Source organism: Staurois parvus, unplaced genomic scaffold, assembly GCF_062004578.1.
Source record: "Staurois parvus isolate SC_StPar_1 unplaced genomic scaffold, SC_StPar_1.0 ptg000053l, whole genome shotgun sequence".
Lineage (NCBI taxonomy): Eukaryota > Metazoa > Chordata > Amphibia > Anura > Ranidae > Staurois > Staurois parvus.
In genome coordinates, this window is record NW_028317849.1 from 4,167,018 (window position 1) to 4,311,196 (window position 144,179).

The following is a 144,179-nucleotide window of genomic DNA, read 5'->3' on the forward strand; positions in this document are numbered from 1 at the left end:
AGAACCAGCACAAGGGGGGCAAAATTCCACTGAGCAACAGCACAGGGGGGCAAAGTTCCACTGAGCACCTGCACAAGGGGGCAAAGTTTCACTGAGCATCAGCACAAGGGGCAAAGTTTCACTGAGCACCAGCACAGAGGGGCAAAGTACCACTGAGCACTAGCACAAGGGGGCAACATTCCACTGAGCACCTGCACAAGGGGGCAAAGTTCCACTGAGTACCAGCACAAGGGGGCAAAATTCCACTGAGCACCAGCACAAAGGGGGCAAAGTTCCACTGACCTCCAGCACAAGGGGGCAAAGTTACACTGACCTCCAGCACAATGGGGCAAATTTCCACTGACCTCCAGCACAAGGGGGCAAAGTTCCACTGACCTCCAGCACAAGGGGGCAAAGTTACACTGACCTCCAGCACAAAGGGGCAAAGTTCCACTGACCTCCAGCACAATGGGGCAAATTTCCACTGAGCACCAGCACAAGGGGGCAAAGTTCCACTGAGCACCAGCACAAGGGGGCAAAGTTCCACTGAGCACCAGCACAAGGGGGCAAAGTTCCACTGAGCACCAGCACAAGGGGGCAAGGTTCCACTGAACACCAGCACAAGGGGGCAACGTTCCACTGAGCACCTGCACAAGGGGGCAAAGTTCCACTTAGTACCAGCACAAGGGGGCAAAATTCCACTGAGCACCAGCACAAAGGGGGAAAAGTTCCACTGACCTCCAGCACAAGGGCGGAAAGTTCCACTGACCTCCAGCACAACGGGGCAAATTTCCACTGACCTCCAGCACAAAGGGGCAAAGTTCCACTGACCTCCAGCACAAGGGGGCAAAGTTCCACTGAGCACCTGCACAATGGGGCAAATTTCCACTGAGCACCAGCACAAGGGGGCAAAGTTCCACTGAGCACCAGCACAAGGAGGCAAGGTCCCACTGAACACCAGCTTAAGGGGGCAAATTGCTGCTGACCACCAGCACAAGGGGGCAAAGTTCCACTGAGTACCAGCACAAGGGGGCAAAATTCCACTGAGCACCAGCACAAAGGGGGCAAAGTTCCACTGACCTCCAGCACAAGGGGGCAAAGTTCCACTGACCTCCAGCACAACGGGGCAAATTTCCACTGACCTCCAGCACAAGGGGGCAAAGTTCCACTGACCTCCAGCACAAGGGGGCAAAGTTCCACTGACCTCCAGCACAAGGGGGCAAAGTTCCACTGACCTCCAGCACAATGGGGCAAATTTCCACTGAGCACCAGCACAAGGGGGCAAAGTTCCACTGAGCACCAGCACAAGGAGGCAAGGTTCCACTGAACACCAGCTTAAGGGGGCAAATTGCTGCTGACCACCAGCACAAGGGGGAAAATTCCTGCTGACCACCAGCACAAGGGGCAAAGTTCCACTGACCACCAGCACAAAAGGGGCAAAGTTCCACTGACCACCAGCACAAAGGGGGCAAAGTTTCACTGACCACCAGCACAAAGGGGGCAATGTTCCACTGACCACCAGCACAAAGGGGGCAAAGTTCCACTGACCACCAGCACAAAGGGGCCAAAGTTCCACTGACCACCAGCACAAGGGGGCAAAGTTCCACTGAGCCCCAGCACAAGCTAAGATCTTAAAATAAACAAATATATTAAAAATCACAGCCAGTCCAATATATACCGTATTTGCCGGCGTATAAGACGACTTTTCAACCCCTGAAAATCTTCTGAAAAGTCGGGGGTCGTCTTATACGCCGGTATACGGCGAGCCGGTGTGTCAGGGCGGCACTTTTTCCAGGGGCGGTGTCCTCCAACGGACACTAAGTACAGGGGTGGGCAGAGGGGCTGCTGTACCTTACCTGGCTCCGGTCCCGGTCCCACGATGATCCGGTCCAGGAAGCGCGGCTGCTCCTTCTTTCAGTTCGGCACCTCAATGGTCGCGCGGCCGCTCGGCTCCGCCTCCTTACCGGTGGTTGGGCGCCAGCGCACACAGGCGACCAATCACCGGTGAGGAGGCGGAGCCGAACGGCCCCGCGAAAATCAAGCTGCCGATGTGAAAGAAGGAGCAGCCGCTCCTCTCCCCCACTGACACTAACGATGGGGCACTATTCCTCCTCCCCACTGACACCAATGATGGGGCACTATTCCTCCTCCCCACTGACACCAATGATGGGGCACTATTCCTCCTCCCCACTGACACCAATGATGGGGCACTATTCCTCCTCCCCACTGACACCAATGATGGGGCACTATTCCTCCTCCCCACTGACACTAACGATCGGGCACTATTCCTCCCACTGACACCAATGATGGGGCACTATTCCTCCTCCCCACTGACACCAATGATGGGGCACTATTCCTCCTCCCCACTGACACCAATGATGGGGCACTATTCCTCCCCCACTGACACCAATGATGGAGCACTATTCCTCCCACTGACACTAACGATGGGGCACTATTCCTCCTCCCCACTGACACCAATGATGGGGCACTATTCCTCCTCCCCACTGACACCAATGATGGGGCACTATTCCTCCTCCCTACTGACACCAATGATGGGGCACTATTCCTCCTCCCCACTGACACCAATGATGGGGCACTATTCCTCCTCCCCACTGACACTAACGATGGGGCACTATTCCTCCCACTGACACCAATGATGGGGCACTATTCCTCCTCCCCACTGACACCAATGATGGGGCACTATTCCTCCTCCCCACTGACACCAATGATGGGGCACTATTCCTCCCCCACTGACACCAATGATGGGGCACTATTCTCCCCACTGACACCAATGATGGGGCACTATTCCTCCCCCACTGACACCAATGATGGGGCACTATTCCTCCCCCACTGACACCAACGATGGGGCACTATTCCTCCCCCACTGACACCAACGATGGGGCACTATTCCTCCCCCACTGACACCAATGATGAGGCACTATTCCTCCCCCACTGACACCAATGATGGGGCACTATTCCTCCCCCACTGACACCAATGATGGGGCACTTTTCTCCCCACTGATACCAATGATGGGGCACTATTCCTCCCACTGATACCAATGATCGGGTGCTATTCCTCCCACTGACACTAATGATGGGGCACTATTTCATCCACTGACACCAATGATGGGGCACTATTCCTCCCACTGATACAAATGATGAGGCACTATTCCTCCCACTGACACTAATGATGGGGCACTATTTCATCCACTGACACCAATGATGGGGCACTATTCCTCCCACTGACACTAATGATGGGACACTATTCCTCACACACTGACACTACTGATGGGGCACCATTAGTGTCAGTGGGAGGAGTAGTGCCTCATCATTGGTATCAGTGGGAGGAATCATGCCCCATCATTGGTGTCAGTGGGAGGAATAGCACCCCATCATTGGAATACCATACTGAAATACCATACCATATTGAAATCAAATCTGATGTTTTTTCATTTTTATTTGGTGTGCATTGGAAGAGGGGTAGTCTTATACGGCGAGTATAGCTCAAACCCTATATTTTAACAGGAAAAGTAGGGGGTCGTCTTATACGACCAGTCGTCTTATACGCCGGCAAATACGGTATATATCCTTGGCAGCGCACTGACCGAGCAAGAAAAAGCTCGGATGGATCGCAGCTAATGAGTCACAGCTTGTGACGTAATCGCCTGGTGCCCCTACTCCTTTCCGAGCATGCGCATTGGTCCCTATGTGTGCTGTTATCCAATGCTCAGCTGCTGGGGCTATGCTGGGATGAATTTTCTTCCGCGCCGACAGAGAGGGCTCTGCATGCCCACTGCGACACGTGTGCCATAGGTTCACCACCACCGACCTAGGTAAACAAAATGTCTGTTTCATGTACAGGAATGAAGACAACACAAGCTGCTGGTGTGAGGAATCATGTTGAACAATGGAATTACATCCAGGTCAGACATAAACAGGAAACTGGAAGTATAAGGTAATGCAATATTACCATATACAAGTAGAGTCACAGTATTTGCATAATAAGTCTATAACCTCTCCCTTTTTTACATTCAATTCAAACCTTGTAAACAATTAGGCTAAAACAGATCCTGAACAGTCTTGAACATGGCATACTGTGTTACTGGTAGATACACTACAGATTGAGTCTATCTGGTGGTCTTGAAACTCGACCACTACGCAAGGCCACAGGGATTTTGCCTGGGGAAATCCGTTCAGCTCCAGAAGGTGTTGATAAGGAGGTACCCTCTTTCCTGGCTGGTGTGTTTGGCAGAGAAGAACTTGACGGGATATGTGGCTGCATTATGTCATCCTCATTGTATCCCGATATGACAGCAGAGTTCTCTCTGCTTTGAGTATATGGTCCAGTAGGACTCGGGGCATTGAGCACCTCAGGAAGATCACATGCAGGATGCTCATAGGCTTGTGCGATGAGTCGTTCTGCCCTTTGCAGGTCCACTCGATTGCTGCGGTAAAGACTTCCTTCTACATCCACAAGATATGATCGTGGAGTAACCCTCTGAACACAGGAACCCAGTCTCCAGCGACCGGTCCTGTCACCTGGAAGCGGCTTCATATGGATTGGCTCTCCAATGCTTAGTTCAGGTACGTCTTTAGCAGACACATCGTATGACAGTTTGGCAATCTGTTTCCTCCGCTGCAAGGATCAAGTAATTTGTTGGCCACAGGCAATGAAGTCTTCAGTCTCCTAGACATCAAGCGCTGTGCAGGACTACTGTCCATGCCTTCAGATGGGGTGTTCCTCCATTGTAGAATGGCCTTCCACGGATCAGTACCATCAAACGTGGCCTTCTTACAAAGATTCTTCACTATCTTGACAGCCAATTCTGCTTTGCTATTGGCTTGCGGATGCCTCAGGGATGAGGTAACATGCTCAAATCCCCAATCTGTAGAGAACCGTATGAATTGCTCACATGCAAATTGAGGTCCATAATCCAAGATTACTTTATCCGGATGGCCATAACGTGCAAACTGTGCTTTACAACGCTTGATGGTAGTATCAGCAGACAGGTCAGGAAGTAGCTCAATCTCCCAAAAGTCGGAATAGTGATCAACAATTAGTAGAAAATCTTGCCCAGCATAATTCAGTAAGTCCATGCTTACAATTTGCCAAGGCTGGGTGGGCAGCACATTCGACATCATAGGTTCTTTCTGTTGTGCCTGCGCATATTCATTGCATGCAACAGCTAACAAAGTTTCTAAGCTCGTTCTGCATGTTGGGCCAGTATAGGGTATCACGTGCTTGCCTATAGCACGCTTCTCTGCCAATGTGACTGGCATGAATATGAGTCAGCACCTCCGATCTTAAAGATTTAGGAATGATGATCCTTGGCCCCTTGTACAGTATACCATCTTGAATGCCGATTTCATCTCTGAAAGTCCAATATTCTCTCACAAGTAATGGCACTTGCAACTTGGAATCAGGCCAACCATTTAGAAAAACATATTTAAAACAGCACACTTAAAACAGTGTGCTGTTTTATCTGAAGCAATCGTTGGTCCGTGATGTTTAGTCTGAATGATTAATCTGTGACAGGACATCCAGGTCCCGTTGAACATTGCAAACTGTGTGTTGTGCATACTCAGGTGTATCACCTGCTGCTGTAGCTCTGCTAAGAGTGTCACTAGTTTACATTTCAGGACCAGGTTTATAGACAACATTTAGGCAATAGTTTTGTAACGTGAGCAACATGCACTGTAGACGTTTGGGTGCACACAAATGTGGTTTCTTGAAAATAGAAATCAGAGGTTTATGGTCAGTTTTTGCTGTGATCTCATTGCGTCCATAGACGTAGTGGTGAAAGCACTGGCAGGCAAACATTATACTCAAACATTCCTTTTCTATTTGTGCATAGTTTTGCTCGGTAAGAGTCAGTGCCCTTGAAGCAAAGCGATAGGCTGGCCAGCTTGCAATAGGCAACACCCAAGTCCAGTTTTGCTTGCATCACTTTGAATAGTTACAAGTTTTGTAACGTCCTAGTACTTCAGGACAGGTGTGTCCGTGACCAAGTGTTTGATGTCCTGTTCTGCATTATCATGTTTAGGAAGCCAATGCCAAACAGCATCCTTGTCCAGAAGCCTTCTCAATGGCTCGCAGACCTCTGAGAGGTATGGTAGGAATTTTGCTAGGTAGGTCACAAATCCAATGAAGAGCTGCAGGGATTTCACATTTGCTGGCTGCGGCATATTCAGTATGGCTCTGATTTTTTTTCTGGGTCAGCCTTCAAACCCTCCCAAGTTAGAATGTGTCCATGAATTGCAGCTTTTTCATGCCAAGTATCAATTTTACCTGCCTACAATTATTCATCAACTCCAGAAGTTTGCCATCATGATCTTGCTCTGCTTCCTCATCTGTGTCTCCACAGCCAACCACAAGGATGTCATCAGCTATTGGTTCAATACCACTGAGTCCAGCCAATAGTTCATGTTGTTTACCTTGATACACCTCTGGTGTAACTGATACTCCAAAAGGCAGTTTGAGCCATCTTTTCCTGCCCCACGGAGTCCAGAAGGTTGTCATGTAACTACTTGCAGCATCCAACTTACACTGTAAAAATGCATCAACAAGCTTGAACAGACGTGCCTTAGGCAGCTTGTACAAAACATCCTCGAGAGTTGGCATGATGTAGTGAGATCGTCTCAGTGCCATATTTAAGAATTTGGGCTCTATGCATATTCGTAGCTTATTTGGCTTCCTTACAATCACCATATTACTTATCCAGTCAGTTGGGTCAGTCACCGGTGCCAAGTGTCCATTGGCCTCATACTGGTCAAGCTATGCCTTAACTGCCTGTTTTAATGCCACCGGCACATTGCGTAGTGCACATTGGACTGGAGGGACACTCACATCAAGGTCGAAATGAACTTCCCCTGGTACAGATTCTACTGGCCCAGTAAACACATTGCTAAATTCCATTAACAGCAGTTGTTTTGTTAAGGGCCCCTTGGATAGACTGTCCATCACATTAAGCTCTGCAGGGACGAAGCAATGTATCAGCCCTAGACGCTCACGGGTTGAGGCAGACAACAGTGGCTTTTGGCAGGCTTCCCCAATTTCAAACTCTAGCTTGTATGTTAGTCCATGTATGGCACATTCTGTCTTGTAGAGCCCTAGAGATTTCATAATCGCACCTGAGTATAACTTTAACCTGGTGTCCCTTGGCAGTAGACTTGCTTCTGGTGCTAACACCATTTTGTCTCTTAAGCACATTACATCACACGTTGCTCCTGAATCGAGCTGACAGGATTGGGGCTTATTATTTAAATGTAAAGTGACAAACCATTTCTTTCCTCTGGATTGCACAGCGCCAATCAATTCACTGTTGTATATAACTTCAGTGGTGTGTGTCTCTTCCTCATATGCGGATGTGTTCTCCACATTTAATTCTTTGATGCACAGTCCCACAGTATTTGCAAGCTGTAGGGCTGGCAGTATTTCTGCTAATCATGCGGTGTTGCTGCAGTTTGTTTATGTTGCGATGCTGCATTACGCATTACGTTTATGCTGGCGGTCTGCTGTCTGTCCTGTTCCATAACTTTCAGACGTCTGTCAGTGAGCTCTGCTGTATGGCATGTCTCAATGGCTGTGTTTAGAGTTAACTCATGTTCTCTTAGGAGGCGCCTGCGTGTGCTCTCGCTAGCTATACCAAGAACAATTTTGTCCCTTATCAATTCGTCTCTGAGTGTACCATATTCACAAGTTGCTGCCTTTTCTCTCAAGCGTGTAACAAAGTTATCAAAAGATTCTCCCTCTTCTTGTTTGCAGCATCCAAACACATACCTTTCATAAATGACATTTTTAGCAGGTTTGAAATAAGCTTCCAGTGCATTTAAAATGGCTGTAACATTGTCTTGCTAATCTGCTGTGAGGGTCAGATTGTGTTTATACACATGCCTGCATTCACTGCCCATGACTCTTCTCAGAGTTGCTGCCTGCACTACTGCAGATTTCTCATTCAAGCCTGTAGCCAGAGAATAATCTTCAAATTCAGCTCTGAAAGATTCCCAATTGCTGCTCCAATCCCCACTCGTTCTCATCCCCTCTGGGGGAGGTATGCAATTCATGGCAGCCATATTGTCAGTAAGCCTCTGAGCTATCAAATATCAGAAAATCCACAGTCTCAGCCTGTAGTTCACAAACCTGTGTTTCCCAAAGCTGCTGTGCTCCAAACAACAGGCTCAGTCCTGATTCAACCTACTTCTGACACCATGGGGTTTATTTACTAAAGCTGGAGAGTCCAAAATAAGACTCCCTTCTGCATAGAAACCAATCAGCTTCCAGGTTTCATTGCCAAAGCTTCATTGAACAAGCTGAGGTTAGAAGCTGATTGGTTTCTATGCAGAAGGGAGTCTGATTTTGGACTCTCCATCTTTAGTAAATAAACCCCTATGTTTCATGCACAGGAATGCAGACAACACAAGCTGCTGGTGTGAGGAATCATGTTGAACAACAGAACTGCATCCAGGTCAGACATAGGACAGGAAATAGGAAGTATAAGGCAATGCAATATTACCATATACAAGTAGTCACTGTATTTGCATAATAACTCTATAACAACGTCCTAATACAACATTGTTTTCATTCTAGAATACCCATTCTTCTGATATTATTGGCCTCTCTAATTTAATTATTTTGATTTTATTCTGGTGACTCTAGCAATGGTTAATTCTGTGTATATATACGTACAAAAATGGTCTTGTTTTAGGTTTCATTTTATTTCTGTGATTACTATAGCTCATCGACTATTTTTAGTCTGTATAGTTTGAAGTTTACCATGCATGACTTGATTCACAGGGACAAAACTAATTTGCATAGATCAAATATCATTAATATACGAGGTGGTTGGATTATATAAGATCTGATGCACCACCATTAAATATTTTATGTGATCCTTACCATGAAATACATTAGAATATTATAAATACATTAGAATATCAGAAACCTTTTATATTGAATGGACTGAGTAGATTTTCTTTTATTTACTAGACTACTTTATATGTGTTTTTTTTTATTAATGTAGAATTCTAAACTATTTTTTTTTCTCTACTGCCCTCCCCACCTTTCATGCTTTTTGTGTTATTATTAATAATATTAATACTAATATTAATATTAGTATACATATATATACATATTCTTATTTCTGAATTTTTTATATTGTTTTAAATGAGACATGGGTTATGTCTACAGTGTCATGTACCTGGTTGGAGGCCAAATGACAAGGGGGCTTCCCTTGCAGCTAAGTTTTGAGCACCCCTGGAGGTGGGAACAAGGACGAGTTGCCTGCTCCTGGTGACATCTGACTAGAGCAGGGTTTCTCAACCAGGGTTCCTCCAACGGTTGCTAGGGGTTCCTTGAGCAATGAGAAATTTCTGACTCTCATACATTTCTACTGATACCATTGATCTTTTTAGCTATCTGCAAGGGGGTAATTTTTCCCAATGACACAAGTGTAAGGAGCATTCTTCCCACTGACCATCACACTATTGTATCATGAGTTTTAAACGTAGTAATTTTTTGCAGGGGTTCCCTGAGACCAGAAAGTTATTTCAGGGGTTCCTCTGTGATGAAAAGGTTGAGAAAGGCTGGACTAGAGAGTTGCTGGACAGGGTATCCACGTAGTTGGGCATAGTATTGGAACCCCAGGATGTGAGGCAGGCCCGGAACAGCAGCAGGAGGTAGGCAGCACCCATGGAAGGTTGCAGGTCAGACTGGTAGAGCTGAACTGAAGCCTAGTAGTCAAAACCAGAGCTGAGGTCATGCACAGAGTTTCAAGCAGACGAGGTGGCAAGAGTGTAGTCAGGACAGAGCTGAGAGCATGCACAGAAGCTAGACGTGAGGACTAGAGAATGGTCAGAACGGCAGGCTAGGGTCATGTACAGGTGGTCAGAGGAGGCAGAGTCCATAGGAGTAAACTGAAGTAAAAACCAGGAATCAAGCAGAAAATGGGTCCAGAGGCAAGCTGGGTCAGTAATGGGAAGTCCAAGAAACACAGGAAACACAGGAACAAGAGCAACATTGTTAATAGAAGGTTTATTTACTAAATACAAATAGGCTGACAAAAATTTGCTCTTTGCTTAGTGAATGCAGTGAAAATTCACTTTGCAAAGAATACTTGAGCGCATGCAAGGTAAGTAAAAACAGAATCATATATATGTTTGCTTGCAAATGGTTTGATGATGGAACTCAAAGATTCCCCTGCAGAATACCAAAATTATTTTGCAAAGCATATAGCCTATTTTCCTGTATTAAACTAACTTTTCAATTAATCTGTAGTCCAGTAAACAAAAACTAAGGAAGGCTAATGAGATAAGATAACAACAGTTTTATTCCTTTTTGGGATAAAGATTTTATATAAATGAATAAAAGCTGATCGCTGTAAGCACAGTAGTCATACCATAAACTATGCAGATCATCTTCCTATTAAAAGAACACTATTGGACAATTTACTAAAGAAGTTAAGAATCTTCACACAATAAATTGTGTGAATATTTATTTTGATTATCTAATCATAAAATGATATGATAATCAATAAATCATATGATAAAATAAGTAAGCAGGAATGTGATTTTCACACAACTGAAGTAAAAATTCACACAATTGATATTGTAAATATTCTGAATTCCTTTAGTAAATCAGCCTCTAATTCTAGTGGATACCACTTTAAAGTGATCCTGTCACAAAAATAAATGCCAGAATAAAAAAAAGCTTACCTGCAAAGAATCTAAATCCTGCTGCTTATGCATGGTGGCATGTTAATCTCATTGTGTTCAGTGGTTCCTCCCACCATCCTCTACATAATTGTGTCTTTTAGTGTGGTAGAGGTCCATGGGAGGAGTGCAACAGGGGACACAAGAGTTTGACATTCCTGGAAGTGTTGGATTCTGCAGACTCTTCATTGGGGTGATTTCTCTTCATCAGAGCAGTGCTTAGTAACAGGAACTGCGGGAAAGGTACTTACTTTCTTCTTTGGAGGCATACCTCTTATTCTGACATTTATACCTTTAAATCCTCAGTTAAAACTTTTTAATATAATGTGATGATTAACACTACCTGTTACTTCATAAAGCAGTAAAAAATAATTTAGGTAATCGTAAGCTTTATAGCATGTTGGAACGTAAATGCTCTATTGTGAAATACATCGGTGAACAAAACGTGGTTTCTAAGAATACTTGACAGGTTTGTTATAATAAGCAGCTGTTTAACCTGCTCAGATAGCTGTGCAACCCAGGAGTGCTGCAAGATATCCACACTCCTCCCTTGGCTTTCCATGTTTTTTCATCCTGTAAAATACCTTCTCACTCCTTCCTGGCACATCAATTGACAGTAGCAAACTTAAGGTCTCCTGGAGCTCTCCAAAATCTAACTCAGGTGAGTCTTAGATTGTAAAGATTTTTAAATGTACTGGTATCGCTAGTTAAACACATTAAACGTATTTTAATTTTATTTAAAATTAAAATGAATACAATTATTTCAAACAAAACTAAAAAAAAAAACAAGAATAAAGAAAATAATTGATATCACATAAAGTGTAATTATGTTATCAATTAATTTATTATAGGGTTTAGGTCTAATGTGCTTGTTAAAAATGAAAATGTGTTTTTTTAAACCATGCTTTGTTTTTTTTAAAGCAGTTGTACGGTCTTGTACCATGTTAGCTATCCATCAATGCAGAATGTTTGTAGTTTAAGTGATACCTTTTTATTGTTTAACTTAAAGTGATTGTAAAAGATTACATTTTATTTTTTTAAAAATAAACATATTAAACTTACCTGATCTGTACAATAGTTTTGCAAACAAAAGCCCTTATCTCCTTCTTCTTGGGTTCCCTGCTGTATTTCCTGGCTCCTCCCTCTATTGAGTGTCCCCTTAGCAAGTCGCTTGCTATGGGGACACTCATGTGTGCTTGCTCCCAAGCTGCTATGCGTGTCCATAGACACACACATCACTGCTCGGCCCAGCTCCCCCCACTCCCCCCTCACTGGCTGTGATCGACAGCCAATGGCTCCCACTGATGTCTCTGAGCTAATGAGGAAGAATAAAGCCGAGAGAGCCTCTGCTCTTGTGCGCATTGCTGGATTGAGATCGGGTTCAGGTTGCCATAGGGGGGGAGCTGTATACAGAAGGTTTTTTATCTTAATGCATAGACTGCAATAAGGTAGACACTTTCTGTCTTTAGCACTACTTTAAGTTATTAAAAATGTAAGCTTTTCGGACCACTTAAATTATTACTATACCCACAACAGTAAAATCAGTCTGTGTATGCAGTAAATCATGCTTGTTTTACTCACTGTGAAACCTAAGGGGTTAATCCTCTGCATTGTGTAAAAACACTGTTTGATACTGACTTCTCTGATCCTTCCCTTCTTCCAGTGCCCCCTTCTTATCTCGTGATAAGACATAACTTGTGGAGTCACTCTTCACATGCTCAGTTTGGTGTGTATTGCTAGAGAGGTTTTTTTTTTTCTCTTGGGAGAGTGCATGTGATCAGCACAGGGCCAATCAGCACTGTCCAGGCAAAGGTCAGGAGTTCTGCATCCTCCTAGAGCAAAATGAAAACTCCTCCTACAAGCTTTAACCAGTGCTCAGCTGGATGCTGATAGAAGTCACAAGTCTGCTCTCACTGCTGCTAAGAAAAGGTATTTAAAAGTTTATATTTACTAAAATAATTGCACTTTCATGTTCTGTGTACTGTGAGAGACCAGATATAGTGAACGCAGGGTCCTGGGTTTTGTAACAATTTAAGTCACTTCCTCAGGCTTTATACAATTTTCTAAAGCAGAAACAATCTTTTCATGTTAGTGTTCTATTAGATTGAATTTCTTCTGGATGGGTACATTCATATTTTTCATTTACGCTACCTTTTCTGTTTATTATGCTTAGGTCTAATGGAAAGTCATGTACCCTACGAGCAAAACAGGCTGACATTCTCTCTCTGGGATTATGGTGTCTTTGCAGCGATGCTGTTGGGATCTATATGCATTGGACTGTTCTATGCTCTGTTTCGTGGAGGGCAAAAAACCTCTGATGACTTTTTTACTGGAGGCAGGAGTATGTCAGCTGTACCAGTTGGTTTGTCACTTGCTGCTAGCTTTATGTCTGCAGTGCAAGTGCTTGGAGTTCCAGCTGAAGCCTATCGATATGGTGCCAAGTTCCTGCAGATGTGCCTTGGCCAGACTGTAAACAGCTTAATTACAGCCTACCTTTTTATGCCAGTGTTCTACAGGCTGGGGATTACTAGCACCTATCAAGTAGGTGATCTGCAGTTTCAGTGTTACTTTTGTTATAAAATATTTCATATTTATTGTTTCTAGCCTTTCGTTGTACAAAATTCTTTGCTTTGTTCATTATTTTTCATCTACTAATTTGTTGTCTTTCCCTCCATGACACAGTATAATAATTGTCTCATTATTACACACAGTATTTGGCAATGAGGTTTTCAAGAGGTGTTCAACTTTGTGGCACTATCCAGTTCCTTGTGGGCACTGTAAGTACTCACTTATTGTTTGATCTGTTACCTTGACCTAGTAGATATGATCTCCTAATGTAGTGCTCCTTTCACTCAACAGACGTTATACACTGGAATTGTGATCTATGCTCCTGCACTAATCCTCAACCAAGGTTATTATTTTGCAAGTACTTGAACTTAATACAGAGAGCTAAGGCTGCATAAAGTTTTAACATTCACATTCTGTTTTCTGTTAGTAACCGGACTAGATACTTGGGCATCTCTGATTTCAACTGGAGCAATATGTACCTTGTATACATCATTGGTGAGTTAAAACGCTTTGATCTCAGTTTTTCTGCCTTACGCTGATACAGAAACACATTTTTTTGAACCAGTAACATGTCTTTCAATTAAGACGGAAGTGGTAAATCTTTGGAAGCGGGTATTAAAGTGTAATTGTAAACTGGAATTTCATAATTCTTATTTCCTCACATTTGATGAGTGAGAAATTATTCCTCTCAGTAACAATACATATTAAATTGGTCTGCCAGTGTTTTTTATCTAATTTTGAAAGCTTGCTTATCAATCTAAATTGTAAAAAATAAAACATAGCTGAAAGAAAAAGTAGTCTACGTTTCTCTGCAAATCAAAAAGGACAGAAATGAGTAACAACAAAGCTGCAACACATAATGAAGTATTGTTCCTGAGCTCAATATTTTAGAATATAAAAGACCACTCTCTTACTCAACCACATTCTACTTCTCTTCCCCCTCTTCTGGGGTTACCAAGCCCTTTTGATAATTCCTCAGTCAATCTGCATTTTCCATGATTCTGTCGTACTTATATTCTATTTTGACCAAAACTATTATAGGGAGGCCTGGATGAGAGGGCGGGATGCAATGGATAAGGTAGGTGAGCTAGGTAATCATGGAAATGCCACCAATAGTATAGGTGAGATGTCCTGTTCAAGTATGACCGTGTTTTCATTGGTGCATTTTTTAACCAATCTGAATCTTACCATGTGGGCTGGTTTGTAGTAAAGGCATGGAACCAGGAAGCCTGTGCTGCCGTTCAATTTGGAGAATGTCAGTAAGGTCTTAATTGATAGGATTTAGATCCTCAGAGAAATTTGAGTAATTCTCTATGTATTGTTAGAAAAAAAATGTTTAGGTATAGGATGTTGTTACTGCTAAACCAGGAAAATTGGCTTTGCATCTGTGCATGTAGAGGAGGAAAATAGGATGAAGTTGGCCCTAAACATCTGCTTGACAAAGGGGGTGATTTGAATCTCCAAGTAAATAGTAGCCATGTATGTTCATTTAAATGGGAAGGTTTTTTAATGCCTGGCAATTGATAGTTGGTGACAGTGATATTCATTGCTTGCAGTTTTGGGGTGTTTACATTGAAAGTTGACATCACATCATAGTTTTTGATATCTTGCTTTAGGTTTGGTAAGGACATTTCTGGGTTTGTAATAAACAGTAAATCATCCAGATAGGCCAATAATTTGTGTTACCATTGACTGGAAGAGTAGTCATAAATGTTTGGTTTGCACTAGATTTGACACAGCAAGAGTTCTAAGATAAGGATGCATACTAAAAGGGATATGGGACAGACTTGTCAGATGCCATTTTGTAGGGGAAATAGTCAGAAAGAGCCTTGTTTTCACAAAAAGCTGCCGTTTGATGAGATTAAATTGCCTTAATCCAAAACAGAACAATTTGGTCCATGACCAATATGCTTCCAAAGGCATCAGTAGGTATCAATAAGAGCAGGATCTAGCACAATGAAGCTCCATGAATGATATTCAAAAGTAGAGTGGTATTATCTTTGGCTTCCCTAGTGGGAACAAAGCCAACTTGGTCAAGATCTGTGAGAATGAAAAAGTGCTCCACTCCTGTCCCACCAGTAGAGCTGGGCTTGATGTTCGAGTCGAACATCGGCTGTTCACATGCTAGGCGAACATACGAATGGTAAGGGCGTTCGGCGGGCTAGTTGCCCGCTGCGCCCCACAATGCACTGCTCCCTGACCGTGCATTGTGATTGCCCAAAGCATTGCACCTGACCACAGCTCAGGAGCAATGCTTTGATCAATCACAGCGCAAAATGATATCACAAGGGGGCGGGGTCACCCAGTTGACATCACCAGGTGGCCCTCATCCCTTGGATATTTAAGAACGGTCAGGCGGCGGCCAGCGAGATTGGAGCGTTTTCTTTTTCTTTTTTCGAGTCAACAGTGGTAGTGGGCATCATGATTGATGTTGATCTACTTTGGGGGGCATTTTTTAAATTTTTTTTTAATAAAGGACTTGTCAAAGACTGTCTTCTGTCATTTTTTACACTACACTTTTTTTTTGTGTGAATGAGTAGCGGCACCATGTGCCCCATACTCTTTCACATGGGGCGAGCCAGTATCTGGGGGCTTCTAAATTCCGATAAGCCCCTCGCCCGCAGACCCCCTACAACTATCAGCCATGGTTGTGGGGAAGAGGTCCTTGTCCCCATCAGCATTGGGACAAGGTGCTTTGGGGGGAGCCCCCCTGCCCCAAAGCACCCCCCCAAGTTGAGGGCATGTGAGCTGGTATGGTTCAGGAGGGGGGCTTACTTGTCCCTCCCCCTTTCCTGAACTACCGGGCTGCATGCTTGGATAAGGGTCTGGTAAGGATTTTTGGGTGGAGCATCACTCCATTTTTTTTTGCGTATTGATCACTCACTGTGTTAATTCATAACTGAAGCATAGTCAACCGTGTTCACTATGCTTCAGTTTATGAATGAATAAGAGCCTCTGTCTTTTGTTCATTCATCTGAAGGGCAGCAGAGTCCCTTTATCTGTCTCAAATGGGTCGACTTCAGGAGTCTGTTTATCTCTCCAAAGACCACCCCCCACCCCAACAGCATTGTGAAAAAAATTTTAAAAAAAAATGTTTTATAAAATGTAAAACAAAAATTTAAATAGCAAAAGATCATACTAAAATTTCTTATCAGACTAAAAAGTAATGCCCATTATGTAGAATAATATAGCCACATCCACTGTGTGCCACTGGTCACCTTCTCCCTAGTAGGGGACTTAGTGCATTACTTTGCCCAGGGGCCCATGATACTATTGCGATTTCACTAGGATGAGAAAGTGTTAGGCAGTATCCGCACTTTATTGGACAATCAATATTCTTGTATTATAGTCAGCACATTATCCATTACATATTCTTCTTATCAGGAAGATAATAACATTTCAGTGAATCCAAGGACTCGGCCTCGGTCACTACCGGCTTAAGCATGGATATAAAAATTTTAACTAGAAGAAAATCAAAAGAATTTAAATTGCATTCATAGAGTATTTAGACCCCCTTCACTTTTTTCAATTTTGTTATGTCGCATCCTGATACTACAGTTGTTTAAATTAATTTTTTTCTCATTAATCTACTCTCCGTTCCCCATAATAATAAAGTAAAAACAGAATTTCAGAAATGTTTGCAAATGTATGAAAAAGGAAAAACTGAAATACCACATTGGCATAAGAATTCAGACCCTTTGCAACAACATTTGAAATTTAGCTCATGTGTCTCTCATTCCTCTTGATCGTTGCTGACAGATATAAAAAAAAAAAATTTTAAATAACGTTTTTTCCCTTTTTGTATAAGTGATCACACAATGTCTGTTCTCCGCTGCATAAGGAGCTAGGGGAGGAGAAACAGCAGCACACTGATCTTTCCAGTGAATGGCTGTGCAGGGGGGAGCATGTCAGGACAAATCTGATCATTGGATGAGAGCAGGCTGAGTTACAGCACAGCCAGAAAACTGAGAATGCTGAGTTCTGATGCCTAATATGGTCAGGTTTGAAGAAGAGAGCAGAAGGACTGGCAGGAACACCAAGAATTTCATACAAAGGAACAGGATACTTTTTCATACAAGTACATGGTACAGCAAGCACATACCAGGAATATGAAATGTTGGATTTACATATTCTTTAAAGTAGAAGTAAACTATTTTACACATTTTACCTACAAGTAAGCTTTTAATAAGGTCTGTAGGCACTGTAAATATCTCTTAAATGTGCACCATTTAGGCAGACATTTAATCTAGAAGTGCTGGTGATGTCATCAGCACATGGTGTGCCAACCAATCAGAGAGCCATGGCATGGCCGAAACTTTGTTCGAACATGTGCGGGAGTGATGACATTGTGGCTCGTCCAATCAGATAGTTGCAGCTTGTGAACTCAGAAGGAAGACTGGGTGAAGATGGAAGCCTTGGGGAGCCGTGACAGCGCTTCACTGGAGGCCTTCGTTTTTAGGTAAGTTTTTCATGATGTGCTAGTATGCAATGCACACTTGCACATTATGCTTTTAATTTGCAGGGAGAAGATATTTATTTTTTTTTCGCGGTTTACTACTGCTTTAATGTGGAATTTACAGTATGTTCCTTGCTAAAGAACATTCATTTTTTATCAAGCTGTTATGTGTAAAGTTCCACTTTAACCTCCCTAGCGGTATGATTATTTCAGATTTTTGGTGCTGAAAGCGGTACCATTATTTTGCATGGAAATATGTAGTTTTTTTATTGTAGGCTGTAATTTTTCAGAATAACTCACTGAAATCTGTCCGAACAAGAGTCTATTAAACATCCTGGATATGATAAAATTTGAAACACGAAATCATAAATTATAATTTAATAAATAATCATAAAAAATAATAATATAATAATACATTTAATTCAATAATATAATCAAACTAAAAACACTGAAATTTGAAATATAGCGCTAAGTTCGCACATCGCTGAGCAAAGTCGCAAAATCGTTTTCAGTGTCTGATGACAAATTTCCCCACGCATCATTATCACTCAATTCTGCAAGTGGTTCTGATTTACTATCGCTGTTCTCTAGCTGATCTAAACCCGCTTTTGACCTAAAGGGACGCTTTTTGGACGCCATGGACTTTTCTAAGTTTCCAGGCAGAAAGAACAGTCAAAATGCAGGCAGGGCACAGGACAAAGCACTAGGGACAAAATGTATGAGAAATGGTTTGAAACAGCAATGTTTTACTATGTCAAATTTGTTTCGAAAAAAATTAAATTTATTAAAATTTTCAAATTTCCCGCCGGTTCCGGTGCCCCTACGTCCCGACGTCACAGGGACCGGAACACAGAAGCCGGATGCCGGCTTTGGCCGGAGGAGATGGCCGGGGACGCTGCAGGGGACGCATCGTGGGAGCGAAGGACAAGGTAAGCTCTGCACGGAATCCCTATGCAGCGCCGCATGGTAAGCCCGAGTGTAGCTCAGGGTTACCGCTTTTGGTACTGAAACTTTACCCCGAGCTACACTCGGGAATACCGCTAGGGAGGTTAAAGGAACTCTAGTTGATATAGAGTGTGATGAGGCTGAGGCATTATGGGTGAAACTGCATACGAGTGTGCATACTTCAAAGTTAATTACTGGAGTTTGTTATAGGCCACCCAGTATTAATGAGTAGTTGGAGACTCCTTGCAGAGATGGAAAGGGCTGCAAGGGCTGGAACAGTAATGATAATGGGGGATTTTAACTACCATGATATTGACTGGGGTAAAGGCACTGATGGAACAGTTAATGGACAATTATTTATAAATCTATCACAAGACAATTTTATGGTACAATTCATAGAGGCCCCAAATAGAAAAAAATTCCCTGCTGGACCTGGTAATCTCAAACCATGCTGAGCTTATTACTAATGTTCATATAAAAGAACATCTGGGTAGCAGTGACCATAAAATGTTTTCATTTAATGTAAGCTGTAAACAACAGACACATACTGATAAGATAAAAACACTTACCTTTAAGAGAGCAAATTTTCCAAAGATGAGAGCTGCTCTCCAAGACTTAGACTGGAAGGGAATATTGGCACCGAAGAACACAGAATAGAAATGGGAATTTTTCAAAACAACTGTATGTGAACACACTGCAAAATATATTTCCATGGGCAATATGTTTAAAAGGCTAAAAGAAAACCTATGTGGCTCACAACCATAGTTTACAAAAAGCAAAAAGTAATAGGAAAAGGGATTTTAAAATATATAAAAATGAAGGAACACTATCATCATTTAAATGTTACAAGGAATATAACAGCATATGTAAAAAGGAAATAAAGGCTGAAAAAACTGAAAACGAACAACAGATTGCAAAGGATAGCAGAACCAACTTCAAAAAATTCTTCAAATATATTAATAGTAAAAAGGTCCGTTCCAAGCACGTAGCCCTTTGCAAAATAATCTTGAGTAGGTGACTTGGGACAAAGAGAAGGCAAATCTAATAAATACCTTCTTCAGCCCTGGGTGTACAGAGGAGCATGGGGGAGCTCTTGTCCATAATGGGATAGATATTGACATACCCCCAAATGAACCGTTATGGCTCAAAATTGATAAGGTCCAGAAATATTTAAATAGAATAAAGGTGAACAAAGCACCTGGGCCGGATGGCGTACACCCACGAATCCTAAAAGAAATGACCTCTGTGATTTCAAATCCATTTTTTTCTAATTTTTAGGGACTCTTTAATGGCTGGCATAGTACCACTGGATTGGTGTAAGGCCAATGTGGTGCCTTTTTTAAAAAGGGATTAACCTCCTTGGCGGTATGATTCTTTCCGATTTTTGGTGCTGAAAGCGGCACCATTTTTTTGAATGGAAATATGTAGTTTTTTATTGTAGGCTGTAATTTTTAGGAATAACTCACTGAAATCTGTACGAACAAGAGTCTATTAAACATTCCGGATATGATAAAATTTGAAACACGAAATCATAAATTATAATTTAATAAATAATCATAAAAATAATAATATAATAATAATAAATTTAATTAAATAATATAATCAAACCAAAAACACTGAAATTTGAAATACAGAGGCAAATTCGCACATCGCTGAGCAAAGTCGCAAAATCGTTTTCAGTGTCTGATGACGAATTTCCCCACGAATCATTATCACTCAATTCTGCAAGTTGTTCTGATTTACTATCGCTGTTCTAAAACCGCTTTTGACGTAAAGGACGCTTTTTGAACGCCATGGACTTTTCTAAGTTTCTAGGCAGAAAGAACATTCAAAATGCAGGCAGGGCACAGGACAAAGCAGTAGGGACAAAATATATGTGAAATGCATTGAAACAGCAATGACAGCAAAAATGACATTTTTTAAAAATTTCAAATTTCCCGCCGGTTCCGGGCGCCCGTACGTCCCGACGTCACAGGGACCGGAACACAGAAGCCGGATGCCAGCATTGGCCGGAGGAGATGGCCGAGGATGCTGCAGGGGACACATCGTGGGAGCGAAGGACAAGGTAAGTGCTGCAGGGACCCCCAGAGCAACGCCGCATGGTAAGCCCGAGTGTAGCTCGGGGTTACTGCTTTTGGTATAGAAATTTTACCCCGAGCTACACTCGGGAATACTGCTAAGGAGGTTAAGTAATGTATGAAGTAACTACAGATGAAGATACTTAAGAATTTAATAAAAGACCACAAAGATAAGTTTTTGCTAGGAAAAAAAAACATTTTAAGCAATAGGCAGTATAAATTCATTAAAGCCTGAAGTTGTCAAACAAATCTGATTTGATTTATGAGGAGGTAAGCAAAAATTTAGACAAAGGATTGGCTGTGGACATTGTATACTTGGATTTTGCAAAAGTGCTTGCAACAGTTCCCCACACATGGCTAATGTGTAAGGTAAAGTCTACAGGCTTGGAAAAATCAGTTTGTAAATGGATAGAAAACTGACTAAAAGATCATATTCAGAGAGTAGTGGTTAATGATTCATACTCTGAATGGTCTAGGGTTATAATGGTATACCACAAGGTTTAGTGTTGGGACCCTTACTTTTTTATATATTCAGAAATTATATAGGGTCTGGGATTACAAGTACCATTTCATTCTTTGCAGATGACACCAAGCTGTGCAGTGGAATAACATCCTTACAGGATGTCTCCAACTTACAAGCAAACCTCAATGCTCTGTTTAATTGAGCAACTGTGTGGCAAATGAGGTTTAAGATTGATAAATTGGATACCAATATTTATAAATAACGTTAATCCAAAGAATAATCGATTGCCTCTTGGGGGAATCAGAAAGGAATTTTTTTTTCTGCTGGAGCAAATTGCATCATGCTTTGCTGGGTTTTTTTGCCTTCTTCTGGACTAACTGTGGGTATAGGATTGTGTATTTGTATGATTGTACAGTATTATAAAACTGACCTGTCAGTAGTAGTCAACAACGAGGGAGGGAACGAGCTCTACAACAAGGAACAATAACAAGACTTTTAAAAGGAACGGGTGGAGATATCACACCTATAGAAAGAGAACGTTACGTGAGGGTATATTGTAAAGCAAAAAGTGTACAGGGATAGAATAAAATTTTCCAACTCAAGCAAAAATATATTCAGAGTTGTAATAGTCACACTACAATGTGTCTGGTTATATATAGGTAAACAGTATGATGTAGATCCAAAAGGGAGCCTTATTTTCACAATAGATGCCGTTTGGATCCCTGGACTACATTTTCCCATCTAAAGAAAAGCTGTAATCAAGCAACAGAGTTGTGTTTATTGATCTTCCAGAAACAGAAAGACTGGGACAGAAGCCAGGTAACAAATTTCTGGAGAAGAGGAAAAAAAATATTGGATTCTTGATCAGAACCTTGATTGTAAAATGCAGATACAGGGATCCAGTAACAAGGTTATGAGTTCTGCATAGAAATGGTATGAGCACAATGAAGACTGCCAATTCTGTCTAGTTTAAGAAGGCAGAGAGATGTCATGTTCACATCTATAAAGTGCTCCTGAAAGAGGTCTGCTGAAGAATAGTATAGCTGTGGTTAGTGAGCTTGAACTTGTGCCTGTACTGTACAGTAAGTTCATGATCAGCTAATTAGATATTTGTTGAACTTTAGATGATATCCCATACAACATGTTTAGTGTATTACACCTTTGCCATTTTTTTTATGTTCCCCATAGGGTGGTATGAAAGCTGTGATCTGGACAGATGTGTTCCAGGTTCTGGTTATGATTTCAGGATTCTTTGCAATAGCTATACGTGGTGCCTTGCTAGTGGGTGGAGCTACTGAAGTATTGGATATTGCAAGAAACTACTCCAGGATTAATTTTGGGGAGTAAGTATACATTGCAAGCAGGAATGAAATTAAATAAATAGTGCTGAATCAGGTAGCTGTGTTGAGAAAAATAAATATCAAATATAGAATGAAAATTCACTAAAATTAACATCCAAAGTTGATGTTTCTTAATAACATGTTGCTACATTGATAAAAGTCTGACTATTTTATATGATACACGCATTGGTTCACGCTGTGCTTCACAAACATATTCTAAAGCAGCTCTAAAAGTCATGCTTTCACACATCTTGATTTTCTTCACTAGAGCCAAGGTAGGACTGGGAATGAATAAAACACCATCATTACAAAAAATTCCTATCATTCATCTTCCTTTAACACATGATCACAACATAACTCCCAGGTTTGTTTGTTCTGCATTGGCATAACCTTTCAGACTCAAAGAAACTTTTCTGTGACATGCTTTACTTCTTAAAGGGGCCATCTACACAAAATTTGCGGAAATAAGTAGCTGGATTTCTGTTAATGTTTCGTGGTAATGAATGAGTACAATTTTTGCAGTAAAGTCCCTTGGCTTCCAGATACTTAAATCTTTCCTAGAGCAGAGACCATCAAAGTCTCTTTGGTTGCTGCTTACTTTGTGTTCCCTCTGTCAGCCGTGGCCAAGGACTGCATGTGTCTTAATGCGCTATGCATACGGTCATATAACATCTAAGAGCGAAGGCTGTGGCTCCGTTCCAGTTGAGATCTGAACAGTCCACCCACTAATAAAATGTAGTTGTACCAGGAGGCAAACACACCCTGATATCTCTTATGACCAGGGTTGAAAAATATTAGATACCTTCTGCTTTGAACAATTGCCAGAAATTAAGGCACAAAAAGTAAAAATCAAGTCACAACTAATTAAGTCGAATTCTAACAGTAGAATACATTAACTCTCTATTTCAGCTTTGACCCAGATCCTCGAAGGCGCTACACTTTCTGGACCTTTGTATGTGGTAGCACATTCCTATGGCTGTCAATGTATGGAGTTCATCAAGCACAAGTACAGCGCTACATATCGTGTAAAACAGAAAGTCAAGCAAAACTGTGAGTTTGGATTTACTTACTTAACTATTTCTTTGACTTAGTTTTACCTTGATTACTGTGTTTATAATTTTAATACCATAGCACAACCCTTTATGCTGGTCCATGCACACTGAACCTTCCCACCCCATTTTGTATTGTATGTATGTATTAGGATTTTGTATTGCTCTTTAAAGGGTTAGTTCACCTTTACCAAAAACTGCCTATGTAGGTAAGAGGTGTCTATAGATAAAAACAAACTGGGCAGCTCTGACTAAAGTTAAATAATGTCCTTGCTATGGGTGGAGGCCATTTACATACTCCCAGAACACTGCTAGGATGCTGCTAAGTGAGGCCTAGTCATTGCTGCTCACCTCCACCATCACAGGAGTGAGCTCTCAGACGCTGAGCTCAGAGGTACTGTATCAGGGGAGAGAGCACAATGTGAAGGGGTCTGTATCAGAGAAAAAGCTCACTCTTGTGATGGTGGGGGTGAGAAGCAATGAGCCTCACTTATCAAGGTCCTAGCAGCATCCTGGGAGTATTCCAGTCAGGCTTCATGAGGTACGTAAATGGCCTTCACCTATAGCAAAAGCATTATTCAACTTTAATCAGAGACACATAGTTAGTCTGGCTGAAAAAAGACAAAGTCCATCCAGTTCAACCATTTAAAAAAAAAAAAGTTATAAACCTATACCCACAGTTGATCTAGAGGAAGACAAAACACAGACGTCCCTTACCTGCATAGACAGTTCTTTGGTGAAGGTGAACTATCCCTTTAATTGAAAGACACAAACTTCAGAGGCTATTGGGTTATAATACCACCTAAAGACTTTGGATCTGGCAAGCAAAAAAAAAAAAAAGTGACCAGCCAGGTATAACCCCTCCTTCTACCAGCTTGCTTCAGGTTTCCTTTTTTTTACTGCTAGTGTCCTAGGGGGAAGGATATCTTTTCACTACTAAGAAAAGTTTAAAGTGATTGTAAATATGCACAAAGCATATCGCTCTATACCAGTGGTCTCCAAACTGCAGCCCTAGGGCCAGATGCGACCCTTTGTTTGCTTTTATCTGGCCCCTGGGGCACTATTTCATCCACTGATACCAGCAATGGGGCAAAATTCCCCCCTCTGAAACCAATGAAGGGGCACAATTTCTCCCAATTACACCAACTATGGGGCCAAATTACACTAATGATGGGGCACAATTCCTCCCAATGACACAAACAATGGGGCACTTTTCCTTACACTGATATCAAAGATGGGGCAGTTTTTTTCCCACTGGCGTTGGGACCATTTTTAATTCCAATGGCCCCAGTCTGTCCCCCCTAAAAACTGCAGAACAGTAAACTGGCCCTTTGTTTAGAAAGTTTGGAGACCCCTGCTCTATACTGTGTACTTGTCTCATTTAAGAGTATTTCTGTGTGCTGCTTCCTTCCTCTGCTATCAGCATGAATCACTTCTGACAAGTTTTCCTGACACCAAGAGTAAAAAGGTGACAGGGGAGGGATCTCCAGCAGATTGACAGCCAACTGAGCTCTGTGGAGGGGGTATGTCCTTTCCTCCAATCAGCTCTCAAAGCTTCCCTCACTGAGCTCAGCAGAGTGTAATTTCAGCTCTCCGTCCCCTATTCTCTGAACTCTCAGACAAGCTTTATAAATTCATCACTTTGAACTGATGTAGAGAAGAGAAGACTGCAGATAGACAGGTACGACTTATGTAGGAGGATTTTTATTCCTCAATCAAGACTTCTCTACACACAGCTTGAGCTGGTTCCTTATGCAACTATCCAAATCAGTGTACCCTCAGCAATAGATTTGAAGGCTATACCCACCCTGGCTAGAGTGGAAGGTTTCCGAACATGCCTGGAAGGACATTGTTCCATCTATCTGTCTAGCTCCAGTTTGTCTGCAGGAAATCTACTTCCATTGCCTGGATGTAGTTTGTTCTGTGTGTGCCTACCTCACAGCCACTGTCAAGTCTTCACAACTTGATGCCAAAGAGCCTAACTGATTCTTAAAGCAGACCTTCAGTTCGATCTGACCTATCACAGAATCCTACCCACCCTCCCTTTTACACACTTAGCAAATTTTATTTTTGTTTAGCAAGTACCTTTTTGAGCAGGTATCTTGCTCCCTTTTCTTTATTTCTTGCCGTAAGCTAGGGCAATGTTTACTTGGCTCCGCCGACCTGCAGCCTCCTGGGATGCACATCTCCTGCATCCAAGATTTCCTCTGCTTTTAGTGAACAGTGAAAAGTTGGGAGGTTTTGAGAACTGGAGTGCTTACCCAGAGCAACAAATTGCCAAATTTGACAATATGGTGTCTGCATATTTCCACATTTGTTACTTATTACACATTTAGTGCCATGGCACCATATGTGAGATCATGTTCTAACATACCCCCCTCCCCTCCTTTGCTGCTTTTTTTATTGGCTATCATCCCTTTGCAATCCTCTCCTGGACATACTGCTTCCTGTCATAGCCATCACTCTCTTCTCCTTCACTTACTGCCTGCTGTCATACCCTCCACACTCCATTTTTGCACATACTGCCCATTCTCATACCCTCACACTCCTCCCCTGCACATACTGCCCACTCACATTCCTTTCACACTCCTCCCCTGCACATACTGCCCACTCACATTCCTTTCACACTCCACTCCTGCACATACTGCCCACTGTCATACCCTCCAAACCCCTCTCCTGCACATACTGCCCACTGTTAAACCTTCCACATCCCTTTCCTGTACATACTGCCCACTGTCAAACCCTCCACACTCCTCTCCTGCACATATTGCCCACTGTCATACCCTTCACACTCCTCTCCTTCACATACTGCCTACTCTTGTACTCTCCCACTACTCCCCTACACATACTGCCCACTCTCATACCCTTCACACTCCTCTCCTGCACATACTGCCCACTATCATACCCTTCACATCCCTCTCCTGCACATACTCCACGTCATACCCTCTACACTCCTCTCCTATACATACATCCCACTGTCAAACCCTTCTCATACTCCTCTTCTGCACATAGTGCTTACTTTCATACCCTCCACACCCCTCTCCTGCACATACTGCCCACTGGCATACCGTTTGCACTCCTCTCCTGCACACACTGGCCACTCTCATTCTTTCACACTTCTCCCCTGCACATATTGCCCACTCCATACCCTTTACACACTTCTCCTGCACATAATGCTCACTGCCATACCCTTCACACCCCTCTCTCCTGCACATACTCCCTGTCATACCTTCCACACCCCTCCCCTGCACATACTGTCTACTCTCATACCCTTGCACTCCTCCCCTGCACATACTGCCCACTCTCATTCTTTTCACACTCCACTCCTGTGCATACTACCCGCTTTCATACCGTTCAGATTCCACTCCTGCACATACTGCCCACTGACAAACCCTCCACACCCTCTTCTGCACATACTGCCCACTATTACTCTCAATATGCAGCGCTTCTATAGTGAATTATATACAAAAAAAATCTTATATATCTATAAATACACAATTCCGTATAAAGTACTATGCAGCCCACAAAGTGCAATATAAAGTGATTCTTCAAAAAATGTACAGTTCATCGCTTATCTTCTTCCATATGTTCAAGTAAAAGTGCTTCATGCAAAAATGGTGTAAATGTAATCTTATTACTTCAATAAAATCTCCAGTGTTTTCACTTCACCACTATGTACCACCACCATTGTGGAAAAACTCACCAGACAACCATGACCTTCTCACCTAAGAGTTGGTCTAGATGTGCTTTATTATTAGTTCAGCAATCGTATGTACCATTTCCAGGAATCCACCTCATTCAAGGTATCATCATGGAATTAGAAAGGAAATAGACTCCAATAGTGTAAAACCTTTTTATTAAAATCACTCAATACATTCACAAAAAAAATCTGCTATTGCACTCACAATTAGTGTTGCATTCTGCCCTGCACCTGGGTAAACTCTCCTAATCTCACAACGGGTCAGCTCCACTATGGGGCATTCCTCACTGCAGGTGTATCTCACCACTTCTGGCATCCCCGTTGGGTAGTGATGACATCACTTCCGGTAGCTCCGCCTTGATGTACATTTCATTATAATTACCTCTTCAGGACGTTCTCAGCTTGCTATCCTTAAATACTGGCATTTAACCATTTACATGCTATTAATTCTTATTACAAATCAATTTTCTCTTCTTTATTTAGTAAAAGGTCGCCAATGCGTTTCCTATTATCAGATGTGAACTACATTTCTTAAATATTTTTACTTTTTGTTAACTTCTCAGTGATATGATTACTTTCAATGTATGGTACCTTGGGTTAGATCATTAGATTTCCTTCACTAATCAATTTCAAATTGGTGACGTTCTGCTCTATATTGATGTTACAACAACCATATTATAAGCTCCTAACACTGTAATTAAAATAAAATTAGAATAAAATATAAAACTCATTTAAAACTGGCAACTTAATAACTAGAGGCTAAAACTTGGCAATGAAGCAAAATGAAAATGGCCTGTGTAACCCAGGCTTTGGAGTTACTCTTCCACACAACAGGTAGAGAACCCTTGGCTATGTTTTTGAGGGCTCTTGAGTTCTCTGAATGGTAAACTAAGAGAGGCTTTGGTTTCATATCACTGGAAGCATTGCTACCAAACAACAGAGTAAGTCTGTCCTTTGCTGCTTTGAAGCCTGGCATTGCCTTTTCCTCTTTACTGATGTAACTTCGTGATCTTGGCATTGTTCTTTACAATTGTTCCAGTAGCTGAATGATTCATGTTATAAGAACAAGCAATGTCTACCATCCTTTCACCTTGGTCCAATTTCTCAATTATTTTCATTTTTGTTTTCATGGTTATTGCTTTGCCCTTCCTAGCAGTCCCCTCCAAATCACCACTGCTTTTCCTCTTGCTTCCGGACATCCTGGGCTCTGTACACTATCGTACTGTACAGTAAGCACACAGCAACGCAGCTGTGGCAATGTCCGTCAGACACGTCAGCTACTTCTGGTGCTTTGTTCAGATCTATGAATGTTCATAATGCGAGGTCCATTAGTATCTGTGAAAGTTCGCAACTCGAATGCTCGTAAGTCGGGGACTTACTGTATATGGTTTAACATTCACATCCCCATTGAAAGTGCAATTTTTAGATCTTACCATATTCTGGAGAGTAGTAAGATCTACCCCAAAACAAGAAACTGATAGGAATAGTTTCCTGCCACCCTACGTGGATAGGAAACATTCCTAAAGGTCAGATAATAAGAATGAAAAGGAACTGACCTAGAGGAAGAGTTTGAGGAGCATAGCAATAACCTAATAGAAAAATTTGTTAAGAGATGCTATAAAAAGGAAACCTTGGTAAAAGTGAAGGTGGAAGTAAGAAGAATGGATAGAGATCAGATGCTGCAGGGTAAAAAAGAACCCAAAACAATAGTAATCCCATGGAATATGCAATTATGACAGAATTTATGGGGATTATAAAAAGATAGAGAGGATCATCAAAACCCATGAGCCCATTTTGATAAAAGATAACTACTGGGCAAATGATTACCCTGTCACACCAAATTTGTTTACAGAAAAAGCAAAGGCACTAAGAAATATGATAGTAAAATGTGGTAAACCCTCCCACTAGAGGGAGTAATTTTGTGAATATAAAAGGGTTTTATAGGTGTCAAAAGCGCATAGCACGCAGGACAAATAAGCACAAAGATAGGAAAAGGACCCACTTTCAATGTAATAAAAGTTTTTGAAATTAAGTCATTAATATCATGCAAAAGCACGCATGCCACCTATGTACTGGAGTGCCCATGTCGCCGCCAGTATGTAGGGAGAACAACAAGAGAGTTGAGATGAAGAATTGGGGAACATATATATAACATTAGAAAAGGATATATCCAACATGGGAAAGATGCTAGCTTGTTAAACTTTTATGTCATTGATAAAATAGAAGGTCAGCGGAGGGGACAAAATAAAAAATGAAAACTTCACAGAATGAAACAAAATGGATATATACGTTGGATACACTAACACCAGAAGGCCTCAACATTGATTTTATGAATAAGAATGAATAGCATCAGTGGCCTAACTAGGATCTTCAGGGCCCTGATGCAAGAAACCATGAAGGGCCTCCTTGACCCCCCCGGCCGGGCCCTTCCCTCCGAACCCAGTGACAGAATGTCAAGGCTCGGTCGCAAGTGCGACCTTTGTGACCCTAGTAGTTCAGCCACTGGTGACAGTAGTTTTTTTTTTTAAATATAATTTTTTGCAATTCTTTTAGGAGCCCCATTGGGGGCCTTAGGTGACGTACCAGGAGTCTAAAATGGAAGGAAATAAAGAAAAGTAAAGAAAGGACAGAAAAAAGAAAAGAGAAAAGAGAGGAAAAAAAAGAGGGAAGGAAGGAAAGAAGAAAGGAAGGGAAGGAAGAAGTCCCTCTTACATTACATAACTCACTGGGAAGCAGGAGGAAAGGGACGGTGGAGATTTCAGTCACAGTGAACCAGCAGACTCCTTTCCTCTTCTTCCTGGGCTTCAAACCTCTTGCCCACATCGACGGGGCAGGCACAGGAGCAGAGGGAGGGGTGGGAGAAGGAGAAGCAGAAGCAGCTCTCTCTCCTCTCCCATCTGTCAGGAGGGGGGAACTGTGAGCTCTAACTCTCAGCTCAGATGCAGCTGAAAGAAGCTAGATAGGAAGAGCGACAGGGAATGCCCCTTACACACTCCTCTCCTGCACATAGTGCCCACTGTCATACCCTCCATACCCCTCTCCTGCTCATGCTGTCTGCTATCATACCCTCCACACTCCTCTCCTGCACATACTGGCTACTTTCATACCCTCCACACTCTTCTGCACATACTGCCGACCATGATAATTCCACGCTTTTCTTCAGCACATACTGTTCATTGTCATACCCACCACACTCTTCTGCACATACTGCCGACCATAATAATTCCACGCTTTTCTCCTGCACATGCTGCTCACTGTCATTCCCTCCACACTCTTCTGCACAAACTGCCGACCATAATAATTCCACGCTTTTCTCCAGCAGATACTGTTCATTGTAATACCCTCCACACTCTTGTTTTGCACCTATTACCCTCTCTCATACCCTGTGCACTTCTCTCTTGCACAGTTCTTTAATAATGTTTGTAAACCTTACTCTTTCTGGAGCAAGCAAACTTTGCTAGTATGTATTAAAATCACATCCAAGTACTGGTAAACTGGAATATATTACATTTTTGTTAGGATTAGACACTGTGAGGGATTTTCATTGAAACATGGAATTTATTTACAAAGTCCATATACAATATGCACAGAAGCAAAACAGAAAACAAAACAAATAAAGCAAAACAAACCCTTGCCTCCATGAGCTACTTACATACAGGGTCCCTGGCTAACAAAACTTTTGCCTAAAGCTAAGTTTACACTTGTGGCAGGCCTTGCGATTTGCAGGGCACAAGTGCACACTCTCAGATGTGTATGACCCTAGAAAGATAGCTCTTGCTGTAAACACCATCTGTGGAACATGGGGCTGAATTGCAGTTGGAGTAGGTACACCCTTTGGGTATTGTGAACTGTCCTTCAGTAGGACATGTACACACATAACAATGGACTGTTTGATTCTCTTTGCAGGAATAGGATAAGTTTCTTCTCAATTTCCTCATGAAGTATCTTTTATCTTCTGAGTGATCAAATCACTTCACACATCTTGCGACTGTATATCACTGGGAGCCTGCTTTATATCACAGAACATAAGTAGAATCATGTTATTATCATTCTCTATGCTTGCTCTGTGTATCCAATCACAAAAGAACCAACCAGACGTATATAATCAGTATAAAAATGGTTAAAAACCTCTAACCCCCTCCTTATCGTTTTTTGGTTGACTGGATGCCTGAGAGTTTCTTTTCTTACAGAGCGATCCTGGTAAATCAAGTGGGCCTTTACGTCATTGTGTCAAGTGCGGTCACCTGTGGAATCGTAATGTTTGCATTTTACGTAAACTGTGACCCTCTGCTGGCTGGCTATGTCTCTGCTCCTGACCAGGTAGTTATATAGTCATCTATTTGTCTTGTTGAAGGCACTGTTTCTAGCTGCAAAAAAAAAGCTCTACTTCAACACCCAACATGTTTTACTGTTAGGAATAATTAAATAATTGATTTGGTGGGTTAAATTGATATTGGCATATATTTTTCAATCAGTAACATACATATACAGTATGTACTGTATATAGTGAGTGTAAATAGACAGCATTCAGAAACATCCTACAACTTTACTATTAGTATAACTACATAAATACAGTATACTGTATACCAGGGATATTGAATTAAAATTCAAGGAGGTCCGATCACTAAAATCTTCTTCTGGCTGAGGTCCAAAAATAAATGTCCCCATTAGTGTTCCCTCTTACACCAGGTTTCTACTCCAGAGTAATTTATTACATTGGTTGCCAGCATCAGACTTCCTCAATAAATCAGTTGCCACCGTCAGAGTACCCCTCTATATCAGGCATCCCCATCGGAGCACCCCCTTAAGTAATGTGTTCCCATCAGGGTGCCCCCATACATCAGGCATTTCCATCAGAGTGCTCCCTTACATTGGGCATTCCAATAGAGTACCCCTTACATCAGGTATTCCCATCAGAGTGCCTCCTCGCATCAGGTTTCTGCATCAGAAGGCCCCATTATATAAGGTTCGCCCATCACAGTGACACCTTACATAGGGTGTGCCCATCAGTGTGCCCCCTTACATTAGGTGTCGCCATCAGAGTGCAACTTTACATCATGTATCCCCATCACATCAGGTATGCCCATCAGAATGCTCCTTTATATCAGTTGTCCCCATCAGAGTGCCCCTTTACAACAGGTATCCCCATCACAGTACCACCTTACATCAGATATTGCCGTCAGAGTGCCCCCTTGCTCTTAAAGTACCCCTTTTCATCATATTTCCCCATCAGTGCCCTTTTCCATCACAATTGCCCAGCAGAGTGCCCCTTAACATAACGTGTCCATCAGAGTGCCCCCTTAACATAAAAAATGCCCATCAGAGTGCCTATTAACATACAATGTGCCCATCAGAGCCTTTAACATAAAATAAGCGGCATGCTGATGGTACATTTTATGTTAAGGGGCACTCTGATGGTCACATTTATATTAATGGGCACTCTGATGGGCACATTTATATTAAGAGGAACTCATTTGAGCACATTTTATGTTGTGCCCATCAGAGTGCCCTTTAACATTAAATATGCCCATCAGAGTGCCCCTTAATATAAATGTGCCCATCAGAGTGCTCCTTAATATAAATGTGCCCATCAGAATGCCCCTGAAAGAACACATCCTATCTTGAGAGCTGACAGGAGCGGGAGGCAGGAGGTTGCCGGGTTCCTCGCTGAAGGGGGCGGAGCGCAAGCTTGTGGACAGACAGGGAACAGCAGCCAAGAAAGACAGTGAACTGCAAGGGGCAGGGCGCACGAGCGAGTCATCAGTTGGTGGGACAACCGCCCTGCTTAGTGGCAGATTTGTCATTCTAGTCTGGCCAGCTAGCGGTCTGGGCAGGAGCACTGCTCGGGCCATTCTCTGACCGTGGTCTGCCATTTAGTGACCACTGCTGTATACCAAAGGGTTCCTTTTGCATTCATGCATAAGAATAAAGTGTGTATATTCATAAGAATAAAGTATGTATATTCATAATAATTTTGCTAACTAGGAAGAATAGTAGAGTAATTGTACAAGCATCATATTTTTTACCTGAGGGTTAACTTTTCATAGATTCCAATAATAGCAAAGGCTTTTCCAACACAGTTCTGAGATTTCCAGGGATTGAAATTAAGAAAAAGGAACTTTCTTATTTCTTTGAAAACATTTTGGGGTTGCTTAATATATGTGTTAGTCTTAAAGGGAAAGCATATTGTAAATTACAGCTCTGACCCTGCAGCCACCACTCCTTTCGGGCAACACAGTCTCAGTCACTGTTGCATATATAAGCAGTAGATATGAGCAGTGTACTCCAAATTCAGAGAAGGTACAGCCATGTTGGTCATTATTACTAACTAAGCCAAACTGACACAGATCCACCCACCCACTGTCATTTCAAGTATGCTATCAACCCCTAATACACGTGAGAAGCAGGGCACAGCGCGGTGCTCCAGTAGCAGAGAACACACAGAGGGCGAGTGCAATAAACTGTATATATTGTAGAACATTCCAACAGGCTACAACTAGGCCCTGGTGGGTAAGCACCACTGTTCTGAGCCACTTACAGAGACTAGTAGAAGCAATTCTGTAGTCAAAATGAAGCCAACAACTTCTGCAATGAGGAGTGGGAATGCGCCCTGGCCAGTCCAACCCAACTGGGAAGCTTCTTGGGTAGAGGTAGCATAGTCCATGCACTTGCCCTACTCCTCTGGAACCTCTCCCTATCCTCAAGTGATGTCCCTGACAGACAGGGAAGCTGTTTACTACACAAGGATAATTTTTTTCCTTTAAAATAACAAACATGTCATACTTACCTGCTCTGTGCAATGGTTTTGCACAGAGCAGCTCCAATCCTCCTCTTCTCGGGTCCCTCGATGGCGCTTGTGGCCCCTCCCCCTTGCTGAGTGCCCCCAGCACAAGTTGCATGCTATGGGGCACTTATGCATGCTCGCTCTCGAGCCAGCTCTGCGTGTCTATGGGACACACAGAGTGTGGCACAGTCCCCCCACCACTCCCTCCTCACTGGCTGAGATTGACAGCAGTGGGAGTTAATGGCTCCTGCTGCTGTGTCTCAGCCAATGAGGAGAGAGAGACCCAGGGGAGCCGAGGCTTCCGTGCTCAGGTACTGTAAGTATTGAGGGGGGCGGAAGCTGCACACTGAAGGTGTTTAACCATCATGGATAGAATGAATGAAGGTAAAAACCTACACCCTTTACAATGTCTTTAAATAAGCTCTATCCCCCACCCAAGATGGGCAAGTAAGTCAGGAGAAGCACCAGCGTCCAATCTGACAGCTGTTCTCCTGGAGACCGTAGGAAGTCAAAAAGAAAAGTGTTTTGTTGCTATCCCAGGTTGGCAAAGGTGCTCCTCCATAGATCCTGTGCATTGAGTGAGCGTTGTCACCCTAGGACAGGAAGTGTGTGATCCAATAGTGAAAATGAAAGGGAGCATGAAAAAGAAACCCAATATAGCCATCACATCTAATGACTGTTGAGCTAAAGTTTATAACATTTTTGTTAAAAACATTTTAAGTGCATTTTTATTTTTTTCATGAAGTTCCCTCTGTGAGTTATTTTGTTACAAAATAAAACTAATCCCCTGTATGTTTTCCTTCACAGTACATCCCATTCATGGTGCTGGAAATATTTGAGCATTATCCTGGAATTCCTGGTCTTTTTCTTGCTTGTGCATACAGTGGAACACTCAGGTAAGATCAAGGGTAAACTGACAACTCAAGGGGCCCCCGGGCAATTAGAGATAATGGGGCCCCCTGTGTCTCCGCCTACACTGAAACCAAAGCCACACCCACCAACACCCTACTTACATATTGCAGCTCAGCTGCATAGAAAGGGCAATAGAAATAATTAAAAAAATAATAAAACAATTTTGTGGGGTCCCCCCTCCATTCATACCAAGCCCTTCAGGTCTGGTATGGATTTTGAGGGGAACTCCTACACAAAAATTTAAAAAAAATGTCATGGGGTCCCCCCTAAGATCCATATCAGACCCTTATCCAAGCATGCAGCCAGGCAGGTCAAGAAAGGGGGGGTACAAGTGAGCACTCCCCCATCCTGAACCATACCAGGCCACATGCCCTCAACATGGAGTGGTGCTTCAAGAGGGGTTTCCCCTCCCCAAAGCACCTTGTCCCCATGTTGATGGTGACAAGGGCCTCTTCCCCACAACCCTGGCCTGTGGTTGTGGGGTTCTGCAGGTAGGGGGCCCCCAGATCCCACCCCCCCATGTGAATGAGTATGGGGTACATGGTACTGCTACCCATTCATAACAAAAAAAGTGTAGCATGCCCCGGTGGATGATGCTACAAGGAGCGGGGTCACACATGTGATATCTCCTGGTGGCCCCGCTCCTTACATATTTAAGAGCTGTAAAGCCAGCGGAGCAGTCAGACATCGGGAGTGGAGCCTTTTTTTTTTTGAGTAGCGGCGGTGGTGGGCATCATGATTGACGTTGGATCTACTTAAGGGGACATTCTTTTATTTTTCCTATTTTTAATAAGGGTCTTGTCATACATAGTTACATAGTTAGTCTGGCTGAAAAAAGACAAAAGTCCATCCATTTCAACCGTTAAAAAAAAAAAAAAATTTTATAATCCTATACCCACAGTTGATTCAGAGGAAGGCAAAAAAAACCCAGCAAATGATGATCCAATTTTCTGCAGGGAAAAAAATTCCTTCCTGATCACCCGAAAGGCAATCGGATATTCCCTGGATCAACTATAAATGTTAGTATCCAGTTATATTCTGTGTATCAAAGAAATAAACCAGGCCTTTTTTAAAGAAATCCACTGAGCTGGCCAGAACCAACTCTTGAGGGAGTCTATTCCACATTTTCACAGCTCTCACTGTGAAGAAACCTTTCCGTGTTTAGAGATTACATTTCTTTTCCTCCAGACATAAAGTGTGCGCCCTTGTCCTCTGTGGTGACCTCAGGGTGAATAGCTCTACACCAAGTTCACTATATGAACCACTGAAGTATTTATACATGTTGATCATATCCCCCTTTAATCTCCTCTTCTCATGAAAGAATAAATTCAGTTCCTCTAATCTTTCCTCATAGCTGAGCTCCTCCATGCCTCTTATCAGTTTGGTTGCCCTTCTCTGTACTTTCTCCAGTTCCCCAATGTTCTTTTTGTGAATTGGTGTCCAAAACTGAACTGCATATTCCAGATGTCAAAGACTGTCTCCTGTCTTTTCCCTTTCCTGACCTGCTGAGCTGCATGCTCGGATAGGGGTCTGGTATGGATTTTGGGGGGACCCCCCCCACTCCATATTTTTTTTTTTTATTTTGGCATGGGGATTCCCCTCAAAATCCATACCAGGCCCGAAGGGCTTGGTGGCTATTGTATCTCAAATCATAAACTCTAAAGTTTATATTGTGGCCTAACCAAGCTGCTTACATATTATCCAGCCACTGAACAATATTTGTGGCTTTTGTCTCTCAAATAATTCATTCTAGTTTCTATTTCACGATAAAAGCTGACTCATCTATCCCTCTCTTTTTGTGGCCTAACCAGGTTGCTTACATACTGTACACTCTAATTGCTATTTCAAGATCAAACCTGCCTTGTATCTCCATCTTATCTTGTAACCTAACTAAGCTGCCATATACTGTACAACAACTGAACAATATTTGTGACTATTGTTTCTCACATAATACATTCTAATTATTATTGCATTATAAAACCTACATCTTTCTAAATGCTACCTATTCAAGTGCTTGCGTGCTCTCCTGACACTTCCATTGCTGTAAATATATTAGCTTCAGTGGTCACCACCACCAGTAGAAAAAAAGCACCCAGAAGGGTTACATGACCCTTGGAAGCTTTAAGCATTTTTTGGGTATTTTTTGTAACAAAAATAGGCTGTACAGTAACCCCTGTATAGTAAGCATCACAATATAAACAATCTGACCATACATGCTGCAATCAGCCTCTTTACAGAACCACTGGTGTCCATGAAAAATATTATGGACAAAAATAAATTGTATTTATTATTTATTATTACATTTTAATATTTGCATAGGATTAGGTATTGCCCCTGGTAACTCACCTCCTATAGGTCACTTTAGAAAAGGAGCTCTGAATTGTGGGATCTATTCATAACCAAGAAATGGAGACTGTTCATGGGACTCTGATGGCAGTGACAGGAGATTATTTGTTACAGGGAAAGATCTGGTACCTTATGGTGTGTGGCTTTTTTATGGTTGTTCCTTCACAATTACATATTTGTATTATTCCTTGCCTATTAAGACTGCAAGCTGTAAAAAGCAGTTTGCTTATAGCTTTAGATTTCTTTTATGTTCTGTTGTGTAAGTAGTCTGTATACTGTACAGTGAACATATGAAATATAGTGGCGTAACAAAATATTATTATAATAATGTTTATCATCATAAACTATGATGTTATATGTTTTAACTGTTTACAATATTTTCTTTTCAGCACAGCATCTACAAGCATTAATGCCATGGCTGCAGTAACAGTTGAGGATCTCATTAAGCCACATAAGACAGACATTTCAATGAAAAAGCTAATATACATTTCAAAGGGACTTTGTGAGTATCAATTTATAGCCTATCCTGCTTCTATTTATGTATATTATTAAAGCAGTAGTAAACAACAACCATGTAAAAAAAAAACTCTGCAAGACAATGGCATAATGTGCTAGTTTGCATTTTTCTGGGTTCGAGGGCTCCGGCGGCTTGAATGGCTGGGCCATGATGACGTCACTTCCGTGCATGCACACGGAAGTCACTTTTTACGGCACACAGTTCTGAAGGAATGGCACGGACATGCCATTCCTTCAGAGCGCATGCACCGTTGTCTTTTACAGGTAAATATCTCCTAAACAATGCACATTTAGTAGGTATTTACAGTACCTACAGGTAAGCCTTATTATAGGCATACCTGTAGGTACAAGTGAAAAAACAGACTTTACTACCACTGTAAAGTGGTTATAACCTAGTATAGTTTATCCTCATCCAAAGGAAAAGACACTCCCCCTGCAATTCATTTTCAGAGAAAACACTGTGGAAATATATAAATCTATCTCCTAGATTGTAAGCTCGAAAGAGCAGGGCCCTCGATCCCCTCATGTTTTGCATTGTATTGGTATTGTTCTGTCACATGTTCTGTCCCCCTTTGTAATGTACAGCGCTGAGCAAACTATTGGAACTTTATAAATACTGTATAATAATATAATAATAATAATCTTTCTTTAAAGCACAACTAAAGTCCAGCTTTTGAAAACTGCAAGCAGACAGTCTCTTTATTTCAGAAGAAACATGCAATGTCTCTTCTACAATAAAAGAAACCTATCAGCTTGCTCAGTCTTTCTCGGAATGTACACTGAGTTGATCAGGCCCAGCTCTGTTAAAATTCTGGCACAGTGCCTGTGTGCCGGGATGACTGCATTCCTGTGCATGCGCGGGAGTGACATCCTCTCACAGCTAGCCAATGAGATTGGCTGCAGCCGGAGAAAGTGAAATCTGAAATGAAAAGTTTTAATATACAGTTCACTTCACCAGTCGGGGACGATGCAAAGCTGCAGCAGGTCACATGTCGTGGTGACATTGCACTCTTCGCCAGGCCATGCAGAGCAGTGTGGAGCTGTCAGTGAAGCATTTGAGTAGTAGTACTCCTCTGTTAGTCGTTGTTATTTTGCACAAGAACTAAGATGTACAGAACAACTTGTGTCTATGCTTAGTAAATGAGGAAAATGGGTGGGATTTGGTAATTTAACAAGAGACACATGGGCAGGACTGACACCAAATACTGCAATTTCAGTGCAGAAAATAGCAAGTGGTGTCATTCTATACGAGGAAATTAGGTGCTGAGTTTTTTTAGCACTGCTTGTATTTTTCTGTAGTTGTAGGCTCTTTAATAGATTAAAACAGAGGGAAATGTGCATGTCTTACTAAAACAGCATGTATTTTTCTATGTTGGTTTTACATTTGCTTTAACTGATTATAATCGTATACATGTTAACATTACACACCACTGCCATGTTAGAACTATATTTTTATTAAGAACCTTCTAAACACCAAACCCTATTATCAATTTTTATATAACCCTATTGTTACGCAATACCACATTACACAGCATATAATCTATATGTTTGTTTGAGTGGCATACTTGCCTTTGTATTTATAGTCTTGTCAACATAACTTAATTCATAGCGAGCAATAAAAGGCCAACACTCATCACTAAATATATAAAGGTAAGTATCCTTATTTATTATCAGTGCCCATCAGTGTGACTTATCAGTGCCACCTATCAGTGCCCATCAGTGACACCTCATCAGTGCAGCCTCATCAGTGCCCATCAGTGCAGCTTATCAATGCCCATAAGTGCCGCCTCATCAGTGCCCATCACTGCTCCCTCATCATTGCCCATCAGTGCAGCCTCATTAGTGCCTATCAGTGCAGCCTCATCACTGCAGTCTCAGTGCCCATCAGTGCAGCCTCATCAGCGCACATTAGTGAAGAAGATAAATTGCTTATTTGCTAAATTTTGTAACAGAAACAAAGAAAAACCTTTTTTTGAAAATTTTCAGTCTTTTTTCATTTGTTTAGCAGAAATTTTAAAAATCCAGTGGTGATTAAATACCACCAAAAGAAAGCTCTATCTGTCTCAAAAAAGACAAAAATTTTATATGGATACAGTGTTGCGTGACAGCGCAATTGTTATTCAAAATGCGATGGAGCTGAGAGCTGTAAATTGGCCAGGGCAGGAAGGATGTGAACATGCCCAGTACTGAAGTGGTTATTGTTAAGCACAAGGTTGCTAAGTGATGTGTCAGTATAATGCTTACAGTTATTTATTACCATTCGAAGAGATTACAGTTCAGCCACGGACTATGCCCATATCAGCTTTTCTCTGCAGAAGGAAGGAGTCATTTTTGCTCAGGAATGATCTACAGTCAGCATCTACCTTCTGGATTGAGATGCCGGCTCAGACTTGATTCAAAAACATAATTCCTTGTGCATGAGCAGTTCCTGGCTGTGTTTACAAACCTGTAATAAGCCCCTGCTTAAAACCTCTCATATTGTGGATTGCTACAGAGTTCCATCTTACCTTCTAATCAGTAAGGGAGAGGATGCTGCAGCAAACTGATAACATTTTCTCCTAGCCTGAGAAGTCATGTGGCTGGAATACAAAAATTAAAGGGTTTTTGTGACATGTCGGAAATTTATTAGTGTGGACGTGGGAGATTATTGAAAATTGTAAAATTATTGCAAGGTTCATAATAACTGTTCACTGTCATCCAATAAAGTGTATGAAAATGCTAACTTTTTTTAGTTATAGATAGTAGTGGTGGAAGGGTAGGCCCTCTGCCAAGGTTTTATTGTGGTCTGTGTGCCAACTTGGGATATTTACCCCTCTATTTTTCCTGGTGACCACTTCCTCTGAGACAAAAAGCAAGGAGAATTCCTACATTTTAGAGTTGCTATGAAAGCACCATGTAAATTCCCTTAGTTTCAGAAAGATTTCCTCTTACTTTTTGGGAAAGGAAGTTATGGAAAATATCCTTAATAAGACACAGGCCAAATGTAACCTGGCAGAGGCTATGAACCCTACCCTTCTCTATCAAAAATATGTTTTGGCTATACATACACCTTAAACAAGTTTTTATGACCCAGGCCATACCTACATGCAGTACATTTCATGACTTCTCAAGCAGTCAATTTGTACAGTTCATGGATTATAAATTGACCACCTTATACAGCCACTCAAACTGGACTTAGCTCTTACTGTTTATAAAACGCCCTTTCAAAAAAGTTCCATATATCTTTCTGTACTGTAGGTATTCATAAACTAGCCTGTGCCTACTAATAAAGATATTTTTTCAGAGTGTTTACATGCTGTATTTAGTGCACTGAGTTAATATAGTCCTCACCTATTCCAATTATTCATTAAATAATGCCTGACGATTTTCAAAATGATGGAAGTCAGTCGGAGGCCCTTCTTGCATCTGAGAAGTGGGTTGTTGCCTACACATCTTTCCAGTTGCATGGTTGCTGTCTATTCTAGCACTTAACATCAGCTGGTACTTGCTGTTGTTCCTAATAGCCATATAATTTATACACACAAGGTACTAAGTATTTAACTATTTCCCTGGGACCCACCAGCTTCTTCCTGGGAGAGGACTAATCCAGGTTAATTTCCATATTTATCATATTGATAATAACAAAGAATTATGAAACTTTGTTATTTGCATAATGTTAAAATAGCACGAATTTATATCCTTGTGCTTTGGTTGGGGATTCTCAATCTCTAAACGTACTGCAACATCCATCCCTGTAGTATATCTGGTCTTATCCTCATTCCTAATATAGCAATCCATGTTAGATTAAACGTAAAAATCATACTTAAAGTGGATGTAAAGGCTGAAAGGTTTTTTACCTTCATGCGTTCTGTGCATTTATACATTCTACCTTCTGTGTGTTGTTCCTCCCACAGCACTCCTAATACTCACCTGAGCCCCTTCTTGATCCAGCAATGTCAACAGGAGCCTCAGCTGTCCTGGGCCTCTCTCTCCTCATTGGCTGAGACACAGCAGCAGGAGTCATTGGCTCCCACTACTGTCAATCGCAGCCAGTGAGCCAATGAGGAGAGGAATGCAGGGCTGAGATGCAGCTCTATGTGTCCTATAGCAAATAGCTTGATATTGGGGGCACTGGTTAAGGAAGAGGAGCCAGGAGCGCTGGTGAGGGACCCGAGAAGAAGAGGATGATGACTGTTCTGTGCAAAACCATTGCACAGAACAGGAAAGTATGACATGTTTGTTATAAAAAAAAATGAAGCTTTAACATCAGTTTGATTTCCTAAATACCTGTCTCAGGTAAATATACATTTACTCCTTTTTTTGGAAAATTCAATTCAATTTCTCCTAGTACTCTTCTATTCTTATTTGTTTGCCACAATGAATAAGCAGTAGAAGGATAAGCACAGAGGTTGAGGCTTTTAAAGTGTCCCTTTAGTGCAGGGATCAAATTTAAGGCCAGCTAGTAAAAGGTGCATACTTGCCTGTCCAACAAACCACATTTCTTGAAACTCTTCTATATAGTTGATCTACGGCTACAGCAGGTACAGTTGCAAGAAAAAGTATGTGAACCCCTTGGGATTACGTGGAGTTTTGCATGAATTGGGCATAAAATGTGCTCTGAACGTCATCTAAGTCACAACAATAGAAGAACACAGTCTGCTGAACATAATACTACACAAACATTAGATGTTGCCATGGTTTAATTGCACATAACATGTAAACATTCACAATGCAGGGAGGAAAAAGTATGTGAACCTTTGGACTTAATAACTGGTTGACCCTCCTTTGGCAGCAATAACCTCAACCAAACGTTTCCTGTAGTTGCAGATCAGACCTGCACAACGATCTGGAGTACTTTTGGACGACTCCTCTTCACAAAACTGTTTCAGTGTAGCAATATTCTTGGGATGTCTGGTGTGAATCGCTCTCTTAAGGTCATGCCACAGCATTTCAATCGGGTTGAGGTCAGGACTCTGACTGGGCCACTCCAGAAGGCGTATTCTGTGCTGTTGCAGCCATTGTTTTGTTGAATTACTTGTATGCTTTGGGCCATTATCCTGTTGCATCACCCATCCTCTGCGGAGCTTCAGTTGGCAGACAGATGGTCGTATGTTTTCCTGCAAAATGTCTTCATAAACTCTGGAATTCATTTTCCCATCAATGACAACAATCCGTCCAGGCCCTGAGGCAGCAAAGCAGCCCCAAACCATGATGCTCCCTCCGCCATGTTTTACAGTGGGGATGAGGTTTTGATGTTGGTGTGCTGTGCCTTTTTTTCTCCACACATAGTGTTGTGTGTTCTTCCCAAACAACTCAATCTTGGTTTCATCTGTCCACAGTATATTTTGCCAGTAGTGCTGTGGAACATCCAGGTGCTCTTTTACAAACTTCAAACTTGCTGCAATATTCTTTTTGGACAGCAATGGCTTCCTCCGTGGTGTCCTCCCATGTACTCCATTCTTGTTGAATGTTTTCCTTATTGTAGACGAGTGAACAAAAATGTTAGCATGTGCCAGAGATTTCTGTAGGTCTTTAGCTGACACTCTGGGATTCTTCTTTACCTCATGCAGCATTCTGCGCTGTGCTCTTGCAGTCATTTTTACAGGACGACCATGCCTAGGGTGAGTAGCAACAGTGCTAAACTTTCTCCATTTGTAGACAGTCTGTCTTACCGTGGACACATGAACATCAAGGCTTTTGGAGATACTTTTGTAACCTTTTCCAGCTTCATGCAAGTCAACAATTCTTGATCGTAGGTCTTCTGAATGCTCTTTTCTGTGAGGCATGGTTCACATCAGACAGTGCTTCTTGAAACCAGTAAACCCAAAACAGGTGTGTGTTTTTTTTAAGGCCAGGACAGCTGTCAGCAACACATCCAATATCATCACACTGATTGGAGTCAAGGTTGGCTCACTCCTGGCTCCAATTAGCTCTGGGAGAAGTCATTAAGCTAGGGCCTCACATACTTTTTCCTCCCTGCACTGTGAATGTTTACATGTTATGTGCAATTAAACCATGGCAACATCTAATGTTTGTATAGTATTATGTTCCGCAGACTGTGTTCTTCTATTGTTGTGACTTAGATGATGTTCAGAGCACATTTTATGCAAAACTCCACGTAATCCCAAGGGGTTCACATACTTTTTCTTGCAACTGTAACTGACAATTCAAAGTGTGTCTAATACTTAATCCCCCTCCATGTGCCATGGTTTCTTCTTCTGGAACATATGTCACTACAGGACTATGGGTCACTGGGAGAAACCACAATGTCCAATGGGTGAGCAGATATTCAGCACACCCAGAAGTGTTCAATAGTTACAGTGGCCACATATCAGCTACATGGAGTTTTAGGACACAGGCCACCATAAAGGTAAGTTGCTATCTTCTTTTTTTACAGACTGTCCTTAGCTGAATTTTTCCCTCAGGGTTACTTTAACAGATTCAGGTTTATTTACAGATTTATTTACATATCTCTCTTGGCAGAAATTAATTTCTTTCAAATTTTATTCTCGTGTGGAACATTTAATTGTACTGTACACAGTTAATTGTACTTTTATCATATTGTATTTCCTCAATCACAGATATTGGTCCATTGTAGTTTTCTTGCACCTCATGCCAATATAGTCCTTTTTTGTTTACTGTGTAATGTTAATGAGCCCTCTGATTTTTTTTTGTGCCTCCTCATTCTTTTGTCCTTAAGGTTTAGTTAGAAAGGTTATATTTCTAGAAAGATCTATACTCCTTCTGCTGTAATGCTGTTTCTTCTATATGTATGTTTGAGAGATATTTTTTATATTTTTCATTTGTATTTTTAAATCCTAAATGATCACACGTGTGCTGTGCTTATGTGTTCTATTGCATATGGAATCTGCTGATATACAGTTCTTGTCTTATTGGTTGTCCTTTCCATTGACTTGGGCAAAACACCCTGGTTTGAAACTCCACATTGCTTGTTTTAATTTCTCCAAGAACTTCCTAAATTATTTATTCACTTTTTCCCAAACAAGGGGGTGATTCTTAAACGGAGGTGCTTGTGTCAGGTACATTTTAAATAAAAGTTAAATCACAAGCATAATTTTCCTTTACGTGAATCTGTGACCAAACTTTGAAAATTCAAGTCTTAACATATTCTTAACAAGCAGGAAACTAACTTTAAACAAGCCCTCAATGACCTCTGCAGGCATTGTGGAGCAATTCAGCTTTAAAGTTCAAGTACTGAAGTCCTTTCTCTCATCAGTTCAGCTCAGCCTGCTGTCTCCTCCCAGCAGTGACACAGTATCCTTGCATCCTTTTCATATCCAATATTACAACTGAGCAGGAGGTCTGGGGTAGGGTAGCAGGGGGAGCTGAGCTGCTGAGAAAAAAAATTGAATGACTTTAGTGCTTCTGCTATAGACTTTGAGAATTATTGCTCAACAGTGGCTTCAGCTACAGAGGTCAAGGTTGGCTTGTATTAAAGTTCATTTATTGCTAGTTAAAAATATGAAAGATTTGAAATTCCGTAGTCTGGGCACTGGTTCACAATAAGTATCAACATCTTATTACAACTACAAATTTTCAGATGCTTTCCGTGAAGCCTCTGGGTTTAAAGAATTAATTCATTGTGAACTAGGCCTACATTTGCACCAAGTGGTGATAAATGTACAGCCTGTCTGTGTGAAACAAAGGCCAGTGATTGACTGTTGTCAAGCAATGGAACAGCTGGCAACCGCACATGCATGAAGGATTTTCCTTTGTTATAATGATTTTGGAAACCATCAAACAGCAGGTTTATTTTGATGATAACTGGAGATGGTGTGTACTATATTAGTAAACTGGTGGATTGAATACAACATCTGAACTCTCAAAAAAAATCCTAATAAGAGTAGGCCAGTGTGTAAACACCTATAATGCATTAACCACTTAAGCTCTGGAAGATTTTACCCCCTACATGACCAGGGTATTTTTTTGCTATTCAGCACTGCTCTACATTAACTGGCAATTGTGCTATCATGCAACACTGTACCCAAATGAAATTTATATCTTCTTTTTTTCACACAAATAGAGGTTTTTTTGGTGGTATTTGATCACCACTGGGTTTTTCATTTTTATTATATAAACGAAAAAAGACTGAACATTTTGAAGAAAAAAAAAACAAAAATAAAATGTCTTCATAAATTTTGACCAAAATGCATTCTACTATATTTACTTTTGTAAAAAAAAAACAACCTAATAAGTATATATTGGTTGGTTTGTTTGAAAGTTATAGTGTCTAAAAACAAAGGAATACATGCTGGAATATTTATTTATTGTGTACTAGAAATGGTGGTGATCAGCGACGTATAGTGAGACTCTGAGAATGTGGCAGGTAATCTGACACTGGGTGGGAACTGACTAACTGCCACCTCTAGTGACACTAAGTCCCCTGTCACACCGATCCAACTCCAATTGTGCAACTTCCAGTGAAGCGGCATGATTTCAAAGTCGGATGTCATTCCGACTTGAGGTGCGACTTGCAAGACATCCGCGGCTGGCAAGACACAGATGTCTATGAAAGGCGCACCTGAAACATGCACTACTTTAGAAATCGGTGTGGCTCCAACCAAGTCAGAATCACACCGATATGACCACTTTAATTGCGGACAATAGGGTGCGACTTACCATGCGATTTGAAACTCGAATGGCATGGCAAATCGCATGGCAAGTCGCACCCGGTGAGACCGGGCACTAATACAGTGATCAATGATAATACTATACACTGTCACTGTACTACTGACACTGGCTGGGAAGGGGTTTACATCTAGGGGCAATCAAAGGGTTAACTGTGTGCGTAACAAGTGTAATGTGTGTAATGTGTGCTGCTTTTACTAGGAAATGTGATTGTTTTATCTCCCTGCTTTGCAGGGAGAAAAAAAGCCACATCTCTGCTCCGTGTACAGAGCCCTGTGTTGTTAATAGACACAGGGCTCTGTACTGTCATTCGCCAAGCCTGATCGACTTGTCCTGTGCCAAATGAAAGCACAAATGGGGTGGGTGGGGCATGAATGCCCCCTACCCAGAAATGCTGGATCACATGCATGTACGTGATCCAGCACAGAACGGCCGCCCCACCACAGTTTATATACATGGGGCGGTCCGCAAGTGGTTAAGACATGTTTTTGAGAACTGCATGTAGACAGGTTTGAGAAGGCATCGTTGGCAATGGCATTCCTTTCATTATGAACACATCATTGGCAGCAGGATTCCTTGCATTAAGATCTTTTTCAGTCATAAAGCAGCATCTACATTGGGTTGAGGTTTTCTGTTTTCTATTATTAAAGAATAAGTAATATGTGTCCTGGGAGTATTAAACTGTTTAATGCATGGCATTACAAATCTTTGTACTTATCCCTGAGGGACCAGTCCCTTACTGAATTTATATGAGCATTTTAATACAATACTTGACCAAACTAACTCTCTTGGATAATAAATAAAATGAATTCTCTTTGTGTACCTTTCAGATCTGCACTCCAAACAAAATTAGCATTTATAGCAACAAGTCTAACTAACTCACTGTTCTTGTCCTGTATGCACAATAATTAATTTACTGGCTCTGTAACTCCGTGATGTAGAAGCTGCCACACGCAGGTGGATCAGATTAAACATGTTATAAAAAATGAGCTACAATTACAGGCTTTCACTGTGAGAATAAGTGAAAGCCATTGGGGTAATGAATAAGTGCTGTCTATAGCGTGAAACGCATTTACCTGCCAGTCCCCCACTGTATTTCCACTGTTTCTATTGGTTTTATCTTGGTTCAATAAAGTGGTTTGTTTGGAGTGCAGCTGATCCTTTGTTATCATCTATGCAGCACACGAGCAGGGCTAGCACCTACAGGAGGGGTTGTGCTTGGTGATTGGGAGTCTCTCTACCTTGAGCAGCGGTAAACATATATGTATTGATTTTTTAAATATTTTTATTGGATATGTTTTATAACAGTAACATTTTCAGTCTTTTTTTCATTTATATGGTAGAAAAAAAACAAGTGGTGATCAAATACCACCATGAGATTGTTATATTTGTATAAAAAAAAATTATATAAATTTAATTTGGGTACAGCATTGCATGACCACGCAATTGCCAGTTAAAGTAGTGCAGTGCTGGATAGCAAAAAAATGGTTTGGTCATGAAGGGGGTAAAATCTTCGGGAGCTTAAGTGGTTAAAAAATAAGCCAGTTACTGGGTTATGGAAGTACATGTGTTGTAACGATTTGATTCCACTTCTTTAACTATTGTCAGGGTTCAAAGTGCAAAATGTAAGCTAGTTTATATCAAACTGGTGAAAATAATCTTTGGCAAATTCACAGTTTCATGTCATGTTGCAAGATACAATTTACGCTTAGATAACAGAATAGTGATGTAGAAGGGGTGTCCCTAGGGTTGGTGTCACCTGGTGCGGTAACACTTGGTGTCACCCCTCCGACGATCCCCGCAGGAACCTCCTTCATCTGACATCACTTCTCGAGCATGTGCAGACCGGACCGGTGTTGAAAGATCAGTTAACCCCGTATAGGTTGCAAGCCAACGATCCCTGCAGAATGGATTGGATCTGCGGATTGAACATAATGGATCAGACTCAGATTCATTATGCTCCCCAATCCGCAGATCCGATCCATCCTGCAGGGATCATTGGCTTGCAATCTATACGGGGTTAACTGATCTTTCAACACCGGTCCGGTCTGCACATGCTCGAGAAGTGATGTCAGATGGAGGAGGTTCCTGCTATCGCGGCCGCATTTCCTGGTTACAGACAAGTTCTGAATCTTGCACAGCCTTACCTAGATGAGTTAATCCCGTATAGGATGCAAGCCGACGATCCCCGGAAGATGGATCAAATCTGCGGATTGGGGAGCATAATGGATCAGACTCCAATCCATTATGCTCAGTCTGCAGATCCGATCCATCTTACAGGGATCGTCGGCTTGCTTTAAAACTTTTGTTTTCATGGAGCTCGTTTTCATGGAGCTGTGCGATAGGTGTTACCCAGTGCGGTGCGCACCCCCTGCACTCGCCTAGGGACGCCACTGGCACATTTACCAACAAACCATACCAGCATCGGTATTTATGGCAAACTGAAAGGAATTAGCAATTTCCGTTCATTTTCTGTGGACTGCCAGGCCCTATTCCTGTCAATGTTACCCACATTACCTTCACTATAAGCACTTACCCATACCATTTGCTGGCTGATATAGTATAGGACTGCACTGTTTACATTCTGTGAGTGCTGGCTTCTGGTTCTTGGTAAAACCCTAGCCTATCCTTTGCCTCCTGTTGTTCTACTGTACGTCTGCCTATTGATTTGGTACTTTAGATCAGTTGTCGGTTAAATTGTACGCTATTGCCAATGATGCAAACCACCTAATAAGATTCAGTCTGCTGGAACAAACAGCCATTCCTTCACAGCAACAAAAGGTTCTAATTGGACCTGGAGATCAGGGCGTGACCATTCGTGATGTCAGCGTGCACATCGGGACCACGTGGTGTGATCACGTGACTGCTACTGTGGGAGCCCATACCATTGTGTGCCGGGACTGTCACTCGCCGCTGAAGTGGCTGCTAGAACGTCTGGTTTCTATTCATACACTGTGATTTTTTTTATTGACTCAATGTGAGTGCTATTTTAAGGGAGGTATTATTTTTCAATAAATGTGTTAAACGGAATTACACTATGTGGCTGTTCTGTACTTTGCCCACATATGAAATTGGAGTAATATGATTAAGTCTTGATGGTGAGGAGGTCGGAAGGAGAGTGATCAATATTTATATCTGATGGATGGTGATCTTGGTCTGAGATAGTGCAGATGAATATTCTACTGTCTGTCCTTTAACCCCCCCCGGCGGTATTCCTGAGTGTAGGTCAGGGTTAACTTTCAGTACCAGAAGTGGTAACCCCCGAGCTACACTCAGGATTACCCTGCAGCGTTGCTCTGGGATCCCTCCAGCACTTACCTTGTCTTTCGCTCCCGCAATGTCTCCCCTGCAGCATCCCTGGCCATGTCCTCTGGCCGATGCCGGCATCTGTCTTCCGGGTTCCGTTCCCTGTGAGCGTCGGGACATACGGGGGATGTAACTGGCGGGAAATTAAAAAATGTAAAAATGTGACATTATTATTATTATTATACAGTATATGGTGCCAAAAGGTTTGCTCAGCGCTGTACATTATAGTGGGAGACAGAACATGAGACAATACAGCAAAAAAAAAGGACACGAGCGGTTCAAGGGCCCTGCTCTTTCGAGCTTACAATCTAGGAGATTCACTCAATACACTAAAATCACATAGTAAAACATTACGGTATCAACCAATTTCACATACATTTTGTCCCTAGTGCTTTGTCCTGTGCCCTGCCTGCATTTTTACCGTCCTTTCTGCCAGGAAACTGAGAAACGTCTATGGCATCAAAAAAGCGTCCCTTTAGGTCAAAAGCGGTTTTAGACCAGCTAGAGAACAGCGATAGTAAATCAGAACCACTTGCAGAATTGAGTGATAATGATTCGTGGGGAAATTTGTCATCAGACACTGAAAACGATTTTGCGACTAAGCTTAGTGATGTGCGAACTTGGCGCTATATTTCAAATTTCATTGTTTTTGGTTTGATAATATTATTGAATTAAATTTTTTATTATTATTTTTTATGATTATTTATTAAATTATAATTTATGATTTCAAATGTTTCAAATTTTATCATACCCCGGATGTTTACTAGACTCTTGTTCGGACAGATTTCAGTGAGTTATTCCTAAGAATTACAGGCCTACAATAAAAAAACAACATATTTCCATGCAAAAAATTTACCACTTTGAGAACAGAAATACTGACATAATCAGACTGCTAGGGATGTTAATAATCATTCAGCACCAAAGATGTTTATTTTCCACTGCTGGTTACTCACCAACATCTGGTGAGTGTTCAATCTGATGGGGCGTTAATCACTGCAGAATCAAAATGATGGTGTATTGGACTGTTTTAAAGGAATAATACATTGATGAAGTGAACTGAACTTTATTCACATTTGTACACTTTGGTGGAAGTCTTGCTTTCCTTTCCATTCTGCGATATCTGTGTACATATGATCTTAATGTTTTAGGGTAATTTGAATATAACTGAGTGCTGTTTATGAGGACGGTTTAAACAACTCATCTATTTGCATACTTATTATTATTTAAAACGGCTGCTTTATTATAGTATATATGATCTTATCGATTCAGTTTCTTTATCTTTCACCATTATTTAAGCGCTGGGATAAAAGTTGCTATTTCAGCTTATATATATTTATCCCATAATAAGATTGTTTCACAGCAAAATCCTAGCCTCCTTGCTGTTCCTGAGTAAATGCTGGATACCTTTTCAATTTCACATAATAGGAGCCTACATCTACGACTACTGACACTATCACAGTTCATTTTTTGTAGGTGTGGCATTCGCATTCAGAAGTGCGGGCATACCATCCATTATGCTATGTTGTATTAGCAATTCACAAATATGTACATAAGTTAATGTATTTGTTTGCTATGAATAATGTGTTCATTATGACTTAAGGAGTATGACAGGTATATGTTCCATTCTCTTTCTTTTTTTCAGCTCTCCTTTACGGATGTGCATGCATTACAGTAGCTGCCTTGTCATCGCTGCTCGGTGGTGGTGTTCTACAGGTACTAATTTGGTGACCAGTCAAAAAGAGATATATTGTTTTTCAGATGATGTGTTCTCTAACTATCGGCTCTCTGTTCTCTTGCACAGGGCTCCTTTACAATAATGGGAGTAATCAGTGGTCCACTCCTGGGAGTTTTTATCTTAGGAATATTTACCAGTTCATGTAATACTGTGGTAAGTATGTCCTTAGCAGCATCAACCCTATTTTGCCTTTACGTTTTTTCTATCATTTTGTTTTTATGTACTGTCAATGGAATTGCCACAGCCCCTGTCTGTTTTCTTATTTGATGTCTGTGTTCCACTGCGGAGAGATTTGCCTTGATTTCCTGCTACAGAGACACAACGGAAAGTGAGAGAGATTGAAATTTGCTGCAGATATGACTGTTATTAGTCAAGATGGTGCTGGACACATGGTTGAGTCCTTTGTGTTTTATTGGAACACAACAGAAACACATAAACAAGAAATTATATCATAACCCTGTAGTTTCACTATAGAGAACTATAAATGATAGAAAACATAATATTACCACCTTTGTGGCAGAACTACTATTAATCACAGTATAATATATCAGAATGGTTGTTGCCCCTCTGTCTGTATAAACAACATGCTAAGAGAGAGGAAATATCTCCAAACGAGAAAAGAAATCCTCTCTAAATCAGAGACAGCAGTTTTATGTATAAAATAACAAACAATATAATCAGGCAGTGAATTCCAAAGAACAGGAGTTTTATTTCTATCAGCTGCAGCTGGAAGCAAGTTCACACAGGCCATTTTATAAAAAAGTTTCACCATAGAATTACATGTGGAACAATATGATTGGTTGCTAAGATCTACGTCATTGTAACCAACCATAAAATCTGACACCTGTCCTACGTCCAGACAAATTTATTATTTCCCACAATTCCTATATGTTTATTAAAAATTATTTGTAATAGTCTTTGTCTATACTTTCACCCAAATGAAATCCTTATCTACAGACAGTATGATACCTAACGTGTTCATCATCAAATCAAACTTCTTGTTCTGATAAGACTTCCCCATCCCAAGGACAATAGCATAATTACAACTTTGGGAAAATGAACTTTTGTTCACCCCACTGTATGTGTTAAATGTCCATAAGTGTCTAACAATTCAGCTCCATATATGTATGTATTAATATATTGGTTACATAAATATGTACTATATTAAATATATATATATATATATATATATATATATACTGCAACGTTAACTGTTTTATTTTCTTATTTAATATTTTCTAGATATTAATGTAATAAATAAATATTATATATATATATATATATATATATATATATATATATACACACAGTAATACCTTGGTTTATGAATTTAATTCGTTCTGCAGGAGTTTTCATATAGCGAAAAATTTATAAACCGAAACACCATTTCCCATAGGAATGCACTGAAAACCAATGAATGTGTTCCGAAGGTCAGTAAAAAGTAAACGCTACTAAAATACTGCATGAGTTATTTTATGAAGTCACGCGATATTTTAGTAGTGACAACCCTGTGTTAATGTTTCAGCTGTCAGCAGGGTTCCCCACTGACAGCTGAATGTAAAAGAATTGCCAGCAATTAAAACAAAAATTAAAAAACAAGGGTGGTGTCCCCCCTCCCATTCATACCAAGCCCTCTGGGTCTGGTATGGATTTTGAGGGGAACTCCTGAGCCAAAATAAAAGAAAATGGTGTGGGGGTCCCCCCCAAAAATCCATACCGGACCCTTATCCGAGCATGCAGCCTGGCAGGTCAGGAAAGGGGGGGGGACAAGCGAGTGCCCCCCCCTGAACCACAGCAGGCTACATGCCCTAAACATGGGGGGGTGCTTTGGGACAGGGTGGGCTCCACAGACCCCCGCAACCACTGGCCAGGGTTGTGGGGAAGAGGCCCTTGTCCCCATCAGCATTGGGACAAGGTGCTTTGGGGTGAGCCCCAAAGCCCCGTCCCATGTTGAGGGTATGTGGCCTGGCATGGTTCAGGAGGGGGGCGCTCCCCCCCCTTTCCTGACCTGCTGGGCTGCATGCTCGGATAAGGGTCTGGTATGGGTTTTAGGGGGGGACCCCCACTCCATTTTTTTTTTTTTTGGCTCGAGAGTTCCCCTCAAAATCCATACCAGACCCAAAGGGCCTGGTATGGTAGGAGGGACCCCACACCATTGTTTTATTTATTATGGTGCCATTTTTTTAAATGTAATTACCGCTTTTTTTCTTTTTACTATAGCTCAGAAATTCAGCTGTCACTTTCCCCCCAGCTAAAAGAGAGAGAGTTTTTCTTTTAGTTTATTTCCCCAAGTTAAAAAAAACGAAGTTTCCGTTAACTCCGGGGAAAGTGACAGCTGTGTTTTACTGTGTAAGCACATTACTTTGTATTGCTCTGCTATGCAGAGCAAAATAAAGCAATGTGTAGGAGCTGACAGGGGAGAGATCTGTATTGTTTACTTATAGACCTCTCCTCCGTCAGTGATACTCGGCAATCGCTGGGTGCCGGCTGGGAATCACTAGCCGATGATCGACAGCTGAATGGCGGCTGCACGTGTGCCCCCTACACGGAAATGCAAAATCACATATATATACGTCATTTTGCGCAGCCCTGCCACCCTGTAGCAGTATTTCTGCTATAGGGAGGTGGGCAAGCGGTTAATTCAATTTAACTTAACTCAAACTTATCTTAAAGTGTTTGTTAGCTGCAGTTGACATTAATAGGCTATATCTTTGTTCTCATAACAGGTGAATGTGTGTTTGTATTGGCATTAAAGACTAATTTGATAGTAATGTGTTAACAACATTAAGTGGAGATTCTAATGTTTTATTTTTTTGCTAATCCAACTGTGAATATTTCTTTGCATAGTTGGAAAACCTTGCAACATTCATTCTTAAAGGCAAAACTATCATTATTTCTGGATCATTTTAACATATGATGAACACATAGGTGTCAAACTGGCGGCATTTTTAAACTTATGTTTTAGATTCTAATAAACATTAATATAATATGCACCCATGGCAGGATTCACTGTGTTTTACAAAGAGCACAGCAAAAGATGTTTTCCCTCAGAAGGTATGGTTGCAAATTCACACAGAACCTGTTTAATATGCAGGCTGTGAGCAATTGTTCATTTGTGTATATAGAGTTCATGCTGAGCTGTAGAGCTCTGTAAACAATAGGCAGAGTTTCCAAGAAATTAAATGAAAAGAAGTCTGGAGTTCCATCTGATGACTTAAAATGAGTATACAAAATGTTTATATGCAATATTTAAAACCACAACTATGTACTGTAACTATATGTAAAAACAATGCATTGATTCATAATTAGAATTGGCTAATACAAATTAAACGTATTTCCACCATATTCTAAATCACACCAAGGTAGGCATAATTGCTTGTTTGCAAATGTTCTGTGTAAATAATGAACCTGTTAATAACATTTACATATATATTTACAGCTACTGTATAAAAGTCTCAGGTGCTTAGTACTGACAGACTTAATCAAGATAAAGATCTAATGATGTATATTTTTAGACAAAAGATTAGTTACCTTGCATCATCCTCAGGTGATCACACTTACTATTGGCACTTTCCAGCTGCTCAGCACATGTAAACACAGATTAAAAAATAATTACAGTGAACCTATGGAGTTGAAATAATATTAGAGTAATTGTTAAGCTTTACCTTTTTTAATCTAAAATAATAAACATATCACACTTACCTGCTCTGTGCAATGGTTTTGCATAAAGCAGCCCCGATCCTCCTCTTCTGGAGTTCCCTGCCAGTGCTCCTGGCTCCTCCCTGCACCAAGTGACCCCATAAGAAGCCACTTTCTATGGGTGCACTCATGCCTACTCGATTCTGAGCCATGCTGTTTGTGTCTAATCCAGCCTTTCTCAACCAGAACCTTGAATTCTTTCAGAGGTTGATAGGGGTTCCTTGAGCAAAGAGAAATTTCTGACTATTAGATAATTAAACCCTGACACCAATGATCGTTTTAGCTATCTTTAGGCTGCTTTCACACTGAGGAGATTTGAAGCATTTTTGCGTTAAAAAAAGCACCTGAAAAGCTCAAGAAAACTGCTTCCCTATGTATGTGCTTGCGGAGCGGTGTAAAAACTCCTGCTTGCAGCATCTTTGGGGCATGTTTGGGGAGGTAAAAAAAGGCCCCAAAAACGCCTCTTCCTATTGAAATCAATGGAAAATACCTGAAAAATGACTTAAAGACGCCTCAAAAACGCCTCTCAGAAGCGTTTTTGGTGCAGTTTTTAAGTCATGTGTCCTTTAAAAATGCCCAAAAAGCATGGTAAAAATGCCTATGTGTTTTTGCTGTGGATCAGTGTGAAAGTAGGGAGGCATTGTTCACACTGACCACCAATATGACAAGCATTCTTCCAAGTGATCATCACATTAGTGTACAGTGAGCTGTAGGTATAGTAATTATTAGCAGGGATTCCCTGAGACTGTAAACTTATTTCATGGGTTCCTCCATGGTAAAAAAGTTGAGAAAGGGTGTTCTAATCAGACACACAACCTGGCTCAGCCCAGCTTTCTGCTCACAGGCTTTGGCTGACAGCAGAAGGAGCCAATGGCTCCCATTGCTCTCAGCCAAGTCTGTGAGAGCAGAGATGGGAGAAGAGCCACTGCAGATGCCACAGCACTGAATCAAGATCAGGTTCAGGTACATATACAAACTCTACTATTTTTATTGATACCTGCCAACTGCAAATATCCTGTATTGACAAAGGAGTCAGCGAGTCAGCGAGAGGAACTGCAAAATGTGGCAGGAAAACAGGTATTTGATGCACCTGGATATATCAGGATTCTGCAGCAACTGGAGATCAGCAACACTGTTTCACCATATAGGCCACTGAAAAGGTAAGTATACAGCATCTTTATTTACAGGTTGCCCTTAGTTTTTTTGACCTCACAGTGAATGGGTCACTTCAGACATGTGTAGGTAAGAGAAAGCTACACACACACATAAAATGCTATTTTATATTGGTTCCTTTATGAACAGGTAAAGGCTTGATAACAATAGTCACTACAACAAAACATTATACCTGAAACATCCTTCATGAAGGAAAAGGCATAAGAGTGGTCATGTTTAGAAATGCAAAAATAGGTGTTGACTTCTTTATGGATTCTTATAGGCAAGTGTACATCTTCTTAACACCGCAGTACCTATTCTATAAGCACATAAATTTAAATGTTACTTTTAACATTGATTTTACAATTAGGATTCATTCTGAGTGCGTACTTATTGTGTTTTTCCTGTCCCTAGGGTGCATTCTCGGGACTTGCTGTTGGATTTAGTTTATCTCTTTGGGTTGCTGTTGGTGGTACTCTCTACCCTCCATCACCAGAGATGATGGGAGTTCTGCCCACTTATGCTGAACACTGTCCTCTTTACAACTCTAGTAACGGGATCACCTATGGCTCTCCTCCTCCAAAAAACATTACTACGGCTCTAGACAGGTAACAAATGCGATAAGAATGAATGCATGTATTTGTGTTTTAGTGTTTAGTGTGTTTAGAACTTTTTGTTCTGCAAGGGAGTGCTCACATCCTACTGGCCCACCCTGCCAGAACAAGAGGTGTAAATATATCAGCATCGGGCACCGATGTTTTGGGAAATTTTTTTTAGGAGCCCTCTCAAAACAACCCTCATTGCTGAATGCTTTGTTGGTTGCTAAACGTTCTAGGGGTAGGTAGCATAAAAAAGAGTGAGGAGGCAACATAGGAAGACATGTTTGCACAGCCATAGCAAGCATGAAAAATATAGCCATTAGCAAAGCCATGAATAGGAAAGTGAATAGGAGCAAATGGAAATATGGCTAGAATAAAGATCCAAATATGTGAATCAAACATAGAACTATTGGAAATGTACATGTACAATAATACAATAGAGAGTTTCTCAAGGTTGGTATTGGCATAGCAGTACATATGTCCACACATATGGCCTTATAAGGGTTTACTTAAAAGCTGACCATTAGGCACATAACTGTCAAGTGTTATGTGTAGGAGGAGTGCCAATTTATGTAAAATAAGCCCTGAGAGAAATTAATCCAAAGAAAAACCTTTAATTCAAACCTTGAAACTCTACTCATGCAGACACCTGTTATGGGAATCAATCAACCCTGCAGCTTGCATGTGCTGGGTAACCCTTCAACTTTAGCCTATAAATCTCAGCTCGCATTGCTGATTGGCAACTTTCAACTGGCCCATGTATCTAGTTTTTTCTTTTGTCATAGGAGCTTAATATTTAGGACAGGGGCGGACTGACCATTCGGGCATTGCCCGAGGGCCCAGGGTCAGTAGGGGGCCCATGAGAGGATCACTGTCCAGTGACAGTGTATTGAGCGGAGGAGGAGGCAGTCTCAGATCCCGACCCAGAAGTAGCTCACCTGTCACTTCACCTGGTGGCAGAGTGAGTCTGGTGACAGGTCCGGACACGGTGCTGGTGATGGAGCTGGTGGGCATGGGGAAGGTGAGAGGCATATAATTTCAAAGGTGTTCACTGCATGGATGATATGTATCAGGAACAAAGTCGGAGGTGATCGGTGCAGTGGAGGGACAGTGACAGCACCGATCTCCCTGCATGGATTTCAATGAAGCAGCTTTAAGCCACGGGAGGGAGAGACTTAAAGCTGCCTCGTTGAAATCCATGCAGAGAAATTGGTCCTGTCACTGTCCCTCCACTGCACCGATTATCCCTGACTGTGCATTGGATTTCCCTCCTGGGCCCCCCTCTGTGATCCTCAGCCCCCCCCCTCACAGGACTCTGATGCCTCCTCTTCTCTGACAGTGTCCAGCCCCTCCCCCCCATCCTCCACAGCAGAGCAGGGGAGAGAGGATCTGCTCTGCCTCTCCTGTCCAGATCAGCCGGTAGCTCTGTGATTCTCCCTCCCCTCTCTCCCCCCTCTCTCCCTCCCCCTCTCCCCCCCTCTCTCTCCCCCTCCCTCTCTCCCTCACTCTCTCTCCCTCTCCCCCACCTCTCTCTCTCTGCCCCCCCTCTCTCTCCATCTTGCTCTCTCTCTTTATCTCTCTCCATCTCGCTCCCCCCTCCCTCTCTCTCCCCTCTCTCTCCCCCCTCTCCCCCTTCTCCCTTTCTCTCTCCCTCACCCTCTCTCTCTCCCTGTCTCTCTCCCCCCTCTCTCACCCCTCTCTCTCTCTCACCCTCTCTCTCCCTCTCTCTCTCCTTGTCTCTCTCCCTCCCTTACCTTCATTCCTTCTTCTATCCCCTCCCTTCATTTTTTCCTTCTTTTCATCCTCGTCCTTTAATCATTCCTTCCTTCGTTCCTCCCTTCCTTCCTTCTATCCCTCCATTTTATTCCTTCCTTCATCCATTTCCTTCCTTCCTCCATCCATTCCCTCCCTGCCTTCTTTCCTTCCTTCCTTCCTTCCTTCCTTCCTCCATTCTATCCTTCCTCCATTCTATCCCTCCCTCCATTTTCTTCCTTCCTTCATCCATTTCCTTCCTTCCTCCATCCATTCCCTCCCTGCCTTTTCTTCCTTCCTCCATCCCCTCCCTTCCTTCCCTCCCCTTCCTTCATTCCTTGCTCCATCCATTTTCTTCCTTCCTTCCCCCATTCCCTCCCTCCCTTTAATTCCTTGCCTTCATTCCTTCCTCTATCCCCTCTCTTCATTTTTTCATTCCCTCCCTCCTCGTCCTTCAATCTTTCCTTCCTTCCTTCTTTCCCCCTTCCTTACCCTTCCTTCAATCCGTCCTTTTTCCTCTCTCTCTCTTCCGTCTCTTTTCTTCCTCCCTTCCTTCCCTCCTTTACCATCATTACTTTATCCATTCATTTTCTTTTCCTCCTTCATTCCTTCTTTCCTCCATCTATTCCCTCCCTACCTCCCTTTTCCCTCCCTACCTCCCTTTTCTTCCTTCCCTTCCTTTCTCCCTTCCCTCCTTCCTTCCCTCCCCTTCCTTCCTCCATCCATTCCCTCCCTCATTTTTCTTTCCTTCCTTCCTTCCCTTTGTTCCTTCCCTTTCTTCCTTCCCTTTCCTCCTTCCCTTTCTTCCTTCCCTTTCTTTCTTCTTTCCTTCCCTTTCTTCCTTCTTTCCTTCCCTTTCTTCCTTCTTTCCCTTTCTTCCTTCCCTTTCTTCATTCCTTCATCTGTTCCCTCCCTTTTCTTCCTTCCTTCCTCCCCTTTCTTGCTCCATCCATTCCCTCCCTCCATTCCTTCCTAACTTCCTCCCTTGCCTCCTTTTCCTTCATTCCTTCCTCCATCCATTTTCTTTCCTTCCTTCCTCCATCCATTCCCTCCCTCCCTCCCTTTTCTTCATTCCCTTCCTTCCTCCATCCCCTCCCTTAATTCTTTCCTCCCTCCCCTTCCTTCCTTCCTTCTCCTTCATTCCTTCCTCCATCCATTTTCTTTCTTTCCTTCCTTCCTTCCTTCCTCCATCCATTTCCTCCCTCCCTTTTCTTCCTTCCCTTCCTTCCTCTATCCCCTCTCTTCATTATTTCCTCCCACCCCTCCTTTCTTCCCTCCCCTTCCTTCCTCCATCCATTCCCTCCCTCCCTTTTATTTCTTCCTTCCCTCCATCCATTCCCTTCCTTCCGATATAAGCTGGTACAGGTTCTGTTTATTCATCCCAATCTAATGAGAGCCCAGCATATACTAGTGTTCCCTGTTTGCTCCCTACTGACAGGGTCCATTGCCCCCACAAAGTCATTGTGAAAAAAATAATACAGAAATAAATTGTAAAAAATAATTAAAAAATTAGATAATAAAAATTTAAAAATCAGACACCCATGGACACCCATGCCATTGCTCTACTAACATCATCCACTGGCCACCCAAAAGCATTCTGAAAAATTATAAAATAATAAAACATTAATTTGTAAAAAAAAAATCATAAAATTGTAAAAAAAAATAAAATAATACTAATAAAAATGAATAACTACTGACACCACCTGACACCATCCTATACATACTACCCACCGCCATACACTCCGCACTCCTCCCCCTGTACATACTACCCACTGTCATACACTCCACACTGTACATTCCCTATTTAACATTACCTCATTCTGCACTATATAAGTCATCTCAGACACTATTTAACCACACCCCTTTTAAGCCATGCTCAATTTTAGCACAATTTAAAACACACCCCTCCTCTCTCACGGCTTCTCCAGACCTGGTCACATCGGTCACATGTGCTCAGGGTAAACCTGCTCTGACCTGTGAAAAGCACAGGGCGCCAGTGGCGAACCTGACAATTCTGGTGTTCAGTGGCAAATGCCAATCAAACTCTATGGTACTGGGCAGTGAGCACAGGGCCACAGTGGCCCTCAGGCCACCATCATGAGGCAGACTGACTCTATCTATCTATCTATCTATCTATCTATCTATCTATCTATCTATCCCTCCCCCCCTCTATCTATCACCCCCCCTCTCTCTCTCTCTCTCTCTCTCTCCCCACCCCCCTCTCTCTGCCCCCCCCTCCCCCCTCTCCCTCCCTCCCTCCCTCTCCCTCCCTCCCTCTCTCTTCCTCTCTCTCTCACCATCTCTCTCTCGCTCTCCCTCTTTCTCCTCACCCCCCCCCCAATCTCCCTCCCTCTCTCTCACCCTCTATCTCTCACCTTCTCTATCTCTCTCTCCCCCTCACCCTCCCTCTTTCCCCCACCCCACACACCCTCTCTCTTCTTCTCATCCTCTCTCTCTGTTTCACCCTCTCCCTCTCTCTCCCCCCCCTCTCTCTCGCACTGTCTCTCCCTCTCTATTTCTCTCTCTCTTGCACTGTCTCTCCCGCTCTTGCACTGTCTCTCCCTCTCTCTTTCACTCTCCCCCTCTCACCCTCCCTCTTTGCCCCCCTCTCTCTCACCCTCCCTCTTTCTCCTCCCTCTTTCTCCCCCCTCGCCCCCCTCTCCCCCCCTCTCTCCCTCCCTCATACCCTCTCTCCCCCCCTCTTTCTCACCTTCTCAGTCTCTCTCTTTCTTTCTCTCCCTCTCTCTGTCTCCCCCTCTTCCCCCCAATCTCCCTTCTCTTTCGCACCCCCTCTCTTCCTCCTGCTCACCCTCTCAGTCTCTCTCTCTCCCTCCCTCCCCCTCTCTCTCACTCTTTCTCCCCTCTCTCTCTCCCACACCCTCTCTTCCTTTCTCTCTCTCTCACCATCTGTCTCTCGGCCTCTCACTTTCTCCCCCTCTCCCCCCCCTTCTCTCTCTCACCCTCTCTCTCCCTCTTTCACTCTCTCTCTCACCATCTCTTTCCTAATCTTTCCCTCTCTCTCTCACACCATCTCTCTCCTTCTCTCTCTAACACACACACACACACACGCTCTTTCTCTCTCTCCCTGTCTCTCTTCCTCCCCCCCTCTCTCTCTCTCACCCTGTCTCTCTTCCTCTCTCTCTCAACCACTCTCCCCCTGTCACCCACTCTCTCCCTCACCCATTCTCTCTCACCCACTCTCACCCTCTCTCTCTCCCTCTCTGGCTCACCCTCCCTCTCACTCCCCCTCTCTTTCCCCCTCTCTCTCCCTCCCTCCCTCTCTTTCCCGCTTTCCCTCTCTCTTTCCCTCCCTCTCTCTCCCCCTTTCTCTCTCCATATCTCACTCTGTCATCCTCTCTCGCTCATTCAGCCTCTCTCCCCCTCCCTCTTTCTCTCTCTCTCTCCCTCCCTCCCTCCCTCTCTCCCTCCCTCTCTCCCTCCCTCCCTCCCTCCCTCCCTCTTTCCATCTCTCTCACTCTCTTTTTTCTCTCCCTCCCCCTCTCTCTCACCCTCTAAACCCCCCTCTCTCTCCCCCCTCTCTCTCTCCCTCTCTATTTCCCCCCTCTCACCCTCCCTCCCCCCCCCATCCTTTCCCTCCCTCCCTCTCTCTCTCCCTCCCCCTCTCCCTCCCCCTCTCCCCCTCTCACTCTCTCTCCCTCTCTCTCTCAGCCTCCCCCTCCTCCCTCTCTCACCACTCTCTTTCTCAGCCTCCCACCCCCCTCTCTCTCTCTCAGCCTCCCACCCCCCCTCTCTCACCCCCCTCTCTCTCACCCCCCTCTCTCTCACCCTCCTCACCCCCCATTCTCTCACCCTCTCCCACTCACAGTCTCACCTCACCTCTCTCCCCCCCCTCTCTCTCTCTTTCTCCCAATCCCCCCCCTTTCTTCCCCCTCTCCCTCCCCCTCTTCCTCTCTCTCTCTCACCATCTCTCTAGCACTGTCTCTCCCTCTCTCTCTATCTCTCTCTCTCTTGCACTGTCTCTCCCTCTCTTGCACTGTCTCTCCCTCTCTCTTTCACTCTCTCCCTCTCCCTCTCACCCTCCCTCTTTGTCCCCCTCTCTCTCACCCTCCCTTTTCTCCTCCCTCTTTCTCCCCCCTCTCCCCCTCTCTCTCCCTCCCTCATACCCCCCTCGTTCTCTCTCTCTCACCTTCTCAGTCGCTCTCTCTCTTTCTCCCCCTCTCTCTGTCCCCTCCTCTTCCCCCCAATCTCTCTCCCTCCCTCTCTCCCTCCCTCACTCTCTCGCCCTCTCTCTCTCAGCCTCCCCCTCCTCCCTCTCTCTCTCTCTTGCACTGTCTCTCCCTCTCTTGCACTGTCTCTCCCTCTCTCTTTCACTCTCACCCTCCCTCTTTGCCCCCCTCTCTCACCCTCCCTCATACCCTCTCCCCCCTCGTTCTCTCTCACCTTCTCAGTCTCTCTCTCTCTTTCTCTCCCTCTCTCTCTGTCTCCCCCTCTTCCCCCAAATCTCCCTTCTCTTTCGCACCCCCTCTATTCCTCCCGCTCACCCTCTGTCTCTCACTCCCCCCCTCTCACTCTTTCTCCCCTCTCACTCTCTCACGCCCTCTCTTCCTTTCTCTCTCTCTCACCCTCTGTCTCTCGCCCTCTCTCTTTCTCCCCCTCTCTCCCCCCTTCTCTCTCTCACCCCCTCTCTCCCTCTTTCACTCTCTCTCTCACCATCTCTTTCCCAATCTTTCCCTCTCTCTCTCACCATCTCTCTCCTTCTCTCTCTAACACACACACACACGCTCTTTCTCTCTCTCTCTCCGTGTCTCTCTTCCTCTCTCTCTCTCTCTCTGTCTCTCTTCCTCTCTCGCTCTCTATCTCTCACCCTGTCTCTCTTCCGCTCTCTCTCAACCACTCTCTCCCTCTCACCCACTCTCTCCCTCGCCCACTCTCTCTCTCTCACCCACTCTCACCCCCTCTCTCTCTCCCTCTCTGGCTCACCCTCCCTCTCACTCCCCCTCTCTTTCCCTCCCCCTCCCCCTCCCTCCTTCCCTCTCTTTCCCGCTTTCCCTCTCTCTTTCTCCCCCCTCTCTCCCCCTTTCTCTCTCCATATCTCACTCTGTCATCCTCTCTCGCTCATTCAGCCTCTCTCTCCCTCTCTCACCCCCTCTCTCTCTCCCCTCCCTCTTTCTCTCTCTCCCTCTCTCTCCCGTCCTCTCTCTCTCCCTCCCTCTCTCCCTCCCTCCCTCTCTCCCTCCCTCTTTCCATCTCTCTCACCCTCCATTTTTCCCTCCCTCCCTCTCTCTCTCACCCTCTAACCCCATCTATCTCCCTCCTCTCGCTCTCTCCCTCTCTATTCCCCCCTCTCCCCCCTCTCCCCCCCTCCTCCCTCTCTCTCCTCCTCCCTCTCTCTCCTCCTCTAGCACTTCCTACTCCTCCCTCTCTCACCCCTCGATCTCTCAGCCTCCCACTCTCTCACCCCTCTCTCTCTCAGCCTCACACTCCCCCTCTCTCACCCCTCTCTCTCTCTCAGCCTTGCACTCCCCCCTCTCTTACACCCTCTCTCTCACCCCCTCTCTCACACCTTCTCTCTCTTTCACACCCTTACTCTCTCACGCCCTCTCTCCCTCTCACACCCTCCCTCCCTCTAAACCCCCCTCTCTCTCTCACCCCCTCCCTTTCACCCCCTCCCTCTCCCCCCTCTCTCACTTCTTCCTTCTGTCTCCTTCTCCCTCTCCCTCTCCCCCTTCCTCCTTCTCTCTGTCTCCCTCTCCCCCTCTTTCTCTCTTACTCTCTCACCCTCTTTCTCTCTCACTTTCCTCACCTTCTTTCTCTCTACTCTCTCTCACCCTCCCTCTCTCACCGCCCTCTTCTCACCTTCCTCTCCCCCCACCTATTTTCCATCTCTCTCTCCCTCCCCTCTTCTGTCGCTATCTCACTACCCCCTCTTCCCCTCTTAGTTTCTGACAGGAGTTTGTCATAAAATATGGCAAATTTTCCATGGTCTGTCAGGAAAAAAAAGGGTTGTGGGGGTTGGCACCCCTGTCAGGAAAGAGGCTGAGTGGGAGCTGAACAGCCGCACAAGGCAATTAACCTCTCAGTCATCGGGCATCTTTACTGTACAATGTATCCAGCAGGCGTTGCCTACAGCCACCAAAAACCACATCCATTTTTGTGCACGCTGCACTTTTTTCTGTGCTGTCAGGGCCCAAATTATGATCTTGTACACAGGCCCACTGCTTTCATAAATTGCCTCTGGTTCCCATGCCACAGCCATCTTAAAACCTGGAATTGCCCAGTGGCTTCTACAGAAAGAAGCCAGGAAACTTCTTGCAGGCTGTGCTGCAGTAGATATTTAAATACCCCCCCCCCTATGCAGCTGAGCTGCAATATGTAGGTGGAGCATTGTGTGGTGTTGCTTGAGTGTGGGCGGGGACACAGAGGGCCCCATTATCTCCTGTTGCCCAGGGGCCTCATGAGTTGTCAGTCCGCCCCTGGAAGTCTGTTTCTGATTGTTTGGCCAGAGACATTCACACCAGTGGCCTGCTGCAGGTGATTTTGTAGGGCTCTGGCAGTGCTCATGCTGCTCTTTCTTGCCCAAAGGACCAGATACTAGTCCTGCTGATGGGTGAAGGACTTTCTATGACCCTGTCCAGCTCTCCTAGAGTAACTGCCTGTCTCCTGGAATCTCCTCCATGCTCTTGAGACTGTGCTGGGAGACACAGCAAACCTTCTGGCAATGGCATGCATTGATGTGCCATCCTGGAGGATTTGGAATACCTGTGCAACCTCTGTAGAGCCCAGGTATTGCTCATGCTATCAGTAGTGACACTGACCCCAGTCAAAAGCAAAAATAGTGAAAAACAGTCAGAAAAGATGAGTAGGGAAAAAAATGTCAATGGCCTCCATCTGTAAATCCATTCCTGTTTTGGGGGTCATCTCATTGCTGCTCATCTAGTACACCTGTTGTTAATTTCATTAACATCAAAGCAGCTGAAACTGATTAACCACCAGCTCTGCTACTTAACTGCCAGATCAATATCCCAGGAGTTTAATTGACTTGATGCTATACTCTGATTAAAATGTGTTCCTTTTAATTTTTTTTTAGCAGTGTATAATAAATCACAATAGAAAATAGTAGTTAACAAGCCAAATAATACAGAATGGTTCTGGGCATCATATTTACTGCTGCAATACTATGGTCTAAAACCAACCCAAAGAGAGGTAAAATGAAGGTGTTTGAACATTGTTTTATTTATTTATTTTTGCCCAACAGGCCAAGTATTGTGGATGAATTCTACTCTTTATCCTACCTGTACTATGGTGCATTCGGCACTCTAAGTACAATCATAATTGGAGCCATAATCAGTCAGCTGACAGGTAAAACATCTAATTTGTACTAATGAAAATATAATTTGTGGCTGACTTTAGTTTATTTGTATGTATATAAATATACAGTAACACGTACATATACATACACATACATATACATACACACGCACATACATATACAGGGATTTTTTTCCCTCAGAGAATAGGTGCAGGAACTTCTGACCTTTTGAGTCACCCCTTGTCTCCACCTCCTACCCACCTCCAAGCACAGTCCCTTGTTTCCACCTCCTACCCACCTCCCAATACCGGCCCTTTTTAGAGAATACAGAACCAAGTATCATTTTGTGGTGTGGTGTGGTGTTTTGTGATACTTTGTATATAGTGTGTTAATAAGAAAAGCAGTAAAATACAGTAGATCCCTTACAGCCAGCAACAATTGATCCCCCGCACAATGGACCCCCAGCAACAACAGATCTCCCAGCAGCCAGCCTCAATAGGTCATCCAGCAGCCACCAACAATAGACCCTTCCCTCAACAGGAAATCCCTCCAAGAAAAACTACCCCCCCAGCAACAATAGACCCCCATGCAAAAATAGATTCCCATCATTGACAATAGATCCCCCAGCAGCCAACATCAACAGACCCTCCAACGCACCCCAGCACCCCTTGCCATTACATACATTCAGTGCTGGAGGTGCCAGAATTGCGTCTGCCTGTGTTCCCACTGAAAAAAAGTCCTGTGTGTACATATATATATATATATATATATATATCAGTATCTCACAGAAGTGAGTACACCCCTCACATTTTTGTAAATATTTTATTATATCCTTTCATATGACAACATGACAACACTGAAGAAATCACACTTTGCTACAATGTAAAGTAGTGAGTGTACAGCTTGTATAACAGTGTAAATTTGCTGTCCCCTCAAAATAACTCAAAACGCCATTAATGTCTAAACTGCTGGCAACAAAAGTGAGTACACCCCTAAGGGAAAATGTCCAAATTGGGCCCAATTAGCCATTTTCCCTCCCCAGTGGCATGTGACTCATTAGTGTTACAAGGTCTAAGGTGTGAATGGGGAGCAGGTGTGTTAAATTTGGTGTTATTGCTCTCACTCTCTCATACTGGTCACTGGAAGTTCAACATGGCACCTCATGGCAAAGAACTCTCTGAGGATCTGAAAAATAAAATTTTTGCTCTACATAAAGATGGCCTAGGCCGGGTGTCGGCAACCCGCGGCCCCAGAGCCGCATGCGGCTCTTTTTCACCTTGGCTGCGGCTCCGGAGCACACTGCCCACCAGGTGACAGACAATAGGGCAGCAATGGGCAAACTACGGCCCGGCGGACCTTTTAATCCGGCCCGCGGAGCTAGGCTCCCGCTAGGCTCCTCTCACAGTCCGCCCTGAAGACCGGTGTAGCATGAAAATCTGTCTCCTATGAGGATCTGTCCCCCTCGACGTATCTGCGCATGTGCCGGAGATCGCCGATCGGCTGCTAATGCCTGAAACTGGCACATGCGCAGATACGTCAAGGGAGACAGATCCTCATAGGAGACAGATTTTCATGCTACACCTGAACGGCGCGGGAACACGGCGAGAGGAACGCGCGGAGCAAAGGTAAGTGAATTGACACAGGGGGGACTTGGGGACTTAATATGGGGGATGAATTAATAGGGGGGATGAATTACTATATGGGGGATGAATTACTATGGGGGATGAATTACTATAGGGGATTAATTACTATATGGGGGATTAATTACTATGGGGGATTAATTACTATATGGGGGATGAAGTACTATATGGGGGATGAATTACTATGGGGGATGAATTACTATATGGGGGATGAATTACTATGGGGGATGAATTACTATATGGGGGATGAATTACTATATGGGGGATGAATTACTATGGGGGATGAATTACTATATGGGGGATGAATTACTATATGGGGGATGAATTACTATAGCGGGGATGAATTACTATATGGGGGATGAATTACTATGGGGGATGAATTACTATATGGGGGATGAATTACTATGGGGGATGAATTACTATATGGGGGATGAATTACTATGGGGGATGAATTACTATATGGGGGATGAATTACTATGGGGGATGAATTACTATATGGGGGATGTATTTTCAGTTTTAAAAATGTGGCTCTCAAAATAAATTTCAATCGTGGTTTTGGCGAGATTTGGCTCAGTTGAAAAAAAAAGGTTGCCCACCACTGACCTAAGGTGATTGTGATTATGACGATACACTGTGGCCCTGATTAACCCTTTGCTTACTGGGCCCTTAAACCCCCTTCATGACCAGAGCGCTTTTTGCAATATATGCAGTGTCGGATTTGTTTTAAATGTTGCAATGGTTTTGCGGCTTCCAGTCTTTTTTTTCCCTCTCGGAAACGGGTCCAAGTGGCTCTTTATGTCTTAAAGGTTGCAGACCCCTGGCCTAGGCTATAAGAAAATTGCCAAGACCCTGAAACTGCAGCATGGTGGCCAAGACCATACAGCGGTTTAACAGGACAGGTTCCACTCAGAACAAGCCTTACCATGGTCGACCAAAGAAGATGAGTGCACATGCTCAGCGTCATATCCAGAGGTTGTCTTTGGGAAATAGACATATGAGTGCTGCCAGTATTGCTGCAGTGGTTGAAGGGGTGGGGGGGGGGGTCAGCCTGCCAGTGCTCAGACCATACACCGCACATGGCATCAAATTGGTCTGCATGGCTGTCGTTCCAGAAGGAAGCCTCTTCTAAGGATGATGCACAAGAGAGCCCGCAAACAGTTTGCTGAAGACAAGCAGACTAAGGACATGGATTACTGGAACCATGTTGTGTGGTCTGATGAGACCAAGATAAACGTATTTGGTTTAGATGGTGTCATGCGTGTGTGGTGGCAACCAGGTGAGGCGTACAAAGACAAGTGTGTCTTGCCTACAGTCAAGCATGGTGGTGGGAGTGTCATGGTCTGGGGCTGCATGAATGCTGCCGGCACTGGGGAGCTACAGGTCATTAAGGGAACCATGAATGCCAACATGTACTGTGACATACGGAAGCAGAGCATGATCCCCTCCCTTCGGAGACTGGACCGCAGGGCAGTATTCCAATATGATAACGACCCCAAGCACACCTCCAAGACGACCACTGCCTTGCTAAAGAAGCTGAGGGTAAAGGTGATGGACTGGTCAAGCATTTCCCCAGACCTAAACCCTATTGAGCATCTGTGGGGCATCCTCAAATGGAAGGTGGGGGAGCGCAAGGTCTCTAACATCCACCAGATCCGTGATGTCGTCATGGAGGAGTGGAAGAGGACTCCAGTGACAACCTCTGAAGCTCTGGTGAACTCCAGGCCCAAGAGGGTTAAGGCAGTGCTGGAAAATAATAGTGGCCACACAAAATATTGACACTTTGGGTCCAATTTGGACATATTCCCTTAGGGGTGTACTCACTTTTGTTTCCAACGGTTTAGATATTTATGACTGTGTTGAGTTATTTTGAGGGGAAAGCAAATTTACACTGTTATACAAGCTGTACACTCACTACTTTAAATTGTAGCAAAGTGTCATTTCTTCAGTGTTGTCACATGAAAAGATATAATAAAATATTTACAAAAATGTGAGGGGTGTACTCACTTCCGTGAGATACTGTGTGTGTGTATATACACACATGCATACACACACACAAATTATACAGTATCTTAATGCCACTACTTTGACAGATTAAGCTGGTTTAGGCCTTGGCCCATAGATGAGGTTGCCTGCTGATATGGGGTACAGCTACAGAATCAGCACAGCAGACAAAGCTTACTGCTGTGATGACCTGACGTGATGAATATATTAACTTCTATAAAGGAGGAGCTTCTTTCAGTATATTTTAAAATGTAAATAGCTGAATGTGTGAAAAGAAGAGTAAAGAACTTCCAACTGTTAAAATGCAATAGTTCATATTTACCTGAATAAAATAAAACATTTTTTTCTTCCTGGCTATTTGCATAATGAAAGAAAATATGCAATGCCAATAAATATTTTCTGAAAAGAAGACTATAATGTGAGTCAATATTATATATTGCCTTTCTACTCTACCTCGAGTTTCGTTTTGAAGGAAAAGTATTGTTTAATTTCATTAAGTGAGTATTTTCAGTTGATCTTGTAGTGTAAATTGGATAGGACTTTAACACTTGTATATGCTTTTTCATCTATGTATCTCTTTTTGAATAAAATGTATACATTTGTAGTCAACAAATGAGTTCTCTGTGGCTCAGTACAGTTTTTCTGACATACTCTTAACTGTAAAATAGGATAAAAGCCACATAGGTTATGCACTGTTTGCAATTATTAAGTGTTCTTGCATGGCAAGACCACTTACTGTTATCTCACATATATATTCTTATTACTATAGCCAAATTTACCACCCTAACTCCTCCCACAGTTTTTACACTACATAGACAGTAATATACCGAAACGTGCGGATTGTTCCCGATTGGTGTGCTATTACTTTGTGGAATGTTTCAGCGAATGGTTCGCGAGATATCGGCGTTTTTGTGGTGAAATTGGTCCCATAGGAATGAATGGCGGAATGTTCAAAACTAGAGTGGGAGCTGACAAAAGCTAGAGTGTGAGCTGAAAAATCAGGACATGATTTCTAAACTGACTGCCATCACTCCCTCATTTTCAAGCCCACCTACACAAATCTTATATCAAAACGTTCAGCTATCCCTGCTGCCACTAAACATGTCCACAGCTAAGCCATAGTCCTGATAGTTTTTACAAAATGACCATTTGTTTGCAACTCACGCCGCCCATTGACATTCATTGAAACTGCACTCTAGCCACCTCAAATGTGAAGGGCAATTTCTAAACTGCGACTGTGCCTTCATTTTTAATATTTCAGAGACATACTATGCATCAAAATGTAGGTCTGGGTCTTGTGATTCTCACAATAGCTCTTCACTGTAGGATATATAGTTTTTAAAACTACGACCATTTAAAGACGCCAGTGAAGTGAGCAATTTGGAGCACTTTGTTTTTAACCGCTCTTCTCGTGACAGTTTGGCCAGCTTCTGGTTAAAGGTTTGGAAATAAGTTTTCTACAGTAGAGAGTATATGAGGTGATAATGCTGCTACTGTTTTTATAAATGTATGTTTTAATGTAACTGTGAAGCACTTTGGGCAACAACATTGCAATTAAATAATTAAAGGTTGAAATGCATTTCTCACTCTATCAAGCTTGCCATGAGCACTTTTTAAATTTGATCAATCAATTGGTTAGTGTAATGTTTACTATCTTTACTCACTCCAAACACTCCACACAGTTACTCTACCCACTCCATAAAGTTACTCTGCCCAGTCCAACCTATTCACAGTTACTCCAGCCACTCCAACCACACAACAGTTACTCAAGCCACTCCACCTAGTTACTCCGCCCACTCCAGTTGTAGACTACTGGTGGAGGCAAGAACACTTCACACAATTTCCCCAGAAATTGTAGCTTTTCTAGTTATTATTATACAGAATTTATATAGCACCAATAGTTTGCTCAGCGCTTTACATTATAATGGTAGACAATACACGAGACAGTATAGTAACAATATGATTCACGAGGGGTTCAAGGGCCCTGCTCCTTGGAGCTTACAATCTAGGAGGGAGGGGATAGTGGTACAGGAGGAAACAACTGTGGGGGATGAAGTGGTAGGAAGAGTGGAGTTCAGTAATTAGCCGAGGGTGGGGTAGGCTTCCCTGAAGAGATAGGTTTTCAGGGTGCGCCTAAAGGTGAGGAGAGTAGGTGATAGTCTGATGGATTGGGGTAGGGAGTTCCAGAGGATGGGGGAAGCCCTGGAGAAGTCCTGGAGGCGGGCATACGAGGAGGAGACCAGGGAACAAGAGAGTAGGAGGTCTTGTGAGGAGCGGTGAGTACATTTTGGGTGGTATTTGGATACCAGATCGGTGATGTAGTTTGGGGCAGTATTATGAACAGCTTTGTACGTCAATGTTAGCATTTTATATTTTAATGGGGCAATCGGAAGCCAGTGGAGGGAATGGCAGAGGGGGGTGGCGGATACGGAGTGGTTTGTGAGGTGGATGAGTCTGGCTGCAGCATTCAAATGGACTGAAGTGGGGATAGCCTGCGGTGAGGTAAGTCAATGAGGAGGGAGTTACAGTAGTCAAGTCGTGAAATAATAAGGAAGTGAATGAGTTGCTTAGTGGTTTCCGGGGTTAGGAACGGACATATTTTGGAGATGTTGCGGAGGTGAAGTCTACATGAGTTAGTCAGCGATTGGACTTGGGCTGGAAGGACAGATTGGAGTCTAGGATGACACCTAGTACTCTGGCTTGAGGGGAGGGACTGGTGATGGAGTTGTTGGTCTTGATGGAGAAGTCGGGGGGGGGGCGCGGGCTGGGGGGAAAACTAGGAGCTCAGTTTTGGAAAGATTTACTTTGAGGAAGTGGAGTGACATCCAATCCGATATGTCGCTCAGTAGGTTTGTGATACGATTGGAGACTGAAGGGGTGAGGTGAGGGGTAGAGAGATAGATTTGCGTGTTGTCAGCGTAGAGATGGCAGTTGAAGCCGTGAGAGTGTATCAATTGGCCAAGGGAGGAAGTGTAGATGGAGAAGAGAAGGGGCCCGAGGACAGAGCCTTGAAGGACCCTGACAGAGAAGGGGAGTGAAGAGGAGGTGGTAACCTTATAGGTAACGCTGAAGGAGCGCTGTGATGGATAGGAAGAGAGCCAGGAGAGGGCGGAGTCTCTGAGGCCAAGAGTGTGTAGTTTTTTTTTGAGGAGGGGGTGGTCAACCGTGTCGAAAGCCGCAGAGAGGTCGAGGAGTAGGAGCACCGAATAGTGTCCATTAGCTTTGGCGGTTAGCAGGTCGTTTGGTGAGTTTGAGTAGGGCAGTTTCAGTGGAGTGTAGGGGGCGGAAGCCAGACTGTAGGGGATCAAGGAGGTTGTTGCCAGTGAGGTGGGAACTCAGGCGATTATAGACAAAGCGCTCAAGGAGTTTGGATGTAAATGGCAGCAGGGAGATGGGTCTAAGGTTGTTCAGGTCGGTGGGATCTAGGGATGGTTTTTTAAGTATGGGAGTGATGTGTGCGTGCTTCAGGAGAAAGGGGAATGTGCCAGAAGAGAGGGAAAGATTATAGATGTGAGTGAGGGAGCGTAGGATGGCGGAAGAGGGTAATCGTAGGAGTTGTGAGGGGACAGGATCAAGGGGGCAGGTGGTGAGGCAGGCTTCTGAGAAGACCTTTGTGACCTCTTCAGTGGTGGTGAGGTCGAAGAGTGGAGTGTTGAGGGGGTTTTAGTGTGAGGATTGCTAGGTGGGGTGGGAGTCTGGGCAGTGGCGAGGTCGGAGGGGTGGAGTGTTGAGGGGGTTTTAGTGTGAGGGATGCTAGGTGGGGAGGAAGTCTGAGTAGTGGCGATGTCCCTGCAAATTGCATCGATCTTGTTAGTGAAGTGGTTAGCGATCTCGTGGGCGGTGAGTGAGGTACTGGGTGGGGGTGGGGGCGGAGAAAGTAGAGAGTTAAAGGTAGAGAAGAGCCGGCGAGGACTGGAGGAGAAGGTATTAATGAGGGTAATAAAGTAGGCTTGCTTGGCAGCGTGAAGGGAGGAAGTGTAGGTGAGGAAGGCAGATTTATACCGGGTGAACACTAGTTGGGATCTGGATTTGCGCCATAATCACTCCAGCGCACGACTGCGTCGTTTGAGATTTTTGGTATGGTCAGTCTGCCAGGGTTGTAGCGGGTGAGGTCTAATACTTCGTGTTGTTGGGGGTGCTAGCGAGTCTAGGGCGGCCAATAGCGAGTTGTTATAAACAGTAGTGGCCAGGTCAGGGCAGGACAGGGGACGGATAGTGTCGTAGAGTTGGTCAGCTGCAGAGTGGAAAGGGGCAGGGTTCACTTTGCGGAGGTCTCTGCTGGTGATAGTATGACGTTTGGAGGGATAGGTGTTTGAGGATGAGGAGATGGAGAAGGTAATGAGGTTGTGATCAAAGAGAGGAAAGGGGTGTTAGTGAGGTTGTGGGGAGTGCAGAGATGGGAGAAGACAAGGTCCAGGGTGTTCCCGCCGGAGTGGGTGGTGGACTGTATGCACTGTGTGAGTGCAAAAGAAGAGGTTAAGTAGAGGAGTTGGGAAGTAGCCGGGTTATTGTTGTTGATAGGGATGTTGAAGTCTCCAAGGATGATGGTGGGAAACTCGGAGGAGAGAAAGAAGGGTAGCCAGGCGAAGAAGTCGTTGATAACGGGGCCAGGAGGCCGATAGATTACTGCAATCCTCAGAGAGATTGGAGAGAATAGTCGGATGCAGTGGGCCTCGAAAGAGGAGAAGGATAGAGAGGGAGGGTTTGGGAGGACTTGGAAGGTGCTCTGTGGTGACCGGAACAAACCAACCCCACCACCTTTTCGACTGCAGGGTCTGGGTGAGTGGGTCAAGATGAGACCTCCATAGGAGAGAGCCGCAGGGGAGGTAGAGTCAGTGGCTTGGTTTCAGGTTTCGGTGATTGCAAGAAGGTGCAGGGAGTGGGAGACAAAGAGGTCGTGGATGCGGTGAGTTTGTTAGCCAGCTATCTCAGAGACTTGCTTTGTGAGAAGAAGCAGTAAAGTGCATCCAATGTACAAGACTGTGAACCAAGAAGCAAGGCATGAGTATGTAATAGGTAAAGATGGCTGCCTCCATACAGATATAGTTTTTATACATGCCGATTTGGCTGAATCCTTCATATTTCACATCCTACCAAAAAGAGAAACACCAGCTTATAGTTTGCTATGGTGGGATTTGGTAGTAAAGTACATACATTCATTTTGTAAAGCAGAGAACAGGGCCCATGTATGCAATAAGCAAACATGGCTACCCCCATTTTGATGTAGATATTATATATGCAGATTGGGTGAATTCTTCTAATTTGTTCTTTAGGTCCTACCAAAAGAGAAACACTATCTCATGGTTTGCTATGGTGGGACTTGGTATGGGAAAACTTAAAATTAGAGGAGAAGAAAAACTCTGAGAAGGTAAGTGATTGGGATACTGAATTACTCCCTTGCTTTTTTAAGACAGTTCTAACAACGATGGATTAAGTATGGTTTTGTATCTAAAATGGTTTCTCCCAAAATGGTGGTCCTGTATTCATATTGTAATTGAAAAAATTCTGCCAACAGCTATGCATGATGATTCAGTTATAACTCAGACTGCAGTATTAATAGACAAAGTGTGGTATTTTGGTAAATTAACTGGTAAACTGGTTGAAAACCTCAGACATAAAATATGAACAAAGCATTTCCCTCTATAGTGTGTACTTGTCTCTATCCAGAGCCATAAATAATTTGTCTGCTGCCTCGTTGCTGTGCTATCTACTTGAGTCACTTCTTACAAGTTTTCCTGACACCAAGAGAAGAAAGGTGATAAGGGAGGGAGCTCCAGCAGATAGACAGCCTCAGTTCTGTTTCCATGTGTTGTGAGGAAGGGGGTGTGTCTCTTCCTTCCAATCAACTCTCAGTCAGAGCTCTCCTCACTGAGCTCTTAAGAGTGTAATTTCAGCTCCCCCTTTGTTCCTGAAAGCTCAGACAAGCTGTATAAACTCTGCACTTTAGACAGATGTAGATAAGAGAAAACTGTAGATAAACAGGTACAACTTAAGTAGGAGGATTTGTTTCATCTCTGTGTATCACCTGAGGCTGGTCACTTCACTGGGTATATGTAAGGATGTACAACCACTTTAATTTTAAAACACAACAAGATAATAGATATGTTCTGTTTCTAGGATTTTCAAGCAGAAGATAAGATCACTCTTGGTTCTACATTTCAGAAAATACACGAGTTCCCAAATTCAGAATATAATGGCTGCATGCTGAATTCAGAGAATGCCTTTAATCCAGACAAGGACTCAAATCATCTTTCCAAGACTTGCCCTACAGTTTGGACCATGAACAAAATGGACAGAGAATCTTATTTATAAGTTTTATCTGTTTATAAGCTTCTGCAAATCTATATAGTCAAGATTGATCTTCAATGTATATAGTGTAATTATAGTCCTTTCTGAACATTTGTTTTATAAATATATACATGATTTTTTATGTTGTGGCTTTTTTGTTATTATAACTCTGTGTATATTTGCTGATGTTTACAGGATATGAATGGATTATGGGTTAAAAAACAGAAAATTGTATCATACTTACCGTAATTTCCCTTCCCTGATACCAATCCATGGCAGCATACATGTGATATATCCCTGCCCCTATATCCACCCACAGGACCTGTGTATATCTATAAAAGTCTGACCGAGAGCAACCACCCCATTCTCTGTACAATCAAGATCAAACAAGAGAGGGTTCATATGCTGCCATGGATTGGAGTCAGGAAAGGAAAATTATGGTAAGTATGATACAATTTTCCGTTTTCCTGACGCCAACATGGCAGCATACATGTGATAAATAGCTAAGCAGGGAGAGCTAAACTGTATAATCAAACTGCATTAAAATGGACATGGAAGCCTAGACTACCATTCTGTTGAAATCCATTGACATATAAACCCCTGGAGCACCTGAGGCAGGTGCACTGTGGTAAGTAGTCTGCTGCTTTGCAAATGTCTACATAGACACTTTACATGTGCTGCCCCAAATGTAGAGATGGACCTGGCTGAATAAGCCTCTGCCACTTCTGGAGGCTCTTGCCTGACTGCACTATGTTTTCAGGATGTCCTTGAAACTCCAAGATGACAAGGTTTACTGCAGCTTCCTCCTCTGAATTTGTCTGATGGAAACACGAACAGCCTCCCAGAGGATTTAAACTAGGAAGAAGCTTGAAGGTAGGCATCTTAGATACCTGGTACATCCAGCTTATGTAGGTTAGGTACCATCTGTGCCAGAAAGGATGGAATCACCAATGTGTAAGATGAAAAGTGCTTGAGGGGCATAGGCCCCAACTTGTTCAGAAGAAAGAAGATGTAGGACTCTTGAGCTTGAAGAGCTTGCAGGTCCAAAACATTGCCCCCTGGAGTTATTGAAGTATATTTGACCTCACTGAGTAGTACTTGGCAAGGCCCTTTATTTATGCACAGAAATATCTTCCTATTAAAATGCTCATTTTAGTGATGACTGCCACTGGAGGAAGTTTAAGGGGCTAACTTTTCTACTGCTGTGGCCATGCTTACTTTTTATGTAAAGTGACCAAGCCAGGTGTTTATAAGCACAAAATTTACTAAACACAACAAAAACAAACTTGTAAGGCTATTCTTACATTTGCTTTAGAAGGGGGATAAAAACACATGGCTGAGCACTGTTTTTGCCACCCCCAACTGCCCCCCCTTAAGCTGCAGAGGCAGCGGATGGGAGTGTGCAGATGAACAGGGGGTGTATGGCAGTTCAGCAAAAATGATCACTCTGTCACGTTGGGCACCAGCCCTGAATGGTGTTGCACCACAACCACAGTGGTGCAGAGTTTTAAGCTAGGTTCACACCTATGCAGTTTTGTTTAATCCGTTTCTGCAGTGCGTTTTTGTACATGTGTTTTTGATGCATTTTGTGTTTCTTTTTCTTGCTGCTAGGCAGATTGAAACGCAAAACGCATGAAAAATTCACCAAAAACGCACTACATGCTTTTCTGCAGTGGTCCATTGATGTCTATTGAACCAAAAACACAATGTTTTGCATTTAAAGAAGTCCCTGACCCTTTTAAAAGAACACACCGCATGAAAACGCGGAGATGTGAACTTGTCCCATTGGAAATCATGTTAAATGGACTGTAGTGCGTTTCCGCAAAACGCAGCAGAAAACCCATATGTGTGAACCTAGTCTTAGGGATTGAAACAGGTGGTGAGGAGGCAACATAATGCCTCTTTACCTCCTGCCAAATGTATCAGAAACAATCAGCCACAGACAGGGGCCGACTGACAACTCATGGGGCCCCCGGGCAATAAGGGATCATGGGGCCCCTATGTCCTTGCCCAAACTCAAAAAAGCTTATGAAAAAGGTACCAGGGGCATCTCATGGGGCCCCCTACTGACCCCGGGCCCTCGGGCGGTGCCCGAGTTTCCAAATGGTCAGTCCGCCCCTGGCCACAGATTGCTCTTCAGAGGGTGACACTTGTATATATGTGCCCTAACAGCAAAGATCCTGTAAAATTATGGTTAAATCTGTTTTACTGTAGTTTTTAAGGGAGGTACAGAAAACATTAGTATCATTAGCACCACAGTGAATGTGAGGCAAATCATGAAAGAGAAATCAAATGCACAGAATAACTAAACACTCGTGGTAATCGTGAAGTGTATGGTTTAATTTATTCTAAAATAAAAAAAAATCTACAGGTGAAACTCGAAAAATTAGAATATCGTGCAAAAGTTCATTTATTTCAGTAATGCAACTTAAAAGGAGAAACTAATATATGAGACACATTACATGCAAAGCAAGATAGTTCAAGCCGTGATTTGTCATAATTGTGATGATTATGGCTTCACCTGTATATAGATCAGACATAAAGTATATAATGGATAGGTGGAGTGTCCATATGCTTACTAGGACAAGACAGAAGAGGACTGAGCATTTTCAATGTGACTCTTATTCTGGCTTCTGATATTACATTATTTTGCGGATACTTCGTTGGACTTGTCATCTGTTGCTGGGGATCCAACAATTTCTATACTCTCTAGAAAAGAACCATGGTTAACTGGATATTTGCTTTGAGATTACATTCTGCACATACATCTGCACAACAATACTAATAGTTACATGAATTAAAAGTCAATTGTTCGCAAAAATTGGGACTGAGAAAAGTGCAAGTACACAATCCACTGGACCTGAAATTACCACTATCAGCTGCCATCATTTCCTCATTAGTCATAATGTAGTTTATAGTAGCTCATAGTAGATATCTAAGTGTAAAAGGAGGTGATGTTGTGGTTTCCAAAAAGAAGGTATAGGCTGACGTGCAGCAGAGATAAAATGACAAAATACATTTTTTTGGTTGAAGTTATAAGTAGTTCTAAAGATGTGTTAAGCTTAGAGTCATGGCTGTCCTGCCATGTGCTTCTTGTCTGTTCAATGCAGCATGAGTCTGAGAAGAGAAGAAGGAAGTGACGTGATCTTGGGTCTCTAAGAGAATGCACCTGTTTCAGCTTGTCAGTATGTGAATACCCATACAAATGTGTCTTCACGCCTTGCTTGTGAATGTCTGTGTGGCTGTATGCAAATAAGAATCTATCTTTACAACCTGATATCTCAATAATGTTGTATAACCAAAAATCTACTTATGTAACACATATTACCAATTTATAAAACATAAACTAAATACACACAGATACTATTAGAATATACCATTTCATACTAATTCTATTTTGGTTCACTTCTGACTCCCATAGCACCCTACACCAGATATCTTCAAACCAGCTATGTCCATCTACAGAAATGTCCTAAATACTCAACTTCCAGCTAGTTAACTTAACTCCAAATACTCTGACTTTTTTTCTGGCTCAGCTATAACGAAAGAATTCACCACTATCACTTGTTCAAGGCTAACCACACAATTTAATATTAATTATGATTAATCATAAAAAAAAAATATTTTGCAAGCTTGCCATAAATATAATATAAGTTAACAGGGGAACACTGGAAGAAGGGGAGGATCAGAGAAGTCAGGATCAAACAGTGTTTTTACACAATGCAGAGGATTATCCCCTTAGGCTCCACAGTGAGTATAACACGCATGCTTTACTGCATATACAGACCTATTTTACTGTTGTGGGTTTAGTAACACTTTAAGGAGACAGAATTTAGAATTCCTACACATTTTGTAATAAAAATTGAATATTGCAGCCTGATATGTGTGGATGGGAGGGTATTCTCACCAGATATGTAGGTACTGTACATTTTTTAGCCACTCTGCAGCTCCAGCATGTGTCTGGAAACATGCAGAGTAAGGAGAGAGAATTTTGAAATCCTTTCCTTGTGTGTGTAACTGGAAATCAAGCCTTATGCCAGAAATTGAAGACTTTTTGCAATTTCTCAGTAGAGACTGTTTGGCCTAACTCTTGGTTCCATTTTCTAGCGTAGAGAGGGAAATTGTTATTTTGTTTTACTTGAAGCATCTTATAGATAAAGGTCCTTTCACATTGGCGGACCCTGCGAAGCAGATCCACCTGGTCAGTGGGGGATTTGTCAGTTGATCCCTGTTGAGCAGGCAGGCGCCAGGTCCATGTCTGCTCCGCTTGTGCAGAGCCACCGACCTAACCCACTGTTCTCTATGGGGCAGTCAGATGTGAATGAACCACCTGTCCGTTTACATCCGACTGTTATCCAATCCGCTAGACAGATGAGGAATGGATCTCCATGCATCTGTTTTAGTTGATTGGATCAGATCGTGTCCATTTACATCCACCTCCCCATAGAGAACAATCATGTCCACTTCAAAAATGGACCGGCAGACACGGTGAAAGGGCCCTAAGAGAAAATGCTTGCCCAGGATATACTGAGAGGGAACACAAATGTGAAGCCCTTCTACAAAGAATGTTAAATTGCAGGTGAGTAAGACAGTTAAAGTATACTGTATGTGAACCTTTACCTTATAAAACAACCCCTTTAGAAATTAAAGGCAAAACATTTGTGTATTTATGTTAAAACACATACAGTCATGGCCGAAATTGTTGGCACCCTTGATATTTTTCCTGAAAATCAAGTATTTCACACAAAAAAGGTATTGCATTAACACATGTTTTGCTATACACATGTTTATTCCCTTTGTATGTATTGGAACAAATATAAAACAGAGGCAGAAAAGCAAATATGACATAATGTCACACAAAACCCCAAAAATGGGCTGGACAAAAGTATTGGCACCCTTAACTTAATATTTGGTTGCACACCCTTTGGAAAACATAACTGAAATCAGTCGCTTCCTATAACCATCAATAAGCTTCTGACACCTCTCACCCGGAATTTTGGACCACTCTTCCTTTGCAAACAGCTCCAGGTCTCTCTTATTGGAAGGACACCTTTTCCCAACAGCAATTTTAAGATCTCTCCACAGGTGTTCAATGGGATTTAGATCTGGGCTCATTGCTGGCCACTTCAGAACTCTCCAGCGCTTCTTTGCCATCCATTTCTGAGTGCTTTTTGACGTATGTTTGGGGTCATTGTTCTGCTGGAAGACCCAGGATCTTGGACGCAAACCCAGCTTTCTGACACTGGGCCCTACAGTGCGACCCAAAATCCTTTGGTAATCCTCAGATTTCATGATGCCTTGCACACAGTCAAGGCACCCAGTGCCAGAGGCAGCAAAACAACCCCAAAACATCATTGAACTTCCACCATATTTTACCGTAGGTACTGTGTTTTGTTCTTTGTAGGCCTCATTCCGTTTTCGGTAAACAGTAGAATGATGTGCTTTACCGAAAAGCTCTATCTTGGTCTCATCTGTCCACAAGACGTTTTCCCAGAAGGCTTTTGGCTTACTCAAGTACATTTTGGCAAACTGTAGTCTTGCTTTTTTATGTCTCTGTGTCAGCAGTGGGGTCCTCCTGGGTCTCCTGCCATAGCGTTTCATTTCATTTAAATGTCGACGGATAGTTCGCGCTGACACTGATGCTCCCTGAGCCTGCAGGACAGCTTGAATGTCTTTGGAACATGTTTGGGGCTGCTTATCCACCATCCGGACTATTCTGCGTTGCAATCTTTCATCAATTTTCCTCATCCGTCCACGACCAGGGAGATTAGCTACAGTGCCATGGGTTGCAAACTTCTTGATAATGTTGCGCACTGTGGACAAAGGCAAATCTAGTTCTCTGGAGATGGACTTGTAACCTTGAGATTGTTGATATTTTGCCACAATTTTGGTTCTCAGGTCCTCAGACAGTTCTCGTCTCCTCTTTCTGTTGTCCATGCTTAGTGTGGCACAGACAGACACACAATGCAAAGGTTAAGTGAACGTCTCTCCTTTTTATCTGCTTTCAGGTGTGATTTCTATATTGCCCACACCTGTTACTTGCCCCAGGTGAGTTTACAGGAGCATCACATGCTTGTAACATTCTTATTTATCCGCAGTTGTGAAAGGGTGCCAATACTTTTGTCCAGCCCATTTTTGGAGGTTTGTGTGACATTATGTCGAATTTGCTTTCTTTCCTCCCTTTTTTTGTTTTGTCCCAATACACACAAAGGGAATAAACATGTGTATAGCAAAACATGTGTTAATGCAATACGTTTCGTGAGAAATACATGATTTCCTGGAGAAATATCAAGGGTGCCAACAATTTCGGCCATGACTGTATCTTTTCTTCTTTTTATTTTAACTAAGTGTTCCTGTTCTCTGCATAAGGTATTTGAGAGACAGCTGATATTCCCAGTGAATGGCTGTGCATGGTGGGGTGTCAGCAGAAGATTAGAACAGGCAGGCTTAGCTCCCAGCACAGCCAGAAAAGTGACCACGCAGGGATGGATGTGCTCTCACATCTAGGATGGTCACTTTTGACATAGGAAAGCAGGGACATGATGTAATTCATACAAAGGAAGCCATACGAGAACACTCTACTGTTTAACACAAGTACAAGGAACAACAAACTCATATAAGGATTATGAAATGTTGAGGTAACATACTCCATAATTTTGTGGTTGTCAGAATGGGTTGCAGGTATAAATGATCCTGAAGAGAGTCTATGAAGTGTTTGGCGTTGGGCTAAGTATTTATGTCAAATCCACCAAGTGAATAGGAGGTGATGCCCATGGGAACATCAGGATTGTCAAATAAGGAGCAAAAAGGGTTGGGAGGGAAGATAAAATGTAAAGGTCTCAGGCTGAGAGCCAAGTTTATAAGGTAGCAGTAGCGAGAAGGAGGAAGCCTTTTCGGGATGGTAAGACTTGGAGATTAAAGCAAGGTAGGGTGTCTAAGTGGAGGGGGGATAGGTCTTGTTCTATCAGGTGGTTCCTTTCCTACCAAGATGTGTTTGCCAAGCTACTATGCGTAAAATCAGTATGGCCTTATGATATGAATGGAAACAACCTAAGCCACTGTTGGCTTTGGATTTGTAAAGAGCCTTGTGGTTGGAATGGGAGAGGTTCAGGTTTTTGATTAATTTTATAGATAAAAATTGGAGAGTATGGAAGAAAATTTTAGGGTGGATAAATGGGATACTTTGGAATATGTATTAGGGTTTCAGAAGACGTCCATGTTTAAAATGTTTATCATGTCAAACAAAGGGATTTTATGGTTCTGCAATTGGTACAGGTCTAATAGTTAAAGGTGTAGAGTTCAGAGAAGTTGGAAGGAATAAACAATTAAAGCTAGGTGATATATCTATCTCACTCCTGAAAAGAGAAGTGTTTCTAAGAGAGAGATTGGGAGAGGGAAGGGAAAGGATTAGGACTTTATGTTGTATATGTTAACATTGAAATGACTAAGCTTCCTGAAATCAGCTGGATCAAAAGTAAACGGATGTGGGGCTGTTGGGTGTGTAGCAGCTGTAAATGTCCATGTAAAGAGATATCTTGTGGTAGAACAGGTTGGTTTTGTTTCCTAATATCTTGTAAAGAGATATCTTGTGGTGGAACAGGTTGGTTTTGTTTCCTAATATAAAATCACTAGAACTGATGTAATTTGCTAAATGTTCCATCACTATCACAAAGAAAAGAGTGGACAGGGGACAACCTTGTCTTGTCCCATTTTTGATGGAGAAGGAATCAGATAAGGTACCATTGATTAATATTCTTGCATAATATAAATATAATATTTATATTATATTTATACCTGCTCCACCTCTGCCACCCCCCTCTGCCTCTCCCTCCACTGGCTCCCGATTGCCCAACGCATCAAATTTAAACTTCTAATCCTGACCTACAAAGCCGTTCATAACACTGCCCCTGACTACCTCACCAACCTGATCCCCAAGTACCACCCTACCCGTACCCTTCGCTTCTCACAGGACCTCCTTCTATCCTGCTCCCTGGTCTCCTCCTCCCATGCACGACTGCAGGACTTCTCCAGGTCCTCCCCTATCCTCTGGAACTCACTGCCCCAATCCATCCGACTGTCGCCTTCCCTCCCCACATTCAGGCGCTCCCTCAAAACCCATCTCTTCAGGGAAGCCTACCCCACCCTCACCTAACGGCCATTCTCCCTCTTTCCTCCCACCCCTCATTCCCCTCAGCCACTTCCTACTGTACCTTTACCCCCTCCCTCCTAGATTGTAAGGTTGAAAGAGTAGGGCCCTCTTACCCCTCGTACGCTGTCTGTTTTTGTTGTACTGTGCCATGTATTGTCCCCCCTATTGTACAGCGCTGAGCAAACCCTTTGGCGCTATATAAACTCAATGTAATAATAATAATAATAATAATATAATATATAAGATATAATCTTGGCAAATAACTTGGGATCTAGACCAATTTGTTCTAATGAGAGATCGAGGAATTTCCAGTTAACGTTTTTTAATGTTTTCTCACAATCGACAGATAGGCAAGCCAGTAATTTGTATTTATAGATGTAGATGATGAGGTTGAAGGTTTTGGTAGTGTTGTTTTCCAGCTTCCTAGCCAGGTACAAAACCTACTTGCTCCATATGGTTTAACTTGAGAAGAAGAGGTGTAAGTATTTTTGCCAGGATATTAGAGGTCCAAGTTTATGAGTGAGCTGAGTATACAGGTACTGCAAAAAGAAGAATCATTTCCTGCTTTAGGTATGAAGGAAGGAGCATTATAGGGGAAGAGGACGATCACTATAGAAAGGGTTGAAGGTAGAGGACATGACTGGAATAGGTTGTGTCTTCACAGTCTTAAAAAAATGTGAGGCGAACCCATGGGACCTGGATACTTTCCCAATTTCAGATTCTTGATATCTTTTTAAAACTCCAAGTTGGTAAGAAGAGTGACAAGGGAGGCAAAGATGGAAGGATTTATGGTTGGGAGTGTCATATTTTATCCAACTGGGAAGATCCTTAGTCTGTGGGGGAAGGTTTGAAAGGTTATAAAGGCTTGGGTAATTTTTAATTGAGGTGATTGTAGCTGTATTAGTGCACTTGTGACAGAAACAATTGAGTACTGTCTGTGATACAATTTTTATTTGCACTAACATACAATTTTCAGGACAAGCTTTCAGGGTATGTCCCCTTCTTCAAGGTCCAATCAGTACTACTTCACAAAGTTTTAGCAGAATGTTAAAAGAAACAATCTCTGAGGGGGGAAAAACAGAAAAAACACACAAACAAATGTACACAGCAATAGTTATAAAACTAGATCATTTTTAAGAAACTTTTGGGCAATCCATCTGTTTTTATAGATTTTATAGCTTTTATTGGAGGTAATGGAACATATAAATGTGTGTGTAGGTCTGGGGTAAATAACATTGGTAAGATGTTTACCACGTTTGTTTGCTAGTTCATATTGAGTTTTGTTAGACCGCTCATGGGCTTTTTCACATTGTATAGTGAAGATTCATGAGGAGGTCTCATTTTGTATTATGGAACAACTCAGGAGAGTAGATTTGCTCAAGAAATGTACTAGGCCTAGAACCATACTAGATATGATTGCCATGAAGGATGCATTTTAGTGCTTCCCATTAAGTTCACATGTAAGTAGGGTCTGAACTGTGATTGCTTCAGAAGTCTGAAATAGCTTGAGTGATGTCTAAGAAGCAAACTGAGTCTGTTAGGAAAGAATCATTCAGTCTCCAGTGGAATCAGGAGAGACATCTTCTTTGATTGTAAGCTCTAATGAGCAGGACCTTCTGATCCCTCCTGTATTAAATTTTATTGTAATAATTTATTTATTTATTATTACAGGTACTTATATATGCAGTGCTTTATATATATATTTATATATATATATATATATATATATATATATATAGTACATGCACATTAGTCCCTAACCCTCAAGGGATGTACAATATAAAGTACCTAACTTACATTCATACATACACACAGGGGTGTATTTGCCGCGAGGCAAACAAGGCATTTGCCCAGGGCGGCACTTTTCAGGGGGGCGGCATGGCGGCAGCAGAGGGTGTCCGTTTGGTGTCTTCATCTTCCTGGATCTTGATTGCGATGTGGGCGGGATGACAACTTGCCCCTCGAATCTGGCCACACCCCTGGGATCACTGGGCAACCTATGGCAGCCTGTCCCTCCCTGCAAGCTCAACCCCTCGCCAGTGATTGGCCGCCAGATCTGTAGCTCAGAAAAGGCACACAGGCGGCCAATCACAGGCGAGGAGGCAGAGCTTGGAGAGGAGAAGCTGAGCGACAGCGTGAAGATTGAAGATCGAGTGAGGGAGCAGCTGGAGCCGGTGAAGAGGAGGAGAACGGCTGGAAAAGGAAGACAGCTGATGGGTAAGTGTCTGTGCCTGAAGGAGGGAGCCCGGGCTGGAGCAGGGGTCAGTACAGCGATGTAAGTATAATTTGTGTCAGTGGGAGTAATAGTGCCCCATCATTAGTGTCAGTGTGGGAGGAATAGTGCCCCCTCATTGGTGTCACTGACACCAATGAGGGGGCACTTTTCCTCCCACTGACATCAAGGATGGGGCACGATTCTTCCCGCCGACACTAATGATGGAGTACTATTCCTCACATTGACACTAATGATGGGGCACTATTCCTCACACACTGACACTAATGATGGGGCACCATCATTGGTATCAGTGGGAGGAATAGCGTCCCATCATTAGTGTCAGTGTGAGGAATAGTGCCCCATCATTAGTATCAGTGTGAGGAATAGTACCCCATCATTAGTGTCAGTGGGAGAATTGTGCCCCATCATTGGTGTCAATGGGAGGAATAGCGCCCCATCATTGGTGTCGGGGAGGAATAGCGCCCCATCATTGGTGTCAGTGTAGGAATAGAGCCCCATCATTGGTTGCAGTGTGAGGAATAGAGCCCCATCATTGTCGTCAGTGGGAGGAATAGCGCCCCATCATTGTTGTCAGTGTGAGGAATAGTGCCCCATCATTGGTGTCAGTGGGAGGAATAGCGCCCCATCGTTGTCAGTGGGTGGAACTCTAATAGGAAGAAGTGGAGCCTAAACAGGAAGGGGTGGAGTTTGCATATGAAAGGGTGGGTCAAATTTAGATGCGGGGAGGGGGGGGGGTGTCTGATTTTAGTCTTGCCTAGGGCAGCACAAAACCAAAATACACCACTGCATACACATACTAGGGCTGATTTAGACAGGATCCAAGTAACCTACTAGCATGTCTTTGGAGTGTGGGAGGAAACCAGAGCACTAGAGGAAACCCACACATGCACAGGGAGAACATGCAAACTCCAGGCAGGTGGTGGTGTGGTTGGAATTAGAACCAAAAACCCTAGTACTGCCAGGCGGAAATGCTGACCATTTAGCCTTCCCTTATTTTGTAAAGCGCTGTGTAATCTGTTGGCACTATATAAAAATCCTGAATAATAATAATAGAGATTGGAAGATGAGGAAATAGTTGATTCTACTATACAATTTGAGGGGAGAGGAGAAATAGTTGTAGTCTTTCTCAAAATGATGTAATGTAAGGTTATAAGATCTTCAAAATGAAGATCACTGATCACTTTTCCTTTCAATATTTTTTTTAGATTTTTGGTATTTTTACATAAGTTTAGTACAAAATATAGTTTCAACCTGCATAAAAATGCATAAACCGGATCGTAACTACAAACAATAGTCAATAACTATCATGTGCAAACGGCACATAGTTAGAGTAGATAATGTTCAAATCAAATTATCAGAAAAAAATAAAACGTGCCTTGTTGTGCCAGAAGGTTGGCCAGTACATGGAAAAAGAAGTCTGGCAGTAACACAATCACCGACACAAGTCAAAGAACATAGCATTTTAGAAATACTAATATTTTCCGAACCAAGGGATGTACAGGACATCTCGCGGGTTGCCCGGCAACCCCGTGGGAGAGCCAAGAAACAGGAATCGAGAGAGGAAAGAGAGAGAGAAGAAAAATTAAATAAATAAAGACAAATTAAAGGGAATGGACATCTAGAATGTCTGAATTCTCCCAAATAGGTTGAACAAATTAAAGGAAGGTAAAGTTATTTGTTGAAATCTCAGGATGGGCATGCTGGATCAAGGGAGTCCAGATTTTGAGGAATCTCTCGTGGGTGTCTAAGAGGATACTGGACAGTTTCTCATTTAGTAAGAAAAAATCTAGCTGACGATGGACTTCCATAAAGGGCACGAACTGCTGGTTCCAGGCTTTTGCTATGGTTTGTTTGGCCCCCAGTAGTACATGGGTGTCCATTTTAAGTTAGTGTTTAGATTTGCCCGGTGGTTTTAAATGTAAAAGACTATACCAGGGGTCTCTCGGAAAGCGGCAAGTGAGTAGTGGTTGGACTAATTTAAGAACCTTAGACCAAAATCTAGAGTGCATGGGGCATGTCCACCATATGTGGAGAACTTTACAGCCTCGTAAACAAGTATTAGGGGTGGACGGATGGAGACAGGCTAATCGGGAGGGGTCAAGATACCATCTTGTCACCATTTTGAAGGCCGATTCCAGAGTGAGGATAATAATGGAGTATGTGGCCAACGTTGACCATATCTGTGTTCAACTTGCATGGTCTTTAGTGCCTTTACGATACCTCTCCCATCTGGAAACGTAAGTGTGATTAGTGGGATTCTGTAGATTAGTCAATTGTGAATATAGGATGTAAACAAGTCTGGTGGCATATGTATTTAAACAAGGACAATTGTGTGTTCGAGTCTTTGTCAGTGAGGGTCGAGGTGATCCAGTGTTTAGTCTGGAGATATCGGAAAAGTTCTGTAGAGGGGACTTGATGTTTTTCCCTTAATTCTGCCCACGTGCAGACCGATCGGCCTGTGAAAAAGGGATGAATACATTTGTAATTGTGAGAAGTCCACCAATAGAATGTGGTAGGGGATTCGAAGCCGAGTGGAAACAAAGGATTACCCACGATGGGTAAGAGCGGTAAATGTGAGGAGAGCAAGCCACTAGTGCATTTTGTAGAATCCCATATGCACAGTGAGTGGGTCATTAGAGGGCTTATGGATGTGGGTCTGGATTTCGGGGGAAGCCATAGGAGTGAGGAAAGGGGAATTGGGTGGCAAGAGAGAGTGCTTCTATGTTTACCCAAATGGGGGCTTTTTGTGCTGCATATATTGAAATTAAGGGTGCGATTTGCCATATAGTATTTGGGAAAATGAAGGACTCCCAAGCCTCCCTGTTTCCTGTGTGTGAGCATACTAAATTTAGTGATCCGAGAAATTTTATTGGCTCAAATAAAATGTAAGATGTGATTTTGGAAAGATTTCAGGGCTAGGAGGGGATTGGGACAGGGAGAGTATGGAATAGGTACAGAAGTTTGGGAAGGATGGTCATCTTAACAGCATTTATTCTGCCCATCCACGAGAGAGGTTGGCATGACCAGGTCATAAGTAGGATTTTGAGGGACCAGAAAGTTGGGATATAATTTGCCTCATAGAGGGTATACTATGAGTTCGTAAGGTTATAGTTCGTAAGATTAATCCCAAGGTATTCTAAGTGTGCGTGGGGCCAAGTGACGTTGTAATTTAGTTTTAGTAAATTAACTTCTGCCATGGGAAGGGAAACATTAAGGGCTGAGGATTTGTCATCATTAATTATGAGATCTGAAATGTTGGAGAATTTGGATAGAATGGAAAAAAGGGTAGGTAAAGAGGTGTGTGGATGGGTCAGAGTCAAAAAAAGATAAAAGTATTTCTTATAAGCTTTAGTAAGGGTTCCAGGGCTAGAACAAAAAGTATTGGGGGGAGAGGGTATCCCTGGCGCGTTCCTCTGTGAATAGAGAAGGTAGGGAATTGTGTGGAAAGGTAACGAACCATCGCAGAGAGACCGCGATAGAGAGCTTTCACCCAAGATGTAAAGGTGGGTGGAAACCCCCATTTTTCTAGGGCGTAGTAAACGTATTCCCAGGAAAGGGAGTCGAATGCTTATGTATGTCTAGACTCAAAATTGTGGCAGGAGATTTGTGCAGTTGTAGCAGATGACTCAGATGGATAACCCTACGGGTATTATCTGAAGTCTGTCGGAGTGGTACTTTGTGAATAAGATGATGTAAAAAGAAGTTTATTCGAGTGGCGAGAATTTTTGCTAGGATTTTGACATCGACATTTATTAGTGAAATAGGTCTAAAGTTATGGGGGTCTAGGGGATCTTTTCTTGGTTTTGGAATCATCACTATTTGGGATGCCGTGGATGACGGGTGAAGGTCTGAATGGGAGCGTAAGTGATTGAAAAAGTTGGTCAGAAGGGGAGCCAGTGAGTCAGCGAATTTTTTAATAGTATAGTGCCGAGAAACCATCAGGCCCAGGGGTTTTGTGCGTCCAAGCCATTTTTATTGCAGCGAGGACCTCTGGGACAGTAACATCAGCATTTAGTTTGTCTAACATGGGGGTGGATAATTTAGGGAGATGAATGTTTCAGAAGAAGTCGTCTGCCAACTCCTTGTGGAGAGGTGGTGGGGATTGATATAGTGTGGGCAAGACTGTAGTGAAGGTGTCCACGATTTTGAAGGGGTTGGCTGTGGTGGTTTTATTTGAGAGGTGTAGTCTAATTGGATTGGTGTTACGGGTGTAGGCTTTAAGAAAGTTGGCTAACATCGGGCCCGGTTTGTTGGTACAAGTATCTTGACCGTCTGAGTTGTTTTTCAGCTATGTCATCCAGAAGGAGGTTTAGTTCCATTCTGGTGGCCTCTAATTTTTTACACAAGGAGGGGAGTGGGATTGTTTAAATTGGGTTTCTAGTTGTGTTAAGCGGGAAGATAAGAGAGTAAATTTAGAGTTTCTGTCTCTCTTTTGGTGAGAGGTGATTTGTATAAGTTTCCCTCTAAGCTTTATGGGCTTCCCATAAAATTTTGGGAGTTGAGGCGGATGCAGTATTGTCTGTAAAGTAGTTGAATCCTAACCCTGCATCAAAAGAGAGAATGGAGTCATTAAAATGCCGAGAATAGTGTTGGGGGAGTGGAAGCTAGTGACCTACAAGTGAGTAAGAGAGGTGATTGGTCAGACAGTATCCTAACATTAAGAACATTGGGGAGGAAAGCTTGAGGAAGGAGAAAATGGTTTATGCGAGTGTGACAGTTATGAGGTGCTGAGTAGTGAAATCCCATATTCTAGGATTGAACTCTGTCCAAGCATCCATCATGGCGTGTTCAGAGTTCTGCGAATCTCTTTGTTTGTGAGGCCGCCTCATTGGAATCTCGGTGAGGGTCAATCGGAGGGGATCAAATTAGTTATCTGTCCAACACTAAATTGCTGTTGCCCATCATGAGCAGGGTGCCTTCCTTGTGTGAGGAGATTACCCTCAGCAAGTGGGAGAAGAAACGAGATTGCTAAGTGTTAAGTGTGTAGTAGTTAACTATAGTCACGTTGACATCCATAAATTGACCCTTGTAGAAGCAAGTATCGACTGTAGGGTCTTCTATTTCGAGGGAGCATATAAAAGGGGGTGTTTTTGTGAAATGACAGAAGAATGCCTCTCCGTTTTTCCTCATAGGTTGCTTGAAAAACTTGGAAGTAATTTTTGTGAAAATATTTAGGGCGGGAGAATGTGGAAAATCTGATTTATTGCAGCCCTATAATGTGGGCTCGAAGGGAAGCATAGTAAGTAAAAGCACACTTGCTTTTCCTAGGAGAGTTAAAGCCCTGTATGTATGGCATACCATAAAAAACTTGGAAGTAGCCATCATGGTGGATAGCGGGTGAGGTAGCTAAATATCTCAAAGGCAACCCGTAAAAATGTAAGTAGAATGTGTTCAGGTGTCTTGATGTCCTGGAAAAGAAAAGTAAGAAAACTTGAGAGCAGGTGTAAGAAAGTAAAACGGAGAAGTCTCACCCAAGGGGGTGTCAGGAAAAGAATTGTCTAAGCAATCAAAGGCAGTGGATACTCAGGCTGCCATAGTGGGGGGTCACTAAGAACCTCCCAGGCACACGTTGTGAAATAAAATCAAGCAAAGAGAGGAGCTAATGCTCAATTACCTAACCATGTAGGGGAAAATAAAATAAAAGTGAGGGGGGTGGGGGCGGGGAAAGAGAGGAAGGGAGGGGGGAAGAGAAGAAAAAGTATTGGGGGGGGGTTGGGGGGGGAGAGGAGGGGAGCGGGGGAGAATAGAGAAAAAAAAAAGGGGGGAGGGGGAAATTCTTCCTTGCAGTCTAGGAGACTAACGTTAGAGTCAATATGTTTAAATTGCCTGTTAAATGGGGCAGGCATGTCAGCTCTGAAGGAGGAAAGCCTGCTTAAGTGGAGAACGTTCCAAAATCAAAATGCAGGGATATGTCAGTCCTCTTTCGGAAATTCTGATTGGGACGTCAGTTTGTGTTGTTTCAGAGCAGGTCGTCGTCTGGGGGGAAGGGTTCCCATAGAGGAGTGAGACGGGGAGATTTTCAGGGGGGGGGGTGTCTGCGAAGCTTGTGAAGCCCTGGAGGATGGAAGTAGAAGCTGTAGTCTGATAATGACTTCTTGAGCTTCATCAGGCATGGAGAAGGTGTGGGGTGACCCTGGGAGGAGAAAGTTAGTTTGAATGGAAAATTCCAGTGGCACTTAATGGGGAAGCTTTGTAGTGCCTGAACAACATTCTCTGCATCGTTGAAGTGTGTGTGGAGCTAGGTCTGAGAATCTTTGGTATTTTTGGTATTGAAAGATCAGGTCTCTTTTTAACCAGGATGCTTGCATGACCGCTTCACTGGTTTTGTAGAAGGTAGGTTTGATGATAATGAAACTGGGAGGACCATCAGGTCTTTTTGGGCCTTGAGCTCTGTGGATTTTGTCAAATTCCAGCTTATCGATTGGGATTCCTGGGATGAGCTCCTGAAGCAATACAGTAACCGTGGAAGTCAAGTCTTCTATGGTTTCTGGGAAGCCCCTGACCTGGAAATTTTCTCTCCTACTACGGGTCTCTAAATCTTCAAGTTTCTGTAGCGCGGAAGAGAGGTCTAGTTTACTTGTATCGATATCTTGTTCGTGGCTGTCAATCACCAGGATAGCATTGTCCATTTTATGTTCAAGATCATCGATACGGGAACCTATGTCTCTGATTTCACATGTTATCTTGGTGGTGAGTTATTCCGTAGCTGTTTTCAATTCCGTTTGGAGAAGGAGTTTAAATTTATTGAGCAGGGCTGAGCCGCTGATCATCGTTTCAGAAGGTTCTTCATTTTGTACCACTGAAATACTATCATTGGAAGAGTCATCTAAGTGAGGTTTAGACTCTTGGGAGAGAAACGGGTATTCACGCGAAGGTTGTGGAGAGGCCATTTTAGATTAAAATCATTTGGCTTGATTATTTGAAGTTTTAGAGGAGCTTGATCTAGCTGGGTTAGCTGGGGTGGCGATAGAATTTTTCCCCATGGTCCCAATGATATGATCCTTCTTTGGTAGATCGCGTGGTAGGGCTGGGATGGCTGCTTGGGGTCTTATCCTTAAATAATGAGATAATCGACTTGTTGTCGGCCCCTCAGGATGCCAGGTATGCACTTCAGGTGTAAAGTGGAGATGAGTCACTCCTTGGTGAAGCTGCGGCATAAAATGGAGGCCAGGCCAAGTCTCCAAAAGCCCCGATGGGGAAGTCAAGCATAGGCAGGGGGTCTAAGGGAGATTGTGGACCCTCTCCCGCTTATAGAGCTGGTGGGACCTCCACACAGGGACCTTGGCCATCCGTTCTGGGCAGTAGGCTTGCAGGCCACCTCCGGACTTGCAGACCGCCGGGGATTGGGAGGCCTGGGACTAAATTGGCGGTCCGGGTGGGGTCACGGTCCCGCTGTTATCAGCCTCTCGCTGGGAGTAGGTGGCGGTGGGGGTTCGAGACCAAAAGGGGGAAGTGCCGGACCGTGCCGGGTAACCCGGTGCAGCTGTCGAGAGGCTCCGGGTGGCTCCCCCAGGGATCGGTGCCGGTGTGCAGGCACTCCCTATTCTGTACTCGGTCCCCGCCTGGTCCACGGGGTCACAGGAGTGGGAGGAGAGGTCTGGAAGTGAACAGGCTCCTCTTTAATCACAATAGCAGGGGATGTGTGCCTGGATAGAAAGAATTCGACTGCTCAAAAGCACCCCCCCCCCCCATCACTGATCACTTTTAACCACACTCACAATATCACTCTCCCGTTTATAGCTACACCCTCACAATCACACCCTTATTTTTAACATGCCTTCAAAACATTGGTCATGGGCTTTTGGAGTAAGAGGCAGATATTCAATTTAAAAGGCAAAATAAAAAATAAATGATTTCAAACAAGAAGCACTAGGATATGCATGCATAGGTAACAGGAACATGTGGAAAGTATCAAGAAGAAAAATGTACACGTGTAGCAGTCCACCCACCGAACACCTGAAGGTTTGACCATTAAAGTTTGTGTCCCATTATTGGCCTTGTTGGTTGGGGGTAAAATAGACACCAGCATTGTTGGCATTAGCAGCAATGAAAACCCCCACTGCACTGGTGCAAGTGGGCATAATCCAATCCATGTTTTTGCTCAGGAAATATTTACTTTAATAAGCAGATATTTGTGGATTATACTGCATCTTTGTTTATGAAGAGCAGAGCAGAACTGATATTGCTGAACTGGTCTGTACAGGTTAGCCTGCCTGTGCTTCCTTCATTTATTCCTATGCAGTTTTATGTAATTTATCCCACCCTGTTGTCAAACAAGTTTGTGCAATAAGATAAGATGCAAAGTGTAGCAACACCCAAACATCCAAAATTAAAATCAGATTGATGGCCTTGGATTTCTGCACTTTGCAACACAACATTGTTCATTGTACACTATTTTATTGCAGTAAGAAGACAATGTCATATTCTAATCTGCATGCTCCAAGACAAATATTTAAAATTATTCTGTTAGAATACACAGTCATACCTTTTTGAAACCCACCTAATAAAGAGCAGGTCCCCTTTATGCTGCCAAAACAGCCTTGACCCATTAAAGCATGGATGCCACGAGACCTCTGAAGGCATGCTGTGGTATCTGGCATCTGGCAAGCTATCAGTAGCTGATCCTTTAAGTCCTGTAAGTTGTGAGGTCCCCATTGACTTGCTTTATCAGTACGATTGGATTGAGATCGAAAAAATTTGAAGGCCACTTCAACACTTCAAACTTGTGTTCCTAAAACTATTCTTGAGCCATTTTTCGCAGTGTGGCAGCACAAAGTTTCCCAGCAGAACATTGCCCAGAGCATCACACTGTTTGCCCTTTTCCCATAGTGCATCCTGTGGCTATCACTCCCTGATGGCACATGCACCTGGCCATCCACATGATGCTAAAGAATATGTGATTATGCAGACAAGGCCACCTTCTTCCATTGGTGGTACAGTTCTGATGTCCATGTCCCCATTGTAGGTGCTTTTGGCTGTGGACATGAGTCAGCATGGCCACCCTGACTGATCTGTGGCTACGCAGTCTCATACACAACAAACTGTGATTGCCCTTTTTTTCTCCTTTCAATGCATCAACTTCAGGAATAACATGTTTACTTACTGTTTAACCAGTTGACCTCCCGAAGGTTTTACCTGCTAAAAGCTGCAACCCCCGCAGGGGTTTAAAAAAAATTGTGCAAATGCACCATTCACCACTTTATGACCAGGCCGGCCATTTTTTTGCTCTTCAGCACTGTGCTACTTTAACTGCCAATTTTTCTGTCATGCAACACTGTACCCAAATAAAATTTATATAATTTTTTTTATAAAAAAAGAAATTTCTTTTGGTGGTATTTGATCACTATTTATTATATAAATAAAAAAGACCAAAAATATTTTTAAAATAGCAATACTTGCTACTTTCTGTTATAAAACATATCCAATAGAATCAAATTTCTTCATAAATGTAGGACAAAATGTCTTTTGCTACGTGTATTTGGTAAACAAAAATCCTAATAAGTGTATATTAATTGGTTTGTGTGAAAGTTAAAGCATCTATAAACTATGGTATATACAGTATACTAGAATTTACGTTGCTTTTAGGCAGCTCTGACTTTCTGACTGCTTATCATATTTCTTGAGGCTAAACATGCCAAGACAGTACAAACAACCCCCAAATGACCCTTTTTTTGGAAAGTAGACACCCCAAGGTATTTGCTGGAGACAAGTTGAGTCCATGGAAGATTTTACTTTTTGCCACAAGTGGAAAATGACAAAAACATTTTTTTATTTTTACACAAAGTTGTCACTTTAATCTTATTATACAGTATTTATATAGCGATAAAAGGTTTGCTCAGCGCTGTACATTATAGTGGGGGACAGAACATGAGACAATACAGTAACAAAACAAAACACGAGGGGGTAATGGGCCCTGCTCTTTCGAGCTTACAATCTAGGAGGAAATATATAAGATGCTTCTCACACATGCCATGGGTATATGTGGAATTACACCCAAAAACACATTCTGCTACCTTTCCAAAGCGAAGGATACCACATATGTGAGACTTTTTGGCAGCCTAGCTGTGCACATGGGCCCAAAATCCAATGAGCACCTTTAGGCTTTCAAGGGGCGATGAATATGCATTGGATTTCCTGACTACCTATGACATTTTCAGAGGCCTTAAAATGCCAGGACAGTATAAACATCTCCAAAAATGACCCCTTGTCAGAGCCTGGAATGGAACCTGGGCCTTCTGCGGTGAGAGACAGTGTTTCTTCTCACTGAGCCACCTGGAATGCTGGACAGCTCCTTTGACAATTCTTTGGATGATCCTGCCTTTGCCCTGTTTTGTCTTGAACCTTGAACTCCTTGCTCCTCCCATGAACTTCCTATAAAAGCCATGTCTCTGCACTTCCTGGTTGCCAGATTATTGTGCCTTACCAGCCAATATCCCGCTTACTGTTCCTGCTGCTGTCTTCATCTACGTTACCGACCTTTGGCTTGCTACTGACTACGATTCTGCCTCATCCTATCTACTACCATTGGTGACCGACCTTTGGCTTGTGACTGACTCCGCTTCTGTTTGATCCCTGAACTGTTTGATCCGCTTTTGGTTTCCAGCCTACTCATTCCCTGGTGGGGTGATCCTGAGATCTGCGACCTGGTATTCACACGCAGCCAAATCCATCTCCACCATTAGGAGCTCTGGGGAAGACCGGTGGATGCTTAGACCCCGCACCTCAGGTGAGCCTGTGTCATTCCCAGGGTCGGCCGCTGGTGTACCAATCCTGCTGGTTTCAGGTAAGCCTTACAACTGCTGTAGCAACTGGTCTCTGAACCTGACCCAGATCGTGACACCCCTTTATGGAAAGTAGACACCCCAAGGTATTTTCTGAGAGGCACGCTGAGTCTTTTGAAGATCTTATTTTATCCTTCCAACCCCATGTCCAATCGCTGGCAAACTCATGCAGGCTCCACCTCCGCAACATCTCCAAAATACGTTCGTTCCTAACCCCATACACTACCAAACAACTCATACACTCCCTTATTATCTCACGACTCGACTATTGCAATTCCCTCCTCACCGGCCTACCCCAACACAGGCTATCCCCGCTTCAATCTATCCTGAACTCAGCGGCCAGAATCATCCACCTTACCAACTGCTCTGCATCTGCCACCCCCCTCTGTCATTCCCTCCACTGGCTTCCGATTGCCCAATGCATTAAATTCAAACTACTAACACTGATGTACAAAGCCATTCATAACACTGCTCCGAACTACCTCACCGACCTGATACCCAAATACCACCCAACCCGCACTCTTCGCTCCTCACAAGACCTCCTACTTACTAGCTCCCTGGTCTCCTCCTCCCACGCCCGACTGCAGGACTTCTCCAGGACTTCCCCCATCCTCTGGAACTCACTACCCCAATCCATCAGACTGTCACCTACCCTTCTCACCTTTAGGCGCACCCTGAAAACCCATCTGTTCAGGGAAGCCTACCCCACCCTCACCTAACAGCCGATCTCCTCCACTCCTCCTACCACTCCATCCCCCACAGCCACTTCCTCCTGTGCCACTATCCCCTCCCTCCTAGATTGTAAGCTCGAAAGAGCAGGGCCCTCGAACCCCTCATATACTGTTTTGTTACTGTATTGTGTCAGGGATCCCGGGTCCTCGGCGGTGCGCGCATGTGCAGACGGCCGATCTGTCCCGGCCGACGATCGCGGCAGCGGCCGCGCATGCGCAGTAGCGATCGCGGCCGCACCAATGGGAGAGCAGGGCGCTCTATTTAAAGCTGCCCTGTGCATCTCCAGGTTGCCGCAAGGTCTTGTTCCTGATTCTGTAAGTACGCTTCCTAGTTGCCAAACTCTGCCTGTTCTGACTTATGCTGACCCTCTCCTGCTCTGACCCCGGCTCGTCCCTGACCATCCTCCTGCCTGACCCCCTGTACCGCGCTGCCCGCTACCTGCTGATCCTGGCTTGTGACCCCGACCATTCTCCGCTTACTCCCCCTGTACCACGCTGCCCGCACGATACCGACCCGGCTAGTCTGACCTTGCTCGCTCCTAGCTGTCACCCATCCATCCCGCTCGGATCGGGATCTGGCATCCGTCCTTCCCGCTCGGATCAGAATCTGCCACCCCATCCATCCGCTCGGATCGGACCTGTCGTCCCCTTCGCAGCAGGCTCATCCCGGGCACATACCCCCAGCAGGACCCCTCTACCACCGCCGGGGGTGCCCAGGGGCGCGACCTGGTCTCAGTCTTGCACCAAGTCCATCCCCACCATCAGGGGCCCTGGTGAAGAGGCAGACTGGGACTTAGACTCCGCGTCCTGGGAAACCCCGTGCTGTGGACCACTAGAGATCCCGTTGGGCGGAGCCTGACAGTACCTTGCGGCCATGACTGAGCCTGGAAGGGGAACGTCTCCTCTGGATGACATCTGCCGACAGATGGAGACCCTTACATTGGGAATTAGGGGTCTACAGGAGGGTTATACTAGATTGGACAATCGCATGCAGACCATAGCTACATCTACCGGGGGGTCTGGGGAACCCACTAGGGAGACACCAGGGTTGTTACCCGCACCTGAACCCCGTGTCCCCACACCAGAACGTTTTTCTGGAGACCGAAGTAGATTCAGGGCCTTTCGTAGCTCCTGTCAGCTATACTTTGACCTCCAGCCTCAGACCTTTTCCTCTGAATCAGTGAAGGTAGGGTTCATCATTGCCCTACTACGAGGTGGACCCCAAGACTGGGCCCACCGGCTCCTAGAGAATCAAGACCCGCTGTTGAGGTCAATGACAGTATTTTTTGAGGCTATGGCCCTCTTGTATGACGACCCGCTGCGCACCGCAACGGCCGAGAGGGCCCTATATACACTCAGACAGGGTCACCAGACAGTGGAGGACTATGCCGCCGAATTCAGGCGTTGGCATAGTGACAGCCAATGGAACGAGGCGGCTTTGCACCACCAGTTCCGCATTGGGTTAGCTGAATCACTGAAGGACGAATTGGCCCGAATAGACATACCTAGTACTTTGGAGGCCCTAATAGCATTGACTATTCGAATTGACCGCCGGTTGCGGGAGCGCAGGCAGGAAAAGTGCAACCAAGGACGAGGACCAACTGAAACACCCCCTCAGGCTTCAACCCAGTTCCAGCCGGCAAGCCAGAACCAGGATGCTATGGATACACCCAAGACCGGGCCACCGGGAGGGACACGGCTGACACTTACACCTGAGGAACACCAGAGGCGTCTTACCAACCATCTCTGTCTATACTGTGGGGGAGCAGGCCATGTGGTATGTACCTGTCCAGCCAAGGGGGGTAAGTGTTCCGCTGTTTTTTCTACGATCAATTCTACCAGTGTGGGCAACACTAGTTATCTAGCGGTACCTGTGTCACTTCAGCTGCCAGGGAGAACGGTGGTGACCACAGCAATTGTGGATTCTGGGGCGTGTAGTTGCTTCATAGATTTGGACTTTACAGTTCAGCAACGAATCCCCCTACAAGCAAAGGAGGTGGGATTGAATATTTTCCTGGCAGATGGATCCCGTATTAAGTCAGGGGTGGTGGACCAAGAAACCCCACCTATCCGTACCACTATATCGACCCATCATGAAGAAATCCTTCGGTTAGACGCCATAGCGTCCCCATTATTTCCAATTATTTTGGGGCTCCTGTGGTTACAAGCCCATAATCCCCAGGTGGACTGGAAGACGGGTTCTATCCAGTTCCTCTCCACATACTGCCAGCAGCATTGCCTCCCTAAGACCTCCCCGATTCCGGAGACCTTGTTGTGTCTAGAGACAGATGTGGAACTGGCGCAAGTCATTCCTTCGGCCTACCATAATTTTTTGGATGTGTTTAGCAAGCGGGGGGCGGACACTCTCCCCCCGCACCGAGGTTATGACTGCCCAATTGATCTCCTCCCAGGGTCGGAGATTCCATTTGGGCGGATATTCCCCTTATCCGAGCGGGAGTTAGGGGTACTGAGAGAATATATCAATGAAAACCTCCATAAGGGGTTTATTAGACCCTCCACGTCGCCAGCTGGGGCGGGCATTTTCTTTGTGGAAAAAAAGGACAAGTCCCTCCGGCCCTGCGTAGATTACCGGGACTTGAATAAAGTCACGGTGAAGAACCGTTACCCGCTACCACTAGTCCCCGAACTTTTTCAGAGGTTGAAGTCAGCATCTGTCTTCACTAAATTAGACTTGAGAGGTGCCTATAATTTAGTCCGTATCAGAGAGGGGGACGAGTGGAAGACAGCATTCCGTACCAGATTCGGACACTATGAATATTTGGTTATGCCCTTCGGCCTATGCAACGCTCCAGCCACCTTCCAGCATTTCATAAACGATGTGTTCAGGGACTATCTGGATGTCTTCGTCATTGTATACCTAGACGATATCCTTATCTTTTCCCCAACCTTGGAGGACCATAGGGGTCATGTGAAGCGCGTGTTAGAACGGCTCCGCCAACACAGCTTGTATGCCAAGGCAGACAAGTGCTGTTTTGAACAGAGGAGTATTTCATTTCTGGGCCTAACCATCTCGCCCACGGGAATAGCCATGGATCCCCAAAAGGTTTCGGCCATCTTAGACTGGCCAGCCCCCACCGATAAGAAAGCGGTCCAACGCTTTATTGGCTTCGCGAACTTTTATAGAAAGTTCATTAAGAACTTTTCGGGCCTAGTATCCCCTATCACCCAGCTGACCAGGCAGGGGGTCCGCTTCCAGTGGACGCCTGAGGCACAGAGGGCTTTCGAAGCTTTAAAAGAGTTGTTTACGGCAGCTCCTATTTTGAGCCACCCTGATTCGTCCTTGCCATATATCTTGGAGGTAGACGCATCCGAGAATGCGGTCGGGGCAATCCTGTCCCAGAGGAAGGGCATCAAAGAGCTTGTGCACCCGGTGGCTTTCTTCTCCAGGAAACTAACTCCTGCTGAAAGGAATTACGATATCGGGGATCGGGAACTCTTGGCGATCAAGGTGGCACTAGAGGAATGGAGATACCTGTTAGAGGGGGCGGTACACCCGATATTGATTTTCACGGATCACAAGAACCTAGAGTATTTGAGAACAGCTAAACGTCTGAGGCCACGTCAGGCCAGGTGGGCACTGTTCTTTTCACGGTTCTTTTTCCATATAACTTATAGGCCAGGGTCTAAGAATACGAAACCTGATGCGCTCTCCCGCATGTTTGGGGACCCCGAAGAGAGTCCCAAGCCGGACACCATCCTGACCCCAGGGAATTTCCTAGCTCTCAAATCAGAGCTTCATTCTCAATTGCAGACCGCATCCGTAGGTATGCAAGGCCCGCCCGGTGTCCCCTTACTAAATAGGGAGGGACTCCTCTGGAAGGAGGATCAGATTGTGGTCCCTGAGGAAGCCCGTACATTGGTATTGGGATACTGCCATGATCACCCACTGGCCGGGCACTTTGGGGTACGTAAGACATTGGAGCTGTTACAGCGTACCTTCTGGTGGCCTAATATGGCCAGAGAGTGCGAAACTTACGTAAAAACCTGTCCTGTTTGTCAGAGGAACAAGCCTACTAGGAATAAGGCTTGGGGTCTCTTGCGTCCATTACCAATACCCGACAGACCATGGACAATGATTTCCATTGACTTTATTGTGGAACTTCCACCCTCTCAGGACCACACAGCAATCTTCGTGATTGTAGACCGCCTGTCCAAGATGGCCCATTTTGTACCTCTAAAGGACACACCTACGGCCCTTGAGACAGCACGTGTATTTATTAAAGAAGTGGTAAGACTCCACGGAATTCCCAGGGATATTGTATCTGACAGAGGGGTTCAGTTTACATCCAGGTTCTGGAAAGCTTTATGTGATACCCTGGGAATTAAGCTGTCATTCTCCTCTGCTTACCACCCACAGACCAATGGCCAGACGGAGCGTACAAACCAGACCCTAGAACAGTACCTCAGGTGCTATACCACCTTCCTCCAAGATGACTGGTTTACTCTCCTGCCACTTGCGGAATTCGCATATAACAATGCGAGTCACTCGGCTACTGGACAGTCCCCGTTTTTCGCAAACTACGGGTTCCACCCTGTATTCCTGCCAGATCTGATCCCGGAGGTCGCAGTCCCGGCCACGCAGGATATGTTGAACTTTTTGTCAACCAATAGTAAGGTATTGCAGGAAGCAATGGCAAAGGCCCAGGGTGACAATAAGAGGGCATTTGATAAGAAGAGAAGGGGGGAATTGAGTTTGCAGCCAGAGGACCAGGTTTGGTTGTCCACCGCAAATTTGAAAATGCCCTGCCCTTCGAAGAAACTGGCTCCCAAATTCTTGGGGCCCTTTCGTGTGAAACGTAAGATCAACGAGGTGGCATACGAGCTTGCACTGCCCGAGTCTATGAAGGTTCATCCGGTCTTCCACGTGTCCCTGTTGAAACCAGCAACTCCAGATCCCTTCCCGGATCGAAGGTCCAAACCACCGGAGGCAGTAGACGTGGATGGGGAGGAGGAGTTTGAAGTTGAAGCTATCTTAGATTGTAGGAAGAGGGGAGGCCGAACTCATTTTCTGGTTAAATGGAAAGGATATGGGGCGGATGAAAATTCATGGGAGCCGGCCCAAAATGTGCACGCCCCAAGACTTGTGCGGGAATTTTTTCAGAACCAGCCATTCGGTAGGGGTCGGTTGGGCATCCGGAGGTTGCCCGTAGGGGGGGGGCAATGTCAGGGATCCCGGGTCCTCGGCGGTGCGCGCATGCGCAGACGGCCGATCTGTCCTGGCCGACGATCGCGGCGGCGGCCGCGCATGCGCAGTAGCGATCGCGGCCGCACCAATGGGAGAGCGGGGCGCTCTATTTAAAGCTGCCCTGTGCATCTCCAGGTTGCCGCAAGGTCTTGTTCCTGATTCTGTAAGTACGCTTCCTAGTTGCCAAACTCTGCCTGTTCTGATTTATGCTGACCCTCTCCTGCTCTGACCCCGGCTCGTCCCTGACCATCCTCCTGCCTGACCCCCTGTACCGCGCTGCCCGCTACCTGCTGATCCTGGCTTGTGACCCCGACCATTCTCCGCTTACTCCCCCTGTACCACGCTGCCCGCACGATACCGACCCGGCTAGTCTGACCTTGCTCGCTCCTAGCTGTCACCCATCCATCCCGCTCGGATCGGGATCTGGCATCCGTCCTTCCCGCTCGGATCAGAATCTGCCACCCCATCCATCCGCTCGGATCGGACCTGTCGTCCCCTTCGCAGCAGGCTCATCCCGGGCACATACCCCCAGCGGGACCCCTCTACCACCGCCGGGGGTGCCCAGGGGCGCGACCTGGTCTCAGTCTTGCACCAAGTCCATCCCCACCATCAGGGGCCCTGGTGAAGAGGCAGACTGGGACTTAGACTCCGCGTCCTGGGAAACCCCGTGCTGTGGACCACTAGAGATCCCGTTGGGCGGAGCCTGACATATTGTCTCTTGTACTGTCCCCCACTACTCTGTACAGCGCTGAGCAAACTTTCTGGCGCTATATAAATACTGTATAATAATAATAATAATTGTTTTTGGAAAATGAAAAAAAAACATTTTTACACAAAGTTGTCACTTTACTGATATGTTTCTCACACGTGCCATATGTACATGACTTTTTGGGAGCCTATCTGTGTACGGTGGGCCCAAAATCTGATGAGCAGGCTTTCAAAGGGCGTAAGTTGCGTGTGATGGACCCAACTGAGACAGGGCCTTTTGGAGGGGACTGCAGGCAAGCCTCTTGCTTACTGACCATGGCCCTGGCATCTGAGGGGGCTCTATTTTTTGGTGTGTGCTTGGGGGGACCTTTGGAGTAGTTTACTTCGGATTCAAGTCTATGTGACCCCAAAACACACAGACTCTAAGAACTGGAGGACCAGGATACAGATTGGGGGTCTCTGTGCCCAATTCTGCATTGACTACTTCAACCCTCACTTCCTACACTCAGAGACTCCATACATATTGTTGATACAGTATAATCAGCTCAAAACAAACCTGATGCTGAGGACTCTTGCTCTAATCTGTTTAAGGTGTTATGTGTTTACTCTCTTTCTACCATTGTATGCTTCCTAGGTGTGCATTCCCATTGTTAATTGAATTAGTTGAGTCACCTATTGTTTCTGTCTGTCTACTAGTCCTTCTGAAGGTTTAATTAGTATTAAGTCCACTTTACCTTGTTACCAAACCATTGTAGGAGTTTATGTTTTTAGGTTCATGTTGATGTAACTACCTCCTAGGTAGCTAGGGGGAGCTAGCCTCCAATGGTAACATAGGGGCTGAGCAGAAGCCCAGGTGTAACAGCCGGAGTGTGGTAAAATTGTGGTCAGGGCTGCGAGGTTCTGCAGGTCAGCCCCTCTGAAACTTCCCTCTGCACTAGAAGCTTTGGAGGAAGGCCTAGAGGCAGTGGGTGGATCTGAGGAGTGGTTGGCATGTACTCTTGAGTGAACCTGGCCAATCCCTAGGTAGCTAGGGGGAGCTAGACTCCAATGGTTAGATAGGTGGTGAGCAGCAACCCAGGTGTAATAGCCAGAGTGGGGTCAAATTGTGGTCAGGGCTGACAGGATCTGCAGGTCAGCCCCTCTGGAATTTCCCCTTCCTCTAGGAGCTTTGGAGAAAGGCCTAGAGGCAGTGGGTGGATCTGAGGAGTGGTTGGCCTGTACTCTTGAGGGAACCTGGCCAATCCCCAACAGTCGGTTGGAAAAGGGCCAGGACAACCTTTAAAATTAAGAAAGCCTGCTCAGGAGCAGGAAAGTGCGGGTGGAAGATGGAGACGTGAGGTTGAGATGCAGGGGCCGGAGAGGGAGCCCAGGCTGGAAGGGGCTCACCTCCAGGCAGAGAGACCTTGAAAAGAAGAAAGCTGTGGACTTCACTGGCCCCCTGAGAGGACCACCTGGAGGCAGGGAAGGAGAGGCCCAGCTGAAAGGCCTGGTAGCAGATACCTGCCCAACAGCAGCACAGAAGGACTCAGTGAGTACTCCTACACCCCCTGGGCCAGAGGAGAGAGAGCATTTGGGTGGGAAACCTGACTCGCTCCATACCAGGGACTGTTAATCCCTTCAGTAACAGCCACTGAATCCCCTGTCCAAAGATTTCTCCAGGCAGCCAGATAGAGGAGCATTTGAGGTCTGGAGTGGTACATAGGGAGATGCTGGCGATATTATATTTGTTTTATTGTTCATGTGGGGACTGCCACTATTTCCGAAGTGTATACAAATCTGTATTTCTGTTCCATAAACAGTTCCAGTTTTTGGCATCTAAGCTAGTGTCGTCTAGTCTTGGATGCAATGCCCAGCTATAATACCTTGGTACTGTGTCCATGCAGCGAGGAAGCAGTTCACTGACAGAATCGTCCAATCAGGATGAAAGGCATTCTGTCACATTGCAGATTTGATTTCTTGACTACCTATCACAGTTTTGGGTGCCCTTTTTCGAAAGTAGACACTCCGAGATATTTGATAAAAGGTATGGTAAGTATTTCGCAGATCTCATTTGTTACCTGTGGCTGAATTTAAAAAGAACCTGACAGATTCCTCCATTTAAATCAATTGATGTGGATGAAGAACTCTCTGCCAGAAAAAACTGAAAAAAAGTAGCTACTGCTACCTGACCACCCCATGCTCCTAATGTTGGGCATACACGTTATTTTTTTTTACTGCATATGGAGAAATCTCCCCCTGCAGCTCTGAAGGCACTGAAATAAAGGGGTTGGACACAAGTATGGAAACAATACATGATTTGCAGGTGTGAAAGTGAACAACATATTTTGCAGTGAAAGCGGAAGTGATGTGACATTCTTTTGCTTTTTTTGTGTGATGAGACACCTAGCTAACAGATCGGAAGCCTCACTTTCAAAGAAGGTAAATTTTTGGTGCCTGTTTAGCTGGTGTCACTGTGACTGAAGTTTAGACAGAACGAAGAAAGTTGTTTTGCTACGTTTCTGATCAATTTGTTAAGTAACTAATTTTGTTCTGTAGCATTCGTAACTAAATTTATTTTGTTTCGTTTCATTTATTAGTCTTCGACTAGATTCTAATTTAAGTATTCAAATCAAATTACAATAAAAAAAATTAAATCGAGCCGAATTCATTGTAAAGAATAGCTGGTTCTCTTCGAAATTTGAATTTCGGAAAACTTTCGGAATATTCTTACTATTTTATACAATTCTGTTCAAAATTTGAATTTTGGAAGATGGCTATATTCTATTTTATTCTATTTTATTTTTTTTTCTATTCTATTATTTTATTTTCTATTCTATTCTTTTAGTTTCTATTCTATTCTTTTACTTGATACTCTATTCTTTTAGAATATCATGAGACGGCTATAATTTAATACACCCATTCTTTGACAGAAATCAGCAATATGCTTACGTTTAGAATTTGTTTTAATTTTCAAATTGATTTGAATTTAATTCAAACTCAGATAATTTGCTATTTCATATGAAAGTTTGTTTCGTTATTTCGGATTCATTTAAATTCATTACTACTGAAATTCAGATAAATCCGAATCTCTGAATGGTGAAAATTTCGGCCATATTTCCAATATTCCAATTTCGGAACAAAATGAACCGCACATCTACTGAAGTTACCAATTTATTTGCTGTAAACAAAATGAAAGTGCTGTGCTATGTGACTGAAAATCATATAATTCCTATGCAATCTGATATACCTTACAACCATTGCATGTTATTACACATCAAAAACAATATAAATGTGCAGTCATAAAAAACTGAATAAATAATTAAATAAACAATACTTTAAAAGTAAAAGTGTATGAAAGTTCTCAATCAAAATATCCTTCAGTGAAAAAAGTGCTCCATAATGTTAAAACTGAACCCACAATTAGTATGGATCGCAGTCATAGAGCAATGTGACATCCCAATGTGCAAAAAGGAGACATCCTTGAAATCCTCCACCATTATGCACTCACCAGGCCAAAAATCCTCCAAGGTAAGTATTCCTCCTTCACAGAAAGGCTGGTATGTGATCTTTCAATGATGTGTCCTGAAAAGGAGAGCTTACCACACAGAGCCCAAAAACATAGGTATATAGTGCAGTATTTATTGACTAAATAAAAGCAAGCATATCCACGTGGAGATAAAAACAAGCAAGCGGCCACTCTTACAAATATGGCCACCAGACCAACAACATGGACACGGCGGCGTGACGTCAGAACGTAGGCTCCCCTCTGATGTGTTTCGTGCACACAGGGACCCACCTCCTGCTGACGCCATACCAATCCTTGTCTTAAATAGCCCGCAGGCGTGCGCTTTATCAGGCGCCATTTTCTTGTGGATCACTAAATCTTATACATATACATAAGTTCACATGAATTTTCTTGGGGAATTTTGTTTGCCAAATAAATGGCAACAAGTCACATAACTGAACAGCGAAATGATATTTAATAGAAACAGGGAAAGATAAATTCACCTCAAAATTTAATAAACAAGAAGAACAAAAAGAGTAGGCTATTTAGGAAATACTTAAAACCATATTGAACAAAATGAATAAATAATACATATCCCTAAGACAAAAAACATATATAAAAAATGTAAAATAACTGAAACATACCCAAAAGGCGAATATGGAAAACAAAATCACACATCAGCCCTATGGACATTCAGTTTCTAAACTTTTCTGGTATAAAGTTTGCAGGGATAGATCTTATCCGCCCCCATTGGAGGGGAAATAATAAACGTAGGGCAGTATCTATGCTTGAAACCAAGTGGATTTATGAGATGCAGACTCTGTCCCCTCTAGGGTTAAATATTGATATAGTTAATATAATGGGATACACATTTTTTTTTTTATTAATCATTACTGTCCAAAATTGCTATAGTGTATGTAAGTTTTGGACATATCCATAGGGCTGATATGTGATTTTGTTTTCCATATTTGCCTTCTGGGTATGTTCCAGTTATTTTTTATAAACAACAACAGTTAACAAGAACACACAGTAACAATATAACATTACCTCAATAAAATTACTTTTTTTTTTTTTACTTTTTTTACTTTCTTAACTTAACTTTTCAGAACATTAACCTTTCCAGCCTTTGATTTTAGGGTCTCTCAAAATGTGATAGACAGTTTCCTGACTACCTAGCAAGTCCCAACTATCTTACCACTGCTCTGGCATTGATCTTAGATGCTTGCTAGGGAGATACTGCTTGAATACAAGCCTGCCAGTAAAATGTACAAGGGACTCATCTATGCAGATGCAATGTTGGGGCGTATACACATCTTCAAATTTCTGGGACAAGTAATTTATGAGGGACCAAATTTTGTGGAGCAGATCATTGTCAGGGTCACCCTGGGGACGATAGAGGTTATTGTCACTAGAATGCATAAAACGCATTATTATATCATATCTTTTCCTGGTCATTGCAGCAGAGAGCATGGGCATATGATGAATCAGGTCTCAGGACCAATATGTCCACAATTCATTCTTTTTTGTAATGCCAATGTTAAGGGTTAGACCCAAAAAGTTTTACATTTGGAAAACGTGATAGATTTCCACTTGAATGACCTGGCAAGGTAAGAATTTGGGTTGACGGAGATGTACTGTAGGGCAAAGACACCACATACTCCACAATCAAATTATAGAGGTCTTTGGGAGAAACAGAGGTAAAAAAAGTCAAAGGGCATTGTTAAGTTGGCTGTTTTCACCTAAACCCCAGGCTGGACTGAGAATGGGGGGATAACAGGAGTTGCTGAATATGGGGACAAACAATTAGGATTTGCAAGCACCTCTGGAAGGCCACTATGAGCTCTACGGGCCTGTGCTTGAATTCTTGGTGGCTTCGGTTGCATTACACTGCAGTTTTGAAGACAATGTATCAGAGGTGGCAGTGATCAGAAAAATTATTCAACCATGTGCAAGCAAAAATTCGTTTTTTTTCCTTGCATGTGATTGGGTATTCTTTGCAAAGTGAAGCTTTACCACATTTACTAAGCTCTGGAGCAACTGCACTTGCAGGGTACAATGCATTTGCAAAGTGTACAGTCTATTTGCCTTTAGTAATCAACCCCATAGTGTGACTGTGGTAGTGTGGGGGACATTCAGAGACTGGAACTAACTGACACTGACTGGGAGGGGCACTAACTGATACTATCTAATACAGTGATCAGGAGGTCGATTAAGCAGTTAACTGTGTGCCTAACAGGTGTATGTAAGTAAGATCAGGGAGTAGAACCAGCCAGATCTGTGTTTTGTGTTTACTAACACAGGGATCTCTGTGCTGTGGTTGACTATAACTGTTAGCAGGTTCACAGCCAAAATCATTGGCTGTGAGCCTTCTTTACAAACTTGTGCTGTGTGCAACCACAGCACAAGCAGCAGAAAATCCTCCGAACGTACGTGTACATCGTGGAGGAAAAACAGAGCTGCTGGCCAACAGTAAAAGTTCAGGTGCTGGTTGGCAAGTGGTTAATATGTCCCACCAACTTTCACCAGATGCCATTGTAACATGTAATTGTGAATAACCAATGTTATTCACTTAACCTGTCATAAAGTTATGGCAAATGACAATCAATGTATTGAAACCCACAACAATAATAAGCTTCCCAGCATTGGTGTTCATGGTTTACATACCAGAACACATACTCCCACACTAATCTCTCTCTCCCAGCCAGGCCAGGACTCTAATTCAACTATTGAGTGGAGATTACTCCATCTGGCTTCTTTCAGTCCTGGGTGAGGGAACACAGAGCACATTCCAGCACCTGACATACCACTGCCACTCTGCATATTGCAGGGGGCTACACCAGGGTGCTCCCTAAGGGCTCGTTCACACTAGGCTGTTTTGCCAACGCTTGCCAAACGCCCCTATAGCGTTTGGCAAGCGTTGGTCCGGCGTTTGCGGAGCGTTTTTTAACGCTCGGCAAACGCTCCGCAAACGCCACATGCGCGGTTTAGCGGCGGTTGCTAGGCGTTTGCCGAGCGTTAATAACGCCCCACAAACGCCTATAATGCAGTTTGAGTGGTGTTACCGCTCCGCAAACGCCCCGCAACCGCGTCGCAACCGCGTCGCAACCGCACCGCAAACGCCGGCCGGGCGTTTGCGGAGCGGCACCATAGACGAGAATAGGAGGCTTCAAAGCCTCCTGACTCGTCCAGAGGCATCCGTTTTGCCGCGAAGCAACGCGACGCAAACGCTCCCGTTAGAACAGCACCATGTGCTGTAATGTGCAGAATTGGCAGAGGCGTTTGGGAAGCGGTAAAAACGCTTCCCAAACGCCTCTCTGCCGCCTGCACACAAGGCTAGTGTGAATGTAGCCTAAGTGGTACCTGATTCAAAGACCCCTACCCCCCAGACCCTGCCATTAGAAATCATGGAGCCTGAGTGCTGATTCACACATGTGCGGTGTGGATTGAAGCTCAGGTTTCACAGCTAATTGACACAGTAGTTGTTCAGCGGTTTAGTTCAGGATCAGCTCAGGATTTTATCCTGTTCACACGTCAGGTTTAGAAACGGTTTCCATAGACGTCAATAGCCTGTAATCTGCACCTGAAGCAGACCGCACTGCTCATAAATTGGACATAACTCTTTTTTTTTTAAATGCACTGAATCCTCACCACCAGTGCACTGGACATATATGAACAGGCACCATAGGAAGCAATGTTATTTCACATGTCATGCAGATTGGATGCGGTTCAAATCGCATCCAATCCGCATATATGTGAACGGCACTTCTTCACCCACAGACAGCCCCTGTTGGGACCAGGCCCCCCTTACTGATTCTATAGGACCTCTAACTCCCTAAAGACAACAATGCCAATCACTACTACCACCATCACTACTCTACGCACCACTATTACCTCTTGAATGCCACCTGCCCTGACTATTACCACCCACATCATTCTGGCCATATTCATTACAACTGTCCACATCATCTCCTTCATTATCGATCTATCATCCCCACCCTATTGTACTCATCACTGCTACAACACCCTTCTCACCACCACCACTATTGTGTCTAGGAGAGAATCAAAAGTCCCTGCCAACATTTAGCTTGCAGAAACTGAACTGCTCAAGACTACAGGTGATAGAGAAAAATAAGCACACTTGTTAGTGGTTGGGAGAATAAATGTTAGCTCAGGTATAATCATTTAGTAATTTTTTTTAATTTTGAGAAAAATAAACAATGGGGTCTGAATGTTTTTGTAAGATCTAAGGTTGGAAAATTTTGTGAAAGGCTATGGATATTCCATTAGTTTTTGCATTTGGATTGGGACTATGCAATCGAGTGCCAATGAAATGGCTTTTGTTGTATCTTTATGGAAATAGTAGAGTATTCGGTTTCTCTTTTTAGGAGAAAACTCTCTAGCACTAAAGAGAGGTTCAAGTGGAGTTTAGCCATAGGATAATTAGGTAGAGTATATGAAGAAGGGTGAGAGGTGTCTCCAACTAAACAAAGTGGTGTGAGAGGGGTGTAAAAGAAATTAAGGTAGTGTAACAAATAAAGAAAATTATGGAAGCATAAAAATGACCTAAAAGTGTGAAATGTGATTAAAAGGTTTCAGATACCATCTAGTGGTGAAAAAGATGTAAAACATAAGGATAACCAATGGGGAAAAAAATCTATAGTGTGTAACAGTGCAATCCCGCCCAAAAAATCATTTGAAAGCAGTATTGACTCAAGGCAAAAAGAAACATGTTAGAAACAGAAAGGCAGAAACTGTAGATCTGCAACCAGAGATGGTTACCCTGTAAGGATAGGAAAAATAAGACGGGTGTAAGATTGGAGGAGTCACTAAGCAATAAATGTTCAACATGGTAGCTCAATTAATAAAAACTGGGAAGGCACAATCGGGCATATGTATCGGGCAAAGGAGGGTAAGCTCTGGAAAGAAGGCCATCCAGATGTCTTCCAAAGGATCACACAGTAGGAGAGTTCCTTTAAAGTTCACCTTTAGGAGCATGTTACATGATGTTACACACATATTTAGGGTGTAACATCTTTTCCTGCACCCAATTCAAAAACAATGCAGGGTGTGGGACTCTGTCCACATAGTCCCATCATTCATTCGCAGTTATCTGTGAATAATTAGACTACAAGTACTGTCTGCCATTGCGGCAGACGGCTTCTAGTTCACAATGAACTACAAGGGCGCTGGTGATCACTCTTAGTTCATTGATTCTTCCAACCATTCAGTAACTGTCTGTCCATACAGGAGGTATGGCCAGACAGATGACTGAGAGTCTTCAGGATCCAGGCATTGAACCCACAAGATCGCAGGCTCAATGGTTTCCAAGCTCCAATAAATGATAAATGCACATTTTCTTACATGCAAAAAAGGTGTGCATTTTCTTTATAACAAAAGGTGACCTACCCCTTAAGGAAAGCATTGTCCTGAAGGTAATCGGGAGGGTACAGCAGCTGGGAGAGATTGGTTAGGCCCTTTTCACATGGTGGTCTGTCTGCTTCATCAGTTCACTCATGTTTTTAAAAAAAAAAATGGATTCAGTTTACATCCGTTTTCATTTATTTTCATTAGTTTTTAACATCCACTAGCTGGAATCTATAAGCACTTGAGTCCAAGGGCCTTTTATTTTATTCATTTTTTGTTTACATGATTAAAAAATAATTTTATGCCTGAAGCCAAATATTATACATTTTCTGAAAGCAGGCACTCTAGAGAATTCATTTGTGGTAGTTTCAATTTTTTATGTCACATCATATTAGTGCAACTGTTTATGAAATGCAGTATTTCAGTAAAAAATACACTAAAGTTAATTTTAGGGCACACAGACACAATAAAATTCCCATTTTTTTGCAAAATTTAAAGCATGAAGTTGCACCAAGTAAATAGATACCCAAAATGTGAACCATTGAAATTGCGTGCACCTGTGCAACAGCGAAAAAACTGCATTACCCTATTTTTTCCACAGGTGATGCTTTGAAAGCCCCTACAGGTCATCAGTTTAGAGCTTCCTAGGAGCTCTGGTGCTAAAATTATTGAATGCTGTCAGGCGTGGTGATAAATAGCATGTGTACCGCAATTTCTGTTTTTGAACAGAGGCGCCACAAAGCATTGATTTTTGTATGTATATGTCCTTATATATGGGGGTTGGGGGCTCAAACTTTTTTTTTTTATTATTATTCTTTATGTATCTCTTTAAATGTTTTTATTTATTTATTTTAATATGACTTTATTGCTATCACATTGGGGACCAATAGCCCCCTATTTAATAGCATATAGGTAACAGGTCCTCTTTATGGCAAATGGTGGGGACAGTGTGTGCAAGGAGAGGGGCAGGAGAGGAGAAGAGCAGTATCTACAGTGAGGGGGCAGTGTGTACATAATACAGGCTATGTCACTTGATGGTTCTGAATGCTATTGCTGGCTTTATAACAAAAGATAGCACACACCCACCACACCCCAAAAAAACCCAATCAAGTCACTAAGCAATCCTTCCCCTGAAGTACATAAAAATAAATATAAATAATACAGAAGACTTGATATTATTGATGTGTTTATTCATTTATATCAATACAACCAAATGTCCAAATAAAGTCCAAAAAACACACTTGCAAGTGATTTTACAATAATCCAGATCGCAAGGCAAATATGATGATGAACTCCAGAAAATCTTCATATACCTCGAAAATAAAAAATCTAAACATAGTGTATTATCCTAGGTTTTTAATAATAGTGCCACACGTGTCACATGCAAAAGACTAAAGTGCCACAGCAATCGTGAGATGTTCAAACTCCAACAATTTAATGAATAAGCCCACTGCACACAATATAGTAAAATTGCATAATTACCCTAAGATAGATAAAACCAGCATAGGATCCATAGTAAGGATGGGATTGCCTCCAGACAATATACAACTCATCTTCTCCAGACACCTCCCATATACCTCATAAACAGACCAGGGGTCAGTGTTTGTATAAAATAACACACAGATTTTATTGTAGCAACTTACATTAAAAAACGATGAGATCCGCTTCCATATAGTGAAACAGTCAAGACAACATCACTCTATAGCGGTAGCTTCAAGTTAATGGCCTTACAACTCTGAAGGAGTTTCGGATGAGGGTATGTATGGGTGTACAGCTGAATACACAGGTGTACCAAGATGGCCGCCACGCCGGAAATACGTCACCACGTCAAGCCAACGCGTTGCGTCACGCGTTGCAGCCCTGAGGAAGTCACATGACATTGTGACGCAACGCGTCGGCTTGACGTGGTGACGTATTTCCGGCGTGGCGGCCATCTTGGTACACCTGTGTATTCAGCTGTACACCCATACATACATACCCTCATCCGAAAGCATGAGGTTTTGGACTGGCTGCTACGTAAGTGAAAAAGTTTAATGTCATCTGTCCCTATGTTACAAATAAAATATACTGCACTATGGGAGGATTCATTTTGTCTCATTTGAGAGATTGATGCTGCAATACTTTCCTGGAGAAGAGCCAGAGTGGGAATACTTATTTCTGAGAGAGCAACCTTTGGAGTGATATTTTTCTTGGGGGATCCACTACTGCTCTTTGATCCGCAAGGGTCGAAGGGATGAGGTGAGAGGCTCATCCAGATGGTGGTCGGATTGTCAGATATATATGCACTCAGAGATCTGCACGAGTTTTGCCTATGGTCACTAACAGTAGTTATTGGAAGCACTGTTTTTTTCTTCGGTCACCAGCAATATTTATTGGACTTTGAGAGCACTGTTGTTTGTACTAGTTTAATGGTCATTTCACTTCACAAGAGGCACGTGTGATTATAATTATATATATATGTATGCGTGATATATACATATATATATGGAAATGTTTTTTCACATGTTTTGAGCTATTTGTTTCAATGTGTGGATTTTATGATTTATGGGCACTAATTAATATTAATTGATATCACTGTCACATTTATATATATATATATATATATTTTTTATGAGATTTTGTGATTTCACATTTTTTATATATATTATTTTTATTATTTAAATGTGCATATATCTTTTGGGTGTAGCGCTACATTCTTTATTGTATTTATATATGACCTGTATTGGACAAGTTTTATCCTGGCTGTGAGCCGTATCCTTTCTTTTGTGCCACAACTGTATGGACTGTTTTGTTTATGCTGAAAAAAGCTACTTTGGTTATTTTTGAAGTTATAAAAAACTGTTTGATTTTACCAAGACAGCTGAATGGTGATCCGCACCCAAAATTTAGGTGAGCTGCTGAATCAATACAGTATGTGCCTTCAGAGTGTCATTTGGCTAATTTCCTTTAAGTCATCTGTTTTCTACCATGTCTTTTCAAGTCTTGTATCCATGCCTTTTTACGAGTCTGCCATTTCAGTTTTATATTGTATTTTCATCCCCTTGTGAGCTTAAGAAAGCTGGGGAGGCACTTCTGGAACAAGAAGAAAAAAATTGAGTCCTGTGTGAAGGAGGGCAGCATTTGAAGTTTAATGTGCATCACTAAAATTCCAACAAATATTGAACCATGTAAATATATACTAATCAATACACCAGTGTTAGTTGAACCATCTAGAAACAAAGTGACATAAAAGTAACACATGGAACCATATCAAGGGTTAACACATCATGTAAAATAGTGACAAAAACCATTCCAATTGAAGCATTAATGAAATAAGTGTCCAATCAATATCCAGATGAAAAGTAAAACAAAAGAAATTCTCTTCAGATGAAATCTGAAAACTTCCCAGGTGCAAACAAGCCTCTCCACTTCCTCACCACCAGTGTGAACTCCTCCCTGTAATAAGTGCATGATTTGCAAATTGGGAGGTGCCAGATTAACTCTCTTATTACCTGTAATATGAGGTATGTAGTTAATCTCTTAGAGTGCTCTTGTAAAGAACAATATATGAAGAACAACCAGAAGGTTGAAGGACCATTTACGAGAGCATCACTATAAAATCTAAAAAGCATATAAAGAACATTCTTTTTTAACGCATATATGGGATTGCCATTGTAGGAACCCATCAGGTATTAAGTTTGTGGGAATTGACAGGACCCATCCACATTGGAGGGGGTGTAATAAAAAGAGAGCAGTGTCGATGTTGGAAATGGGAACTTTGGCCCCTGGAGGTCGCAACATTGATATTGATATTAACTGCTTTATTGATAACTGTTAGGAATTGCTATTGATGTATTATATATATTGTTTTAAAAAATCTGTTTCCTTACCTTTAGTAGAATTATTTCTCTGTGAGGGCAATTTTCATTTTGATAAATAGTCTGCTGACCCTGGAGGAATGATTTTTTTAGGTTCCAGTCTTTATTCATTTTTGTTTTTAATCTTATTTTTTATATAGTATTGGGTATATACTGATTCACAGTAAAATGGCACTGGTATTTGTACAATTTTTCCTTTTTTTTTTTTTTACAGGTGCCTTTACTTAATTAATTATGATAACTCTTTCTTGTGTATGATTTGACTTTTGATAGTTTTTAGTTTATTGATGAATTTTGAATTATTCACTTTTATATTTATTATTGTCTATTCCCTGATGCACAGCTTTTATGAGATGTTTATAATAGACTATTACAAAATGGGGTTTGTTGCCTTTTCTTGTTGGTCCACAACAAAATGGAGTTCGCAGTTTCCAGACTAGCGATCACAAGAAAATGGTGTTGGCTCATTTTCCGGCAGCTACAAGAAATGGCGCTAAGGATCTTCATTCTTTCCCATGCCAGCAGGTTATTTAAGGAGGTTCAATGTTGATGTCAGTGGTAGGCATATCCCCTGAAGACATGCATGTGCACAAAACTTGTTGGGAGGGGCCTTATGTGCTGAAGTCACGCCACCGGTTCCAGGAAATTCAAAATAGTGGCCATTTTAGTAAGTCCAGACCACGTTTATTTAATATCACCATGTGGTTAACGTTTTATGGTTTGTAATTGTTATATTATTAATAAAATACTACATGATATACCTTTACCTGGGCTTTGTGGTGTGAGCTCATTTCCATTCAGGAAACTGGATTGGTGGCCATAGTCTTGATTGATGAGAAGACAGCTTGGATACATGCCATTGTATTTTAGCATTCTGGTGCGTGCATAGAGGTGGAGGAGTGCACACTGGTGGTGATGAAGTGGAGAGGCTTTTTTGCACCTGGGGACTTTTCACATTTCATCCGAAGAGACTTTGTTTTGTTTTACATTTCATCTGGATATTGATTGGACTTTTATTTCATTATAACTTCAATTGGAATGGTTTTTGTCACTATTTTACATGATGTGTTAACCCTTGATTTGGTTCAATGTATTACTTTTATGTCACTTTGTTTCTAGATGATTCAACTAACACTGGTATATTGATTAATATATATTTACATGGTTCAATATATGTAGGGATTTTAGTGATAAACACTTAATTTCTATAGCGCTGCACTATAAATTTTTTCTATTAGTGTTTTCAAAGGTTGGTGTGTCACCTTATTGTGCTAGCAGCTATTACTCAGAGCGCTCACTTACAGAGGAGGCCCTGAGTAGCATCTTCAAAGAGTCCCTGGGGCTGACTGCAGGTATAGAGGAAATGGAATGAGAAGAAGGACTTAATATCCATTGACAATTTGCTGCTGCTGACCTGGTGTCACTCCTTGGAAAAGTGGGGAAGTGTTATAACGTTTTTTTAATTGTTTTTATGAGGAAAACTTCACAAAGCAGGCAAAGATGGAAATACTATGTTTAATTACTGTCTGTGCTCCTGTTGGAGAGAATTTACTCTGTTCCCGTCACAAAAAATTTATAAAAATTTCCCCAATGGTTAAAGAAACAGCAAAATAAACCTGTAATAAAATAGTAACGATGCGGAGCTTAGAGAACTAAAGGTTACATAAATATAAAAGTAAAAGTGTTCTGTTAGTCGATCCTGCTCAGATGCTCACACACTGTAGTTAACAGGAGACATTTTATTAGGTGCTTCTAGCTGCCATTATACATGTGTCTGCTCTAGAACTACAACCAAAGAGAGGCAATAACACAGTTGTACCAGTATCTAAGTAGTGAGACCCCTAGAGGCCATACACAGCATATAACATATTGCTACAAAAAGGCAGCTGGGATATTCTTAATTACCCACAAGAAATAATAAACTATACCTATCTCTAGAAAAAGAAACAGGGTTGCACAGTAGTTGAAAAAACAATTCTTTCTAATAACATATAGATGTGTACCTTATACAGTGCGTTCAGTAAGTATTCAGACTGTATCAGAAAAAATGCCATGAGATCAAAGGAACTGCCTGCAGAGATCAGAGACAGGATTATTGCAAGGCACAGATCTGGAGAAGACTACAAAAGTATCTGCTGCACTGAAGGTCCCTAAGAGCACAGTGGTCTACATAATTTTGAAATGAAAGGAGTTTGGCACAATCAGGACTCTTCCAAGAGCTGGTCACCCAGCCAAACTGAGCAATCAGGTGGGAAGGTCTTATTAAGAGTGGTGACCAAGAACCCGATGGTCACTCTGACTGCGCTCCAGAGATCCTATGTGGATATGGTACAAAGTTCCAGAAGGGCAACCATCACTGCAGCCCTCCACCGATCTCGGCTTTATGGCAGAGTGGCTAGACGGAAGCTAAGGTGGAAGGAAAACACATGAAAGACCAATTGGAGTTTGCAAAGAAAACTTTTTTGGGGGCCTGGGCCAATCCTGTATGCCAACATGACAAGCTTCTTTACATGTGCAGGAGTGATGTCATATCACAACAGCCAATGAAGACAGCCAAAACCCGGCACATAGGAGAAGATGCCAGTGCCTGCAAGGGAGCATTAGAAAGGTGGTTATCCTCCCTTTCACTCACATTATTTATTTAGTCAAGTCCATCTAAATCTGCTAGTGCATCCAATACAACCCTCTCCTAAATACTCCAGTTCAAGTGTGTCTCTGTTGCTTCCCCATCTAAAATGGAGACACTCGATTCAGGCATTTTTTTTTTTTTTTAACTGATCTGAATGTAGCCTATTGCCTTTAATGGGCCTGTACACACAGGCAAGTAAAACTCATTACACTAGCTCTGCATTTAAATCATTAAAAAGAAAAAAAAAGAAAAATTGTTCAGTATTTTAAAGGATAAGTTCACTTTTGCAACATGTTACATCCATATTCAGGGTGTAACATGTTACAAATGCATCAGCCTCTGCTCTCCCCCATCCCCCATTTTGACAGCAAGCGGGGGATCTTGTCCCCCAGTTGGCTGTCACAATCTGAAAAAAAACGGAATCTGAACGGGACAACTACAAGTTCCGACATCCTTTGAGGCAGTTGGCTTGTGGTTCTCAATGAACTACCAGGGTGCTGTTGAGAGCTCTAGGTAGTTCTTGAGCTTCTTGTCATTGTGTAACTTCCTGCCTTTGTCAGAGGTACGAGCAGACAGCTACACTGACGGTCTGCGGGACTTTGACATTACACCCATGATTTGCTGATCGTGGGTGCAATGCTTTACACGTTCCTAACAAAAAAAATGCATAGTTGGAGCTAGAGGAATTTTTATTGCATGTTTTTGGGAAGGTACTTTCTGCCAGGAATATCCAGAATTCATAAATCAGTATCGAGTGCAAGGACCCTAAAACTGGAAGTGTGTTACTGGCCAGGTAAAATAAAGGAAAAACATCCAAAAAAAGTACATGCAGCCACCACATTTAAGAATTGGTAAGCTGCAATATATTACATTTTTTAGGTTTAATACCACTTTAAGTAGAACCCCAGGATTTTTTTTCTTGCTGTAAGTTTACTCTCTTGCTGTGAGTTTTGACTCACACAGTTAAGGATCCTGCCATTCACCTAATCTCTCTCACCCATATACCAGTCACAAAGTGCTATTTAAGTGCTATTTTATTTGATGTAATTGCAATGTTATAAAACTTAAAAATTGTTGTTTGGCTTCTTTTGATGCTAATTCTATTATTAATTCTCTTACCTGTTTTGTAGTGTTTTTTACATGTTCTGAAAACAAATGTATTTTTGAATGAATGTAAGAGTAATGCATACTATTTTATAGTCCTAAATATATATCTAAAAATGACAGTAGTACCTCTGTTATATGACAAATAATTTTTAATGTCTAATTCAAATTTTCTTATATCTACTTATAATTAAATATCTTAATTCTTGAAACATGGAACTACTATATATTCTAGATCTCCTTATGGTCAGCACAGTGGCTTAGTGCTTAGTACTTCAGCCTAACAGCACTAGTGCTGCAAGGTTCAAATCCCAGTGTGCATGTTCTATCTGTGTGGGTTTCCTCCCCCATTTCAAAGACATGCTGGTAGTTCTTTTGGCTCCTGTCTAAGATTGTCCCTAGTATATGAATGTGCGTTAGGGACTTTAGATTGTAAACTCCTTAAAGGCAGGGTCTGATGTGAATGTACAATATATGTGTAAAGTGCTGTGAAAATTGACAGCTCTATATAAGTACTTGAACTAATTGTGTGTGGGTTTTTTCGCTCTTCCACCCCTCTTTTCTGGCCTGCAGGACTGTATGCTCAGATAAGGGTGTGTTAGTGATTTTGGGAGATAGCCATGCTTTTTTTTTTTTGGCCATGATATTCCCCTTCAAATCCATGACAGTTATAAATCTGTTACATGACAAATCATTTTTAATGTCTAATTCGAATTTTCTTATAATATCTACTAAGTATATATTTTAATTCTTGAATCATAGTACTACTATATATTCTAGTTTATGTTATGGGCAGCATAGTGACTAAGTGGTTAGCATTTCTGCCTAGCAACACTAGGGTCATCAGCTCAAATGCCAACCATGGTACCATGTGCCCGGAGTTTGCATGTTCTTCCTTTGCCTGCTTGAATTTCCTCCCACACCCCAAAGAGATGCTGGTAGGTTAATTGGCACTAGTATATATGACTGTGAGCTGTTTGAGGGTATGGATGAACTCACAGAGGTGTATAATTACTTCTTTCCCTCAGCAAAAATGTGCAATGGACATCAGAGTACCGCATGTAGTGTCAAAAAGCCTTGGCTGGTGAAGGTGCTTGGTTGCATGCCTCCTCTCTTTGCAGAAGGCTCTGGCAAACATAGCCAGCCCCACCAGCAGAGCCTCCTCCTCTTCAGCAATGATTGCAAGAAGTACGATGTGGTTGTTGGTGTCACTATCGTGGCGTCAGACCCCAGACCTTCTCACCAAACTCGTGACCAAAGGACTAGCCGATCTAAAACCGCGATGTCATGTGCGTAACAATGCCACACCCAGCTGCACCCTGCACAACGATTTTCCAGTTAATTGGAACACAATCGATGTACTGGCAACCTGAGCGATTGTTACTGGGTCAGGTTACTTACGCAATTAACCCTTCACACTGCCACCACCTCCTTTTTGTACAGAGAAAGAAGAAACTCAGCAATATCAGCTAAAACACTACAATGGTTGAGATAATCGTCTGCATAATACGGTCACCACAGGCCGATTATGCAGAGAGTTAAACAAACACAGTAGCGTTCTCTTTAGAGGCAGGAATTCGTAAATTGCAATAAAGCGTTATAGAAACAGTTCAACACTTTCAGAAGGAAATATTTATTACTAAAAGGTCAAATGGGTGCAATAAAAATATTTACAGAAAAAGATGTAACTAAGATATATATATATAAATATACAGAGACTAACAGCACAGCAAAGAGATATCAGAGAGAGGTGAAAGGGTTAAGGTACTTGCCAAAGTCCTGGGTTAGCAGATCCAGGTTTCAGAGCAAAAGGGCACGGGTCTCCCCAGGTGGTACTGATGTTAAAATGGGAGACGTCTTCAACTCCCACTCTTAGGCCTGACAGCCTATTTTGTAGTCCCCAGCAGGGGGTGTCTCTGAAGTCAAGGACCATTACCCCGTTTAGGGCGTGTAGGTATGGGTGGATACCTCAACTAGAGCCAAAATCTCCCATAACTCATATTTTGGCCCATAACTTTTCCTATGCACAAGTGACATTCCACCCACGGGTAGATTATTAGGCAGACAGGGGATTGATTAGCTATGAATTATGAAATTATACACTGAACGGTTCACGAGATCTATTTTTCGGCTTTCCTTTGTATACAAGACCATGCAAGTGACCTACCAAACTGTTCGCCTTCTTGTGGCCAATCTGACGATATGTCCGGTTTTATGTAAGTCTCTCATAAACAGGTTCTTTGGACAGCTAGGCCCCTGCTCCCTTGGGGGGCTTTATAGCTCCTAGGACCCTCCTGTGACATTCCTAACTCGCACACATCCTGGCCAAATGTCTCTGGGCCTCTCAGAGAGGGAGGGGGGGAAGAATGAGGGAGAAATATGTTTGTCAGGATGGTTAACCCCTTTGCCAAGATGGAGGTTGAAGCCAAAATGGTTGAACCGTGTCCATCTCTGGGTATACGCTGTTACAGTTGACACAAATAAATACACATTATTGACACATCTGTTTGGTGTTTTTGAGTTTGGCAACTATTACCTGCCTCCAGCTGCTGTGTGTTTACTTTTGCCTAAGGATATGTGCTTTGTCATATGGTTCCAAGGCTGGTGATGGATGATTACTGAAAACATATGGCAAGATTTGCAGTGATGGTGGAATCCTCCTACACATAACTACTTATTTTATTTGAACATTTACATATAAGTGGTGGACTTCCATCAGGATCTGTTTATAGATTTTTGAAATTATATTTTTTCTTTATTGGTGTCACTGTGGAACAGTGGTGTCACCCTCTGAATTTTTTTTCATCATTTTTTGTGTATTTATGATGTTGGGACACATATCACATATTTTAGAATAATATTATAATTCTTTTTATTGGGATACATATAACCAACACACATCGATTTTAGTAACAGCGCAACATTTGTATTCCTTTTAATTTTGCTTCAGCTCTGGTATTGTGTGTGGTTCGTGAAGACAGCCATGGGAGGTTTTTTTTTTACATTTTTGTTACATGCTGAGCACCAAGTGCACTTTTTCTACCATTTAGTTAATATATTTTAAAACTCTATGTCCCTAGGTGTGCTCAATGCACATGGCAGTGCATACATAAGTATATATACTGCAGAGAATATATGCTCCAAAAATAAATAAATAATAAAACACAGTGCTAGCATTATTTTAAAAAAAATTAAAAAAATAAATATGGTATAAGAAGCAAAACAACAGCTAAATAAAATTACAAAGGAAATGAAAACGTATTAGAATATATATGTTGGTGTTTGTGTGCATAGTAACAGTTCTATAGTTACAAGTATTGACGTATACTGTTATATATATAAAACATATGTTTATTTATTTATTAACAGGTTCACTCTTTCGAATGACATTTCCAGGCTTGCAAACAAAGGCACTTCCCAAAAAACAACAGAGTGAAGTCACTTTTTATGTTTCTTAGTCTGGGCATGCTCAGTCGCTACTGAGATGTTTGAACTAGGTGAAGTCAATGACTGTTTGGATTTTTTGAAATATGTCACTTTATACAAACCAATTTAGAATTTTTTTAAAGCAGTTATTCTTTAAAATGTTCAACATGTGTATAGAAAGTATAAATTGCTTGAGATCACATCATTAAAAAGATTTTTCACTGCTTTGCAACTGGTTCTTTAGATGGTCGCTAGGTTTTGTGACCATTAGTAAAATCCAAATTGTGTCTATTTGTTGACTGAGTGCTTTAGTAAATATCTTCTCTGTCTAAAAGTAGTTAGTAGTGCAAGCAACTGTGACAATTTGCCGACAAGGTGTTTTAGTAAATCAACTCCATAGAATCTTCTAATAAACACTGGAGCATTACCATAATACATGTGAAGCTCATTTATCCATATGTACAGAAAGTTACTGCAGATGAAGGAGAAAGTTGATTGAAAATTCTTCGGCTGCAAATGCGAATTGCTGGGATATACAAAAGTGCATTGTGACTTCCTTTAAGAAAAGAGGCCATAGTTATCAGGTTACTGCGGTGTGCTTCTATTCGGGGATAAGGAAGAGCGCTATCTTCTTTGGTGACACCTTTTTTTATCACGCTTGGATTTATTTAGCACTAAGTCATAAATATTATTGATGATGGACTTTTACTTGTGTACACATTTAATTGTGTATATATATATATATATATATATATATATACTGCTCAAAAAAATTAAAGGAACACTTTTTAATCAGAATATACAATAGCATCAAGTCAATTAAACTCATGGGAATCTGGTCAGTTAAGTAGCAGAAGGGGTTGTTAATCAGTTTCAGCTGCTTTGGTGTTAATGGAATTAACAATAGGAGCACTAGATGGGCAACAATGAGACAACCCCAAAAACAAGAATGGTTTTACAGCTGGAGGCCACTGACATTTTTTTCCCTACTCATCTTTTCTGTTTTTCGCTAGTTTTGCATTTGGCTAGGGTCAGTGTTAGTACTGGTAGCATGAGGCGATACTTGGACCCTACAGAGGTTGCACAGGCAGTCCAACTCCTCAAGGATGGCACAGCAATATGTGCCATTTCCAGGTTTGCTGTTTCCCAGCAGTCACAAAAGCATGGAGGAGATTCCAGGATACAGGCAGTTACTCTAGGAGAGCTGGACAGGGCCGTAGAAGGTCCTTAATCCATCAGCAGGACCGATATCTGCTCCTTTGTGCAAGGAGGAACAGAATGAGCACTGAAAGAGCCATACAAAATGACCTCCAGCAGGCCACTGGTGTGAATGTCTCTGACCAATCAGAAACAGACTTCATGAGGGTGACCTGAAGGTCCGAAGTCCTCGGGCCCTGTGCTCACTGCCTGAGACCATAGAACTCAACTGGCATTTGCCATTGAACACCAGAATTGGCAGGTCTGCCACTGGCGCCCTTTGCTTTTCACAAATGAGAGCAGGTTCACCCTGAACACGTGACAGACAAGTAAGGGTCTGGAGAAGCCATGGAGAACAATATGCTGCCTGTAACATATTTCTTTTTTTGCTTTTAAAGGTCTTTGTGACCCCAAATCTCTCCTTAACCATTAGCCGCCCGGCCAATGGCCTTTTGGCGGCTTCAGATGTGTATCTGCATTCCGGGTGCACGCCATTTGGCGTGCTCCCGCACATGCGCCGTTTGCGCTAGTGCAGAGCGGCGCAGCAGTGCGATCTGTCACCGGGCGTGCACCTCGGACACAGCCGATGACAGATCCGAGTACCGGCTCCCGTTGCTGGTACCATGTGACCTGCTGTGACCAATCACAGCAGGTCACATGATAGTTGTATACAATGGATGGCTTCATTCATTATGCCATCCATTGTATACTAGTGCCTAGCTGTGAATGGTCACAGCTAATCACATGCACATGTCATGTGATTAGCTGTGACCAAATAACAGCTAAGCACAAAAAAAAAAAAAAAAAAAAGCTGAATGAATCGATTTCATTCAGGTAAATGCTTGCTTATAGCAAAGTAATTCTTTGCTATAAGCAAATTGTGTAAAAAAAAAAAAAAAAATACTGATCACTTCCCCAAAGTAGTACAATGTTACTATGGTAACATTGTACTATTTTGGTCATAGTAAAATATGAAAAAAAATCTTAAAAAAATAAAAAAAAATGTAATAAAAAATTAAATATAATAAAAAAATTAAAAAATATATATATATTTTTTTTTTCATACTGTCACCAGTCAGTGTCCCTGTTCACCGCCATGCCAGTTATATGATGACGCTGTACTGCACTGGTGACAGTATGTAAAAAAAAAAATAGTGAAAATAATTTTTTTCATTTTTTCATTTTCCGAAAAATTATGACAAAAAAATACAACTTCAAAAAACTCGCCATGCCTCTTATGAAGTACGTCGGACTGTCTACTCTGCAAAAAGGAGTCATTTGGGGATATCTGTACTATTCTGACATTCTTGGACCTCAAGAAATTAGATTGGCTGTCAGTACTTCAGGATTGATCAATATTCAGATCTATACCATAGTTTGTGAACTCTATAACTTTCCTAAAAACTAAAAAATACATCCTAATTTGGGTTATTTTCACCAAAGACATGTAGCAGAATACATCTCGGCCTAAATTTATGAAGAACAATTATTTATTTGTAAACTTTTATAACAGAAACAAAGAAAAAAATTTTTTTTCAAAATTTTTGGTCTTTTTTTTGTTAATTTAGCAAAAAATAAAAACCCCAGCGGTGATTAAATACCACCAAAAGAAAGCTCTAGTTGTGTGAAGAAAATGATAAAATTTTAGTTTGGGTACAATGTCGTATGACCGCGCAATTGTCATTCAAAGTGTGAGAGCGCTGAAACGTGAAAAATGGCCTGGGCAGGAAGGTGTAAAATTGCACGGTATTGAAACGGTTAAAGAGGACCTATCATTATTATTTCTATTACAAGGGAAGCTTACATTCTTTGTAATGGGGATAAAAGTGATTTTATATATATATATATATATATATATATATATAATACACACAGTATATATATGAACAGTGTAAAAATAAATAAGAAAAAAATGTAAGCGGTTCCATCCCTCCACGCTGGCATGCAGAAGGGAACGCATACAAACAGTGTTCGCAGCACACGTGAGGTATCACCATGAATGTTATAGAGAGAACAATAATTCTAGAGCTAGACCTCCTCTGTAACTCTAAACAGATAACCTGTAAACATTTTTAGAGCATCACCTATGGAGATTTTTAAGTACCACAGTTTGCCATTTCATGAGTAAATTTAAAGTGTAAAATGTTAGGTATCTATCTACTCACTGTAACATCATCTTTCATATTTTACAAAATAAATTGGGTTATATAATGTTTTATTTTTTAATTTATTAAAGTGTATTTTTTCCCAAAAAAATAAATTTGAAAAAACAGCAAATACCACGTGGCATAAAAAATTGCAACTTTTACAATTTCATTCTTTATGGTCTTTGCTAATATATATATATATAATATATATATAATGTTTGGGGGTTATAATTATTATTATACAGGATTTATATAGCACCAAGTTTGCTCAGCGCTTTACAATATAACGGGAGACAATACAGTAACAATACAGTTCAATACAAGAGGGATTTGAGGGCCTGATCCTGGGAGCTTACAATCTAGGAGGGAGGGGCTAGTGGTACAAAAGGTAGTAACTGTGGGGGATGGACTGGTTGGAAGAGTAGAAGATTCCATTATTAGCTGAGGGCAGGATAGGCTTCCCTGAAGAGATAGGTTTTCAGAGATCGTCTAAAAGTGAGCATAGTAGGCGATAGTCTGATAAATTGGGGTAGAGAGTTCCAGAGGATGGGGGAAGCTCTGGAGAAGTCCTGGAGACGAGCATGGGCAGAGGAGACAAGGAAGCTAGAGAGTAGGAGGTCTTGCGAGGAGCGGAGAGTACGGTTTGGGTAATAATTTGTAATTTTCTAGCAAAAAATACTGATTTAAACTTGTAAACAGTGCCAATAAATACTTGGTCTTCAAACTGGTAAAAGCTGACTGGGGTTACATCTACTTTAAGTAGCTGCCTGTGTTCAGAATCCCCACGAAACTATGCTGTGCACTGTTCAGATCCACAATCAGCCTTCCAGAAAACCAATGAGGTGGCCTCACCAAATCCAGCTACTTTCATTCACAGAAGTAATATAAAAATGAGATCGCAAGGTATGAAAGCACATATTTGTACGACTACGTTGCTAGCGTTTAGTTTACTGCAGGACCTGATGTGCATTTTCTGCGGCAAAGGTCAGCAATGACCACCTCCATTAACACAGCAACGCTACCCCTGCAGAATGGAACGCACACCAGCACTCTATGAGACCGGAAGCGGAAAAGCTCATGGCCGGAAGCTGGCGCTGAATGGTGATATCACAGCGCGACCTGAAGTGGAGGCGGAAGCAAGGGAAGAATCCCGGGTGTGTGAGTGACAGGGGTTGGTGACACAAATGTTACAATGGTTGTTGGTATATAGGAGAGCTGGGTGGACGGAGGGAGAGCGGAGAGTGTGAAATATAATGAATGGGAGACGGAAAGGGACATTGTGTGCCATGCAGCAGCCTGATGTTTCGGGGAGGTGGGATGCTGCCTAGTTGTCTTATGCATTGACTGTGCTGGGAGGAGGTAGCACATTACAGGGGACCTGGGAATACACTGCATAAACAGGGTGTACATTACAGGGATGTTTGTGTTCCTGGGAGAAATCTAAGCCTCAAAGTGGTTGTAAAGGCTAGACATTTCCTGCATCAAGGTAAAGAATGTCCCACTATTTGTATTACAGCCCCCCCCCCCAATACTTACCTGAGTCCTTGCTCGATCCATCGTTGTACCGTCTGTAACTGTTCTCTCCTCCCTCCCTACATTCACAGGACAGAGAGGCACTAGAGGGAGCCATTGGTTCCTGCTGCTGTCAATCAAATCCTGTAAGCAGAAAGGGGGGGGTTGGACTAAGCTGTGCTGTGTGTCAATAGACCCACACAGCTCAGCTTGGGCCACCCCCATACACACAGCCCAGCTTGGGTTCACCCCCATAGGAAGCAGCTTCCTATGGTGGCACACTGAGACAAAAAGGAGCCAGGAATGCCGGCGGGGAATCCCAATAGAGGAGGATCGGTGCTGCTCTGTGCAGTAGCATTGCACAGATCAGGTAGGTATAAACCTGTTTCTTATTTTAACCGCCTATCATATAAGGTAATGACAGGAGGGCGGTGGTTCTCTCGTTCTGGGAGGACGTCATATGATGTCCTTCCACTCTAACTGCGCGTGCGTGCCCATCGGTGGTGCGCTGTGTCCCTGGGAAACAGTGGATCACCGATCTCTGTAAAGAGCTGATGCCGTCGGCTCTATCATGTGATCAGCTGTGTCCAACTGATCACATGTAAATAGGAAATGCCGGTTATTGGCTATCCTCTCCTCACGCTGACAGCTCGTGAGGAGAGTCGGTAATCGGGACATGGGGACAAGGTGTTTTGGGGGGGGAGAGGGACCCCCCCATGTTGAGGGCATGTGGCCTGGTATAGTTCAGGAGGTATGGTTATTGTGCTCGTCCTCTTCCCCCCCCCCCCCCTTTTCTGACCTGCTGGGCTGCATGCTCGGATAAGGGTCTGGTATGGATTTTGGAGGGGGGGGACCCACACACCATACTTTATTTTTTTTAATTTTGGCGTAAGAGTTCCCTTCGAAATCCATACCAGACCCGACGGGCTTGGTATGAATGGGAGGGGAGCCATTTTTTAATTGATTTTTTTTAATTGCCAGCAATTCTTTTATATTCTGCTGTCTGGGGAACCCCGCTGACAGCTGAAACATCAACACATGGTTGTCACTTCTAAAATACGGCGTGACTTAATAAAATAACTCATGCGGTATTTTAGTGGCGTTTACTTTTTTCTGACCTCCAGAACAGATTAATTGATTTTCAATGCATACCTATGTGAAACGACATTTCGATTTACAAATTTTTCACTAGCATGAGCATGGCAAGGCATTGTGTCTCAGGGAAATCTAGTCATTCCAGATTCTGTGGGTTTGATGCTGCTGGAACAATCAGCCATTTATATTCCACCATGAAGAGGAAGATTATAAGTAATGAGAAAATGTTCAGGTAGCGATCCATCTGTGACATAACCCTCTTCCAAGCTCTCCATTACAGCCACAATGTAAAGGAACCTGTATATAGAAAAGAATGTACACTAGACGTTGAAGTCAAACTGATCTTTTGAACTTCTATAATAAAAGAACAAATTTCAAGAAGTGGAAACTGCTTTTATTTTTCAACATACTCCCCTGCTACATTTATACACTTATCCCAGCATTTAATGCCTGGACAGCTTCGATATAGAAAGATTTGTCAGTACGTCTGAACCATCTTAGGACAGACTGCTTCACTTCGTCATCAGTGCTTAAATGCTGACCTCAGAGGATTTGTCTCTTGTGATATTTCACAACAGGTTATGCATTAATCATGGAGGATCAAGCGTTTCACATGCTGAATGTTCACAGGGATAACAGAGGGATAGGGAAAATTAAAATGTCTTACTGCGGCTGAGCGTTCCCTCACCATGCTGTGCTTAAAGTCTTCTGTAGATAGCCGCAGGTTTTACGCCTTCATTCACAAGAAACTTCATCACCACATGCTGTTCCATGCATGCACTAACACTGTTGTCCGCCTTCCTAATTACCGATCTCTGGACTGGCTTGCGACATGTGAGCTACCTATCAATAATAGGGCACACTTGCCACTAACTACTGCATGTTGTACTGCTACCCTAGCATACCTTTTTATACCTGTAAAATTAGAAGTTCTGCTTTGACTTGAATGCCCCTTGTAGTATGGCTTTATTTCTTCGATGCTTTGCATTATCCAATATATAATTTATATCTAGCCAATCTTCTTTTTTTTTTTTTTAAGTTCTTAATCAAGTCAGGAAGGGTTAGTACCTTTTTGTCCAGCTTTTATACCCTGCAGAGTGGTGCCTTTTAATGCTCTTGCTAACTGAGCACCTCCCCTCACTATATACATTATTGCTCCATGTTATGGAGGCATCTTCTGTTTGTTCAAACTAGTGGTGCACCATAATGAAATCTGGTGCCGAAACCGAAAATTCAGAATGCACTTGGCCGAAAACCGAAATAGGCAGTTTTTAAAAAATATAATTGTATGTATTCAACTTTTTCATTAATATCATGAATTTAAATGACTTTAAATTTAAAAAATACAATCTAATATTTTTGTTAGCTGGGTTAAAAAAAAAATATTCTTACAAAATCCGGTGGCATGATGTCTAAAGTGCCAAAAAAATTGTCGGAATATGACATAACTGGAAATCCATATGTACATGTTCAGCATGAGATAAAATAAGTGGAAAACCAATCAATGTGGATTGTGTTCCATGTTCTCACCAGTGATGTGCAAATCCTATCGCCCGACGCCCGGGACATACAGTGCCGGCAACAGTTTTTTTTTTTTTTTTTTTTGTTTTTTTTTTTACATGTAGCCCTGCTGCAGGCAAGCAGCAGGGTAAGAGCCAGTGGTCAGCTCTAAAGGAGAACCCCCTCCTGCCATGGGCTGTCCCATTGCACTGCAGTGTGCGGCCTGTCCCCGGACTCTCTCCGAAGCTCCTCACCCTCCCCTGAAGTCATTGCCAAGCAGTGCGCTCCCTGTCTGGGCCCTCAGCCTGCTGTACAGTGAAGTCCGGTCCCATCGCACTCCAGTTTACAGGTGTGGCCTGTCCTTGGAGCTCCTTCCCGGGCATGTTATTGCGGCTTCCCTCCCCAGGCCCATGGCCTGCTTTACAGTAAGGCACATTCCACTCCGGTGTGTGGCCTGTCCCCAGAGCTCCTCCCCATTCTGGCATGTCACTGCAGGCAGTGCACCCCCTGCCTCCCCGGGCCTGCAGCCTTCTGTAAAGTAAGATGCCAGTGTGGATTCTGGGAGTTGTAGACCGTGTTCTATGTACCGAATGTATGGTGCTGGTGCCTGGTGGGACTTTCAGGTACCATTTTTTAAAGCACCCCTAATCCCCCCGTGCTTGTGCGCAAAGGCAAATGCACATGTTGCTCCTGGACGCACGCAATCAGCAATTGTTCCATGTGAGGTATCACCCTGAGTGTCATATCCTGGGCAGTAATCCTAGCACCAGACCGCCTCTGTAAATCTAAAGTGGAAACCTGTAAAGGCTTTTAAAGCATTGCCTATGGACAGTAAAATGTATGTCATTTGTTGCCATTGCACAGGCATGTATGATATGTATTTATCTGATGTTATATTTTACCAAAATATTGGGCTATGTGTTGTGTTTTATTTTACATGAAAATTCCCCAAAAATTTAATTTGAAGAACCACTGTGCAAACACCGTGTGACATAAAAAATTGCAACACGCAACAATTCTCTAGGGCAGGGGTGGACAAACTTTTTGACTTGAGGGCCGCAATGGGTTCATATATTGGACCCGGGGGCCGGACCAAGAGTAGATGAATGATGTGTATGTGTCATCCATAGTAAGTATAGTAACATTCCCCCATAGTAAGCATAGTAATTAATCCCGCATAGTAATTCATCCCCCCTATAGTAATTCATCCCCCCTATAGTAATTCATCCCCCCCATAGTAATTCATCCCCCCTATAGTAATTCATCCCCCTATAGTAATTCATCCCCCATAGTAATTCATCCCCCCCGTATAGTAATTCATCCCCCCTATAGTAATTCGTCCCCCATATAGTAATTCATCCCCCATATTAAGTCCCCAAGTCCCCCCTGTGTCAATTCACCTTTGCTCCGCGCGTTCCTCTCGCCGTTCCGGTGTAGCATGAAAATCTGTCTCCTATGAGGATCTGTCCCCCTCGACATATCTGCGCATGTGCCAGTTTCAGGCATTAGCAGCCGATCGGCGATCTCCGGCACATGCGCAGATACGTCGAGGGGGACAGATCCTCATAGGAGACAGATTTTCATGCTACACCGGTCTTCAGAGCGGACTGTGAGAGGAGCCTAGCGGGAGCCTAGCTCCGCGGGCCGGATTAAAAGGTCCGCCGGCCGTAGTTTGCCCATTGCTGCTCTAGGGCCACTGTTTAACAAAACAACAACCATTATTTTATATTTATATATATATATTACTTTGGGGGGGTTTCTAAGAAATGTTATAGCAAAAAATAAAAACGTTAAAAGTCATAAAGCCCCAGCCATTCCTAAGATCACCTCTGCCTAATAAGAAAAAAAACAACTCTTCATATTTTCCATCCTGGCAACATTTGTTTTAAATTTATATTCGGGACAAGTAGATTGAGACTCCAATTTAGCCCCTGGACAAGTAGTTTTTTTTTTTTTTTTTCTTTAAATTTCCACATGCGTGTCTCACTGAGGTCTGTCTGAGTTATTGCATGGCCGGACTTGCTATTCTGCTATTCGTGTTGCCAAAATTCTTATATCATAACTAGAGGCAGCAGTAAACAGGCAGTAATCCTTAAACTGTTATCTTTCATTAGAAACAGATTATTCCAGCTTCTGTGTCAGTTCATACTTCTGTGAGTGGTATATCTTCCTAATAATGCCTTATAATACATCCATTATTGTGCGGTGATATGTAGCATGTGTAGCACAATTACCATTTGTTTATGAATGGAAACCCCAACGATTGCATATTTTTATGTATGTCTGCATACATAAAAAAAAATTTTTGGTATTTTATTTTTTACTTTTTAGTGTAGTGTTTTTAGGGTGTTTTTTTTTTTTTTCTTTCTTTCTTTTTTAACTTAGGATTTCATTGCTGTCATGTAGAGGATCAATAGTCCCCTATGTGATGGCATATAAATGGCAGGTCCTCTTTGTAGGTGGATGGGGGGTAGGAGAAGAGCAGTGTATACAGCGAAGGAGCAGTGTGTACAGACAGGGTCCCTCACTTGCCGCTGCTAAATGTCATTGCCGGTTTTTAAATGCAATTGCTATTTTTTTTTTTTTTGTGCACTTTGTAGCTCTGTGAAGGAGCTGTCATTCACCCTGCCACTAAAGTAAACTAAGAGGCATGGTCACTCAGTGGTATTACCCAGTGACCCCATCCCTTTGTTTACCATAGCAGAGGGGCGAATGACCGCTTGAGGCTATAAATTGAAGAAAAAAAAATCCAGCAATTGCATTTAAAAACCGGCAATTACATTTTAGCTGCAGCAAGTGAGGGAGCCTGTCTGTATACACTGCTTACCTCCTCTCCTGCCTTTCTCCGTCGCCATTCCCCCCCCCCCCCTCGGCAAAATAGTCCGTCTGCCCTTGATTGGGGCCCAGGTCTCTCAGGCCGCAATTATCGTCACCTGTATCTGCTCACTTTTCCTATTGGCAAAATGCCGATAGGGCTATTTTCAGCTGATATGTTTCAGCTGCCGGAATTTCGGTGCATCCCTAGTTCAAACAAACTTAATATGATCTGTTTCACATACCAGTATTTTTATTCTTTCTCAAGGTTCACTTTAAAGAGAATGTATTTTTTTTTTCGTTTTCAGCAGAATAAAAATTAAATACATAAAAACATTGAACAATTATATGTACTTCTTTGCTATTAACCCATTTGCAGCCATCAGGTGGTGAGTACAAGTCTGCTTTTTCAAGGTTTCAGGGTTTCAGACAGCTGGTTTATTGGTGCTGTAAGAATACAGGTATAACTTAGCTGGGGAGCAACAAACCACCTCCTCTCCTAATAGTGCCGTCTATATCTTGCAGTGCTTAAATTATATGGATAGACTATTTCTCCACTCTTATAAACTTAATGTTACTGTTTTATTTTCCAGCTAAGGGATGCCCAAAAAGTTTCAGGGGGAAAACACCAAGTCTGCTGCTGCCCGTGCCAGAAAGGCGGAGGCAAAAGCTGTAGCTGATGCAAAACGCCAGCAGGCTCTGGAGGATGCATATTGGCAAGACGATGACAAACATGTTATGCGCAAGGAGCACAGGAAGGTAAGGGAATATTGAGAGACATTGCAATACTTTTTCTTGTAAATGTCATACTGTAAATTTGTTACTTCAGTTAAAGTGTCGGTCACTTTAAAAGCACTTAAAGCTGCTATCCGATAGGAATTAGATTGTGACATCACCACTTGCTCTCCACCTTGGAAAAAATACAAGGTGTTCTGTGATTGCATCTAAGAAAATAGAAAACCCTGTGGTCCATGTGCAGAGGGAATCCCCCAGGTTCGGTTTGGGTCATCCCTATAGTAGCGCTGACTACTACTGTGATTTCTAGCTTTTTCAGTGGCCCATCAGGTATGATAAATTTATACTTACATTCTGTGCGTGAAGGTAAAAATCGTTCAGTGTGCAGCTCACTTCTGCAGCCCCCCTAATACTTACCTGTAGCCCGATCTCAATCCAGCGCTGTGCACAAAAGCAGCGGCTCTCCCAGATCTCTCCATCCTCTTTGGCTGAGACACAGCAGTGGGAGCAATTGGGTTCCGCTGCTGTTAATCAGTGAGGATCGAGCGGAGGGTGGGACTGAGCCATACTTTTTGTATCCCATAGACACACAGAGGTGGCTCGGGATCAAGCATACAGGAGTGCCCCCAGAGTAAACAGATTGCTGTGGGGGCATTCGTTGAGGGGTAGGGTCCAGAAGTTCCATCAGGGGACACGAGAAGGAGGAGAATCTGGACTGCTCTGTGCAAAACCACTGCACAGAGCCAGTAAGTATAAAATGTTGGTTATTTTACATCACGGTCACATCGGGTGCGACTTGGCATGCGATTTGCATTCCATGCGACTTGCAGATCGTATGCCAAGTTGCACCCTATTGTCCGCTGTTAGAGCGGTTATATCGGTACGGTTCCAACTTGGTTGGAGCCGCACCGATTTCTAAAGTAGTACATGCACTATTTTGTTGTGATTTGCATAGACATTTGTGTCAGATGTCTTGCAAATCGCAACTGAAATCAGCAGGGCACCCGATTTTGAAATCCTGCAACTTTACTGTAAGTCACAAAATTTCAAAATCGGCTTTGATGTGACCGGCAGCTATAGAAGAAAAAAACCCAAGCCTTTAGAACCACTCTAACTTGAGCTGGTTCCCACACATTGGTCAAGTTTTTTTATTTCTGTCTGTGTCCCTGCTGTGGGGGAATTTCTCCTCTTTATTCTTCTCTGTAACCAACACATGAAGTGAAAAAATCTCCCCTAATGCTGTATATCTCAGCTTTTACACTTGTGGCCACTACATGGGCAATTTATTTGTTATTGCTTTTTGAAATCCCAGTAAAAAACAATTGCATTGAAATCTCCCCGAATGGATTAACGAATGGCCATAGAATCCTGACAAAGTTTCTCATCCCTCCTCACTATACTTACAAATAAGCATTTTATCAATGCCTGTTCTCCATTGGAGGTAATATGCTCACAAACAGAAATTGAAGGAAAATCTCCACTGGCTGCAGAGCCAGCAGTGAAAAATTCAGACATTTTAACCCTTCTAAATAAATAGTTTTGGCTGGAGTTATTTTGATATTTAGAAGTAAACACAGATTCCTGGAGTTACCTTATAGGCCCCTTTCACATTGACATTCCGATCGGGTCCGCCTGCCCGTTTTTCAGGCGGACCCGATTGGAACTTCTATTTTCCTCTTTGTGTACATTTCTGTATTTGTGTTCAGGACTAAAAAAGTAGTGGAAAAAAGTATTTATCTTTTTAGTTATGTAAATGTGATATATTGCATATTGATATTTTGTCTTTGCAATCAGAGTAGCCATGTAGACTGTGATGACTGAGGTTTTCTGCAGCTTTTGTAAATATCTTGAATATGATGGTATACTTATGGAGCCATATGGCCTTTCTATTAGAAACAGCCAGCATGTTCTGCTTTAATACAGGGTACTTCCATACCAGCTTCTTTGCAGAAAAGCTAAACTTTTGCTAGTGGGGATGAGCTGTCGATCTAATGTGCTAGTTTGCACAACATATTTGCATGTTATGGCATACTTGCGTGCTGTTGTGCTGCCTTCCTGCAAGGATGGGGCAAGGATCATGTCACTGTTTCATCCTCCAGGAGTTGTGTTGGCCTTTGCACCCAGCTCTATTTTCAGCATACGGGGAATAGAGTTATGCAAAAAAATCACTAGGAGTCGAGAAAAAGGATTTTGGGTAAAAGAGCCTTTGCGAATCTCTTCTGCCAAAAACCCCAACCTCCTAATTGATTTCTTGTGTAGAAGTTTATTTTAAATGCTTTAGCTCTGGGGTTGGCAACCCGTTGATTGTGATCTAATAGTCGACCGTGGCAGGTAACAGGTAGATCTCACTTGAGTCTCTGCCTTGCCAACCTGCAAGTGCTTCTTCCCCAGAATGGCAGAGCTGCACAGGGAAATGGTGAGCTTAGGCTTATTAGCTGCCTGAGCTTTGAGTTTGGTAAGCTGTCAAATCCAATCCCCGCCCCGCAGCCTGCTCCTTGTTTACTGGTGGCTGTGGGGGGGATTCTGTTGCCTATGTTTAGATCTTGGCTTTGACAGCTTGTAGGCGGAATAGCGTGGGTGGGTTCGGGCTTCTCTCCAAACACATTGAGCTCTTCCTCTGAGTGCACTGTCGTGATCCCCACCGGCCCTCCTCTCCTCCAGTCCACCCAAGGTGCATGTGGATGACACGGAATGGACAAAAGAAGAGGGCCGACAAGGACCAGAACAAGTAGATCTGCTGCAGTAAGTTCCCTTTACTGTTCTGCATCAGGAAACTACTTTTGTGCCCCACTGCCCCACTATGGTGTGCCTTCCTCAGCCCCCATGGACCAAGCCCTCCTGGGCCCCTAATGTGGTATGCCCACCTGTGCCCCCCCCCCCCCATGGTTTGCTCTCCTGCTCCCATCCCTAACCCCTGCCATGTGCCCCCCCTTTGCTGACTGCTGGACACTGCCCTACATACTACTTACATTGGCCAGAACTCAGAGCAGACAGCCAAGCCTGAAGCTATTTAAGCAAGTCAGCCTGCAGTACCAGTTGTTCTGCCTTCATTATGGATTCCTGCATCAGACTTTTGTGGCGGACCAATAACTCCCCAGATGTGAAAAAATTGTGAATGAAAGTAGTGGTGCACCAAAATGAATGTTCTGGTGCCGAAACTGAAATGTGTGCGTATGTGGAAAGGCTAACTTTTTTTTTTTTTGTATTTTTTTTTTTTTACTTTTAATGTCTTTTATTTTTTTTTTTAACTTATGATTTTATTGCTATCACATAGGGGACCAATAGTCCTCTATGTGATAGCATATAAGTGACAGGTCATTTTTGTAGGGGAGGGAGGGCAGTGTGTGCAAGGAGGGGCAGGAGAGGAGCAGTGTATACAGGCAGGCTCCTTTAAAGAGGTGGGGTCACTGGGTGACCCTGCTCCTTAGTTTAGTTTAGCAGCGGGGCGAATGATAGCTCCTTCCCGGAGCTATAAAATGAAGAAGAGATTAAAAAAAATAAATAAAGCCGACAATTGCATTTAAAAACTGGCAATGACATTTAGCATGAGCAAGTGAGGGAGCCTGCCTGTATACACTGCTCCCTCACTCCCTCACTGTATACACTGCTTACCTCCTGTCCTGCCTTTCTCCATCTGCAACCCCCCGGCCAAATAGTCAATCTTCCTCTTGGGCCGCAATTATCGGCACCTGTATCCGCTCACTTTTTCCTATTGGCAAAATGCCGATAGGGCTATTTTTGGCCAATGAGTTTTGGCTGACGAAATTTCGGTGCATCAGTAAATGAAACTAAAAGTTGGATTTTTTGCTGAAGGTAGGTTAAGTATATATTTTTACAGTGACATAAGTTTTATTAGATTTTTCTTTGTGCCGTCTTCACTTTTTATTGGCAGCTTGCTACTTGGGCACCGCTACCCGGTGATCTTTGATTTCTTCCATGTTGTCAAGGTAGATCTCCAGCTCTCAGAGATTGCCTACCCCTGCTTTAGTTTATAAACTTTTGAACATTCAAATAAAATAGACCAAAATCCATTATATTTTGCATGTTAGTCTGTACACTTTGATGTAGAGACATTACTGCTTCGTAACAGAGAGCAAAGGTACGTCTATACCGTATGCTGGAAAGGGACAGGCTTTTCTACTTAGACTGTGGCTGCTTTCTGAAGTAAATAAACTGTAAGACCTTTCACTTATTTTGTTTTGATGCTCCTGGAATACATGTAGCGGATTTGAAAGTTGATTTGGATTTTAAGCAAAAGTGAAGGTACTCTTTATCACCTTAATCCTAAAATTAGTACTGAGAGTACCCTAACCTTTGCACATGCTAACAAATGATATGCATTTTAAAGGATAAGTTCACCTTTCTGAACATGTTACATGTTCCACCTGTATTTGGGATGGAACAATTAACATATTCCAGCTTCTGCAGCCTCTCCCTCCGGTCCCCGCCTCCGTGTGACAGCGGGCAGGAGATCCTCTCCCCGCACCTGCTGCCACAATTCAAAAACATCATGGCCCTGCAGAACTCTGCCCACACAGCCACGTCATTCATTCACAGTTTTCTGTGAATGAGTATACTACAGTTACCATCAGCCATCGCCCTGCAGATTTGTAGCTGACAGCCTGTATGCAAGTATGGGCTGAAAGCTGTAGGGCTTGTCTGCAGAAGCCCTACATTGTACCCCTGATCACGGGCGCAATGCTTTCCAGGCTCCTGCAATAAAAAAACACTATATGTACTTTTTTTTTTGCTGCAAAAATATGTGCATTTATTGTTTTTTCTTAAAAAGTGAACTTATACTTTAAGGTTTAGAAAGTAGATCCAGACTTGTGGGATGTAGTTGGATGTTTAAAATTTTGTATTCAAATCAAGAGAAACTGCATTTAGTACTAAGATTATGTGACACAGAGCTGTCCTTTATTGAACAAGAGTAAAGAATATACATGTTTTACAATTATGTAACACGGAGGGGAGGAGGCACCTGATGAAGTGCTTTGCATAAGTGAAGGTCCACTTTAAGCAGCTAGTTGGATAAGAATTCCTAACTGTAGATTAAGATGATGCAAAAATTCTTCAGTATCACCATGGTCTGATGAAAGGCATTCCTAGAAACAAGGCTCTACATACAGTACACTATATTGCCAAAAGTATTGGGACATCCCTCCAAATCATTGGATTCAGGTGTTCCAATCACCTCCATGGCCACAGGTGTATACAATCAAGCACCTAGGCATGCAGACTGCTTCTACAAACATTTGTGAAAGAATGGGTCACTCTCAGGAGCTCAGTGAATTCAAGCGTGGTACCATGATAGGTTGCCACCTGTGCAATAAGTCCATCCATGACTTCTCCTTGCTACAAAGTATTCCACAGTCAACTGTTAGTGGTATTATAACAAAGTGGAAGCAACTGGGAACAACAGCAACTCAGCCACGAAGTGATGGGCCACGTGAAATGACAGAGCGGAGTCAGCGCATGCTGAAGTGCACAGTGTGCCGAAGTGGCCAACTGTCTGCAGAGTCAATAACTAAAGACCTCCAAACTTTGTATGACCTTCAGATTAGCACAACAACAGTGCATAGATAGCTTCAAGGAATGGGTTTCCATGGCCGAGCAGCTGCATCCAAGCCTTATATCACCAAGTGCAATGCAAAGTGTCGGATGCAGTGGTGTAAAGCACGCCACCACTGGGCTCTAGAGCAGTGAGACGTGTTCTCTGTAGTGACGAATCGCGCCTCTCTGTTTGGCAATCCGATGGATGCTTCTGGGCTTGGCGATTGCCAGGAGAACGGTACTTGCCTGCCTGACCAAGTGTAAAGTTTGGTGGAGAGGGGAATATGATGAGGGGTTGGGCTTGACCCCTTAGTTCCAATGAAGGAAACTCTTAAGGCATCAGCATACCAAGACATTTTGGACAAATTCATGCTCCCAACTTTGTGGGAACAACATGACTGCGCACCAGTGCACAAAGCAAGGTCCATAAAGCCATAAAGACATGGATGAGCGAGTTTGGGGTGGAGGAACTTGACTGGCCTGCACAGAGTCCTGACCTCAACCCAATAGAACACCTTTATGATGAATTAAAGCAGAGACTGCAAGCCAGGCCTTCTCGTCCGAGATCAGTGCCTGACCTCACAAATGTGCTTCTGGAAGAATGGTCAAACATTCCCATAGACACACTCCTAAACCTTGTGGACAGCCTTCCCAGAAGAGTTGAAGCTGTTATAACTGCAAAGGGTGGGCCGACTCAATATTGAACTCTACGGACTAAGACTGGGATGTCTTTAAAGTTTGTGTGTGTAAAGGCAGGTGTCCCAAAACGTTTGACAACATAGTGTATTTGATATCATGTTGGGGCCCACCATTTTGTATTGCACTGCATTCCCATTCAAATGAAATGCTCTGCATCATTTTATTGCAAAACACAGATGTGAACTATTTGTGGAGTGTTGAGCACCAGGTTAATTTTTTTTTTTGTTTTTAGTGTTTTGAGGTGTGTTGCCAGCTAATTCAAAAAGGGTTGAATGTATTGCATTGTGTTAATGGGTCTATATGTTTCAATGAAATCTGTAGACAACTTTAATGTATTCCTGCAAATCAAGAAAACTTACAAATAAAGTGGTAGGTGATGTTAAAGTAGATTGTTTGGAGACTACACATGTTCTGTTGCTGAAGAAGCTCCAGAGTACAGTAGTACAGTCCTAGGAGATTGTTGCTTTGATAATTGAAAGGCTATGATATTAGATTGCTGGTGTTAATTAGGCATTTGATTAAGGATGTTTTCAAACCTGTATGCTTTTGTTACCTACTTCTGCACTGTGAAAAAGTGGGCAAGCAGTTTTCAAAAAGCTTATCACCCTATTTTATTTTATTTTTTTTTTTTTAACAAAATTTAAAAAAAAAATTAAGGTGGCTCACGGGTCATAATTTACTGATGTTTTTTTTACTGATAATTTATTGACATAAACACGCAACTAAATTATTGCACTCAAATAAAAAATGTTCTTTTTTTGTTTTACTGCTTTGTACACTGTATTACTGTTTTTTTGTATTGAATTGTATTTTACCTGTTCTGTTTCCCTCACAATGGAAAGCGCTGCACAAACTCTTGGCTCTATATAAATCCTGTACAATAATGATGATCTTTGCTCAGCTGTGTCCAATGTCCCATAGACAATTCATCTCATTTCAGATCAGTAAATAAAACTCAAAATTTTTTACTTCCATGTGTAACTGGCCTAAGTAATAGTAACTTCTGTAACCTTACAGAAAAACTGACTTGGCATGTATCCGTTGAAAAGATCTGTAGAGCAGCAGCAAAAAGAAATGTCTGTGGTGAAAAGAGTGTAAATGTTCTTTTCAGGTGTTCCAATGGTCAGCAATGCCTTTGGATATGATTATAATGCCTTATTGAAAGGCAATAAAATAACCATAAATTTCATGTACTGGAATCAAAAGGATGAAATGAGAATGCATTTTGCAAATATGGTACATTTCACGTGTATCGTAAAAGGATATGGGCATTTATAATATTCTCTTAGGAAAGTACATCCTATTAATATAGCACCAAGCAATAATGGACAGGTGACTAATATTTGCAGATCAATAAGTTTTCTCAGTCCAGGTTTCCTTTAAAATGGTCTTAAACCCAAAAATAAAAGTTATAATAATAAAATAATAAATTGCAGCTTAACAATTCCTAGATGTGGTGGCTGCATTCATTTTTTTAGACGTTTTTTGTTTTTATTTTCAATTGGGGATCTGGCCGTTTTAAATCTGTTCTTTTTCAACTTACCTTAACAGACAAAAGGGGTTGTTGGAGGCATGAGACAAACCATTTAACACTGCCAGGGTGCTTACAACTCTTACTTATATATGTAAAACTTTTATGCCAAAATAAAAACTGTTGCTGTAACTGCTTATGAAATGTTAGCAGAGAGGTTTCATTTGTTAGTCAAGTCCATCTAAATCTGCTAGTGAATCTGAGGCCTCGTTCATGTGGGCATCATTATTCATACATCTGTGAAAAAGGCTGTCTTTGCCTACACGGAATGCACAGATGTTCCATACATCCGCATACAAGCAGTCCCATTCAGGTCTTTTGGGATGCAGCGGCTGCATGGACACAGCCGCTGGTTCCAATTTGACAACTGTGCAGGTGAATATGCTTGTTCCTGAGTACACACTGTCTGTTTGGGTAAACACACCCACACCTGCATGGCTGTCAAAAGTGTATGTGCAGTTGCTGCGTCCCAGTTGGGACATGGGTACCATGCCGGTGCTAGACTCCTGCAGACTTGTCAGTGTATCTGTCTGCTCGTACCTCATATGGGCAGGCAGTTACGCTCTTGACAGGAAGAGAAAATGAACTACCACAGGGCTCAACAGTGCTATGGTAGTTCATTGGGAAATAGAAGCTGATAGCCGCGCAGCTGTCAGGACTTGTAGTTTTCTAATTCAGTAATTCCATTACTGTGAATGGAAGATACAGCTGGGCAAGCAGACTCCGCACGGCTGTGTTTTTTTTTTTCTGATTGTGACAGCTGGTGGGAGATCCCCTGCTAGCTGTCACAAAGGGGGATCAGGGAGTGCGGGGCCAATTCAATTGTAGCATGTTACTTGTTACATCCTAAATATTCCAAAATGTGAACTTATCCTTTTAAGACTGAAAACAAAGAAATGTATGCACATTCTATATTTTTCCATGATCTGACATTTCAACCTCTAGGGCTTAATAAAACATAATCCAATTTTATGTAGCCTTTACATCCAAATCTAAGCCTCCATCACAAATAATATATGAGAATTTGCAGCCCCACAATCTAGTATACTTTTGGCAGGTTGCACTTGCGGTTTGATCGAGAGAGCGAAATAAACCTCTATGAACCTATTCATGTCTAAGTGATTATCTATGCCTCTGGTATGGCTTTGTTAATTTTATGAGCTTCTATGCCCCAGTCATCCACTAGAGTGCACCATGTATCTTTGTAAAATACCATATCCATCTCCTTTTTAATGTCAAGTGGAGGAAAACCCTTCAACATCTTGTCAAGAAAGCTGACTTTGGGTAAGTTAATGAACGTGAAACTGTCTAAAACTTTTTGCCAATACAGCAGAATTTAGTATCTAATTTCACAGACTTTCACGGCAAAATGAGCACCACTATCTAGATCATCGGCTCCTCTTCATACTAAGCAATTATATATTCACTCCCTTTTTATAGCTTGATAAATCGGCACACACATGCAGTAAATGCGATGACAAGAATAAAAGGTGGTAACTTTTTGAAGCCGTGCAAGTATTTGCAATGGCACACCTTTTCAAACATTTTTAACATTTCATTCAAGTGCCTCAGAAAGATAATTAGGGTTTTTTCATATCAAAAGTGTTTGCTGTATCACTGCAGGTGGATTTGCATAGGTTGGTGAATTTCTGTGATGAGATATTCTTTACTTAAATATTATTGTTTTGTATGTTAGTTTGGGACAATGGGCGCTTTCTTTCTTTGGTCAAAAAGGAAAAATAACTCTCCCAAGTAACTGTTGGTAGTAGAGCTGTTCCGACCAGGTTTGGTTTCCCGTAGACAGAGCA

General features: G+C 42.8%; 2 protein-coding genes across 5 annotated transcripts in view; both read left to right on the forward strand.

The window, feature by feature from the left end:
- The first annotated feature begins 12,863 nt into the window (after positions 1-12,863).
- On the forward strand, positions 12,864-76,055 carry SLC5A5 (solute carrier family 5 member 5). Of its 2 annotated transcripts, none has more exons than XM_089667660.1 (15): positions 12,864-13,227; positions 13,398-13,463; positions 13,546-13,597; positions 13,682-13,749; positions 22,385-22,539; positions 23,446-23,586; positions 31,476-31,605; positions 34,877-34,965; positions 37,717-37,829; positions 51,420-51,490; positions 51,579-51,665; positions 56,778-56,971; positions 65,931-66,034; positions 74,899-74,993; positions 75,743-76,055. In XM_089667660.1, the coding sequence occupies exons 1-15, from the start codon at positions 12,865-12,867 to the stop codon at positions 75,935-75,937; spliced, it is 1,923 nt and encodes a 640-aa protein (XP_089523786.1). In that variant the 5' UTR covers position 12,864; the 3' UTR covers positions 75,938-76,055. The 2 variants fall into 2 exon arrangements, with proteins under 2 accessions (XP_089523786.1, XP_089523787.1); XM_089667661.1 differs by having other exon boundaries at positions 75,788-76,055.
- A 51,959-nt stretch (positions 76,056-128,014) lies between these two features.
- Positions 128,015-144,179, forward strand: part of CCDC124 (coiled-coil domain containing 124) — a 58,297-nt gene continuing 42,132 nt past the window's right edge. The window contains exons 1-2 of one of the 3 annotated variants that reach the window (XM_089667412.1): positions 128,015-128,086; positions 134,447-134,612. In XM_089667412.1, coding sequence (XP_089523538.1) covers positions 134,454-134,612 — 159 coding nt within the window. In that variant the 5' untranslated portion in view covers positions 128,015-128,086; positions 134,447-134,453. Of the gene's footprint in view, positions 128,104-134,446; positions 134,613-144,179 lie in introns of all 3 variants that reach the window. The other 2 variants (XM_089667420.1, XM_089667428.1) reach the window with 2 other exon arrangements.

Coding starts and splice junctions, on each gene's coding strand:
- SLC5A5 (XM_089667660.1), top strand. CDS start 12,865: ATGGAAAGTCATGTACCCTACGAGCAAAACAGGCTGACATTCTCTCTC. Junction 34,966..37,716: donor GCATACAGTGGAACACTCAG/GTAAGATCAAGG, acceptor TTTTCTTTTCAG/CACAGCATCTACAAGCATTA. Junction 74,994..75,742: donor AGAAGAAAAACTCTGAGAAG/GTAAGTGATTGG, acceptor TTCTGTTTCTAG/GATTTTCAAGCAGAAGATAA.